The 140,052-nt window shown below is 47.3% G+C and overlaps 5 protein-coding genes, 3 long non-coding RNA genes and 1 other non-coding gene across 52 annotated transcripts; 6 read left to right on the forward strand and 3 right to left on the reverse strand.

The window, feature by feature from the left end:
* The first annotated feature begins 6,199 nt into the window (after window positions 1–6,199).
* On the forward strand, window positions 6,200–35,372 carry CFAP45 (cilia and flagella associated protein 45). Of its 3 annotated transcripts, none has more exons than XM_077941120.1 (12): window positions 6,200–6,394; window positions 13,742–13,867; window positions 16,436–16,578; window positions 18,534–18,678; window positions 19,015–19,185; window positions 20,338–20,516; window positions 22,491–22,620; window positions 26,682–26,828; window positions 29,897–30,010; window positions 30,611–30,804; window positions 34,566–34,790; window positions 35,170–35,372. In XM_077941120.1, exons 3-12 carry the CDS (start codon window positions 16,562–16,564, stop codon window positions 35,246–35,248), a joined length of 1,401 nt encoding a protein of 466 aa, XP_077797246.1. In that variant the 5' UTR covers window positions 6,200–6,394; window positions 13,742–13,867; window positions 16,436–16,561; the 3' UTR covers window positions 35,249–35,372. The 3 variants fall into 3 exon arrangements, with proteins under 3 accessions (XP_077797246.1, XP_014968312.1, XP_077797236.1); XM_015112826.3 differs by lacking the exon at window positions 6,200–6,394 and adding an exon at window positions 7,088–7,181; XM_077941110.1 differs by lacking the exon at window positions 6,200–6,394 and having other exon boundaries at window positions 13,580–13,867.
* Window positions 35,373–45,082: 9,710 nt separating this feature from the next.
* On the forward strand, window positions 45,083–73,446 carry VSIG8 (V-set and immunoglobulin domain containing 8). 2 transcript variants are annotated; one of them, XM_077941324.1, is made up of 8 exons: window positions 45,142–45,266; window positions 48,831–49,009; window positions 49,457–49,658; window positions 49,782–50,003; window positions 51,082–51,201; window positions 51,643–51,841; window positions 52,736–53,005; window positions 71,765–73,446. In XM_077941324.1, the coding sequence occupies exons 1-8, from the start codon at window positions 45,218–45,220 to the stop codon at window positions 71,787–71,789; spliced, it is 1,266 nt and encodes a 421-aa protein (XP_077797450.1). In that variant the 5' UTR covers window positions 45,142–45,217; the 3' UTR covers window positions 71,790–73,446. The 2 variants fall into 2 exon arrangements, with proteins under 2 accessions (XP_077797452.1, XP_077797450.1); XM_077941326.1 differs by lacking the exon at window positions 71,765–73,446 and having other exon boundaries at window positions 45,083–45,266; window positions 52,736–53,443.
* On the forward strand, window positions 55,775–55,841 carry LOC114675135 (small nucleolar RNA SNORD64). The gene has a single exon (XR_003726231.2). It is a non-coding gene; the product is annotated as a small nucleolar RNA SNORD64 (small nucleolar RNA).
* Window positions 70,437–81,323, reverse strand: SLAMF8 (SLAM family member 8). Of its 4 annotated transcripts, none has more exons than XM_077941332.1 (5): window positions 80,955–81,233; window positions 77,687–78,013; window positions 74,725–75,030; window positions 74,537–74,644; window positions 70,437–72,736 (listed from the first exon to the last, which is right to left on the reverse strand). In XM_077941332.1, exons 1-5 carry the CDS (start codon window positions 80,992–80,994, stop codon window positions 72,660–72,662), a joined length of 858 nt encoding a protein of 285 aa, XP_077797458.1. In that variant the 5' UTR covers window positions 80,995–81,233; the 3' UTR covers window positions 70,437–72,659. The 4 variants fall into 4 exon arrangements, with proteins under 4 accessions (XP_077797458.1, XP_077797466.1, XP_077797461.1 ...); XM_077941340.1 differs by having other exon boundaries at window positions 77,687–77,884; window positions 80,955–81,143; XM_077941335.1 differs by having other exon boundaries at window positions 77,687–77,995; window positions 80,955–81,131.
* Window positions 81,324–81,364: 41 nt separating this feature from the next.
* Window positions 81,365–88,653, forward strand: LOC144330360 (uncharacterized). Its single transcript, XR_013396438.1, has 2 exons — window positions 81,365–81,645; window positions 84,856–88,653. It is a non-coding gene; the product is annotated as an uncharacterized LOC144330360 (long non-coding RNA).
* A 2,042-nt stretch (window positions 88,654–90,695) lies between these two features.
* On the reverse strand, window positions 90,696–106,734 carry FCRL6 (Fc receptor like 6). Of its 36 annotated transcripts, none has more exons than XM_077941187.1 (11): window positions 106,612–106,734; window positions 104,646–104,686; window positions 100,097–100,117; window positions 98,258–98,387; window positions 97,457–97,741; window positions 97,020–97,301; window positions 96,486–96,611; window positions 93,397–93,462; window positions 92,636–92,707; window positions 91,469–91,500; window positions 90,696–91,392 (listed from the first exon to the last, which is right to left on the reverse strand). In XM_077941187.1, the coding sequence occupies exons 1-11, from the start codon at window positions 106,625–106,627 to the stop codon at window positions 91,267–91,269; spliced, it is 1,197 nt and encodes a 398-aa protein (XP_077797313.1). In that variant the 5' UTR covers window positions 106,628–106,734; the 3' UTR covers window positions 90,696–91,266. The 36 variants fall into 36 exon arrangements, with proteins under 36 accessions (XP_077797313.1, XP_077797341.1, XP_014968309.3 ...); XM_077941215.1 differs by having other exon boundaries at window positions 97,457–97,555; window positions 98,258–98,524; XM_015112823.3 differs by having other exon boundaries at window positions 98,258–98,524.
* An 11,188-nt stretch (window positions 106,735–117,922) lies between these two features.
* Window positions 117,923–119,988, forward strand: LOC144330365 (uncharacterized). Its single transcript, XR_013396443.1, has 2 exons — window positions 117,923–118,157; window positions 119,266–119,988. It is a non-coding gene; the product is annotated as an uncharacterized LOC144330365 (long non-coding RNA).
* Window positions 119,989–125,513: 5,525 nt separating this feature from the next.
* On the reverse strand, window positions 125,514–127,259 carry DUSP23 (dual specificity phosphatase 23). 2 transcript variants are annotated; one of them, XM_015112822.3, is made up of 3 exons: window positions 127,089–127,259; window positions 126,715–126,983; window positions 125,514–125,902 (listed from the first exon to the last, which is right to left on the reverse strand). In XM_015112822.3, the coding sequence occupies exons 2-3, from the start codon at window positions 126,979–126,981 to the stop codon at window positions 125,717–125,719; spliced, it is 453 nt and encodes a 150-aa protein (XP_014968308.1). In that variant the 5' UTR covers window positions 126,982–126,983; window positions 127,089–127,259; the 3' UTR covers window positions 125,514–125,716. The 2 variants fall into 2 exon arrangements, with proteins under 2 accessions (XP_014968308.1, XP_077797492.1); XM_077941366.1 differs by having other exon boundaries at window positions 127,082–127,113.
* Window positions 126,712–134,225, forward strand: LOC114670290 (uncharacterized). 2 transcript variants are annotated; one of them, XR_013396437.1, is made up of 3 exons: window positions 126,712–126,811; window positions 131,303–131,571; window positions 132,305–134,225. It is a non-coding gene; the product is annotated as an uncharacterized LOC114670290 (long non-coding RNA). The 2 variants fall into 2 exon arrangements; XR_003719763.2 differs by lacking the exon at window positions 132,305–134,225 and having other exon boundaries at window positions 131,303–131,605.
* The last annotated feature ends 5,827 nt before the right edge of the window (window positions 134,226–140,052 follow it).

Below are 140,052 nucleotides of genomic sequence, written 5' to 3' on the forward strand. Positions count from 1 at the left end.
AGCATGGACATTGTGTAGAAATGCGATTGGAACAAAGGAATTAATCTAATACTAACAGACTGACTAGGGAAAACCTGGCAGGACCTGTCTGTTCAGATTTCTCCTGGCCTTTCTGTGTAGCATTCCTTCATTTAGGCATGGGGCAGGACTCTCTGGAATGAGGGTCTTGTGGCCCACAACCAGATTAGAGTGGTACCTTGGGCAGATGAAAGGAGAGCAGAAGAAGATCAAAGAGAGAGATTCTGTTTCCTGAGGCCTGTTTCTGAGGCCTAGAGCACCCCAACATTATAACAAAAGACTATCTATGGGAGTTATGAGCCAGGAATGGTGGATAAAAAAAAATTATATATTTAGATGATTGATAGATAAATGATAAATATCACAGGCATGGATTGATCAACACTTCTATTACAGATTAGAATGTTTCACTTCACAGTTTTTTTAAAATCATGTCAATTTTTATGATAGCTGTCAATTTGGGAAAATTTGTATTAAATTTTTTATATGAGTTGTGTGATTTCAGGCCATTGTTCAGTAATTAATCCTAAGTGTTCTCTTTTTTTTTGAGATAGGGTCACACTTTTTCACCCAAGCTTGAGTGCAGTGGCATGATCTCGGCTCACTGCAGCCTCGACCTCCTGGGTTCAAGGGATCCTTCTGCCTCAGCCCACAAGTAGCTGGGACTATAGTCATGCGCCACCATGCCCGGCTCCTAAATGTTCTTTGAAATTGGTGGCACTCATTAACCAGTTTGTGATAGGTCCTCATTTTAGTGTACTAATGTGAATTTTACACAATCTCCACCAATGTCAATGTTTTATGTCAAATCAACAAGACATTTAGTATTTTCCCAATGTATTCATGGAATTTCCTTTTTCTTATTGGATTACAAATAATCCAAATGCCTATTTATTCTATTAAAAATTTGTCTACCTTTTTTCTTTTTTTTTTGAGACGGAGTCTCGCTCTCTCGCCCAGGCTGGAGTGCAGTGGTGCGATTGCTGCTCACTGCAAGCTTTGCCTCCCGGGTTCACACAATTCTCCTGCCTCAGCCTCCCGTCCTCAATTTTTTTTTTTTTTTAATAGGGGTGGATAGGCTTCAATTTCATCTAATAATATAAAGAAAAAAAAAGTAAAAGAAAAAATAGAGATGGAGTCTCGCTATGTTGCCCAGGCTGTTCTTGCGCTTCTGTGCTCAAGCCGTCCCCCTACCTCAGCTTCTCAAAGTGCTGGGATTACAGGCGTGAGCCACTGTGCCTGGCCTGCATATTCCTGTTATTGAATGACAGGCAGATCTCATTTTATAGCACTGTGCTTTATTGCGCTTCACAGATATTGTGGTTTTTACGAAACAAAAGTTTGTGACAACACTGTTTGAGCAAGTCTATTGGCACCATTTTTCCAACAGCATGTGCTCACTTCATGTCTCTGTGTCACATTTTGATAATTCTTGCAATATTCCAAACTTTTTCATTATTATTATATCTATTACGGTGATCTGTGGTCAGTGATTTTTGATACTACTATTGTAATTGTCCTGGGGTACCACCAAACAGCGCCTGTATAAAACGCCAAGTTGAATCAATAAATGTGTGTATTCGACACAACAATATTGAAATTAGGCTAGTTAATAACCCTACAATGGCCTCTAAGCATTTAAATGAAAGGAAGAGTTGCTGTCTCTCACTTTAAATCCAAGGCTGATCCAGGTGAGGAGGCACGCCTATAGTACCAGCTCCTCAAGAGCGAGGCAGGAGGATGGCTTGAGCCCAGGAGTTGGAGTCCAGCCTGGGCTATGTAGCAAGATCCCGTCTCTCTCTGAAAAAAAAAAAAAATCAAAAGCTGGAAATGATTAAGCTCAGCAAGGAAGGCACATCAAAAGCCAAGATAATCTGAAAGCTAGGCCTCTCGTGCCACTTAGCCAAGTTGCAAATACAAAAGAAATGTTCTTGAAGGAAATTAAAAGTGCTATTCCAGTGAACACATGAATGATAAGCAAAAGAAACAGCCTTATTCCTGATATGGAGAAAGTTTTAGTGCTCTGGATAGAAGACCAAACCAGCTACAACACTCCCTTAAGTCCACCTAGTTGGGCCGGGCACGGTGGCTCACGCCTGTAATCCCAGCACTTTGGGAGGCTGAGGCAGGTGGATCACGAGGTCAGGAGATTGAGACCATCCTGGCTAACACGGTGAAACCCTGTCTCTACTAAAAATACAAAAAAATTAGCCAGGCGCGGTGGCGGGCGCCTGTAGTCCCACTATTCGGGAGGCTGAGGCAGGAGAATGGTGTGAACCTGGGAGGCGGAGCTTACAGTGAGCTGAGATCACACCACTGCATTCCAACCTGGGCAACACAGCAAGACTCTGTCTCAAAAAAAAAAAAAAGAAAAAAAGAAAAAAAAAAGAAAGAAAAAGAAAAAAGAAGTTCACCTACTCAAGAGCAAGGCCCTAACTCTCTTCACTTCTATGAAGGGTGAGAGAGGTGAGGAAGAAAAAAAGTTTGAAGTTAGCCGAGGTTGGTTCATGAGGTTTAAGAAAAGAGGTTATCTCCATAACATACAAGTGCAAGGTGAAGCAGCAAGTGCTGATGCAGAACCTGAAGCAAGTTATCCAGAAGATCTAGCTAAGACAATTGATGAAGGTGGCTACACTTACAGATTTTGAATGTAGATGAAACAGCCTTCTACGGACGAAGATACCATCTAAGACTTTCATGACTAGAGAGAAGTCAATGCTTCAAAACTTCAAAGGGATGGCTGACTTTCTTGTTAGGGGTTAACACAGTTGGTTCCTTTATTTTTTTATTTTTGTTTTTTTTTGAGAAAAGGTCTCACTGTGTCACACAGGCTGGAGTGCAGCGGCACAATCTCAGCTCACTGCAACTTCCACCTCCTGGGTTCAAGTGATTCTCGTGCCTCGAGTAGCTGGGATTACAGGCACATGTCACCATGCCCAGATCTTTTTTTTTTTTGCATTTTTAGTAGAGATAGGTTTTACCATGTTGGCCAGGCTGGTCTCAAAGTCCTGACTTCAAATGATCTGCCCACCTCAGCCTCCCAAAGTGTTGGGATTACAGGCATGAGGCACCACACCCTGCCAGCTGGTTTCTTTAAGTTGAGAGCAATGCTTACTTATCATTCCAAAAATCCTAAGGCCCTTCAGAATTATACTAAATTGGTTCTGCCTGTGCTCTATCAATGGACCAACAAAGCCGGGATGACAGCACATTTGTTTACAACATGGTTTACTGAATATTTTAAGCCCACTATTGAGACCTACTGCCCAGAAAAAAAGATTCCTTTCAGAATATTACTGCTCATTGACAATACATCTAGTCATCCAAGGACTCTGATGGAGATGTAGTAGAAGAGCAATATTGTTTTCATTTCTGCTAACACAATATCCATTTTGTAGCCTATGGATCAAGATGTAATTTCCAGTTTCAAGTCTTATTATTTAAGAAATACATTTTGTAAGGCTATAACTGCCATAGATAATGATTTTTTTTTTTCTGATGCATCTGGGCAAAGTAAAATGAAAACCTTCTGAAAAAGATTCGCTATTTTAGATGCCATTAAGAACATTTATGATTCATGAGAAAAGATCAAAACATTGAGATTAACAGGAGTTTGATGGAAGGTAATTCCAACTCTCATGGATGACTTTGAGGGGTTCAGGACTTCAGTGCAAGAAGTAATACCAGACATGGTGGAAATAGCAAGAGAGCTAGAATCAGAAATGGAATCTGAAGATGTGACCAAATTGCTGCAATCTCGTGATGAAACTGGAATGGTGAGGAGTTGTTTCTTAGGGGGTAGAATCTACTCCTATTCCATTGACGATGGAGCTTTAAAACAACAAACAAACAGAAAAGAGTTTACTCATGGTGAAGACACTGTAATCATTATTGAAATGACAAAAAAAGAATTTAGAATAGTCCATAAACTTAGATGATACAGCAGCTGCAGGGCTTGAAGGGATTGATGCCAAGTTTGAAAGAAGTTCTACTGTGGGTAAAATGCTATGAAACAGCATTACATCCTACAGAGAAATCTTTCATGAAAGAGTCAGCCGGGCGCGGTGGCTCACGCTTGTAATCCCAACACTCTGGGAAGTCCAGGCGGGCGGATCACCTGAGGTCGGGAGTTTGAGACCAGCCTGAGCAACATGGAGAAACCCTGTCTCTACTAAAAATACAAAATTAGCCGGGTATGGTGCTGCATGCCTCGAATCCCAGTTATTCGGGAGGCCTAGGCAGGAAAATCGCTTGAATCCGGGAGGTGGAGGTTGTGGTGAGCGGAGATCGCGCCATTGCACTCCAGCCTGGGCAACAAGAGCAAAACTCTGTCTTAAAAACAAACAAGCAAACAAACAAACACAAAATTAACTGGGTGTGGTGGCGCATGTAATCCCAGCTACTCTGGAGGCTGAGGCAGAAGAATATCTTGAACCCGGGAGGCAGAGGTTGCAGGGAGCTGAGATCGCGTCATTGAACTTCAGCTTGGGCAACAAGAGTGAAACTCCATTTGAAAAAAAAAAAGAAACGAAGAGCCAACTGATGTGGCAAACTTCACTGTTGTCTCATTGTAAGAAATTGCTGCAGCCATCTCTGCCTTCAGCAAGTGCTACCCTCATCAGTTAGCAGCCATTAACACGAGGCAAGACCCTCCACCCACAAAAAGATGATGACTGTCGCTGAAGTCTCAGATGATTGTTAGCACTTTTTAGCAATGAAGTATATTTAAATTAAAGTCTGCACATTTTTTTTAGACATAATGCTATTGCACACCTGATAGACTACAGTATAGTGCAAATGTAAGTTTCATATGCACTGGGAAACCAAATAATTTGTGTTGCTCACACTGTATTGTGATATTAGTTTTACTGCAGTGCTCTGAAGCCTGATCTGCAATATCTCCAAGGTATGCCTGTAGACACATTGCCAGGGGTTCTTCTCTGAGCCTTGACATGTGCTTACGTAAATGAGAGGCCTGAAGCTTAAGCATTGTTAGCTTTGAGATAAATTTTTATTGTATTTTATTTACTTCATTTTTCAAGACAGAGTCTCACTCTGTCACCCAGGCTGGGTGCATTGGCATGATCATGGCTCAGAGCAGCCTCAACCTCCCAGGCTCAAGTGACCCTCCTAGTGCAGCCTCCCAAGTAGCTGGGACCACCGGCATGTATCACTATGCCTGGCTAATTTTTGATTTTTTGTAGTGATGAGATCTCCCTATGTTGCCCAGGGTGTTCTCAAACTCCTGGATGCAAGCAATCCTTCTGCCTTAGGCTCCCAAAGTATTGGGATTATAGGCGTGTAATTGCCTGCTGGGAGGCAAGTCCCTTACACTGCACTCTGTCATTCCCTCCTTCCTGCCTCAACCTTTTTTTGTTTTTCCTTGAGACAGAGTCTTGCATTGTCGCCTGGGCTGGAGTGATCTTGGCTCACTGCAATCTTCCCCTCCCGGGTTCAAACCATTCTTCTGCCTCAGCCTCCTGAGTAGCTGGGATTACAGGTGCCCGCCACCACCCCTGGCTAATTTTTTGTATTTTTAGTAGAGACGGGGTTTCACTATGTTGGCCAGGCTGGTCTCCAACTCCTACCTCGTGATCTGCCCACCTCGGCCTCCCAAAGTGCTGGGATTATGGGCATGAGCCACCGTGCCCAGCCCTTTCTGCCTCAACTTTGCACCTTTTCTTCAGCGAGTCACCCTGGGCTAAGATACAGACTTTCAGTTTGGACAATTATTTTTCTTGGCCTCAGTTTCCTCTTTGGTTACAGGGATAGTAACTACGTCATGCAGATGTGCCTGGGAGAATGGGGTGAAAAGAATACAGGAAGCACCTTGTCTACAGTGGGCCGGTTACTTGTTTTTCCTTCTTTCTGAGCTGCAGGGAAGGGGGTTCTAATGCCAAGGCTTAGTAAGGAAGGTTCCCAGGAACAGAACAACCCCCTCTCTCAGTCCCAAGCCTCCCATGGACTGTGCTCCTTCTCTTCAGGCCTTCCCTTCTCCCTCTGATTAAGCCTTCAACACTTGGTGGGACTCTGCGCAGGGACACAATTTCGTACTCTTAATCCCAAAGGAGATAAAGGCTGGGAAATCTAGGGAAGGAATGTGAAGCCTGTTGGAAAAAGTCCTTTTAAAAGCAGCAAGAAGTGACCTTGTCTCCCTTCTTCCATTCCCCTGGGGCTTGTGAACAGCCTTCAGTATGCAAGTTGGAGTAAGAGCTTCAGAAAGACTGGCTGTGAGGGTTTGGAGAGAGGTTTGAGAAAGCAGCTCAGAGACTCACAGAGTCACACCAAGAGCTTAGCTAATCTGCACCGGAGGAAGACAAATGTCCTTGGTCTGGTGGGACAGCTTTGTGAGGCTTGGAGCACGCAGCCTACCGAGGTGAGTTCAATGCCAGCCCTGCAAGCTGGGAGGTAGAGAGGCCAAACCAAATTGGAAAAAATGACAAAACCCCTATGTACTTTCTAGAACAGTACATACCAGCTAGGAAGTAGTACCCCAAGGTCAGTTCCTTAGCTTTTGACTTATTCTAATGTAGGGCCTCCATTTTTAATAAACTCTCCAGGTGATTCTTAGCCGGAGATTTGAGGCCCGCAATTTAAGAAACTGCTTCTGAGACTGCAGAGACATCCTCAGGGCTGGAAGTTCTTTCTTGACCCGACCAGACTGTCTTCTGCTGTGAAACTAGTTTGGTCTGATTCTGCTGGCTTCTCTGCAGATTACACTCATCAGGGGTTGGCTTGGCGCCTCCTGGGCAGTGGGGCAAGGGTAATCATAGTAACCTAGGTGAAGTCCCTGGGGAAAACTGTGACCGTGGGCCGCTGACAGAACTCCCTCGGCCCATGGTAAGCTCTTTAAGTTCGGGTTCTGACCTAAAAGTTTGGCCAAAGCCAAAGTGCAGAGCAGGGCACGCTAGGGCGGGTCAATCCTTCAGAGCCGCTGTTGGGCTGGAGCGCGGGGCTGCAACGGTTGGAGCGACCGGCTCGGGTTCCTACGCCTCCAGCACAAGGCAACTGCCCACTGGAGGTGGGAGGGGCGGGGCCGGGGGCGGGGCCTGAGCCGAGGAACGCGGGCTAGTGGTTGCCACGGTAACGCGTCAACACCAAGGCCTTGGAGGCGCCCGGGCGGCGACAGAGGTCCGGAGTCAGGGCGTGTGGCTGAGGACATGGTGAGGGAGAACCTCAGATGGGGCCTCTTGTGTCCTGAATTGTGTGGGGGCTCTGAGTGGGGAAAGTGGGGGCCTAGGGGAGGGCAGAGTTGGGTCTAAGGGTCGGGAAGGCCCAGGAGTAAGAACACCTCTAGAAGAAGCAAGGGAGATCATGAGGTGGGGTCAGAAGGGGAATTAGGGATAGCGTCGATAGTGATTGGAAATGTGGAGCGCGCTGAGCGGAGCAGTTGGAGAGAAAGGGATGTCCCAACCCTCTCCCCGATGCCATCAGACCGGAGCCTCAGTGGACCAAAGATTGTGGATGTGGTGTGGGAAAAAACACGGGTGAGGAGGCCAGATAATGGGTAGTGGTACCTGTTTTGCCACTAACTAGCAAGATGACTGTGGATAAGTCATCTAATGTGCCCGAGCCTCAGGTTTTTCTCCTGTTAGCAGGGCTTCCTGTCCCTCAGTAGATAGTCAATAAATATTTGGCAGTGAATGAATGAGTGAATGAGTGAATGAATGAATGAATAAATGGGTGAGTGAGTGAGGAGTGTCTCAGGTTTGCAAGGCCCGGGAGAGAGACTGGGACAGGCCTGTCAGCCTGGGTTTCACTGGAATGGGGAGGACCGTCAGGGTCCTGAAGGTTGAGAAGGCCAGCAAGGCCTGGGAGGAACCATGAAGGGGATGCCTGGGCTTCAGTGTGTTGGTCCCAGAAGGGAGAAGAAGGGCAGAGGATAAGTGTTGGAGTCTTGGGTTATTGGAACTGACCTAGAATGTCTGGGGCACAACAGGTGGCAAAGGTTGCTACTTGGGTATACTTGTGGACAAACTTCAGGCCCAGAGGCTGCATTGCTTTTCTGGGGCTCAGTGGACCTCAGAAGAGTTTTGTTAATTATTAAACAAGCCTTCAACAAAGAGCAGTTCCTGACTTTCGAGGACTCCCTGCAGTGTTGTAATTGGGGTGGGGGGGATCCCTTTTCACTTATGTATTCTATTTGATTCAGTGCCCCATCTTCTCTCAGCACCTTACAAACCCAGTAGCGTATGTATGTACGTGAGCACCTACTGTCATGCCTGGTGTCTAAGGGCATATGGTAAATGTTAGTTCCCCTTTTGTCCTCTTTTAAAAATTTCCTATTTCCAAGCTCTCACAGGTCATAAGTTGCACCTGGGCAAGACTCGTGGACTTCAGAGCACCCAGATCGGGGATTCCCCATCCAGGAGCCACTCAGGGCAGGGGTTTGACTCACTGACTGAGCCCCTTTGAAATTCCTGGGACAGGACTGGGCATATGGACACTTTTGAGAAGCAGTGGGTCTAAGTTAGTGATCTCTGGTAGGCCAGGTATGTGTGTTTGTGTACATATGGTGCTACTCAATAGGTTTGAAGAATATTTAAAGGTGTGAGAAGAGATAGTAAGGGTGGCGAGGCTCACAATTAGGCAGACTTCCAGAACTCTTATAAAAATAATGATTAAAATCCTCCAGAAGGAGAGATGGGGACCTCAGTACTGACTAGGATGTTATCTTCTGGTAGCATCCTACAGATGGCCAACTTGGTCCCACTTGAAGAAAGAGGATAATTGCGTGGATCACTCAGAGTAAAAGTCAAGGGGTCTGGTTCATGGGACTCTCCCTTACTTGGTAACTAAAGTCTTCTGAAAGGGAAGTAGAACCAGGCCAAGGGTTTGAAGCCTGAATTTGCCAGCCTGCGGTGACTCTGTGCAAAAAAAGAACTAGATCTCAGAATGGGTAAGACATCTAGGAAAAGACATATCTTTCCTGAACATATCAACTCGTTCAGTTGATGGGTGTTGAAGTTACATCAGGGAAACTCCATACTGACCTATTCTAGCCCCATTCCAGCTTCGTCTTGCTGGATTTGAGTGAAACATCCCGGATCCCGGAATATATAATGCTATTTTTTTTTTTTTTAAAGGGTTGTACTCTCTTGCTTTCAGAGTTGGGGCACCAGGCCCGTTGCTATGCTTTGTTTTCAAATAAAAAATAGTTTTTTTTTTTTTTCTGGTCATAAAAATAGCTGTCTACTCATTGTAGGAAATTATTCAATAAAGAAACATTTAAGATGGTAAAGCTTACCTGACATACTGTTAAACATTTTTTTGAACATGCTTTCAGTAATACATTCTGGGCACATACCTGCCATTCAAACATCTTTACAAGAATACTTCTACATTTGTTTTTCTTTTTGAGATGGAGTCGCTTAGGCTGGAGGGCAGTGGCGCGATCTTGGCTCACTGCAACCTCTGCCTCCCGGGTTCAAGCGATTCTCCTGCCTCAGCCTCCCAAGTAGCTGGGATTTCAGCCTCCCGAGTAGCTGGGATTACAGGCACATGCCACTATGCCTGGCTACTTTTTGTATTTTTTTGTAGAGACGGGGGCTTCACTATGTTGGACAGGCTGGTCTCGAACTCCTGACCTCAGGTGATCCACCCACCTTGGCCTCCCAAAGTACTGGGATTACAGGCATGAGCCACCATGCCTGGCCAAGAATACTTATATTTCTTTTTCTTTCTTTATTATTATTATTTTTTTGAGATAATATCTTGCTCTGTCACCCAGGCTGGAGTGCAGTGGCTCAACCTTGGCTCACTGCAACCTCTGCCTCCCGGGATCAAGCTATCCTTCTGCCTCAGCCTCCCAAGTAGCTGGGACTATAAGTATACGCCACCACGCCTGGCTAATTTTCATACTTTTTATAGAGATGGGGTTTTGCCATGTTGCCCAGGCTGGTCTTGAACTCCTGAGTTCATTCGATCCACCCGCCTTGTCTTCCCCAAAATCTTTCATACTCATTATAGGTATGAGCCATGGCACCCAGCCTTATGTGTTTCTTACAGTCTGTTTTCTTTACAACTTAACGTGTTATGGAGATCATCCTGTATCAATGTCTGCAAATCAAAATCATTATTTGTTTGATCAGCAAATCTTTCTGCATCAGAGTCTCTCATAGAGCTCCTAGCTGTGGCTGAATTCTTGTGCTCCAGGAGTTGGAAGGCTTATGAAGAGAGGGGGAGTCAGCTGAGTCACCAAGACAAAAATATCAAAGCAGGGCTGGCATCTTTATCTGTCCCCAGTCCTCATTTTCCCCAGACCCCCTGCCTTCTCAGCTGCCTTCCCTTCAAGAGCTGTCTCCCCACAAGCAGGACTGGATATGCTTCTCCTTATGCACAGTTCAGCTTCTTGGCAATATTTATTTGGTCATGCAAAGAAGAAAACCAGCCCGTCACCTCCTAAAAGAACTTCTTCACTATTGCCTCTGGCCCAGAGAGATCCAACTTTACGTTTATGCTTGGTTCTCCATTTTTTTCTAGTATGTTTACACAGTGACCTCTGTAATCCTTGTTACCCTTGGCAAAACTGTTTATTCTAACGCTGGTGTAAGGCTGTGGCTTCAAAGTCAGCATTTTCCAAATGAGGTTTTCTCAACCACCCAACCCTAGAGTTCAGAGCTTCCCTCTGTCCTGCTCAGTGGCCACTTTTCTGTGGTCATCTGTTTTTCTTCCTCTGTTCTGGCTCAGGCAGTCCTTGCTGTGACTTCCTCTTGACATGGGTACCAAGGGCATAGGAAACAGGAGATGCAGGCTCAGCCCTGGAGGAACCTGCAGTCTGGCGGACACTTCAGCACAAGGGAAAACCTGTTGGAGTCCTTGAAAAGAGACAGGAAAACAAATGGAAAACAATAATACTTTCCATCTGTATTCCAAAGCCCTTTCACATACGTTATTATCCACAGTGGAGACCACATACGTGATCTGGAAAACATGGAATGGCGGAGTGACTTGGAGTCAGGCAGGCATATTCCAGAAAAGTATCCATCTCAATCTGGTCTGCAGTCCTGTCCTTGAGAGGTCATCTTTCTTCATCAAATGCACGTTGCTATATTGTTCCTAGTATGTGCCAGGCACTGCGCCTTTTCCCTTAATTACATGCAAAACTCATGATCCAAAGCCTTCCACCTTTTCCAGTTATTCCAAATGCTTAGCCTCAATCCCACCTACTGAAGTTTCTATTCATTTCCTCTTATTCTATTTTTGGTGGAAAGGGGAGCTGTAGCTCACCACCTACCATATAATAACCCTTTAGAGGCTGTTATTAGGCATCCTTGGGGTTGCTATTTTTACCTTTTAATAAATCCAAGCTTCTCTGCTCTACTGTATTGGGGCTGGCTGAGGCTGTAGAGGGAGACTCCCTGTGTTAGCCTTTTGCTGGCTGTGCCAGGCAGTGAGGGGAATGCACATATAGCAGTGTTCAATGTACAGCACAGAGACAGCTGGAAAATAATTGTCCAATTGAGTGTGAAAACCTGATACAGGTGTAACAGGCACTGGGATGTCTGGTTGGTAATGACAGATCAGAGAGAGCTTTCAGAACACTGTCCAGGGCTTAGTGACCTGGAATGCATGGTATATTTCCCTGTCTACCCTGTTCCCTTGACAGCTGCTGATTCCCAGTCTTGGGAATGTGTCTGGCCCATTCCTTCAAGGTAACCCAGTTTAGAGAGATGTGGGGCATATGGGCTCCTCCAAAGTGAGGTTTGAGTCAGCTTTATCATAAGCCTGGAGTCATCCAGTAGTCCTTGTAGATACTACCTTTTCAAGATAGACGTCTACTCTTGGGACTGAGCTGAAGCTGCCTGTCCTTTGGGAATGGAGGTTGTGTTAATCAGATTCTTAGTTACAAGCGACAGAACCAGAATTCCAATTTAAGTAAAAGAGAATGTGTTAAGAGGGTTTTGGAGAGCTCAAAAATAGGAACAAAGGAAGGTTCTGCAGCTGGAATCAAGACCACGATCAAAACCTAGAACTGATCTGGCAAGGACCCTGATGCACTGTTGTATCCCCAAAACTTCCAACTCTGTACATAGGGTGCTGCTGCTGGCATCGTTATCAGTGTTGTCCAGACACTGGGTCTGACTGCCAGTTCTGTTTGGGTCAGAAAGGTTTTCCTTGTTCTGCCTTTTGGTTCACTAGTTCCCTAGTCATTGTCAGTCCAGGGCCATCTCACTGGGTAAGCCTAGGTCCCTTGGGCAGGCTGAGAAGGTGAATATTTGATGTTTTCAGCTTCTGTAGTTGGAGATGAGCACTATCTCCCACAACTCATTAGATGGGGAATTTGCCAAAATAGGAAGTTAGTAGGGGGCTAAAAAATGACTAAGGCACACTAAAAGGGTCTTGGGAGAGAAACAGCCAAATAGTGGATATTATGAACTGGTTTGCTTGATTGTAGCTAGTAATCATTTATCATTCACCACTGCCTCAAGTTTATTGGGCATCAGCCACATGCCAAGCAGTGGGTGAGGCGCTTTTCCATATCCTGTGCTCCCACCATAACCTTGTAAGATTGTGGAGATACGAAGGAGGTCAAACAGTGGTATCATTTGTGAGAAAGACTTGAAGCACAAGCTGAAAAGACTGGAGGCAAAGGGGACACTGTGCATGTCTGGAGAGGCAAGTCCAAATTGCCCCACGAGAGGTTGTCCTCTTGGGAAACTGGTACTAGTCTGATAATGAGAAACTGTTGCTTCTCTCCTCCTGCCATTCCTGCTTCTTTTATCTTTACTTCTATCCTATGTGGCCGACTTGGCCTTCAGCTTCGGGGACTATGGAATTGCTTTTTAAAAAACCGCAAAAAACAAAGCAGTTTTGTTTTTAATTGACACATAATTATTGTACACATTTATGGGGTACAGTGTGATGTTTTGATACATGTATGTACATTGTATAATGATCAAATCAGGGTAATTAGCATATCCATTACCTAAAACACTTGTCATTTCTTTGCGGTGAGAACACTCAAAATTCTCTCTTCTAGATAGTTTGAAATATACAATATAAATAATATACATTATTGTATACATATATATTAATATATATTATTGTATACATGTATATTAATATACATTTATATATAGTAATATATATTATATACATGTATATAATATACATTTATATATAGTTATATATTATTATATACATGTATATTAATATACATTTATATATAGTAATATACATTATTAACTCTAGTCATTCTATTGTGCTATCAAATACTAGATCTTACCATCTCATTTAATCTTATAACATTTATATTTCTCAAAATCCTCTCCTCTAGATATTGTGTATCTCTTTTGAGATATACAGTACATTATTATCAACTATAGTGGCCTTTCTGTGCAATAGAGCACCAGAACTTATTCCTTCTATCTAACTGTAACTGTGCACTCATTGATCAACCTCTCCCCATGCCCCTCCCCTTCCTCTCTTCAGCCTCTGGTAACCACCATTCTACTCTCTACTTCTATGAGATCAACTGTTTTACAGAAATGCTCCTTTGTGCAGAGCTCTCTTTTTGCAGAGACCCCCCTGCTCTGTAGGGATGCCCTCCATCTGTTACTCTTTGTCCCCTACGGTTCAGAGTTTACACAGCCGCTTTCCCTAACTGTTTCTTTTTCACATGCCCACCCACTCCCCCAGCATGGGCTGGTGAATTGTTGACTGCTCAGGACCTGGATGCCACTCAGTACTGATGACCCAAACTTTCTGCCTCTTCCTGCAGCCACTAAGCACAACTGGCATCCTGAGCTCCTCTTCTGCCGCTTCCAACAGGTCAAGGAATAAGGCTCGCTATCGGACCAAAGCCGTGAGCTCTGAAGTGGATGAGAGCCTCTTTGGAGATATCAAGGTAATCTTCAACAAGTCCTTTCAAGTCAATGCCACCTGCAGGCAGAAGCCCAAAAATGTAGCTCAGGGCAAAGCTTCTGCTGAGTAACCTTGCTCTCATGGGTAGCTCTCATAATGAAGACAAAGGGGAATTCTGAGACCTGAGTTGCAGAGCTTTGGGATCTAGTGGGGCCTATTTCAACAGGGACACCCGGCTTCTTCCACCCCAGAGTCTCTCATGTCTTCACAGTGTTTAAAATCTGTTGTAATGTCAAAAGGGAGGCTCAGCTGCAGAGAGTGCAATAGTTGCAGTTGAGCTCCATGATGGAACCGCTGGAGGGCTGATGGGCTAAGCTTGCAGACAAGAGCAACATCTTCCCCCTCCATCCAAGGATAATAGCATCAGAGTACAACACAAAACCATCCTCCTTTCTCAGTTGCTCAACTAAAACAATTATTTAGCTTTGGGAAATGAGCAGGTCTTTATTTGCAAGTGTTGTCTAGACCAGGAGGTTGACAACTCCTTTAGTCTGGATAAAGAGAGCTAGATAATAGAGCTTTGACTGATTTTGGTACACATGGAGTTTAGTAGGTGAGAAGGAAGAGAGGGAAGGAGAAAAAGAGAATGAGACATGGAGAGAAGGGCAGTGAGAGTTTAAGAGAAGGGGAAAAGGGAAAGAGAGACACCAATAGTGATCTGAATCCCTCTGCCAGTGGGGAAGGTGGGGAGAGGAGAGTTGGTGTTACTCTTCAACATCTTCATTGTGAATTGAAGAGGACTCTCCAGAGGGATCAAGATAGGCTTCTTAATCCATTTAGAAGACTCTCACTCTGCAGCAGTTTTCCTGTTGGTAAGGAAAAGGATCAACAGATGCATTTATTTATTTATTTATTTTTAAGACAGGGTTTCACTCCTGTCACCCAGGCTGCAGTGCAATGGTACAATCTTGGCTCACTGCCACCTCCGCTTCCCAGGCTCAAGTGATTCTCCTGCCTCAGCCTCCCAAGTAGTTGGGACTACAGGTGCACACCACCATGCCTGGCTAATTTTTGTATTTTTTGTAAAGACAGGGTTTCATCGTGTTCCCCACACTGGTCTTGAACTCCTAAGCTCAAGCAATCTGCCTGCCTTGACCTCCCAAAGTGCTGGCATTACAGGTGTGAGTCACCCCACCTGGCCGAAATGCAATTTCACTTACAGACATTTGTGTTGTTGTTGCTGTTGTTGTGGGTACATGTGGAGTTTTCTAGTCAAAGCAAAGAGAGATTTGGAATTGGCTGAGTTCTCCAGGAGCAGTCACGCTGGCTGGCAAAAGGTGGTTATCAGAAAAATGCTTGTCCCTTGCCCAGTTTCTTTGGCCTCATTGGTGGGTAAGAGTTCAGGAAGTCTCTCAACAGGCAGTAGAGGGCAGAAGTGGCCTGTGGCATGACTGAGTTGTGCCCACGTGAAAGCAGAGATGGGCACCAGGTGGCAGCAGCACACAGGGGACTGTGAGTGCAAAGTGAGGTAGGACAAGCGGGGCCATCCCCCTGCCTCTGGTCAGGATCACAGTGGCTGCATTAATGACACATCCTTTCCTGTGTTTAGACATTTTCTGAAACAGGTGATTTCATTTTCTTGTTATCTAACTCCTTCAGGTTGGAGAATTTTGAAAAACAAAAACAAAACAAAAAAAACACAGTCTGTGTTCTTGCTGAATTCTAACTCACTGACCTCAGCACCAACTCAATGAGCTGGTAGAGAACTACCCATAGATCTTAAGGGTAGGCCTCTGCAGGTCATTTAGCAATTTCTATCTCCCTCAATATGGCTTTTTGCGGGGGTTAAAGTAATTTAATTGTAAGAAAGAATTTAAAATGACCAAGGTCAAAGACTGTAAGAGTCTGTAACAAATTATATTGCTTCAAACCCACTGTGTGGTCCTAGAGAGATAATTATTTCTTCTTTCGTAAAGGAAAATCTTTCATGGAGAGAGGAAAACCTAGAGACCAGAAATTTGCTTTCATTCCTGATGACTTTAGACTGGGTATAGACACACACTAGTGACCGCCACTCTTTACTATCCCTACCGTTCTGCAAGGAATATCTGTGCAAGAACAAGAGACTTGTTCTCTGAAAAGCTGGTCAGGACCCAGCACGGTGGCTCACGCCTGTAATCCCAGCACTTTGGGAGGCCCAGGTGGACGGATCACCTGAGGTCAGGAGATTGAGACCAGCCTGGCCAACATGGAGAAACCCCATCTCTTCTAAAAACACAAAAATTAGCCAGGTGTGGTAGTGGTTGTCTGTAATCCCAGCTACTCGGGAGACTGAGGCAGGAGAATTGCTTGAACTCGGGAGGCAGTGGTTGTAGTGAGCCAAGACTGTGCCACTACACTCTAGCCTGAGTGACAGAGCAAGACTCCATCTCAAAAGAAAAAAAGAAAAGAAAAAAGAAAAGAAAAGAAAAGAAAAGAAAAGCTGGTCAGTACAGAACACATCCAGCCATGCTCAGATATAGGGCATCACGCTGGTCTATCCTTGAAGTTAGGACTGACCAGCAGGAAGTGGGGGTGACAAGCTTCTAAGCTACTCTTTCTGAACTCATAGTCCCCAGCCCAGGGCCAGAGTGACAGCCCCATTGTGCTGCTCCGAGATAAGCATACCCTTCAAAAAACTCTCACTGCTTTGGGCTTGGATCGAAAGCCAGAGACCATCCAGCTCATCACCCGGGACATGGTCCGAGAGCTCATGTAAGTACACAGTCCCCTGTCCTTCTTTGCCCAGTCCCTATCCTTTTGCTAAGGATCTTTGCAAAGAGATGGATAAACCCACCTGGTTTCATTCTGTCTGTCCAATCCCCACTTCTTTCCTATTCATTTTCCCCTTTTTGTTTGATAGTTCGTTCTTTCTTCTCCGTCCTGGCCTCTCTTGTTTCTCCCATTGTATCTATTATTGCCACTGTCCTTTATTCTCAGCTTCATTCTCCTTCCTTACTTCTGGCTGGCTGTGTGAGCTAAGGGACTGGTAGAGGGGAGGTGCTTAGTGAGTCCTCTCTAAGTCCCCATTAGTGCCCTCCCTAAAGAGAAGTGATCCAGATGAGTCACTTCCTTTCGGCTGCATTAAGAATCTGAAGCAAAGGGAAACTGACCAGATGCCTCATTAGACCCCTGGCTTCCTCCCAGACTCTAAAGCCGTAAGAGGAAATTCACAGGGGCTCCTTGGTTTCCTTTGGGATTAGCTCAGCCCCGCTTCCTGACTAGAGCTGCCCCCAGGCTTGAGCCCCTCCTGTGGGGCTTAGGCCTAGCTCAACCATGTGCCATGAGCCAACACTGCTCGGTGGTTTAGCTCTTGTGTTAGTGCTTCACCCTTTACAACCGTTCTCCCTGCCCTGGCTCCACTCACTAAAAACCCTAATTCCCAGAAAATGCTACCTGTGTCATAGCTGGGGAAGCACATCTGGGACACACCCTGGGAGCTGTGTTGGACTGCGGTCCCTTACTGACCATGTCTGGTCAGCCCTGGCATCAAGTGGCCAGATGTGGCTAGAGCCCTGCAGCCACTCCTGGAGCTGGAGGAAGGGCTCCTTCTTGGAGCCATCTGGTCCTGAGAACACGTCAGAGGACAAGTGGCTGGTTATTTTTCAGGGCTGCTGAAAGTAGTATGAGCTGCTGTCTTAGATTCAGATCACTGCTGGTCACCCCAGATCCTAGGCTGTTTAGGGCCACACTGCTTCGTGAAACACAAGATCTTGGCTAAGCTGCAAATCCACTCACTCATTCTGTCCATCTCCTGGACCACCCTCCCCCAACACACACACACTAGTTTTATTAGATGAGGTTTCACTTCCTGTCTCAGACCATCTGTCTTACTGGCATGTACCTGCCTCACCCAGAAGCAGCTTTCTTCTCACCTCCCCAACTACTCCCTCCCCCATCTTTAATGTATGTCATTTGCTTGTAATCATTATAATTAGCGATTGGTTTGTTGAATGCGTTGGATAGCTAGAAAGGAGAGGTCTATAGACATCTCTGGCTATTGTTGATCATAGATTTTAATTAATATTTAGGGTTCAAAGCTTCTCTCTAGGCTGGATAGGCAGGGAAGCTTAGGTTTCTAACTAGCATCTACATCAACCTTGTCTGGCGTCCTCTTGCCCTTTTTATGTCATCCTTGAGGAATAATCTGTTTTTAAAGTTTAATTCAACAGCTTTGTTTTGAATTCTCACTCTGTGGCAAGCGCTATGCCAGAGACTAGGCTACCAATGTGGTTAAGACAGAGTTTGTGTCCTGAAGGAGCTCATAAAGGAAACAGAGCCTGCATGATTGGCTGTGATACAGGCAGTAAGAACAGAGTGCAGTGGGGGCTCAGAGGAGGAGGTGATCTATTGGGTCTTGGTGGGTGGAGGGGCAGAGTGGGCACATGTGGACATGATGGGGGGTGGGTCTCAGCTGCACAGAGAAGGTAACATATGAGTTGGACCTTATAGAAAAAGGACTTAAAATGTCTCTTTTTAGCCTGCAGTGCTACCTGACCCCCACCTTGGAACCTCTACTCCCCATGGACCCATGGCACACTTGCCGTCTCTTCTGCCACTGGAGAAGTCCACTGGCATGATGGAGAGAGGGGAAAAGAGCAGAGAAGCCTAAAGTGTGGTGCCGAGAACTTTCCCTCTCACCTCCCTAAATCTGTTCATTCTTGTGTCAGTGTTCCCACAGAGGATCCCTCCGGGGAATCCCTAATCATCAGCCCTGAGGAGTTTCAGCGAATCAAATGGGCATCCCATGTCCTGACCAGAGAAGAACTTGAGGCCAGGGACCAGGCCTTCAAGAAGGAGAAGGAAGCCATCATGGTAGTTAACCTCCCTAAGCCTTTGCCTCTGCAGATGGGTGGCAGAATCAAAATGTACTGAGGAACTCTCATTAGGGGTCCCTGAAATGAGGCACAAATTACGTACTTAAGAAATATTGCAGAAAGGAGACCAAAGAGCAACACCTGAGATGAGAGGTGGGAGCAACTGGGGCCAAGGGGAGGGCTGAGAATGAAGCCAGGCTGTGGAACTTCTTGGTTCTGATGTCATCACTAGCCGAGGCAAAATTGTACTGGGTCACCTGTGATAGCCAGGCTAGCACCCAGGGCACAGAGCGCATGAAATAATCCCCCACTGATCCAGACTGGTCTCCCATAGGATGCAGTGATGACACGAAAGAAGATCATGAAACAGAAGGAGATGGTGTGGAACAACAACAAGAAGCTCAGTGATCTGGAGGAGGTAGCCAAGGAACGGGCCCAGAACCTCCTGCAGAGAGCCAACAAGCTGCGGATGGAGCAGGAGGAGGAGCTCAAGGACATGAGCAAGGTGGGCTCTTCATCTCTCCCTTCCCTCTGAGCGCTCACTGCCATCCTGCCTCCCTCCTCTTATTCCCACACTGGACAAGGTCAGGGACTGGTGGGGGTGTGGGCAGGGGAGGGGCAGCAGGAGAGCTGCACCTGCTGTGGTAGTTGCAGTGATCACAGTGAGGACTGGCTCTGCCACCTGCTTGCTGTGTGATCTTGGGCAAGTCACTTGCCCTCCCTGAGCCTCACTGTCTTCATTTGTAACTTGACGGTGGTAAAACTGCTTTGTGGAATCATTGGCAGGATGAAATAAGCTAATAGATGGGAGAGGCTTTGTGGGCTGTGGATTGGTAAATTAAATGTGAAGTGTTACTTTTATTTTCATCCTGTTAGTTCAGTTCTGGCCACGTATGGTGGTCGAGGCAATTGGATGCTTTTGGAGTACCTAAAGCTCTTCATTTGGCTGAGAGCATAAAGACCAGAGGCTCATTTGAATTCTGTTGTAACTCATTTGCACGTGGTTCATTTCCTTACCAAACGAAAAGTGCTGATTCCCCAATCCCTGCACCTCTGATTTCTGTCTCTCAGGTAAATCTTCTCTACGTTTGCCTCCTTTAATTTTCTAAAGTTTTACTTTTGGGTTCTTATGGATGGGCCCATGGCTTTTCATCCCTTTTGTGTCATGTTGGGCTCTTCCAGCTTAAAAATCTTGTGGCCTGGCCTCTGCAAGAGTGTCTTAGCTCCCCTGAGGAGAACAAGGGGTCCAACCTGGAGTTCATGGGTCTCTAAGTGGAACAATGGACCTCTGAAGTCTTATAGAAATTTTGTGTGTATATCTGTAAGTGAATTTGATGGAGGAGAGGGCCTACTGCTTTCATCATATTTCCAAAGGGTGACCCATTACCACCAAAACCCTACGATGTAGCTCCCTGAAAGATGCTATTCCAGGCCCCTCCTTGCACAGACCATGGCACCTAGCAGGAGGCCAGTAAATCTTTGAGCTCAACTGTATTCAGGGGAAAGGTAAATATAAGAACATTCTTATTTCCCCGGACTTGTGAGCAGTCATGCACACCTCCGGCATGCTCAGCAGTATAGCATTGTGTTCCAATTTCTTCCCCTTAAACTTACATATCCCTAGGCCTAGTGCCACAGTTTAATCCCCACTCTCCAGATTATCCTCAATGCTAAGTGCCATGCCATTCGGGATGCCCAAATCCTGGAGAAGCAGCAGATCCAAAAAGAACTGGACACAGAGGAGAAGCGGTTGGATCAGATGATGGAAGTGGAGCGGCAGAAATCCATTCAAAGGCAGGAGGAACTGGACAGGAAGAGGAGGGAGGAAAGAATTAGGTAAAGATATGGTTTTGGCATCTCCCTCTCTAAGCTATTTCCATGTATCTTTAGGTCCATGTAGCCTAGCAAAGAGGGAAAAAATGCAAAATGGTCATTATTGTCATCTACTTATCTTAAAACTTCACTAAGTGATACACAGAATCACAGAACCTTTTTTTTTTTTTTTTTTTTTTTGAGAGGGAGTCTCACTCTGTCACCCAGGCTGGAGTGTAGTGGCATAATCTTGGCTCACTGTAATCTCCACCTCCTGGGTTCAAGCAATTCTTCTACTTCAGCCTCCCAAGTAGCTGGGATTACAGGCACACACAATAACACCCGGCTAATTTTTGTATTTAGTAGAGATGGGGTTTCACCATGTTACCCAGGCTGATCTCAAACTTCTGACCTCAAGTGATCAGCCGGCCTCAGCCTCCCAAAGTGCTGGCATTACAGGCGTGAGCCTGGCCAGAATCACAGAACTTTTAAAAGCTTATTTCCCAAATCTTGGGAGACACTTCACAGTCTGGCTGCAATCTCGTTTCTTACCCCTACCTGCCATCTACTTTCTGCTTTTTCCCAGGCCCCCAACATGCCAGGCCATGTCACAAGTTCTTAATTTTTTGTTGTTTTCTCTTTTTTTGAATACCCTCCTCTCCTTTTCCTCCTGGAAAATGCTCTCTCCTTCCCTTTATACATAGCTTTGCTGTCACCTCCCTCATGTCACCAGGCAGGCTTAGTGGCTCCCTTCTCTGCGCCCATCACTCTGTGTTTATACTCCAGCACCCTACTCTTGTGCTCTTGTGCTGTGGCTCTCTGACCCTCCTAGATGCTACGCTCATTGGGGACAGGTCCTATCGTATCAATTTCTGTAGCTTCTGAGCCTAGTAGAGTGTTTGGCCTGTAATAGGTGCTTAATTCATGTTAGGATGAATCAATTCAGTCTCCCCTTCATTTTGTGCTGAAAAGGACGAGTCCCAGAGCAAGTAAATTATAGAATAATAGTGTCCTAGATTTAGAACGCCAACCATTCAATACATGAATTACCTCTATAAATAATCCTTGTACCACACTGAATGGCAGTTTTATCTCCCCAGCTGTATCCTATTCTCTGGAACCATTCATCTCTGTACCTGGTATACTATACCTGGTACATTCACCTCTGTACTTCTGGTAGGTACCTGGTGTACTATAGTAGGTTCCCAGTAAAAGGTTATTTAGTGGCTAAGTGGCTGTCCATCTTCTGCATAAACAGCTCCAGTAAAGGAAAAATCTCTCATTAGGCAACAGTAATGATTTGAGCTGGTCCTTATATTGAGGCCAAACTTGTTTTCATGTAACCCTTTTACTCTTTACTCCGGTTTACTTCATCTGGAGTCATGAAGCCATTCGAGCACTCCATCTGAATGTGGCTCTCATACTCTTTTCCCTTGATCCTTATCCCAATCTGTGTCTTCTCCCATTCTTCCAGCCTTTACTCATATGTCATGGGGTCTATGCTTCCAAGTTTGTTGACACCCCATTAACACATAGGGAATCACTGGCAACACTGCTTATAGACCCTGGGTTTTTTGGTTGTTGTTGTTGTTTGTTTTTTGTTTGTTTGTTTGTTTGTTTGGCTTTTTACTATTCAGCTAGCTTCCTATGATTACTCTGGGAAGATTTGGGAGGTGGTAGGATTTCAGAAACTCTATACTGGAAGGTAGAAAGTGTTTTATCAAGTGGGGTGCCCCTCTTGGGCAAACAAATAAAGAAGGAGAATCTCAGGAAAAGTGAGCCCTGGAACCAGGAGCTCAGGAGAAAGGAGGCTAACCCTTGAGGTCCTTCCTGGTTTAAGGACTTTGGTCTGGGCTCATGAAGCATATCCATGTTTAAGGGGCACTTGCCAATTGTTTCTGTGACCCCACCCACCTTGGGGGTTGTTTAGATGGAGGTTGGACTCTGGGAGATGTGGACCCTGGGTTTCTAAGACACTGTGGCACTGTTCTCTCCAAGAGGAAGGCGGCAAATTGTGGAACAGATGGAAAAGAACCAGGAGGAGCGATCACTGCTTGCTGAGCAGCGGGAGCAGGAGAAGGAGCAGATGCTGGAGTATATGGAACAGCTCCAAGAGGAAGATCTAAAGGTAACAGGCCAGACAGACAATGCCACGTTTCACCACCAGCAGCATCAAAACCCTTCAAGACTCTGGGGTTTCAGGGTGTTGAATGATTTTCTGCCAGGCACATGCTCATTTCACAACATCATCACCATCAACTTTTTATTGCCATGTTAAATATTTATTTCACCATGGTGTCATGCTGGGGGATGAGCAGTGATTTGGATAGATATTGTCCCTTCCTTCCAGGGACTTGGGATCCGAGGCTGACAAATCATTGTGAATAGACACATAAAGGAAATATATGGCTGCATGCCTTGCATAAGTAAATAGGGATGTTTTATGGTCTTCCCTCAATCACCTAGGGATATTATATACTTTGTAGATGAACAGTAGCAATATCTGAGTTCCAGTCTCCCTGCTGTTACTTCACTCAAAGTACATAGCATCTCATTGTCATTAATTGTGTGGTGAAGCCAAACCTTTTCTTCCTGTTAGTCCAAATAAAATTAGTAGGCGTATTTATTGCAAAAGAAATGATGACATACCTGCCCAAACTAAGAAGACTTAAAATGTCCTCTTCTATGTGCCTTTTCTGGGATGTAACAATGTATAAAACCCTCTAGCACAGTGAGGGACATGGCAGGCACTTGGATAATTTTTTTTTCCTCAATTTTTTATTTTGAAAATTTTGCACACACAGAAAAGTTGAAAAAATTGTATCACACCCATAAACTCTTCACCTAGATTTAATGATTGTTAATCATTTATCTTAGTTGCTTGTTTCTTTCTAGGGGTGTGTGTGTGTGTGTGTGTGTATATATATATATATATTTATTTTTTTATTGTTAAACTATTTGAAAGTAAGTTGCAGATATCTTGACACTCTGCCACTAAACGCTTCAGCCTGCAGCTCTAAAGAACACGGACACTCTCTTACATGACAATACCATTATCACCTCCTCCATAAAAAACTTGAATTCAGTGATTCCATAATGTCATTTAATAGTTAATGCACATTCATATTCCCCAATTGTTCCAAATACGTTTTTCTGGCTTTCTTGTTTCCAAACTAGACGTTAATCAAGGTTTGCACATTGCAAACCTTGCAAATTGTTGAGTCTCTTTAGTTTGTTTTGATCTAGAAGAGTTCCCCCATTCATTCATTCATTCATTTCTTCATTCTTTTTTTTTTTTTTTTTTTTTTTTTTTGAGACGGAGTCTCGCTCTGTCTCCCAGGCTGGAGTGCAGTGGCCAGATCTCAGCTCACTGCAAGCTCCGCCTCCCGGGTTCACGCCATTCTCCTGCCTCAGCCTCCCGAGTACTGGGACTACAGGCGCCCGCCACCGCGCCCGGCTAGTTTTTTGTATTTTTTAGTAGAGACAGGGTTTCACCGGGTTAGCCAGGATGGTCTCGATCTCCTGACCTCGTGATCTGCCCGTCTCGGCCTCCCAAAGTGCTGGGATTACAGGCTTGAGCCACCGCGCCCGGCCCTCTTCATTCATTTTTATAACACTGATATTTTGAAGCAGCTAGGCCAGTTGCCTTTAAGAATATCTCACGTTCTGAATTTGTTTGATTGCCTCCTCATGGTGCCATTTAACTCGCGGAACACATATTCTTTTACGATTCTCTCCCTCCCCTGTGTTTATGAATTGTCAAGTTGTCATCAGCTAGTGCATTTGGTGGTGGTGAGTGACAGGGGGACGTGAAGAGTCCTGCAGGTGGGCAGACTTGTAATTATGAAGCCTTCTCACCACACCTGCAGTGTGAGGAGCTGCTAGAGAAGAGGAATGAAGATCACCTGAGTAGCTGGGGAAACCGAAGGGGCACACAGCCCTGTGAACTGCATGAGAAGGAGAATAGCAGAGTGAAGACAATGAGAGACCTGCCCAAGTTACTCCATTTCCTGGCTCAGGGGAGAGAGAATGGGAAAGGGCCAAGAAGGAAAGTTATGGGGCAAATATGCAGGGTAGAGAGCAAGAAGTGAGGCCGGGAAAATCCAACTAGATGTGGGGAGTGGGAATTGGTGGACTCACTGAGGAAGTTCTAGGAGTCCATGAGTCAGCACCATTACGTTGATGTTGTGTCATTATCCTTTTAATGTCCTTCCAACAGGCACTCCTTGAGTCTCCAGGAAGTATTATTGGGCAATTTTAGCGTAGAAACCTGTGCCTTCCCAGCTTTAGACCTACTGTATCATCTCATGGTGGTACTAAGGGCAACGTTTCCCACCTTGCTAGCAAACGGGAAAAGAGTGAAGGGAGTTTATCTGGGGTTGCTTTGGAAAGGCTTCAAAAGAAACAGGGAAAGTCCTTTGGTGTCTTGGAAATGAAATGAACCAACAAAAACAACAATCCAAAAAGTAAATAAATAGGGAAAGAAGTAAATAAATACATAATTGCATGTATGTCATACATCAGAAATCAACAGCATCTTTAGCTTTGAGGGCCAGTGAGATTAAATGATGTCTGGGATACAAATAGCATGCGTAAAATCAGTGAGAAGCAGTTAGAAAGGAAAGGAAGAAGGGGAGAAGGGGGAAAGGGAGTGTGAGAGTTGGAGGAGCAGAAAGGGAAAAGTGGAGTGTGCAAAGAAATGAGTATAGTGAGAGAGAGGGGGAATGTCTGTGACTCATGCACCACATGGACCTCAGAGGCAGACAGTTGCCGTACCGCTCCGGTTCGGAAGGCTTCCTGAAGGAAGGAGCCCTGAACTGGGCAGTGAGCCAAGCTGGCAGAGAGCCAGCTCTAGAGGAAGACACACAGGGAGAGTCACCTTGGTTGGACTTATCAGGGCAGCAGCTGGGCTGAGGAAGAGCTGGAAGGCCAGGGAGGGATTTAGTCTTTGGAGAAACGGAGGGAGCTGGAAATAGTGTGGGAGGTGGGGTGAGGTAATCAATAGAAGAACTTAAGGAGTCTGAGATTGATTGGAGGGGATTGAGGGGCCAGCTGTTCCCCTAATTCCAATGCGCCTCTGCACCTGAGAATGTGCTTGGCTCAGAAGTGGTCTGATCATTGAGAGACATTGAAGGCTCAAGGCTGGGAAAGGCAGGGGGATCCCTCCTTAAAAAGGACCTTGTTCACATTAGTACTCTGATCTCCATCAAATGTTTCTCTGCGTCTAAGAACTTTTTTTCTTTTCTTTCTCACATGCCTCTCACTTTGGTCCTACCTTCTCTGCCTCATTTAGCAATGGGTTATCGAATATTTGCTATTTTCCTTGCATTGGGCTACATGTTTTTGGGGAAGAGAGGATGTGTGACACAAGGTCCCTTGTCCTGTAACTGGGGCAGAGCGAACACATATGAAATGAGTGGGGACCTGCAAGGCAGTGTATGATCACCTTACAAGAGGTGTGGCGCCACCTGAAGTGCAGAGGGAATTTAGAAATGGAGAGAGAACTGAAAGTTGAGGCAATCAAGCAAGATTTCCAGAGAAGGTTGATACTTTAATTTACACAGAACAGGTTTCAAAATTTTAGCTCTGGAGATTATAAGCTGTGTGGCCGGTGGGGAAGTCACTTCAATGCTGGGCTGCACTTTCTTTATTGGAGCAAGAGAGATAATGAGGCCTACCTTTTAGGATTTTTGGACATATTTAGGTATTAGAGATAGTCTGTGTACAATGCTCAAGAAATAGAGAGTACTCAGTTAGGGCAATAGGTATTATTTCAGTCGTCACTATTGACTGGAGAGTGAAAGTTGGGTTTAAATGGGAGAGGGAAATTGAAGGCAGGAGGAAGCACCGTGAGCAAAGCCACAGGGGTGGGATTTAGCAAAACATGTGAAAGGCAATTCCATGGAACTTTAAGAGCTTCTGCTTCCTGAAAATATAGAGATCAATAGCATCAGGGGCTGCCACAAAGTCAAGTTGGATGAAGACTGTAAAGAGGCCATTTGGTTGAAGAGGGCATTGATGACCCTTGAAAAAACAGCTTTAACAAAGGATAGTTGTGGACGCTAGACTGCAGGCAATGCATTTGTCCCCCGTCCCCGCCCCCGCCATCTGTGTCTCTCTATCTCTGGATGCCAGTGGCTTCTCGTCTTACCTCTTTGTACTCTGAGGCTTTCTTTTTTTTGCGGGCAGGACATGGAACAAAGGCAGCAGCAAAAACTGAAGATGCAAGCTGAGATTAAGCGCATCAATGATGAAAACCAGAAACAGAAAGCAGAGTTGCTGGCTCAGGAGAAGCTGGCGGACCAGATGGTGATGGAGTTCACCAAGAAGAAGATGGTAGGGACTAGGTTTCTGGGACCTTTGGCTAGGAATGGAATGTCTGTCACAGGGAGAGGAGGGCCGAGAACTGAGGGAACTTCAGTGGAAGGCAGCCGCACCTTCATTCTACGATGCACATCCTTAGTTCAAGGGCCTGGCTTCTTTGTCTCTTCATCTTAGCCAGGCCACTTGTTTATTAACAGAGACAGCCTAGAAAGGACACCCAAATTAGCTTTATCCTCATTAACACCTTTGATTAGAAGTTGGGATGAGGCCCATGTGCGGGCAGAAAAGAAAACTAAAACCATTGGTGAAAGTAGGTTTTTTGTGGATTTGTCACTACTTGCATAATTATACCCCCGGTAATCATGAGTCAGAGGTTACATAAATTTCTTGTGCAAATGCCTATATTGGGCATCCTGTATTGGGTGCTAGACTCAGAAAATAGTCTTCCCCTGTCTCCCACCAAAGAACCTATAAGACAGAGCAAATGCACAGTGGAGGAGAGAACCATACCAACAGACAGTTGCAGATGAATGTAGCTCATGAATGTGTCAGTTCATTCTGGGGAAAAGTTGAGTAATAAAATGATTGGGATCTATGGGGTTTGGAGAGTAGAAGGAGGCTTTTAAGAGTAGTTTAGGTAAAGTGAACGTGGATTTATATAAAAAGAGGAGGAAGTACTCAAAGTGGCAGGAAAGTTATTAAATTCTTCATGTGTTGGTCTTGTCTGCCCTGCTAGTTTTGAAATTCCATGACAGAAGCACATTATACTTCTCTATGCTCCTCTATAGTAGTGATTTTTAAAGAAGGCCAAGAGGAGGGCGTGAGTATAATTTGAATGGCATATTTGGTACACCTGTATGTTCTGAATACAAACCACAGAAAATGAAGCTCAGCTAAGCTCACTTATTGGCTTTAGTATTCTTATTGGATGCTGGGGACACTCTATGCAAGCAATAGAGTGAGAATGTAGGGTTGGGGACGTAGATGATTCCTACATAATAACAACCACATAACTATCATTTAGTGAGCACCTAGTCTGTGCATGGGCTCTGTGCTAACATGTGTTATCTCTTTTAATCTTTACAATAATCCTGTGAAATAGTCATTGATGATTCAAAATATACTGGATCCTTCAATATGTGTCCAGTCAGACTAGGCTGAAAATACCTAGAATAATGCTATACCATTGGAACTCAACCACTATTTTCCCAAGTGGATGAAGGTGGGATAATGAGCTAATTCTGTGTAGGAGTTAGTGCACATATTTTCTGGCTGCAGCAGAGAGTTTGTAGTGGACATAATAAGAAATGAGGGTGGTGAGATGGAGAGCTAAGAGCAGTTGTTGGGGTGTCTTGGACCTTGAGTGGAACTGGAAGGGTGGAATGTTAAGGAGTCGCCATGAATTTCTAAGCAAGAGAGGAGTATATCTTATCTTTATCATGGAAAGGTGTAGCTGGGAGAGGCGGGAGACTGGCCACAGGATCAGGCACTTGGGCATGTCCACAGTCCACCGTAAGTATCTACGTATATCACAAGCCCTTACCGACCTCATGGTGGTATTTATTCTTGCAGCCAGGGCTGCCCCTGCAGAGCTAAAAGCAGAGATTGGTTGTAGAAACACCCAGAGTTCCCTGTCCTGCTATCTAGGGCAGGGTGGACAGAGGAAGCAGCTTGGCAACAGCCCTGTACAACTTACAGGGACAACTCACTGGCTTCACAGAAATCTGGTCAGGTAAAATGAGGGCCAAGGAAGTTTTATTTATTTATTTTTTTTAGATGGAGTCTTGCTCTGTCACTAGGCTGGAGTGCAGTGGCGCCATCTCCGCTCCCTGTAACCTCTGCTTCCCACTTCAGGTGATTCTCCTGCCTCAGTCTCTGGAGTAGCTGGGACTACAGACATGCGCCACCATGCTCAGCTAATTTTTGTATTTTTAGTAGAGACGCAGTTTCACCATGTTGGCCCCAACTGGTTTGATCTCTTTACCTCGTGATCTGCCTGCCTCAGCCTCCCAAAGTGCTGGGATTACTTACAGGTGTGAGCCACCATGCTGGGCTGGGAGGATTCTTTATTAAGGTCACATTTCCCTCCAACCTGCACCATTCATCTTATGATGGCTTAAGGATGGCCGTTGGGAAGCTGGGCTTGGGAAGCTTTTAAGGATATGTGTGTTTTTTCAGAGAGGTGGAAAGGGAGCTAATTTTGATGGTTCATTTTTTAAGTATCTGGTAACCACTGTGGGACTGCCCAAAGCATGGTTGGCTCTTTGCCCAGGCACTAATGAGATAATCTCCACCTGCTGTACTTTACAAGACAGGCAAAGAACCACAGTTGTTTCTTGGCCCAGTAGCCTTGCAACTTGAAAATTGTCTATGACATAGTGGAAGGAGTGTGAAAGCCAGGGTCAGGGTACCTGTGTTCAAATCCTGTTAGGTAGTTTACTTCCTGTGCAATCTTGGGCAAGACCCTTGATCTTTCTGAGCATCAGTTTCCTCATCTATAATATCTGTCTCATGAAATGTTGTGAGGGCTCTCCAGGATAACACATAGGACAGTGTTTTGTAAACAATAAAGCATTTTATAAATGCTAATTGTTTTTATGTTCATGCATTGCTAAATTCATTTTACCTTATTTATTTATTTATTTATTTATTTATTTATTTATTTATTTTGAGACAAGGTCTTGCTCTGTTGCCCAGGGGAATGCAGTAATGCAATCATGATTACTGCATCCTCGACTTCCTAGGTTCAAAAATCCTCCTACCTCAGCTTCCCGAGTAGCTGGGACTATAGGCACATGCCACCATGCCTGGCTAATTTTTAGATTTCTAGTACAGACAGAGTTTTTCTCTGTGGCCTAGGCTGGTCTTGAACTCCTGGGCTCAAGCAGTCCTCCTGCCTCAGCCTCCCAAAGTGCTGGGATTATAGGCATGAGTCATGGTGCCTGGCCTCATTTTGTCCTATTTTAAAAGGAGTCAGGAAGTGGTAGGGGGGATATTGGAAAGTCTGTTGTAGGGGTTTTGTTTCACTCTGCAAGGCTGGGGCAATGGCAATTGTTCTACAAGGTCTTTCCTTCCGGCAGGCTCGAGAAGCAGAGTTTGAGGCTGAGCAGGAGAGAATCCGGAGGGAGAAAGAGAAGGAGATCGCCCGCCTGAGGGCCATGCAGGAGAAGGCCCAGGATTACCAGGCAGAACAGGTACCTGCTTAGTCTCGACTTCCCTCTACTTTTCCCACTCCCTTGCCTGTCCATCCCTTTGATAGCCTGTAGAATGGCCTCGAGGGTGGAGATGTGGAGGAAAGGATGCAAGTTACTTAGACTTCAGTAGTCTGAGAAGGAAAGGGTGGGTCTGCTCCCAAAGCCTGTGTCAGCAGGGATTGGGCAGTGCAGCATGTGCTTAAGGTTCAAGAGAAAGTTTTTCACTGCTCCATAAAGAAGAACTTTCTACCTTAACCAACCAATGAAATGTGTCACCAGGGGAAACTGTGGTATCTTCATCATTAGCAGTTTTTAAAATTAGAAGTGATTTCAAGACTGCCTGGAGATGTCTGAGGTACAGGGAAAGAACTGGGATGAGTGGGTTGGAAGGACAAGATGACCCCTCAGGTTATCTTCTAACCCAAAAGTTTGATGACAGGATTCCATTTATCCTTTCCTAGAATAACTAGCTGCCAGAGAAATTCATGGTGCTTTTCAAAGCAGACTGTCAGAGTCTGTAAGTAGGTGTCTTCTTAAAGGCACTTGGTCTGTACTTCCAGCTATATTGTGCCCTCACTGGTCCCCTGCCAACTTTCCCAGGATGCCTTGCGGGCCAAGCGCAACCAGGAGGTTGCAGACAGAGAGTGGCGCAGAAAGGAAAAGGAAAATGCGCAGAAGAAGATGGAAACAGAGGCCGAGCTGCGGAAAAGTCGGCTCGAACAGGTGGCTTTCAAGGAGCATGCTCTGGCTGTTCAGGTGCAACGGGATCGAGATGAGTTCGAGAGGATTCTTCGGTAGGAGGGGCCTGGGAACCTTGGATTCCTTTCCTTGTACTGTAGCGGGGATGGTCCATAATGGATAGAGAGAAGCTTTCTGGCATGTTAACAGATGCTCGTCCATCTTGTCTGGGTTGGTGGGATCATTATAACTAGATGGACGATTGAAACTTTTAAAAAATCACTTGAGCCAAGAATTTTGTGATTAGAGAATTGGGAGATAGCACCTGGAATTGCTTAAGGAATTGGCGATGACTGGGATTATTTACCCTGGAGCAGTAAAAGTATAAATAAAGGTAAAATCTGGTCCCTTCTGCTGCCCTCTGACTCATGTCCCCCTGCAAATTAGGGATGAAACTGCAAGAGGAGTGGTTTAGGAAAGATAGAGATAAGAACTTCAGACACTAAGGGTTGTGAGTCATTGGAGCAGGACTTTAAGGGAGCCTTTTGCCATTCATTTGACAAATATAAAGCACAGAAATGCAGGGCTCTGTGCTGGATGCCATGGAGGACATTAGAAATTAACAAGACACTGCTCTTGCCCATTCCACAGGAAAGGTATTAGAGATTTGTGTTTGGATGGACCGTACCTACATCAATCCATCTTTCTTCCTTGGTAGCTCTTTATCCTTTTACTTTTGTTTTCCCTTTTGGCTCAATGATAATTTCAACACATAAGTGGAAGCTAAATGTTCACATCTCTCACTGTTCTGCTCCCTCCCCCAAAGCAGTCAACAGTCACAGCTGCCATTGGTTTCCCTCTCTGCTCTATTTTCCACCAATCAGATCTGCCACCCCCAGACCTGGTCCCTGGGAGTGTTCTCCTGGTCTAACTGGGAATGACTGTCTTTTTGCTCTGGTTCAGACCCTACAACATCAGGATATTTCAAAAGGAAACAAGCCAAGCAAAATATTTGAATTGAGGAGATACAAAATTACAGACATTATGCTCAGATAAGTAGAGATTAAACAGTATGGCATCACTTTCTTGGTTCATATGCTCTAGGTCCTTCCTCTTGGTAATGGGTAGTTAGTTGCATGCCAGACCAGGCTACCCAGACCGCTAGCTAAAGGCAGAGCAGGTCTTCAGGAACCTCTGTCCTTACCAGAGCCAGATTTTTGGCCTTTTATTGGGCTGCAGGCCCCAGCATGTCCCCCCTGCTGTGATGCCCTTTGGGTCTGTAACTTTCTCTGCCCCCAGGGTTGTGCCATGGTCACTGGACACCTAGTGAAGAAAGTAGCTTCCTAAATGCCCCCAAAGATTCTGCCCTTGGGCTACAGACTGCCTTCCAGATGTCTCCCCTCTCCTCCTTGGCCTCTATGCCCTTGGACATCTGTGTTGCTGTTAACAGGCACTAATAAATATTAATGAAAAGAAATTTAAGTCCTACTTTTGCTACCGACCCATTTGTCTTTCCTTTGCATCATTTGCCTGGAGCATATGCACTAGCCAGTTATTAAAGCTAGACCAGCCTTTTTGGAGAAGTTCAACTTTACCTGTTGCTGTAGGTTAGTATCCAGGCCTAGTGTCTCCAGGGCCATGTGACCATTGTGGTGGATGTTTTCACTCAAAAGCTTCCCTGCCGCTGCCCAAATCCAACTTTCTCTGCTTCAGAAGCATGGCCTCCTGTATGGCCTATTTGTGGATTTTTTTTTTTTTTTTTTTTTTTTGAGATAGAGTCTTGCTCTGTCGCCCAGGCTGGAGTGCAGTGGCACGGTCTCGGCTCACTGCAACCTTCACCACCCGGATTCACGCTATTCTCCTGCCTCAGCCTCCCGAGTAGCTGGGACGACAGGCCCCCACCACCATGCTCAGCTAATTTTTTGTATTTTTAGTAGAGACGGGGTTTCACCGTGTTAGCCAGGATGGTCTCGATCTCCTGGCCTCGTGATCCGCCCACCTCGGCCTCCCAAAGTGCTGGGATTACAAGCGTGAGCCACCGCGCCCAGCCTATATGTGGACTTTTGTTTCTGGACAGAGGGATGTCCATACTTCTCAGCCTGTTGACTAAGCAGAGATAGCTGACTTCCCCTACCGAGTGGTTTTTAGAAATGTCTGGGAGCTTTTGAAAAATATGATGACCAGGCTCCACTTCCTGGATTGTGATTTAAATGGTCTGGGATGAGGCCCATGCGTGAATATGTTTCAAAAGCTCCCAGGTGATTCAAAAACGTAGCTAGGCTCTGTGAGCACTGCCCTAACCCAATGGAACAACCAGGTTTGTCCTCACTTGGATTTTCAACTGCCTGGCACCACCGGGGCTCTCTAGTGACACATATAAGTCCCCCTTTTCCACACTTACCCCTTCACTCAGAAGAGGGTGAAACAATAGAAAACTGTTCTAAATACAGGAAAACAATGGCAAGGCAAAGAGGAGAGAGACTTCCTGCTATCAGAGATGTGTCTGGGCAGTCAGGATTTGGTGTCTAAATACAGAGGGCTGAGGAAGCCAGCAGTTCTCTTCAGGTAAACTGGGAGGTCTCTGTAGAAGGTATAGAATTTTAGGAGATGTTTGCATGATGGAAAGAGTTGCTGGGAGTAGAGAGGATGCCGCGTGTGTGGTGGATCTTGGAAGAAAGCTAGAGGGAAATGAGGAAATGAAGCAGTGTTGTAGGTACCTTTTGTTGGGGTATCAGTGACTCTAGGGGAGGAGAGCAGGTGAGAAATTCCTGCCTAAGATGATTTTACATTTCATTTTTAAAATTATGTTGAGAACAAAATTAGATGTTAGCTTAAGAAGGCCTATAAATGCATTATTTTTCTGAGATGTGAATGCATTTCATTTGAGTGTTTTCTAAGCCTTTCCTGTTGCCATTAGTGATTTTCTCCCTGATGTCACGGTCCATGAAGTATTTTTGTGGAAGAGGTTTCTAAGGGAAATTTGGAGAGGTGGATCAGGAAGAGAACTGAGAGATATCAGGATGAGCTCCTTCCTTCTTCCACTAACCAGGGTGGAGTTAGCATGACACTTTACCGCATCTTTTACGTTTCCAAGCATCGAGGGAGGGAGGGAGGCAGGAAAGGAAGGAAGGAAGCAAGGAAGAAGGCAGGCAGGCAGGCAGGCAGGAAGGAAGGAAGGAAGGAAGGAAGGAAGGAAGGAAGGAAGGAAGGAAGGAGAGAGAAGAAATCTCAGAATATGCTGGAGAGGAGTTACGCATTGTTATCAGGGAGAAGTAGGAACAATAGCTCCCAGTGGGTGAAACCCTGGGTGTAAGACTGGCTACATAATTTTCAGGGCCCGGTGAAAATTAAGAATGTGTAGCTTGGGCAACATAATGAGACTTCATCTCTACAAATAATAAACAACAAATTAGCTGGGTGTGGTGGCACTCTCTTGTGGTCCCAGCTACTTGGGAGGCTGAGGTGGGAGAATCACTTGAGCCCAGGTGGTTGAGGCTGCGGTGAGCTATGATAGCACCATTGTGTTCCAACCTGGGTGACAGAGCAAGAGAGTGTGGACTCCCTTGTTCAAAAATTTTTAAGAATTTCAAAACAGTGAAAGCAGAGCATCAAACCAAACTGGGGGCCTTTCTAAGCATGCCCATGACATCCAGTCATGCGACCCTGGAGCTAGTTCTCGCTGGGTGGGAGAAGGGGGGATGCATGGGCAGCAGCTTCTGGGGCTGATCTTTGAGTTACCAAATGGGGCTGGAGCACAGAGGGCTGCGGTCTCTGAGGCATGTCTACTGGAGGAGCCCACCCAGGAGGCTCCCCCACCACTTTTCCTGGCCTGGGTCAGCTCAGCTGAGTTCATTGCATTCCTGTTTCCTTCCCCCAGGGCTCAGAGAGAACAGATTGAGAAGGAGCGGCTGGAGGAGGAGAAAAAGGCCACAGGGCGCTTACAGCATGCCAACGAGCTCCGGCGCCAGGTGCGAGAGAACCAGCAGAAGCAGGTGCAGAACCGGATTGCCACCTTTGAGGAGGGCCGGCGCCTCAAAGAGGAGGCCCAGAAACGCCGTGAGCGCATCGATGACATCAAGAGGAAAAAGCTTGAAGAGCTGAGGTGCGCTGTAATCTCCTCCTTCCCCAGATCCTCCTCCCTCCCCCAAAGAGATGGCACCACAGGCTGGAAAGCATGGGATTTGGTGGTGAAAGGCCACGGCAGAGATGCTCAGGGAGAGGCCCTTCTCCCCACCCAGGCCTCATCCCTCAGAAGGGGGCTCCAGCAGAAAGTCCTGGGATGGGGTCTTGCTGGCTCTCTGGGAACTCCTTGGCAGGATGCTAGAGCCTTGGCATGAATGTATGTTTCGGTGGTGGATTATGAGAGCAGTGTTGGGGGATGCAGTCCTCCAGGTTCTGTAAACCCCACCCAGAGCCTGCTTCCTCCCGCCTCCTGTCTGGTCCAGCACCTTTCCTTATACCTGCCTGCATTTCCCCGGCAGAGCCACTGGCCTTCCCGAGAAGTACTGCATTGAAGCTGAGCGCAAAGCTAACATCCTGCCAGCTACCTCTGTGAACTAAGGGGAGCCTTCGTGGCCTTCAGGATGCCTTCGGGGGACAGATTCTGCCCAGTTTCTGGGTGTCTGTAATTGCTGCTAACCTAGACATTTCATAGTTACAGATTAAATCTATTTGACTTCTCTAAGGAGCAGCTTGGCTTTCTTGTGGGAATGTGGCTGCTACAGGGTACTGAAGTGGAGTAAAATAGGTTGTAGGGGACCCGAGTGTGGGTGGCGTGGTGCTGAGGGTAAGGGAATGGGAAGATGCTTCTATGATGGTTTCTCCTAAGCCAGGAGGTCCCTTTGTCCTGGTATCTCCTGGCCTTTTTGTGATTCCCTGGGATGTGAACCTTCAGCACAATCTTGTCTCTGCTCCACCCTGACGCCCAGTTCAGAAGCATTTTAGGGCATTGAGGCACAGCTACAGATGCCTCTCAGGGAGGGGCTGGGGCAAGGCTTGGCCAGGTGGAGCTGGTGAAGGAGGCACCAGGGCCGGGTGAGGCAGGGCTCTTACTAGGATCACACCCATGACTCAGATCACATCTGTGGAGGGAGTGATGTTTGAACCTGGGGCTCACTGTGCCCGTCTCAGCTCTCTCCCACCAGAACCCTTTCAATTCCAGGCAATGCTGCAACACAGACACTGGCCCATCCCCTACTAGGGCACACCGAGAGCCCTGCACTCCCCACCCTGCCAGTCCAGTCCCCTCACCCGAACTCAGCCGCTCCTGTGGCTGGGCTCTCCTCAGTCGACCTCACTCCCATAGGTGGGGCTCCCAAACAATTTTCATCTGTTTTTAACTTCTCTCACTTTGCCGCAAACTATACTTTCATCATTCATTCACTTATTCAGATACTTACTGAGTGCCTACTACATGCCAGGTACATTCCAGGCACGCACTGAGCACAACAGACCTCGCTGCCCCCTAAGAAGCCTCTCATTTATGTCAGTCTGCTCCTGTTTTCTCCCCTGAGCTGCCTCCACCAAATTTCTTGTACCTTTGGCATCATCTCTGCCTTTTTGGCCTCTCACTTGGTTGTCAGGTGCTCCTTTGGGGCTGGACTGCTAGCTTCTAGGGATGGAGCCATGTCCCTGTTTTTGTATGCCTAGGGGAAAGGGCTTTCCTCCAGCTGCTGTGATGATGAGGTACCTCTCTACCCCTGGGGACGGTTTCATCTCTCAAATCCAGAGCCCAGTCTTGCCTTCCTTGATGGGCCCTGCACCAGAGGGGTCAAGGAAGCTGCTGGGTGCGTCCTGGTGTTTACAACTCCAGGTTACGAGAGCCTCAGGCAAGAGTCCTCTTTTCATGGGGCCCAGGGAGAGTCGGTAAGCTGTTTCCTGTGCTTCCTTTTCCTCTGGACAGCTACAGCTTCCCCAGGCGCCCTCTCCACCTTTCCCACTAGGAAAGATTGTTGCCCCGCCCCACCAAATGTTTGGGAAAGAGGTTTGCTCACCGTCCCTGCTTGGCACCCCTAACTGCAACCCTCCTTCCTAGAGAAGATGAGGCCTTGCTCCCTAGGGGTCTTGGGAAGATGTGGTACCCAGCCTCGGATGGGAGAGAAGACATGGCAATGCCGCTGAGGATTCCGGGACTCGTCTGCAGTTGGCACACTGGCAAAGGTTCTGAGCATCACCTGTTGCTTAGCTGATGCTGCAGGGACCAGGGAACAAGGTTTTGCCTAGTTCAGGAGATATTCTTTCCCAGGAAAGCCAGAAAAATCCTGGGTGCTTAGAGTTTGCTTAGTCTCACACCTAAGTCATCTATCTCAGAGCTGGAAAAAATGGGCCACTGTGGAGAAAGGATTGAGGAGAAAGGGGATTCCACACCCACTGCTAACTTCTGAGCCCACTTAGACAAAAATGGGCCAACACCACAGGTTGAAAGTAAGGCCAGCATTTGACCAGAGCTGCTGCTGGTGAAAATATAGGTCTTTGGGTCCTGGAAGATCCCAAAGCTTTACTAAAAGTGAGTGAGACTGTCTTGACTGGGCCTGGACACAGGGGCAGTTATAGGTTACGTAAATAAAGGCTGGCTTTGGAGAAGAGAGAATATAGCCGCTTCTGAGCAAGCGAAGATGGTTTGGGAGAGAATCTCAGGGCTTTGCCCCAGGGTTGACCCTTCCACTCTCATCAGGAGTTCTCCATCTTGGAATTGGCCCATGAAGTGGAAGAGAGGTTCAATTTCTTCTCTTGGGATTCCTAAGAAGTCACACCCAGGCTTTCATGGGCTCCAGAGCTAGTCTGAACCAGTAAGAAACTAGTTCTAAGATGCCTGACACTCTTGAGAGCTGGGCAGGCAGTTGGGATCTGAGGCCAGTCAACTACATCTGGGCAATCTTTTATAAACCCTCTACCAATCTCATTCAGGAATGGCAGTGGGGATAATTACAGAGAAATTTCCTGGCGTCAAGTGGGGGCTGGTGGGGTTAGGCTGCATGATAGTAGTGGCAGACCCAGCAGGACACTGTGTGAGCTTAGCCTGCAGAGTGAGGCTAGGGCCTGGAGACAAAGAGAAAATGGGCATTCTTTTGAGGACTCTAGTGGGTTCCTAGGTTCAGTCTTGCTACTAGAGGTTGGACCTTCAGTGGGGTGCTTTCTGCTGAGGAGGTTTCAGTTTTCTCCTTCTCATCCTCAAAGGGGTAGATGGTGAGCTCTGTGTACTCCCTAAGCCACTGAACCAACACAGGGCTGTGTGAGAGGCTGTAAGAGATAAGTAGGAAATGCAGTTTGCTGCATTGTCTTTGTTAACATAAAGCCTTTTTTCTTAATTGCCAACACGATTATTGACATTGTTATATGGGCATCTGATCTTTTCACATCTACTTTTTACATTATTTTATGTATAAAGGTACATATTAACTTCCCGTGGACTTCCCAGCCCCCTGTCTTCTGCCTTGGGGGTCTTCCAGCCCTTATGATGTCAGACTGAACTAGTCCACTCTAGAGAATCCAGGTGTTGGGCTCCCTGCTGGGGCACTGAGTCAGATTTGCAGGCAGCTGCCTCCCAGGCATGTGCCTCCTGGCTCCTGGCTGGGCTCTATGTCCCACCCACCCACATGTGCCTGTTGCCCACACCACATCCTGTTGTGGGTTGGAGGCATCTCAGTACTTTCGTATCTGCTGCAGAAGCGGCTCTAGCTGGATGTGACTCAGCAGCTGCCCTGGTGGCTAAGCCATGCTGTCCCTTCCTCAGTGGGGTGCTGGGATGTCCTTTACTACCCCTGAAAGACTCAAGTCACAGCTGGACATGACTTGGTCTCAGTAAAAGCATTTGGATTAGGCTCAGATGAAAGGGGCTGAGAGAGTTCAAAGACAGACAGGGCTTTCAGGGTGAGGAAGAGTGACCGTGGTTTAGGTGATGGTGGAAGGAGACGCTGGAGCCTCAGACAAGAAGTCTGGATTTGTAGGCTGTGGAGACTCGGGGACAGTGAGCTCCTCACTCTGTTTCTCACTCTCTCTCCTCCTAACTGCTGCTTCTGCAAAGAGTGGGAGCCTGGTGGAGAACTGTGGAAGAAGCAGATGGCTCACTGCAGACCATAGGTCTCTTCCCCTCCTGGGCTGCTGCCTACGGCAACCTGCCTCCCTTACCCGACTCTGAGATATGTCAGGGGAAATCATGCCAAGGTTACCTGGAAGGTCCTCATTTCTGACACCGTAGAGTTATTCTTGATTTGTCTGGCTTAAATAGCTCAGACCTTCCCACAGTCCTGTCCCCCAAACCTGTCCCCTCCCAGTTGGGAAATTCTCCTTGAGGTGCAAGCTCCATGTTTCTTTTTGAATTCTCACCCATGTCCTCTTAAGAAAGGGGTAGTCATCATCTCAATACTTTTTGATAACTTTGAGGCTGGGCAAGAGTAGGGTTGAGATTTTAGAGGGTTTTCTCAGGAGACTCCCAGAAAGAAGAGTCAGAAGCGGGTGAATGGAAGTGGGGAGCAGAAGAGCGGGGCCTGGAAGAAACTGTCCAGAGCCAATGAGCTTTCCTGCATGGTCCCTGGGAAAGACAGTCCCTGTGTAGTGGAGATGGGCACCAAATCTTAGAATCTCAAAGCAGAAAGGGACCCCAAAGACCCTCTGATGCTTGAATATCCTTTGCAAACTCTAGTCAAGTGGTTGGACAATCTGAGCTTGTACATCCTGAGAGACAGGGCACTCACTACCTCAAAAGGCAACCCAAACCATCTCAGATAAGCCCTGATGCCCAGAAGGTTCTTAATATTGAGTCAATGTGTCTTCCTGTGTATCCAACGCATGGACCGAGCTCTGCTCTTTGGGACCACACAAGGCAGGGCCAGACTCCTTTTACATGATATTTCTTCAGCTATCTCCTACCCTGGCTGCTATGCATCCTGACTCTGAGGGGAAATGCCTGTCATTCTAGAAACACAGGACTCTCCTGAGCATTTCAGGGAGAGGAGGAAACTGGGAGAATGGGGAATCTTCAAGTTTATCCCTTGGGCTGGGCCTGCTACTCTCCTGCCAGGTAATACTTCCGCTGTCCCTGCAGCCCTAGCAGAGCTCTGTTGCCTCTGAGCCCCACCCCTGTGGCACCACCTTCCCCTTGACTCCTTCTATCCTAGTGTCTAGGCAACAGGAAACAAACACAGAGGGCAGAGCAAGGATTGGTCAGGACGAGCTTTGTGAGAAAGGCTCTGAACAAGACACACACCAGCTGCAGCTTCGTACTGACGCCTGCCAACTCCCACACACCTTCCTGGGCAACTGCCAGTGGAGCAAGGCAGGCCTGGGGCCACCCTGCAGGTCAAGGGGTACCACAGTTCCCCTCTGTGGATATGTATTTGGGGAATCCAGATGGCAAAATCAAAGGCAAGTTTTATTTCTACAAATTAAAAGGTCAAAGTCCCATTGGACCTGTGGATTAATTCATCACAAAGTTTCTTTCCCCATAAACAGACAGACTCATGGTTCAGGACAATCAATTTTAGTTGCTTAATCCACCTGAGGGCCTGGCTCTGATCCCTGTGAGGTGCTCTGGTGTTCTGGGTAGAAGGTCCCAAGGGGTTCTGTTCTCAAGGATCTTCCTTCCTCAGTTAAAAAATAATCATCAGCTATCACTCCTGGCTTTGCTCTTCTCAGGCCATGTCTAGCAGGGACCTGGCTTACTTACCAAGCCCAGAAATATTCCCCTGGCCACTTCTCTCCACCCCCTACTCCTTTCTCTGGCACGCTGTTGTTAGTTATCCTTCAGATCTCGGCTCAAACATCATTGCCACTAGGTCAGGGTCCTTGCACGTATCACTGCAGCTTACCACATTGCAGGCCAGGAGCTAGTTCCCTATCAGATGGGATGCTCTGTGAGGATAGAGACTGAGTCTCCTTAATTGCCATTTCCCCAGGGCCTAGCATAAAGCCCAGCTGTTTGCTGAATGAATGAAGGTTCTGCAGGATGTGGTTGATCTTGGCGAGGTGAAGATACCTATATCTGCAAAGTCTCTTCATTCTTCCTCAGATCTGTCATCAGGAAATCACATACCCTTTACAAGCGATTTCTTCTTGCCTCCACTCATTCTCTTGCTAACAGTTCAGTTGGTGGCATTCAATTGCCTCCCTTTGCTCTTGTGCTTTGTTGATGTAGTGACAGCTCTGGCCACTCCTTTAATTGATGGGGACTATGTGTGTGCTGCTTGCTCTTCTGAGTCTGTCAGCTTCAGGACATTGCTTGATGGGAGAGATGTGGGCATATCCAGGCTCCTCCTAGAATCCTACTTCTTTTGAAGTGTACCAGTCAGAACCATTGAGGTTTGGGAAACCTGAGCAGGGGCTTGGGGCGTCCCTGTGTCACCTGTGTTCACAGCTCTTCCCTGCCAGCTTTGATCTGAGCCTTAGTCTCGAACCCAACCCACACCCTCAAACTTAACCCCACATGTTGATCTCATCCCTCTCTGTAACCAGAACTCGATGTTGTCCCATCACCACCCATGCAACCTCTGAGCCCCCTGCCCTTCTCATGCAACCATGGCCTCACCTGGCAGACCTCCACCTCCAAATCGTCACTGAAAGCTGGGTGGACAGACAGCAGCTGCAAGGCTCCTTGGCTTCTCTGTGACTCTTTGCCTATCCATTGTCACTCACAGCTTCTGCTCCCAGAGTCTTACCTCAGAGGTTTCCTCTGCAGGACAACTCCTCCCTGGGTGCTGCAGGGTGAGCCCTGCGCTACATGGGGACTTGAGAGAGGGGGCTGAGGAGCTTGCTGACTGTGTAGGGAGGAGTTTAGAAAGAGTCAAATTGCAGTGCCAGCCAAGGAAGGGGTTGTGGGGAGCTTGATTGAGCCTGAGCCCAGGGAGTCTGGCGGCTAGTGAGAGGGGTTGGGGTGGGCAAGTCCAGGCAGGGAAGGGCAGGGCTTAGAGGGCTGGGGTGGAGTTGCTGTGAAAGGGACTTTGGAGGAAGAATAGGCTTTGGAGGAAGAGTAGGCAGCCCAAGCCCTCTGCCTGTCCTTCCCTGAAAGGTTCTGGGGCTGGGCTGCACTTCATACTGGAAGCAGTCTGTGGCCTTCTCTGAGACTTTGTCCAGCCTCTTCCTACCTCCTGTATCTCCCTGTTTACTCCTTTCTAGGCCCGTCTTTGATTTTCTGTTATTGTCTTAGAATAGAAGCAAATACCAGTCAAACCAGGGCCATTCTTCCCTGGAGAGTCACGGATTTCTCAGGAAAAAGCAAGGGGCCCTTTCGGAAATTTGTGTTGGTTCCCAGCTCGTGGCCTGGGCGCTCTGCCTCCTCTGTCTCCCTCTGAGTCTCCGGAGGGGCCATTTAGACCATGTGTCTTTCTGTCTGTCTCTGTCCCAGTCTCTGTCTTTGCCCCTTAACTCATCACTATCTCTCCCAATCTCTTTCTTCTCTCTCTCTGGGGTCACAGGGGGAACCCCAGTAGTCTCCTCGACCAGACCTTTATAAAACTTGAAAAGGAAGTGGGTGGGGAAATGAGAGGTTTGGGGTGGAGACTGGCTGGGGAAAAATGAGAGGGAGGAGTTGGGATAGGGATCTTCCTAGGAGTGGGGCCCTCTTCCACTGCTGAGGATACGGCCCAGAGAGAAACACGGACTGCGAGCTGGTGTTCTCACAGAGGGAGAGGACTGTGGGGCTGCGACATATGCTTTGGAAACTATGCTGACATCCCAGTGCCTTCACCCCATCCACAGCCTCCCCACCACTGCCCTCCCCGAAAACCCTGCAGGGCTCAGGGTATAGGGCTAGAAGGCTGACAGCTTCTTTTACAGGACTCAAATTGCAAGGAGGTAGCAATTAAGCCTCAGAGAGTCAAGGGGGAACAACAATGGCACTCGGCCCTTTCAGGCTTTGAAAGATCCCCATGTGGTGCCCCGTAAAGTGGCTGTTCTAGGAGCATGTAGACCCTCAGTTTCTCCCAAGTCCCATCTCCTGAGGACTCCAAATCCAGACCACCCTTCCTCCCCAGTCAGTAAGACTCCCTCTGATGGACCCCATCTTCTAGTTTGGTTTGGCGTCAGAGCCCCACTCATTGTCAATAGCTTCCCATGTCTCCTCCCCAAATGCTTTTCCTGGAGCTTGGCCAGGTGGTGAGCTTTAGTCGTGGAGCAGGACTTCAGGGCGTCCATTCTGTATGGGATTTAGTTGTCTCATACCCCTTAGATGGGCTTGTGTACATTTGGCTTCCTCCTCCAAGTCTTGGGACCCTAATCAACATGTGCTACTAGTAGTCTCCCTGCACTAAGGGTTGAAAATTCTAGCCAAACCTGGATTTAGCAGATGGAGGCTGAAGTCTTTCTATATTAGAAATAAAACCTCATCTTTGATCCCTACCAACTCCCGCTGCTTACGTGTCTTTGAACCATGTTCCAATCCTAACCACAGCCTATTTCAACATGAATCTCAAACTCAGTTCTAACCCAATTATAACCCCAATCCTAAATAAATCTAAACCCAGCCTTTGATGTAGCCCTAACTGTATTCCCAGGCAGAGCTCTAAATGAAATTAAAACTCTATTCCTTATCGTAACACAACCCCAGCCATAAACCCAAGCCTCAATTCTAGCTGTATTTCTAACCTTAATCCCAACCTTAACTCTAATCCCAACCTCAAATCTGACCTCAACCTCATTCATAATTCAACTAACCCCAAACTTAACCCCAATTCTAACATTAGCCCACATCCAGAACCCAATTAAATCCCAAGCCTGCACTGTAGTTTAGTGGAACCACAACCTTACTGCTTTCTCCTCAATCTCTCTGTTCGTGGTCTCACCTGTTTTCCCTCCCACTCACCCTGACCTTCCATGGTTCTTGTTCGTGAGTGGGTCTAGTAATCCACAGGATCACCAAGACCATTTTTTGGACACTCTGGACTGACACCCTGGGTACCTGGGTATCCCAGCTTAGGCACCAGCCGCATTGGCTGAATCCCATGTTTCTCAGGCCTCTGTTTCCCTATCTGTAAAATGGGGATAATGATCCCTGCTCTTCAAAGGGAGGAGGACAATCCCATAAACCTAAAAATAAATAAGGAAATGAAGATATTCATTGCGTACATCTGGTAGGTCTCAGAGTGCCCTGTTATTGTTGGGAGTTCAGGTGCAAGGGCTTGGAATGCAGAGACGCGTGGACTCCTTGTGTTTCCTTAATGTTCTGTCTTATTTTTCCTCAGAGGGGTGGGCCCTGGCAGCATCCCTGAGCCCCATAACTCTCCCCAACACTCTTCCTCCTCTGCCCTTTCTGTGCCCCATGGTAGGGATGGGGGCAGTCCCTGACTCCTTTGAGGGAGTCAAGCTATTGAATGGGATCACTCATGTCCTGACTCCTACCATGGAGTCCAGTGAGGCACAGGCCCATTCTGTCCCCCTCAGACAAGCCAACAAGGGCGGCCCTCCCCTTGCTCCCCATGCCTACCAGGACCCTCCCCACCCCAGCGCCAACTTACCCAGAACTGTGCTGGTTTAGTCAGCCCGATGACCAGTCCAGGTTGTGAGGGTCCTTGGTCTCAAGGACCCAGTTAATACTAGGATTGCATTAACCCTCAAGACCTGGCCACTCTTTCTGGGCAGAGAAGCCAAGACACCAAGCAATCCCTCAAGAAGTTCACTCAGAGGGGCTTAGCCATGCTCACAGAGACACCCTGGCACAGACATCCTGCCTCCCTCCCACAGACACATTGCTGAGGGGTGCACACGCCTACACTGGCACCCCCTTCCCTGGTCCTCTTGGCACTGTTCTCTCCAACACTCCCTCACTAGCTCATCAGTCACCTTACTCCTACCACACACCCTGAATCCCCCATAGCACCCCTGCTCCCAGGGGTCCCCTACACTTGGGGATGGCCTTGAGTCAGGTATGGGTGCGGAGGACATTTCCAGAGGGGACAGCTAGGAGGAGACTCTGTTCCTGCACATACCCCTTCTCTCCTCTTTCAGCTCAGGAGGCCTGACTCCATTTGAAAGGCCTGAAGCCTCGGGGGAAGGTGGGCTGGACATTCCTGGGGAACCCTATGCCTTGGGATCAGGATTAACTCTTCAGAGCCTGGCCACTCTTCCTCCCAAGCCTGGCTTCTCCTTCCTCTTCCCCACTTCCCCCAGGGAAGGAGGCAGCAAATGAGTGGTGAGGGGAGCCCTTGGAAGCTGTAAATGAGGTGACTGTTGTCACCCTGAGGATGTGGCCAGGAGGAAGTGAAGTTTAACAGGTGCCTAATTACAAGTCCCGCTGGCTATCCTGTGCCACTCTTAGGACAGGGAAGAGCTTGGGTGAGGACTCAGTAATGCCCAGCTAGGCCACCCTGTCACCCCGCTAATTAGGGTTCCTGGGACTCCTCCCCAAGGCGGGGACCAGGCCTCCTCCCTCCCATAGAAATAACTCCGGCTGCTCCCCAGCTGGGCACTCATTGCACCTTCCTGCCACCCCGGGCCGTGTCTGGGCCCTCAGCTCCCCCCCCTCCACCCACCCCCTCACACCCACCACCACGACCCCACGGGATATCCAGCCCAGGAGGAGGAAACACCGAGTCTAGAAACATGGGAGTTGGAGGAGCATTCCACCTTCTACTCGTGTGCCTGAGCCCAGGTACGGGGCTGGGCAGGGGGCAGGGATAGCCAGCGTGAAGCCAAGTGGACAGGAAAGGGGCAGTGAGGGCTCACAGCAGAGCCTGGGGCTGCCTGAGATGCCTGGCAGAGTGCTGTCCACCCTTGCCCTGCTGCAGCCGGGTGTGGGTATTGCCAGGGGACCTCTCCCCAGGAGACCCTGTGCCTGAGGTTCAGGGTGGGTGTCTGTGGTGTGGAGGTCTTTGAGTGGATCTTTATGTGTCCCCTGTTGGACTCACACATGTGTGCAGGTGCCCTGCAAACTTGTGCTGTGAATAGGAGGAGAGGGATGGATTGCTCTGCAGGAGCTGGAGGTGGGGTAGGAGGGAGGTGAGCACGGGCATTGGGTGAGGGCTCAGGAGGAGCTTGGGAAGGATCAATTTTCATCAGACTGTGTGCTATTCCCAGCACTACTCCTTCTCTCCTAAGGCCAGGGCCAAGGGGCAGGGGAGTCGCTTGCCTTGAAAGGGCAAGAGACTAAGGCTGATGTAAGTCTGAGTGCTTGCTTCCATCATGGCCAGTGAGAGCTCAGGCCTGAGACCACAGCCCTGGGCACCCTGTGCTACGGGAGGGCCGTGCCCCACTCCAGGATGAGGCCTGAGGGTGGCGGGGATGGCAACTCCAGAGACTTCTCACCCCACCGGGACAGGTCCACAGGGCAGGGCTCAAGTTTGGACATTGTGGCTTCCTGCTCAGGTTGGGGCAAGTTCCACCAAGGGACATTCTATGCTGACATGGCTGGAAATGGCTGAGTCCCTCCTGCGGTCTGGATTTGGGGTGAAGGGGCATGAAGGAGGAATGTGGGAAGACAGGGCGACATTTTCAGCCTTTGTGTGAGCGTGAATGTGTATGTGAGTGTGTGGGTGTGTGTGCCTGTGTGGGAATGAGGACATTTCTGGCAGGATAGCTGCAGCCCCTCTCTGTCTGGTAGAGCAGGGCTGGCAAAGTCCACTCGGAGGCTCCAGCTGTGCTGTGGGGACCTGGACTTCCCCCTGTATGGTGTGTCAGTGGGTGTGTGAGGACAACTCAATGCTGGCTGCATTAACACATCAATACCCTCAGCTGGAGCCGCCTTTTCTCCCCTCCCTTACCTCCAGAGGAAGGGTCAGGAGTTCTGGAAGCACCTTGAAGATTCCGAAAGAATTTACAAACAGAGAGTAGGCACCACTATTGAGATGACACCCCATAAAGCATGGCCAGCTTTTGTGGGGGCAAGAAGTCACCACTGTCCTCTTCCTTGGAGAGTCCATTGTGATTCCTCCATTCCTGTCTCTCCACAAGTCTCCCATCCAGCTCTCTCTTCCACTTTGCCTTTCTTCCCTCTCTCCGGGCTCTCCTCTCTCATTCCCTATAGTACTTCCTTAGTGCTGCAGCAAAAGGAATCAAGGTGAGACATTAGGAACAACCTCCCAAGGAGAGGGAGGGGTGAGAAAAGGCTGGAACCCTTGGGAGGAGGTTGAGAAGACTTCTAAGGAGATAGAAAAGCCGGGAGAGGCTCCCTGACCTGGGACAATTGAAGAAGCTCTCAGCCTGGTGCAGGGTGGAGGTGCTTTTCTTGCACTGTCGCTCCCTCCCAAGCCCCTCTCCCAGAATGCTTACCCTTCTGCCTGGCAGGCTCCTATGGCATGGAGAGTCCTTCCCTGCGTGGGTGCTTCCAGCGGTGCTTCTCCAGGGTGGAGCCTCTGCTCTCAGCCAAGTTCTGGTTCATCCCTGGCTTGTCTTGAGCCGCCTCAGGATCTGGCAGATGGCAGCAGGATCCTTATCTCAGGAATGAGCTGTTGTTCTCTTGGCCTGGAGCTTGTAGAGGCATCACCAGGTCCCGTTACAGCCCCAGCAGTCAGCCTGCCTGCTCTGGGTCACCTTGGAGTCTAGCTGGGTTAGGACAGAGCTGATGACCCAGCCAGTGTTCCTAGCGGGGAAGTTCAGGGATCCCTGAGGTGTTGATGTGTCGAGAGGGCCCTTGCTGGCCTCTCTGGAGCCAGGCTAAGCCTTCCTGGCAGGGTTTCCATGGATATGTCTGGTCTTGAATGAACACACACAAGGACTATATGAACACACGGTGGGTGTGTCTTTTGAATTAATATGTTCTGCGTTTGTGTGCAGATTGTGTCTGTGTCTGTATGAATCTAATAGTGTCTGTGTGTGTAGGAAGATGGGGTCACATAGGTATGTATCTGCATTTTGAAGGCTTGTAACAGTGGGCCATGTATCAATTTGTTTGCCCGTGACGGTGTAATTGTGTGTGTGTACGTGTGAGATCTCTATGTGTAAATGTGGTCCTGAGCCACAGAATGACAGAACAGAATGACTGCTGAGATCTGGGGCTGCGACTCCAGAAGACATATTGACTCAAAAAAGAACGCAGACAGAGAGTGTGTGAGGCCTGGTGAGGGGCCTGCAGAGGCAGGGTTGCTGGAGACTGGGAGGTGGAGTGCAGAGTGTCCAGGGTGGGGCCCTGGCTACGCCCGCCCCCCCCACCCCCCACCCGGTCTTATCCCTCTCTAGGTCCAACCGGTTGGGGATAGGCCTGCCTGGGGCTTCAGGGTAGGGAGGGACAAGAGCTCAGTCCCGAGCTCCTGGGTCCTGGGATCCCAGCTCCTCACCCAGGATTGCCTGCCACTGACTCAGTGGCAGGAGGGGCCTCACTGGGAGCCAGCTTGTGGGGGCGGCTGCATGTGAGCCACACAATCACATAAGAGGAAACACACACAGTCCACAATGCTGTGTAGTCAAGAAAGGCTCACAATGTCCTACAGATAGCTGTGGCCATAGTCCCAGGTGCACACCATCACTCACTATCACACATGAACACAGTCAGGCTCCTGGTCACAGCTGTCCACTGTCATGCACAAGCACACACTGTCACATTTAAGCACTTACATAGCCTCACATGGTCACACGTCACTGTACAAAACCACACAGAGGCATACAGCCACAGACACACGCTGTCATGCACAGATACACATAGACACACTTAGTCTTTGGCTTCTCAGGCTGAAGAGGAGTCGCAGAAGCCATTGTAACCACCCTGCTGTCTCTGGACACGAGGAGTTCACTCAGCCCAGACAGAGCCCAGATAGGTGACATTTAATCAGCCGGGCTCTTCCATCAGAGCATTTAACAACTCTGTGTGTACTCCATGCCTTCACACACACACAAACACATCCACACTATCATATAAATATATAATCAGACACGCTAGAAGGTCATGTACATGAATATCCTCATAGTATACATAAGCAATCACAAATACTCATAAGCATACAATGTACACATGTGTACATATTCATACATGCATATAATCATATATACATACAAGCATACCTAACAGCTACATATATAACAGCTATATGTATAGCTGCTATATGCCTAAGACAATTCATGCACACACACATACACACCCACTAAGAGCAGCCCTCCTTTTTATGAAAGCACCCCTGACCTCTGGGTGCAGTGAACAGAGAATATGAAGGGAAGGGCTGACATTGACTCCTCCTGAAGCCCTGGTTCTGCTCCTACCACCCCATCTTCTCTGCCCTCCCCCTAGCACTGCTGTCTGCTGTGCGGATCAACGGGGATGGACAGGAGGTCCTGTACCTGGCAGAAGGTGATAATGTGAGGCTGGGCTGCCCCTACGTCCTGGACCCTGAGGACTATGGTCCCAATGGGCTGGACATCGAGTGGATGCAGGTCAACTCAGACCCCGCCCACCACCGAGAGAACGTGGTGAGTGCTGGGCACAGGGATCTCCTTCCTCTGTGCTTCATGATGTCTACCTGTTGGACAGCCAACATCCCAAGGGGAGAAGACTGACTTTGAACCTCCCCCAAGGCCTCTCAGGGAATGAGGCAATGGGGATGAGAGCTCTGCAATTGTGAATTAAGCTAGCCAGTCAGTCTATGTCCTCCCATCCCATTCTAAAGGGAAGATAAGGTGTAGTCTCTGCCTTCAAAAAGTTCCCAGTCTGACCATATATTTTTCCAAGTGCTTGATCTCACCTGATCTCACCAGTTCTGTAAGAGGTCAGTGGCTCAGGCATCATTATTCTCATTTTTTTTTCAGCTGAGAAAACAGAGTCTCAGAGAAGTTCAGTGAATTGCCCAAAGCAGCCAACCCACATGGCCCTCCTTGGCCCTGCCTGTTTCACCACCTGTTTTCCTCTTCTTTTCACAGTTCCTTAGTTATCAGGACAAGAGGATCAACCATGGCAACCTTCCCCATCTGCAGCAGAGGGTCCGCTTTGCAGCCTCAGACCCAAGCCAGTACGATGCCTCCATCAACCTCATGAACCTGCAGGTATCTGATACAGCCACCTATGAGTGCCGGGTGAAGAAGACCACCATGGCCACCCGGAAGGTCATTGTTACTGTCCAAGGTATGGCCAGACTCCTCTGAGCTCCTCTTTCCCTGGCTTCAGAGCCAAGGGCAGCTTGGCCACCTTGAGCCTGGCTCTGTCTCTTGGCTGGGCCCTGGCTTACCATTGTCTGCCTCCTTGCAGCACGACCTGCAGTGCCCATGTGCTGGACTGAGGGCCACATGACACGTGGCAACGATGTGGTACTGAAGTGCTATGCCAATGGGGGCTCCCAGCCCCTCTCCTACAAGTGGGCCAAGATCAGTGGGCACCATTACCCCTATCGAGCTGGGTCTTACACCTCCCAGCACAGCTACCACTCTGAGTTGTCCTACCAGGAGTCCTTCCACAGTTCCATAAACCAAGGTGAGAGGGCACTGGGCGAGGGTAGTGTGGGGATGAATGGAAGATCGGGGACTCTGGGATCTGTTGGGGTTTCCTTGGGTTATCAGTGCCATCAAATCCCCTGTGGGCGACCCTCCCTCTGGGCCTACCCCAGCAGCTGCTACTTTTTTTTTTGGGACGGAGTTTCGCTCTTGTTGCCCAAACTGGAGTGCAATGGTGTGATCTTGGCTCACTCCGACATCTGCCTCCCAGGTTCAAGTGATTCTTCTGCCTCAGCCTCCTGAGTAGCTGGGATTATGGGTACGTGCCATCATAACCAGCTAATTTTTTTTATTTTTAGTAGAAATGGGGTTTCACCATTTTAGCCAGGCTGGTCTCAAACTCCTGACCTCAGGTGATCCGCCCACCTCAGCCTCCCAAAGTGCTAAGATTACAGGTGTGAGCCACCATGCCTGGCCCAGCAGCTGCTATTGAGAGGAGATGATAAGGCAAATGTGGAGAGTCAGTCAAAAGTACTATGGTGAATTTGGAGGGAGCATGGTCTCAGACAGAGCTGGGCTTGAATCCTGTCTGGGACACTGACTGGCTCCAAGTCTAGGGCAAGTGGCTTACCCTCCCTGTGCCTTAATTTCTTCATATATGGAAAGGGAATACTAATATATACCTTTCATGGTCATGAAAGCATTAAATGGGGGAGGTGTGTAAAGCTCCCAGTACATAGAGAAGCTGACAATATTCAGTCAAACAAAGAATAATAGAGCTAGGAGGAACCTTAGAGTTCCTCTTCCCCTGGCTTCCCCTGTCCTCACTGTACAAAGGAGACCAAGGCTCAGAGAGAGGATATATTTCCCTAAGGTCAGAGTGAATTAATGGTGTCTCTGTCTTGCTGCTGGGAGAGAGGTCCTTTCTTGCATCTCTTTCACAGCAGGGGAAAGGTGACTCACCTGGAGAGTGGAGTGTGTGTGTGTGTGTGTGTGTGGGCGTACACACATGCATAAGTCTTCCCTTCTTCCGGAGTGGGTGTCCCATCCCCCACCCCACAGGGACTGAGGTTGGGGTGTGAACTCTGAGACCAGGTATTTCTGCACTTCACTTTCAGGCCTGAACAACGGGGACCTGGTGTTGAAGGATATCTCCAGAGCAGACGATGGGCTATATCAGTGCACAGTGGCCAACAACGTGGGCTACAGTGTTTGTGTGGTGGAGGTAAAGGTCTCAGGTAGGTGCAGCAGTCTAGAGGGCTGGGTGGTTGGGAGGGTTGAACTGGAGGAGGCTGGGCTCTAGTTTGGAGCCTTAGCTGCTTCTGCCTTTCCACTGCCATCCATTTGCCAGTGGGGGCTCCCAGCCCCTCTCCTACAAGTGGGCCAAGGTCAGTGGGTACAATTACCCCTACCGAGTTGGGTCTTACCTCTCCCAGCACAGCTTTCACTCTGTGCTCTAGAGCCCAGAGCGGCTGGAAGCCCTGGGAGAAGCATTCTGACACAAGGGGTTAACTTGCATCTCCCCATATCTTCCCCACTGGGTGTCCCAGGGCTAAGAGTCCCCCTGGGTCCCTCTCCCTCTTTCCCACTAACCCCTGCCCTGGCATCTCCTGGTGCTGGTCCCTCAGGCTCCTGCCAGGCTGTGAGAAAGCCTGACCTGCCTCCACTTCTCTCCACAGACTCCCGGCGTATAGGCGTGATCATCGGCGCCATCCTGGGCTCTCTGCTCGCGCTGGGCTGCCTGGCCGTAGGCATTTGGGGGCTCGTCTGCTGCTGCTGCGGGGGCTCCGGGGCTGGCGGCGCCCGCGGTGCCTTCGGCTACGGCAACGGCGGCGGGGTCGGCGGAGGGGCCTGCGGCGACTTGGCTAGTGAGATCAGGTAAAACCTGATGCATGCTGCATGCTGCTGTGCGGCAGGGAACCGGCGCCCTGCCCACCTCACTCCTGCCTGCCACCGGCCGGCTGGGCCCCCCACCCCAACCCTGCCCGCCATCGCCACGGAGTGCTGGGACTGCGGCATGTCGACCTGCCACCCAACGCATGGCTTTTCCCTCCCTTTCCCACCCTAGTCTTCACCTCTGCTCCCTGCCTTCCATTTCCCTCCTATCTACGCACCTGTCTGTCTTGTCTAGACTGTAAGCTCCTGGAGGGCAGGGCCTATGTTTTTTCACGTTTCCCCTGTACTGCGCCGGTGAGAACTCTGACATGATTATTTAAGATGAACTAATAATAAGAATAGTGCTAATAACTTATATTAGAAGCAAACTAGAAATAAAAATAGAACAAGTCTAGTAGTGCTAATGATTGCAATGCCTCGGGGATGGAGGGAAAGACGGAGAAGACTGAGGGGCAGGATGTGAGAAAGAGAGAGATTGCTCGTACAAGGTCAGGGTTAGCTAAGGAAAGACGAAGAGGAAAAGCAGCTCCTTCTGGATCTCTATTTGAAGCGGTCGGCCGGCGAAACATCAGAAAGGGATTGGAGGGGCCTGGAGGGGGCTGCCTGCGGGGCTGTCCAGATACGCGTGGACAAGCCCTGTCTGGAGGATGGGGATGCTGGCCCCCGGACCGCTGCAGGGTCGCCGACCCAGGAAGGGGCACAAAGGAGAGTAGGTCCAGGCCGAGGGAGAGAGGAGGGCAGGTGGAGAGAGGCGAGGGCAGGTGGAGGGAGGCGCGGGAGACGAGAGGTTGCCAAGAGCCCTCGGCTCTGCCCAGGCCGTGCCCACGCCGCGCCGCGGAGCAGCCAGCTCACTCGCCCGCCTGTTGTTTTCCACAGAGAGGACGCCGTGGCGCCCGGGTGCAAGGCCAGCGGGCGCGGCAGCCGCGTCACCCACCTCCTGGGGTACCCGACGCAGAACGTCAGCCGCTCCCTGCGCCGCAAGTACGCGCCTCCGCCCTGCGGTGGCCCCGAGAACGTGGCCTTGGCGCCCTGCACCGCCGCCGCAGCCTGCGAAGCGGGCCCCTCCCCGGTCTACGTCAAGGTCAAGAGCGCGGAGCCGGCCGACTGCGCCGAGGGGCCGGTGCAGTGCAAGAACGGCCTCCTGGTGTGAGCGCGCGCGCCGGGCCGGGCTGCGCCCCGGCCGGGAGGAGGGCGCGGGGCTCTCTGTCCGCAGCTGGGGACACGTCGGGGCTGGGGCCGACCTCGCTCGCCCCAGGCTGCCAGGCGGCTGAGGGTGAAGGTATTTCCATAAGGAAATGCGTAGGGAGGCAGAGCTTCCTCCCCAAAAGTGGGAGGGGGCGGGCGAGGGCGGAGGAAGGCGATCCCGAGCCTTCTCCTCACCCCCGGGACCGAAGGTTCGGGGGAGAGGGAGGGAGGAGGCTGAGTGTCCTAGAGCGGCTGAGGCCGGAGGCCCGGAGTCCCCAGCCTAAGCAGAGGGCCCCGGGGGCCGGGTGGGTGGGGGTCTGTCTGGACGAATTGTTGTGTGTGTGAGGTCTGAACTCTGAGGCAGCAGTCTTAGCACAATAAAGAAACATTGAGACGGGAGTCCGAAGTGGCTGTCCGCGTTCCACGGAGGTTGGGCATGGGGTGGCTAGCCCTGCCCAGGGCCCGGGAGGGTTGCTTCTGTCGCTCCACCTCGACCCCGCCCCTCTCCTCCCTCCTGCTTAGATACCTGGCAGTCAGAGCTGGAAGGGGCCATCCAATGCTACTCCTTTCAACAACATACAAAGTGCGGGTAAACGGAAAACAAAGACAAAAAGAATTAGCTCAGAATCTCTATGACCGTAAAATAAACTATTTGAGGAACTGGCAAGGTGCAATACACTTGCCATTTCTAAATATTCAAAGTTTTACACATGTCAAGATTTTCTGTTGAGAATAATGTGCTCTGAAGGTCTAGGGAGTCTTTGTATGTTGTTGAAAGCTAAAAGGAAACTAGTCCTTGGATCACAGAAGGCACAGGCACCCGGTGAAACAGAAACAAGGACATGTGAAAATAAGACTACCACCTGTTATATTAAAAAACTAAGTGCCACAGTTGTAGGGTGCTGGGTGAAGTGCAGGAAGGAGGGGGAATAATATTTATATAGCGAATATTATGGAACTCGGATAGTATGGTAAGTCCCTTCACCTAGATGCTGCTGATGTTTTAGAACAATTTTTTTGTGTGTGTGTTTTTTTTTTTTTCACTTGTCTACAGTTGGTCAACTTGTGCAGAGCCCATCCACAGGAGATGTTTGAGAAATACCAAGTGAATAAATGTGGCAGCATTACTTTATGCTAGCAAAAAAAAGTTTTTAGATATTTTACAGTTACTACCTTATAATAGAATATTCTGTGGTTAGAATCTAGGCCTTTCTGAGATCCAGCTCCACACTCTTACACCCTGAAGTGGTCAGCCACTCCTAAATAGGGATTAATTGAGCTATTCAGTATTTACCAGCACTTGTTTTGTTAAACACCTTGTCGTGATATTTACAATGTATTTTGGGGGATGTTTTAGTCATTTTTGGTCCAAAAGTGGAAATCAATAAGCACTGTTTTTGTTAATAGGCATGAGACGTCCTCTCTTGTTTAGTGAGGTGGGGAGTGCTTAATCGAAGAGTAATGTTTGAGATAAAGTTCCAAGGATATATTTGCTAAGCAAACAGTAAGTAAAGTGGGCAATGTTATAGATGTTCCTTTGTTGATAAAGGTACCAGGTGGTCACACAGCAAGGAGGGGGATGCAGACAAGTAGACAAGCTCTACTAATCCTTCTTTGTTCGACATCATCTCTGTTGGGCATTGGAATCTACTTTCCTAATGCAATTCCCACTTGCCTATGACTTAAGAATTTTTAATATGGAATAGAAATGATTAATAGGAGAAGCTTGGCTGGATTAATTTCCTGTGCTGAGCAAGATTAAACTTAAAAAACTAGTTAGGTCCATCCTAAATGCCCAAGATTTAAGAAGGAACCTCATAGTTCAACTGGTATTTGATGAATGTGAATGATTTTGTATTTGATGAGCTCATGAGGACAACATAGTGATGCAGGGGAGTAGGTGTTTGTACATCTGAATTTTCTGGGCTGTCTGTTTCTCATTGTATATGTAATTTATTTGTATACCTATTTGTAGAGTTCATTTTAGTTAGATTATTTGTGCTTTGGTAGCAAAAATACATTTGAAAGGGTAAGTTCTTGAAGTCAGCAGTTTCATGTCTGCTATGAGACATGTATCAGGAAAAGTAGTGTGGGTTCTATTATTTCCATGCTAAAACTTGGATGGTGTTACCTTACCACTTTGGTCCCTTGTTTCAAGGATGTTAGAACTTAGCTTAGACCTCCCTCAGAATCCTTTTGGACTTTGGGCTTCATTTGTTTGGCCTGCCTGTTTTTATTTGGTCATCCTTCTTGATTCTTTCATACTATTTGTTTACACTTAACTCTGGAATATTTTGGTGGTTGTTTTCAATGTACTCTAGGTCTTTAAATTGGTTTGTAATGAATTATTGAGGAGAATAGCAAGTTGTTGACATTATATCTGACTGTAGTAACATTAGTATATTTCCATTTCAATTTGTTGGGCAATTTGCTCGTGAAAATATAAGATGTTATATTTAGTTCTACCAAAACCAGGATCTCAATATTATTCTTCTGGAAGGTTGCTCTGTGTGTGTGTGTGTGTGTGTGTGTCTGTCTGTCTTTGATTTTTTTCCTTCATATTTTCCCCTTAATTCGGTGTCAGTCAATACTGTCACTGTTTCACATCCATTGTCACATAAAACCAGTCATCTCATTCTCCCAGGCCCCCTGTCCTTGGGAAGGGATGTGCAGTCTGCAGGTATTAGTGATTTTACTTAGCTGCATGAGTTGCTGGGAAAGGCCTTGGCTGGATTTATAATGATCTGTGTTTACTGAGCATGATGAAGCAAAGTTCAATATTATTACTCTGAAGTCTGACCTAAAAAATATCCTACTCCTTCACTATACAGATAGGGAAACTGAGGCCCCTCAGGCTGGACTTTAAATCCCCAATTCTACTTTTTCATTTTATTCTAGAAGGTCAGATGAGAGGAAACAGAGCTCTGTCATGGATGACCTCTAAATGTTCCCTGATGGTTCTTAGCATCCTTCTTTCTCTTCCCCTCATTGATCTATTCCTGACTTCTTTTATCTCTTTCAGAGGTATGCCTTCTTTCATAATAGCCAGGAAGGGATTCAGAGTCATACTCTCTGGTGTAGAAAGACCTTCAAGGCCAGCTAGCCCAGCTCCCCCTTTTGGTGGGAAGGGGATTGGCATTTATTGAGCACCTATTAAGTGTTAGGTGCTTTTCGATTTTTTGTCTTATTTATTCCTTACTTTAGTCCTATGAGGTTGTGTATTATCCCCATTATACAGATGAATAAACTGAGCCTCAGAGGGATTAGGTATCTTGACCAAGGCAACAAAGATAATAAAGATAATTCAGGATTTGATCTAGGCATGTTTGGTTCCAGGACAGCAGGCTGTTTCTCTGGTATTTGAATTCCTTCTATAGCATTCCTGACAAAGGGTATTCAACCTCTTCTTGACAACCTCCAGTGGCAGCTCACTACCTTCCAAGGCAGGCCACTTGGCCTCTCACTGTCAATATTCAACAGAACATTTCTCTGGAACCCGGTTTTTGTCCCCATATAGCTTTTATCCCTTGATCCAAGTTCTACTCTTAGGGACCCCAGAGCATTGTATTTCTAATTCAGCTGCCTCTAGTGGACAAAGTGGTTGCACTCCATACAGGATGGCTGCAACAGGGACACAACTGGACACTTGTCTAGTTGGTGGGAGGTGTTCAGAAGAGCACAGTACTTCAAGGTTGCTTCATTCTGCTTTCCTTTCCCCAGCTGCCTGCTTGTTGAGAGCCCAGCCTCTTTATTCTCTCTTTGTCTCTTTTCTTTTGAGGAGAAGCTAGTCTTCCTCATTTTTCCTGCTCCTATTCTAGGGTCACAGGAGGTGTGGGGTGTGCATGGGCCTCAAAGTGTCTTTAGGAAGCCCCCAAACCCTTGTTAGTAACACATAACTAGGAAACCCTCAAGATGCCTTGGGTATTTGCAAAGGGGTGATGGCATTGCCAACTCTGCTTTTATAGAGCTTACTGGGAGAGATGAGAGACAGTAATGAGGCAAAAGGAACTAGAGACAACTGTCCTGGGGGTGGGAAGGTGGGGAGTTCTTGGAAATGGGAAGGAAAGGACATTAAATAAGGAGAAGAGCAGGGAACTCCAGGAACCATTCATCCCTTCATTTATTTGGTCATATTTATGAGCACCTATAAGATGACTTGTCATAGATGAAGAGATCTTCAGCAGGGCACTGTGCCTGGCATACTTTTGCCCTAAGGCAGGGGATGATATAGGACGATGTGGGGAGGGTGCTCCCAGTCTGAGGAGCTTCCAGCTCAGCTTCCTGCAAGGTGCTGAGGGACAGAGGCAGCCGGCTGGCTGTGCAAGTCGTTGAATGATATCATCTTCCCCATTCCAGGAGCAAGGAAGCCATGATCAGACTTAGCCTCCATTTAGGGGGTGGGACCAGTGAGGCTCTGGCAAGAAAGGCTCACTAAAAAGCAGCAAGAGAGATTTTAGAGAGACTCTGAGAACAACTTGCTGTTAGGGTGAGTCAACAGGGAAGGTAGAGAGTTCCTAAATCCAATGCTGAGATCACAGTACTTACTTACAGTAACTGTACTTGTGACTGTAAGTAAGTCACTGTACTTGTGACAGACAGTCACTGTACCTACCACCCCAGGAGAATAAGGGAGGGAAGTTTCTGTTTCAACAATTTTGCTTCAGGGACACCTTGGTGTTTTTTGTTCATTTCTCCTGCATGAAACCTTGTTCAGTGCTGGAAGAGAGCACTTGTGGTGACATATGTTCAACAGTGGCTTTGGGAGTAGGGTGTAGGGTGGGGTAGGGGCTGGGAAGCCCTGATTTATAGCCTTTGCTGATTTCCATGATGTCAATGCTTCCACTATGGCTGAATTCAAGCTACCATCACGATGTGACTGGCATGGAATTGGGAGAAATGTTTGGTAGCACATGATTGTATGGTATTTCCATGATACAGATACAATGGAGGAAGTAAATAACTTTCAGAGCTTAGGTAATAGTGCACTGTAGTAAAGTCATCAGGAAGTGATGAATTTTGAGTACTTATCAACTTTGTTTTAATATCATTTAGTTATAAATGTATGTAATTTACTTTTTAATAATGGCTGCATTTAACAACTGGCTTGGAAAAGTTAGGTGGACCGTGTCATCCCAGGCAAGCAGAAGGCTGGGTACACAAGTGTTGCCTCAAGCATGGAAATCTCAAGTACATCTTGATTTTTCTCTATTTTTCTAGAGAGATGCAAACAGCACAAAGTTATGCTACTTCTATTAAATACTACCTAAATTGTCCTCATCCTACTTCCTAGTTCCACCTTTTCCATCTCTCCCCCACCTTGCTGGAGCTGAATTCTGGTTCCTCAGGTCACTGAAAAATTACTGAGAGAATTTATATCCCCTTGATTCCGGGTTTCTCTTTCGGTAGCCATCAGAAACCTGCGTTGGCATCCAAAGAATTTGCATACATTTGTCTCCCAGGGCATCCAGCCATAGGAAATCTATTCAAGAAATGCTTGTGCGTCCTCATTGTCTCAGTTCCTTCTCTGACTCTCTCCCCAGCCTCTAGGAAGTCATCCTCTAGTCGTCTTCTCTTAAGCCCCTAATTTTCAAGACCATGAGTCATATGGAGTCCCAAGGAATTTTCTTCTGTGTGCTCCTCTTTGACTAACTATTACCACGCGTGCTGCTCAATTACATTTCACCTACTCTAGGCCCAGTCAAACTGTGGTGACTCTGGGGAGGGGTTAATAATAATAATAATTATTATTTTGCCTCACTGGAAACAAAGGAGTTTTGGGAATTACCCAATCATAATCCTTCCAGAGTTAGAAAAACTACTTCACTCCTATGGGTTTAGGTTGGGGCCTGCCTGGAGGCAGGGGACTGAATCTGTAGCCCTGTCCCCTAAGCTGCCCAGGGAGTCTCCTCATGGCTCGTTTCCCTGATTTGGTGGGAACCTGGGAAACCCCTGCTCTGGAGTTAACAGTTAACACTCTGGAGTTAACTCAACATTCATTCAGCCCATCTGGGGTAACAATTTTATTGATTCCTGGTGTATGGAAACAAAACCAATTCCATTCAGTTCCTTGTAGTTAGGTTGGGAAGAATGTGCAGCAGAGGGGTGCATGGGGGATGTGGGAACTTGCAGACAAGGTGGGGATAGTGGCTGCTTTAGGGAATCTGGAGGAGCTGGGTGTGATCATTGTGGTTGCTGGTGGGGAGTGGACAGGATGGCCTTCTGCCACCCATCTGTGGCCATTGCCCTCCCCAGTCTTCTTAGATGCATTTTAGCAGGATGGGCAGGATGGGACACTGAGCGCCAAGGAGGAGACTGAAGCCTTGACAAAGGCAGGACATCGAGCAGAGGAGGATGGGGTGAAACTGCTGATCACATTGTCACAGAGGCTGAGTTTGAGGTGATAGCGGACTCCTGTGTAGGTTTCTCGAGGAATTAAAGAACGGAGGAGGAAGAAAACTTGTAGTACATGTTAGTAAGTTAGCCATGTTCCCATCTGCGAAGAAAAAAAGCCTCAGTTTTGGAGCTAGACAGATGTGAGTTTATAGTTATTTAATAAACTTTCAAAGCCTCAGTTTCTTTGTCTGTAAAATGGAATAGTAATAGGGCTGTTTTGTGTGACAGGCATATTACAGAGCCTGGAACATACGGCTCAGCAAATGGTTGATCCTCAACCCTCCACATCCCTAGAATGTAATTTCATCTCCCCCTAGAATGTAATTTCATCTCCTACAAGAGGACAGGCCTGGAGGTACGGATCTAACCACACAGAGGTCAAGGGCAGAGGCTGGGGGAGTGGGAGGTCCACTGGGAGGAGAATAGAGAATGAAGAATGAAGCCTTGGGATTGAACTTGGAGATGGCTCACCATCTTGGGGAAGAGGCAAGGAGTCCAGGAAACCACCAGTAGAGAAGGAGGAAAACCAGGACTTGCCTCTGAGTCCTGGAATCCACATGCAGGTGTGAATATTGACAGGAATCCTCATTAGTAATAATAATCCTAATGATAACAGGAAGCACCTGAAACACAAGCTCTGCAGGGTCACAGAGTCAGTCTGGGGATAAGCTGCCAGAATCCTCAGGGTGGGCCCCTGGGCCAGGGTGTACCCTCCCGTGCCCTTTCCCATCTGCCTGCCCTCAGTTCCTGGCACTCAGGTCCCCTATGGCCTCCCTCTGGGCCCAGGGCTCACTGTGGTGCCCTCTGTAGCCCTGACTTTGACAACCCCTCCCAGGTGGAGGGTCCCTCCTGAAGGGTTGCCACACAACTTTCCCAGAGCGGAGGAGGGACCTTCCTGGCAGGTGGGAGTTGGGGGGCACATAGATTTTCTTCACCGTTTTGGGGAGAATTCGTTCAGCCTTGGAAGTGAATTTCTTCAGCCCAGTCCAGACCCCACTTCCGGCTTGCATCCGGCCTGGGAAGCCTCCTCCTGTCAGTCCCCTCAGACGCCCCTGGTCTACGCCCCTATTCTGCCTGGATGCCATCTGCAGCCTCGTGACTCTTCCCTGCAGTCGCTCACCTGAACTGGCTCCTGTATCTCCCCAAACGTTGGGGTTGTGGCTCCAAGTCCCTGCCTCAGCCCCGTCCCCACCTCACCTCAGCCCTTTGCCAAGGCTGGTCCGTGACACTCCCGTACCTTTCTCTCCTTGTCCTCTTTCTTCAGAAAGGCAGACTGGCCTTACCCTGTCCTCTTATCCCAGTCTCTTGCCTGCTCCCATACAGTGTTTGTTATCCTCACCCTGTCTTGGGAGTGTCCTGTTGTCCTCCCATCTCCATCAGACTAGAGTTCCCCTGAGAGCAGGGTCCATGTCTCTTCCCTTCTCAACATCTACTTTCTTCAGGGCTCAGAATGCCTCTCTGCGCTGACCTGTCCTAAAATTAGTGTGGTGGAGGAAGTTTGTATTAGAGACTCCTCCCTCAGCTTAGGAGTCTAATGACAATAGTTAATGCCTGTGGTTGCCTCAAGGACATGATGTGGAAAATGCCACATATATCCGCCCAGATCCTTCTCAGAGGTGCATGTGAACATTGCCCTCCCCAAGCGTGTTCATCACCTGGTGAGCAGAGTCAGCAAGGGCCTGGGGAACAGCCTCACTGGTGGTCTGGGCCTCCCAGGGGTAGGGCGTGGGCCATGCCAGGCTCAGCTCTATAGGACAGGTCATGGTTTAACAGACTCTGTTGGAAGCTCTTTCCTGTCCCGCATGCAGGCTTCTCACTCACAGTTTACTGAGGACTTAAAGGTAGGCCATGTTTGTGATCACTGCCATAAAAACATTGAGCAACAGATCCTTGGTCAGGAGCCTAACCTGCTATTACAATGTTGTTCCTGTGGGGAAATCTGCTTGTGTCTTTTCAATAAACATTAGCCTTCCCGAGACTGCAGCACACAGTCTGAGAAAGTGAGGAATGAGGATGGGAATAATCTCCTCCCCAGCCCCCCACCACCTCTCTACCTATTCACCTAAAACCTGCATGCCAATAATACCAAAATTTATATACCCAGGCCAGCCCTCTCTCCTGCACTCCACACTCACATACCTGCTTAGATGTTTAACAGATGTCTCAAACGTAGCATGTCCCAGACACTGCCTCTACCCCACCTACTGTCTTCCCTGTCTCAGCTGATGGAGACTCCGTCCTTGTTTCATTCCTTTCTCTATGTCACCATTCCCCCGCCACATCCACTGGGTCAGGAGGCTGAGCAATATATTGGGTTGAATCATGTGAAAATTGTCATTTTTGTACGTTTAAACACAGTCAAATGCAGGTAATTTCATACGATTCAATCTAATAAAGGAAATGTAAGATGATTTGAGGAAGAAAAGTCATCTCTTCTGCTGCTCTGACTCCACCTCCTATAAGGACAACTGGGACATTCCTATAACCTAGTAGATGTTGGCAGAGCTCCTTCAACATGACCCTGGGCGTGGAGGGACTACAAGACAAGAGGACCTCCCACAGCACTCTCAGTCCACACTGGTCGGGGGCCATGGTGTCCTGGTCAGCTTCTCTACCACCTGGACTGAATCCTGCCTGCCCAGCTCCAGAAAGTCCTGAAACATTCAGGAACCAAAGTTCAGAATGGCAGGGAGTGATGGAACTGCCTCAGTAGCCATGGAGAACTGTCCTTGATCCCAACCCCTCTGAATCTAATCCACCTCATGCCTTGTCCTGCAGCATTCACAGCCCCATATAGATTGTGGAGGTAGAGCCCCTGATGCTGTCTGAGGAGCCTTTCCAAGCAACAGGGGCAGTGACTTGGACAGGCAGGCATGGTCAGACACAGAAGGGCAGTGCATCAGTCACTCCAAAGTTGCTGGCTTCATAGATACCATGATTGTATCTATCGGCTTTGCCTTCATTGCAAATCCAGAAGCAAACCCTTCTCTCCTGTTACCTCCCAGCTCACAGCCACCCTCATCTCTTGCCTGGGTTACAGCAGCAGCATCCCGACTGATTTCCCTGCTTCCTCCCTCCCACCTTCAGTTCATTCTCAGCAGAGAAGCCAGAGGGATAGTTAAATCATTCTTCTGCTCAAACCCCTGAAATGACTTCTTAAGATCAAATTCCTTACACTCGTGCTTCAGGCCATCCATGTCACTTCTCTGACCTAATCGATCATTCTTCTTCCTGGCTGTCTCCCCGGAGCATCACTGGCACCTCATTGTTTCTTGAACACCTTAGGGTCCTTGTTCTGGCTGTTCTCTTTGCCCAGAATGGCTCTCCTCTGGATTTCCCAATGGCTTAATTCTCACCTCCTTCAAATCTTTGCTCAGTTTTCTCCCTCTCAGTAATGCCTACCATGGCCACCTTGTTTAAGATTGCAGTACCCTCCTGCCTGTGCTCGTCATCACACTTACCCACCTCCTACTCTGCTTTTTTTCCTTAGGGAATCTGTAGCACTTATCCTCCTCCAACATGCTATAACATTTATTTGTTACGGTGATTGCTAATTGACTTGTCCCCGCCTTTCTGTAAGCTCCACAAGGAGGGACACAAGGTAGGGATCTTTGTCTGTTTTATTCGCTAATGTACTTAAGCTCCTAAAAAGTGCCAGGCATATGGCATACACTCAATAAATATTGTTTCCAAGAAAGAAAAGGGATGGAGGAGACAGACCAACTGCAGCAGGAAGAGCTAACCCCCATCCCCAGGAGGTGAGACTTTAGTAAGGAGCTGCCTATCTCCTCCTGTGTGGCCAAGAGGTCCCTAAGAGGTGTAGAAGTTTGTCTGAACCCAGCCGACTGATTATACTGCCTGGAAGGGGAGATGCAGACATGGAATCTCTTGGCCTGAGAGTTTCGCCTTCCTCAGTGGGGGGGATATCTGGAGAATGCCCATTTTGTCCACCTGCATGTTCCCTAACCTTGAGTTAACCACTTCGTTACAAAGTGTGTTTTGGCGATGTGCTTACTGAGTGTCACCGGTAGGACTGGGTGTTAAACCTGATCCGTCTAGGAACATGGAGCCTTCCAACTGAGATGATTAATCTCATTTAGACAAATTAAAGAACAATGGACACAACTGTTGATTCAGGCTCATGCAAAGCTGGGAGAGTTGATGCTAAGAGACCACTTGAGGGAAAGGCTTCTGAGAGGAGGAGTGCCTGGGGCTGGGCCTGGAAGTGTTGGTTGGAGACCAAGATGGATAAAGAAGGATATTCTCAGCTGGGAGGCAGGGGGAAAAGCCCGGTTAAAGGGGCAGAGTGCATGAGTGTGTTGGGGCAGGGGACAGACAAGAGCCGAGTCTGTCTGGAATCGAGGGTGCTGAATTGGGGCTGCCAATAGCTGAGTCATCTCCATCTTAAGGTCTCTGAGGTCTCAGGTTGGCTGAAAGGGAAGGAAGTCTTCCAGCTGCTGTGCTCCCCAGCAGGGGTGGGCTGAGGGACAATCACGGTATCTATGAAGCCAGCAACTTTGGAGTGACTGATGCACTGCCCTTCTGTGTCTGACCATGCCTGCCTGTCCAAGTCACTGCCCCTGTTGCTTGGAAAGGCTCCTCAGACAGCATCAGGGGCTCCACCTCCACAATCTATATGGGGCTGTGAATGCTGCAGGACAAGGCATGAGGTGGATTAGATTCAGAGGGGTTGGGATCAAGGACAGTTCTCCATGGCTACTGAGGCAGTTCCATCACTCCCTGCCATTCTGAACCTTGGTTCCTGAATGTTTCAGGACTTTCTGGAGCTGGGCAGGCAGGATTCAGTCCAGGTGGTAGAGAAGCTGACCAGGACACCATGGCCCCCGACCAGTGTGGACTGAGAATGCTGTGGGAGGTCCTCTTGTCTTGTAGTCCCTCCACGCCCAGGGTCATGTTGAAGGAGCTCTGCCAACATCTACTAGGTTATAGGAATGTCCCAGTTGTCCTTATAGGAGGTGGAGTCAGAGCAGCAGAAGAGATGACTTTTCTTCCTCAAGTCATCTTACATTTCCTTTATTAGATTGAATCGTATGAAATTACCTGTATTTGACTGTGTTTAAACGTACAAAAATGACAATTTTCATATGATTCAACCCAATATATTGCTCAGCCTCTAAGAATCTGTTCCTTTTAAAGCCCCTCTTCCTGATAATTAAGGACCAATTAACTTCTGACTTCACCCTAAAACTAACTCTTTTTTTTTTTTTTTTTTTGAGACAGAGTTTCGCTCTTGTTGCCCAGGCTGGAGTGCAATGGCGTGATCTTGGCTCAACACAACCTCCGCCTCCTGGGTTCAAGTGATTCTCCTGCCTCAGCTTCCCAAGTAGCTGGGATTACAGGCATGTGCCACCATGCCTGGCTAATTTTGTATTTTTACTAGAGATGGGGTTTCTCCAGATTGGTCAGGCTGGTCTCGAACTCCTGACCTCAGGTTATACGCCCGCTTCGGCCTCCCAAAGTGCTGGGATTACAGGCACGAGCCACTGTGCCCAGCCAAAACTAACTCTGTATTTCCAGGTTTGGTAAATGGCACCTCCATCTGCCTCTTTACTCATGTCAGAGACCTCAGTGTCATCCTTGACCACTCCCTCAACCAAGGATACTAAGTCTTGTCTATTCTATTCTACCTCCTAAACACGCACTGAAGTCACCCACTTCTCTCCCTTTCTCTCCCCACCTTTATTCCAAGCTATGACAAGCTATGATGGTTTCTTTGTAGGATTCCTGCAATAACTTCATTTTCCTGCCTTCACTCTCGGAACCTTCAATCCATTCTCCACGCAGCTGCCAGCATGATCTTTTAAAATGCAAGTCTGATTGTGTCATTTCCTGTCTTAAAGCTCTTCAGTGGCCGGCTTTTACATTTATAATTAACTTTTAAATTTCTCCATGTCCTATCAGACCCTACATAATCTGACCTCTGCCATCCTCTCCTCCCAGAGTCCCTCCTGCTCATTGCCCTCTGTCCCTGGGGACCTTCCCTCAGATGCTTACAAGGGCAGAGATCTTTCTAGAAGGGCTTTTGTGGATGCTCAATCCCAGCATGGCAGCTCCCCCACTCTGCTTTGCTGACTCCTCCTCTCCCCACTGGCCTCAGCTTGACTCTCCTTCCTCAGGGAGGCCCTTCCCTCTGTCCACCCACCAGCTATATTTTGCTCCCTTGTTATTCTGGCTCTTGGTTTTCAGCTATTTTCTTCTATAGAGATTAGCACAGTTTTAATTAAACATTTGTGTACATTTGTACAGTGTCTGTCTCTGCCTGACTAGTCGGCAAGCTTCATGAATGCAGAGACTCGCCTGCCGTGCCCACAGCTCTGTTCCTAGTGTGTCTGGCATGGAGTGTGTACTCACTAAAGACGTGTTGAGAGAACGAGTGCCGTGGACCCGTGAATCAGTCCTCCAGGAAATCAGAGCCCGCTGTCCCGAGTGTGATTCCAGACCCACACTGCTGTGCTCATTTTGAGCTGCAGTGAGAGCTGGGGGTTTCCTTTTAGTCGTGGGGAAGGTGTCAGGTTCAGGGGGTGGGAGGGAATTATGATGGAAAAAGTTCAGGGGGAGGGGTCCCCATATTGAGGCCCACCCATAACATTTGTAATTATAAGTTGAGTGAACACATTATTACGTAAAATATGTTCTACCCTCCTAGCTTGACAAATATACCTTCACAATGCCTTGGAAGGCTAGGTTTGGATTCAGAAATCTTGGACTCTTTGGGGTTTCATACCAGAACTCCCAGCATAGGAAGAACTGGCTCCCTTGCCCAGATCAGATCTGCCTAAATCAGATCCTTTCTCTTCTCACCTGCAGCTCCAGCCCACGCTGCGAAGAGCCTTGTGCCCACAGCTGTGCACATCCCGAGCTTCCTCCACGCCTTGTCCATAAACTGCCCCTCAGCTACCCTCAGACTCAGGGTACACGTAGGCATTTTAGCCCATCTTCAGAATTCCCATCTGTATTTCTGAAATGTGATCTAAAAGGGGGCGAGGGAGCTACAGGTGAAAGCACCGTTGTCTCCTTGCCTATGGAGGAGAGCCAGAGCTGCCCTTCTGCAGTACAGGCCAGGGCAGCAGCCTTCTTGCCTTGCTGTAGGGGTGATATTGTCTGTGCTTGTGGCTTCCTGGGGTAATTGGATAGGGAATGGACCGACAGGCATCCTGTTAGGCTTGTCCTTTCTAGACGCAGCCTACAGAAGAATAAACGCTCCATTAGCAGCTGGCTGGAGCTGGCTGAGGCTCTGGCTGGTGACTCTGGCCTCTGGTGTAGGCTTCCCTCAGATGAGTGCACAGATGAGAGCTCTACCTTCTCCTGACTGCCCAGGCCTCAGGACAACAAGTAAGCCAAGAGCCTCAGTCCTTCCCTTGTACTTCTTGTCCTTCTCCTGGGAGTGACCAGGCCTGCGGTCAGTCCTTCTGCCATCTGCCTCTCTCACGTCCTCAGGCGGAGGCATCCTTGCATGTGGGGATCTGTGCTCCGTGCTCAGGAGGGATCCAGCACCCTGGGTGTGTGTGGGGGTTGTTAGGGATTTTCTGGGACTGTTAGGCTGTCAGGTTTTTATCAGTGAGGGGCAGGAGGGATCCCAAGGTATTTTTGAGCAGGGAAGAGAGAGGTCCAGGCTACCAACTGGTTGTATCTGCTTTGCTGGGGGGTGGGAACGGGGGTAGTGGCTCCCTGGCCTGGGAGCAGGACTGCAGTGAGTATGCTGGAACTCTGAGCTCCTGCAGTTAAGCCAACTGAAGGTGGGCATACAGTTGAGTGGGTCAGCCAGCAGACAGAGCTCCGACCTCTTCATTTTCTCTCTGGTTAGGCTGAGTTCAAATGACTTTACCTGACTTTGGAAGACTCTTGAGGAGGCTAAGCAGGCCCAGCCAGTGGGTACAGGCTTGAAGACCAACAGGGTGGGCTGGCAGACAGGACAGCATCAGCATCTCAATCCAGGTGTCCCAGCCAGGACCACCCCAACCACCACCAGGAGAATGGAACCAGCCCCCAGCCCTTGTGAGCAGCTCTCCCTTTTCTGCACTATCTCAAGGGAAATCTGAAGACAAGCTACCAGCATGAGATGTCCTGGTGTTCAGGCAACACAGTTAAACAAAAGTGTGATGCTGCTGTGGGAAGGCCTGCCCCAGGACACTACCATACCATGCCATCTTCTGTTCCTGCCAGCTGAAGTTTTATTCCCAGGCAATGCTTTCTCCTTTTACCATTTCCCCTGGGACCCTGACTGGCTCTCTTTGGGGACTGAGGTCTTACAGGCCAGGAGGTGCCTTTGAGCTCATGTTAGGGGCTGTGTCCCTGTGAACTCACTGGAATCCTTTGTTGACACACTGCTTTCTTACCAGTCTGTGAGCTCTTTGAGGGCAGGGCTTGTGGTGCTACTATTTAGTAATTCCTGTATCCCAGTTGGTGCTGACACATAGTAGGTGCATAGTAAGTGCTTATTGAATGAACAGATGGGTGCATTTCCTGTTCTACAGATACCTGTTCAAACTTTGTTTTGTACTTTATTTTGTTAACCCAGTTAATGCTTCTGACAAGATGTCCTACAACTCCTCCCCACCCCATTAAAAAGGAGGGCCCTTGGCCTCAAATAGGCCAATCAGGCTCCGTTGGTTGGGAGTTGAATCTTCAGTGAGCAACTGGGGAAGATAGAACAGAACTATTTTCGGAGGCCCTGAGGCCTGCATCCTCAAGGCTACCTGGCTTTGTCTTTTCTGAGGCTTGGTCAACATTTTCCTTGGTTCTCTAAGTTACTCACAACTTTCTAATACATTTCCTCTTTTACTTTAGTTAAAACCAGAGTTGGTTTCTATTGCTTGCCTCCAAAGAAACTTGACTGATGTAAGTGTTTTCCTATTATTTTTAAATCTCCTAAAGAACATAAAATTTTTAATGACTATATATGTTATATTCACTTATTTGACTGATTTGCTGGGTTTTTTTTCCTGGTAATGGGATTATTACTTTCTATCATCTCTTTTCAATTCTGATACCTTCCCAAAGCAACATACTATAAAAAAGGCACAAGAAGGGAAGCTAGAATAAATTGTCTTTAGAGAAAGCTTGGCTTTTTTTCTGACACCCTAGCAGAATCCTTTCATTGACCTCTTTTGACCATCTCTTCATTCATTCATTCATTCTTTTTATTTCTTAATTTTAATTATTTATTTCTTTTAGAGATGGGGTCTCACTGTGCTGCCCAGGCTGGTCTTGAACTTCTGGCCTTGAGTGATCCTCCCACTTTAGCCTCCTTAGTAATTGGGACTACAGGTGTACACCACAGTGCCTGCCCATTCTTTCTTTCATTTATAATTCATTATTATAAGTCTCTAGTCTACAGTATTGCTCTGAGATGGTTTCTGCTTAAGCAGATTCGTTGAAACAGTTTACTTCATATTTGGATTTTCCCACCTGTCAGAACATTCTTCCTTGGTAATCTAGTGCGGTGGAAGGGACTGGACTGATTTAGATAATCGAAAGGTAATTCTGACTGTGCCTCTAATTATGTAATTTCAGAGGAGTAACATTCTCTTTGGATTTCGGTTTCCACGTGAGAAATAAAACAACTTGAACTGAGTAACTACAGATTTCCTTCCAGCTTTAAGATCCTATTATTCATATGAGTCAATATCTGCCTTTTAGTGATATGCTCCACTGGCCCCAGTTACACAGTCTGGGCTTATGTGATAGCCCTTCAAATATTTGAGAACCTATGCTCCCGTGAGTGTTTTGTTCTAGGCTCAACATAACCAGTTTCTGTAATCATTTCTCATATGGTAAGGTTTTTAGACTTTTCACCATTCTGGTCATTCTCTTCGGGACACTCCAGTTTTTCAGTGTCTGCATGGAAATATGGCTTTGAGACCTGGACCCGGGCTGGTCACGCTGTGGGAGTCTCCCCACTACTTGCCCCTGCGCTCAGCCTGCCCCTCCTGGCAGATAATGTTGACTAAGGCACAGCCCAAGGGGAGGCAGCCACTACAACTTTCCTAGATCTAGCAATAGTTATTTGTTGCCATTTTAGAGGCCCTTCCTTCAGGCTCTATGCAGAACAGATGCAGGTAGCCATGGAGCCAAATCTGGAAGGAGATGGTGCTTCCTCTGAAGATCAGTAAGTAACCAAGAGTGATTAACTGAACAAGTGCTAGTTCTTAATACACAAGGAAGGAGGATTTGCTACAGGTGTCATTAATGTTTGCAGCAGCTTTTTTTTTTTTTTTTTTTAATTGAGACGGAGTCTCACTGTGTTGCCCAGGCTGAAGTGCAGTGGCACAATCTCAGCTCATACAGCAGTTTTTTAAAAAATGAGGCACCGAATGTTCATGTCTCCATTGATGAGAAAAATGTCCTCTCTAACCCTTTTCTTTTGCTATGCCCCTTTCCCATTCTCTCTGATATCATGTCTCATGAGTCCTTTGCCCTAGCAGCTCTTGTATTTGTCTTTTGTACAGGAGAACAGATGCAAAAACTACTGCTCAAGGAAAATAAACTGAAAACAAGGAAAAGCAAAAGCAGATCTGGAGAGGGCTCTGGCCGGACCATAGGCGTCCTGGAGCTGTGAAGTAGAGGGTGTTCTGGGGGGAGTCTGATCTCTGGACTCTTGAGGGGTTCTTTCTGTCATTGTCACTCCAACAAAGGGCATTCCGACATATGATGCGGCCCCGGGCCGTCTCTCTAGACTCTTGTCCTTGTTCTTGCTCTCCCTTGTGTGGATCCAGCCCCTCTGGCCTCCACTCTCTTCTTTGCAAACACCAACCATGCTGTCACTTTATGGCCTTTGCATTTGCTGGTCTCTTTGTCTGGAACACTCTGCCACTGCACGCTCACTCCTCCACGTCACTGGGCCTGTGTTCAAATGGCACCCCACTGAAGGTGTCATTGATTGCTTTCTCTAAGACAGACCCTGTCTCCCCAACACATTGTTCTGTAGCCCTTTACTCTGCCTTATCTTTCTTAACAGAAACTAACAACATCTGACATATGCTTACTTGTTTATTTATATTATCCAGAACATAAACTCTCAAAGGCAAGGGTTTTGCTTCACTACTGATTCCCAAGTACCAAGAAATGTACCCAGCACATGCAGCACCCTCAATCAGTATTTGTTGTGGTGTGACTTTTTAAGCATCAGTCTCAACGCTTATTAGCACAAGATTGGTCTCACGGAAGCACTTTGTGTTTTTTTGGCAGAGGGTTCATTAGTCCACTAGTTGACAAGTGAGTCATTGAGGATGGGAACTTTATTTGAGCAGTGTGGATCTGCTCAGCAAGGCCCTGGTGCACCACAGTACAAACCACTGTGGAAATGAGGTTGCTAAAAGTCACCTTGTGGAGGGAGAGCTGTGGGTCCCATCTCATCCAGAGCTGCTTTGATCTGAGGTGGGGCCCTGGAGATGAACAGAAGAAAGGTGGGGAGTGCTGTGTTTTTCCCCAGAAACCCACCAGGGCTCCTTGTCAGATCCTGGGCTTTCCTTTTCACTCATTTTTAGGGGCCGAGGCCAGTTTTGCATGATTCAGTGACCAGGCATATGGCATGACTGTAGGTGGCAGGTGGGGACAGCACAAGCTGACAGGTTGAGTGGCCATGGACCCTGTTCAGGTAATCTTGGGGGAAGGTGATAGGAGAGAAGTGCATGTGGGAAAGGGATGAGATTTTGATAAAGCCAGGTTACCAGCAGGGAACGTCTGAGCAGGCCAGGCAGGGAGGATCTGGGAACAATCGAGTGGAGGAGTGGTGGTGTGGATCCGGAGGCCAGCTGTGCTGGTCCTTTGTCCAAGGTGAAGTGATTGCCCGGGAACTGGGGAGAAGAGGGAAGGTCCTTGGACAGGACTGACATCCTAGGTGGGGAGATTGAAGTCACCCTGGGAAAACAGTACTTCAAACCCACCCCTGTTTCTTCAATACCTCCTTCCTCTCTGTTATCAAGACTTGAGTGAGGCCCCAGAAAAAAATCCAGTTACACCTGGGTGAGAGAAACTGTGAACCTTAACGGCTAATAATCCCCAAGGCTAAGTTTAGCTCATTAAGTGTTTTTCCAGTAGCAATCAATACTCCAGAGCTCTTCTAGACAGAATCACTCAGGGGCAGAATGTATTTTCCTAAGATGGCCACAATAAGAAGTTCGATGGAGTCAGAGTGACCTCTACAGTCCACCTGTTTGGTGGTGGGGTCTTTGTCCCCTCCCCTTGAACTAAGGTAGGTCTGCATTTGCATTGAAAGTGAATGTGGCAGATTCTAGAGTGCCTCAGTACCCTTTCTGTCCATAATGTTAATTCTGCATAGCGTTTTATAGCTCTTCACTCTCTCAGTTTCAGGGAAGAAGACTCATCCTGAGCTGAGCTGCTTTTCTTGAAGTTGTGCAAGAACGTCCTGCTGGCTGGGGCAAATTCAATAGTTTTTTCCTGGTCACTGTGCTGGAGCATGAGGAAAGACTCTCCACCCTCACTCCCAGATCCTGCAGGAGGCGTGAGAGTGGAGGGAGATGGTGAGGATGTCTATTAATATGGTGTTTCCTGTAAAACGGTGCCCATTTCAACTATGGGTTGTCAAACATCCTTGGTGTCTACAACTGCAATTTACCTCTGAGGGGCCATGAACTCTGATTACCTGAAAGTCCTTAAGCCAGAAAGAGAAACGCCTGTCCGCCACCTCTCACTTTCACCTGTTTCTAGACCTTTTCTTACAGCAATGCTTTGGCCATCAGGAAGCATCAGAATCTCAAACTGCAGGGTCTGGGGCTGAAGCTGATGCTAGCATGGGTGACTCAGAGTTCCTCTATCAGTTCAAATATCTAATATATTTTAGAGCCTAAGACTCAGGCTGGAGGCAATTCTTTAGTGCCAGTTGGTTAATACTTTATGAATAGTGGTGGGGGAGGGAATGCCTTGAACTATTAATGTCCCCATGGATCTGGATCCTGGAGAACTTCCAGTGTCCTGGAGGGAATGTGCTGCTTGGCTCATCTTGCCCAGAGAAGAGCCAGGATATGAGAAGATGGGAGAGAGAAGGGGGAGGTGCGAAATGTGCTGGTGCTTTCTGTCCTCGTGGTGTGATGGCTGCCCAGGTTGCTCCTTCGAGGCAGGACAGGATTCCCATGGGAGGTATAAGGAGTATGGTGATTTCCAGGCACCAGTTATGTCCCCGAACATCGCGTGCCTGTGCAGTGTGGTTACTGATGGTCCAGGCATCAGTTCATATTGTCCTTTATGGCAGATCCTGCACAAGGGGGTTCTCTGTCTCTGGACCCACCCTGTCAGCACGGACATCCTTTTTCTTTTTCCCTGGTAAGGACATCAGAAAGAAAGTTACCCCTCCAATGTTTGGAGTCTTGGCATCCTTGGCCTGCCCGCAGGCCTCTGAATCCTCAGTGTGTTAGCCCAAGGTCACCTTAGGGAAAGGAACATTTCTCCCGGTCTTCCAACACCCTGGAAAGGGAGGCGCTTCAAGAATAGGAAATTCTTCCTAATGTCTAACCTTGGCCTGCAACTATGCCGTACGTTTAATTGCAGAAGGTATGGAAAGTTAGGGCTGTGGTGGACCCAGTTAAATAACTGGACAGAAGCCATGAGGCAGAGCCAGAACCAGCTTCTGGACTCCCTGCGTGGAGCTTTCTACTATCCTAGGTGGTTGGGTCCCTTCTCAGCGGCCAAAGATGCTATTTTATGAGCCTTGAGGACATGACACTAGGTGAAAAAAACCTGGCCAAAGGGCCACATAGTGTATAGTTTTATTTACATGAAATGTCCAGGAAAGACAAAAGCATAGAGGCAGAAAGTAGACTAGTGCTATGGGAGGAATGGGGGAATTGGGAGGTGATGGCTAAGGGGTTATGGGGTTTTGGGGGAGGTAATGGAACTGTTTTAAAATTGGTTGTGGGGATGGATGCACAACTCTGCGAATACACTAAAAGGCATTGAATTGCATACTTTAAATAGGTGACTTGTATGCTATGTGAATTATATCTCAATAAAGCTATTTTTTCCCCTGCTCATTCCTGGCTTCCATTTTCTTATCACAAATCCTGGGGACTCTTGGGGCAGGGGCCAGGGCCACACCCTCCCACAGCAGATGGGGCTTTCAGATGGAGTGCAGCCTCAGCTGATCCCTCTTGCCCTCCTCCCTGCTGGAGAGAATGAACAGGAATCAGCACTGCCTGTCCCCATGCTTACAGGCTGGACCCAGACCCTGCCTTCTAGGACACACCCATCATAATGAGGCCTCAGTGCCTCCTCCTTGCTGACCCCCTTTCTCCACCTTGGGACAAGCCAGCTCCGACAGCCTGGGATGGAAATGACCACGGAGCCCTGGTCAGTCGGGTAGTTCTTTCAGGGGCAGGGCATCCTGGGGCAGAGGAAGGGACTGAGCTGGATGTAGAGCTTAGAACCTGGTCTGATCTCGGAGTTTCCTCTTCCTTCCTCTTCTCAAGAAGGCAGCCCTATCAGCCACTGGCCAGGGAGTAGCTTCTCTTAAGGAGACATTTTGTAGAACTCTCAGGCAAGAAGGGGTTGGGAGTCGTCTAGACTCCCACTCAACAATGTTTGTCGATGCCAGCTATGTTTCAGGAACCCTTGTGTTCTAGGAACCATTGACATGCCCAGTGGTGACCCAGCATCCTCCTTTTAAGGGCTCAGAATTCAGTGGGGAAGTAAATGTAAGTAGTTCTCTGATTGGGGTAAGCAATGGAGATTAAAGAAAGGACATTAATCAGCCTGAGTGTGGGGGAGGTCAGGGAAGGCTTTCTGGAGCAAGCACACCTTGAAGACTGAGTATGAGTCAGCCACATGAAGCGGGGAGGCTGGGTGGGAAATCATGGAAAGTGTGTTCCAGGCAGAGGGAATATTATGTACAAAGGTCTGCAGATGGATGTGAGGGAACAGTTCATTTGGAGAACCGCAAAAGAAAATTCAAGTAGTTGAGTCTGGTTGGAAACCAAGATATGAGCTAGAGAAGGCCAAGAGATGAGGTGGGAGAGGTAAGAAGGGGCAGACCATCTGAAGCCTAAATAGGAGGAGGTCCAAGACCCCCTCCCCCCCAGGAACTCCACCTCCTCCACCTACCTCCTGCACCTGCAGGATTCCTACCTGAGCAGGGGCCCCAGTGCCAGGCAGAGAAGAGAGTAACCAGCATCAGGAGCAGCGAGACAGGTACCACCACCAGCAGCACATCTTTGTAGGAGGCCTTCCCTGGTGCTGAACATGGAGGGGTGGAGTCAGAGGTGGACTTGATGCTTCATAAGCCCTCAACCATTGACTGCTGACCCTTGGCATACCTGCTTCATGATGGCAGCTGTCCCAGGGCGTGACTGTGGCCAAGTCCCAGCTGACAGGGTTGGAGACAATGCAGGCATAGGCCACACCTCTGTCTCCTGGTCCCAGGGATACGCTCAGCAGCTGTCCGTCTGTGAAGAGGCTGTGTGGTTCCATACCAAAGTCCATGGTTGTCTCCCGTCGCCAGCTATAGGTTATTTCACTGATGTTGGGGGCCCAACAGGACAAGAAAACCTGGCAGGTTTTGGGGGGCTGAGCATCCCCTCCTACAGCAATGAACACTTGTACCACGGGCCTGGGCACTGCATCTGGGAAAGAAAAGTACAATAGGTATGGGTCCCAGGGATGCTGGGCAGGGCCCATATCTCTGGCTCTGGGATGCACCAGGGTTAGATGCCACCTCTGACTAGGCCTCTCTTGTTCCAAAATCTTGTCTGGCTTTAAACTGCCCACAGGACAGAAGCTGAATTCCTTAGCTTGATATTCAAAACCTTTCAGGAAATGATTCATGCCCATCTCTCCAGCTGTACCTCCTGCTGCTTCTCCCTGCTCATCCTAATTAATTTGCAGTTTTCCCACATATGTCATGCTCTTAAATATCTTTCATGCTTTCACATGGTTCATCTGTGCACATAGATGCCTTTCACCTCTTGTCCTCCCAGAAAACTCCTACCCATCCTTCAAGGCCCGGCTTGAACACATTGCTTAATGCCTTGACTGTGAAGCCTTCCCAGGCATGGCTCTGAGCTCTCCAAGCACTCTCTCTCTTTCTGTAGTATTTATCTCACAATATGTCAGCCAGTCAACAAGAGATGACAAGCATTTGTTAAGTCAGGCAAGAAAACAAACACGTTCCTAGCCTTCTGGAGCTTACAGTTTGGTGAGAAAGACAAATACTGACAAATGATTATGAATAATTAATAAAATAATTATGAGGGTGCAAAATGCTGTGAAGGAGGGGCCCAGAGGTGGGGTCCCTGTCTTGTTAGCTCAGTAACCTTAGCTGTCTAGTGCTGGCAAATAGTGGGTGCTCGATACCTGGTCACCGAACAAACTGATATCCTGGTGTCCTAGGCCACGGATCCCCCTTCCTATACAGGTTGATGAGTAAATCCTGAGTCTCAGTGGAAATGAGGCCAGTGGGAGAGCATTCTGGTAACAACAGGAGGGCTCAGTCTCTGACAGCATTCCAAAGTCAAGCAGAGAAAAACCTCGTTAATGCCAGTTCAGTCTGGTGGGATTTGTGATATGAAAGAGAAATGATTTGCTGGGCACACTAATAGTATAAACAAAGATTACAGGGGGTATATTTACATCACTTAAGAGGACAAGCTGCTTCCAAACACGATCAAGCACAGTAGAAACACCCATTGACATTTCTAGTAACTGATCTGCTAATTCAAATCATTCTTATCTATTGTCAAAGCAGAGCTCCTAAGGATGGCTGCTTGGCAGCTTCATGCAATTAGTTCTAATCACGCTATGTATTTGGAAGCAATAAAACAGCAATTTCCTTAAAATCTGTAATTCAGATGCTGAGAACAAGGCATTTTAGAGCTTAGTGGTGTGGGTGCCGCATGTATTATCACATTCAGTGTCCTCATTTCACATGTGCGGCAGCTGAGACTTAGACCGGAGGAGGGGCTCCAGGGGCTGACTGTATGGTAGGGTAGGTTATTCACTGCACAAGGACATTGGGCTAAGGGGGTCACAGGGTAACAGGTGGCAGGGGGTGGGGGTGCTGAAATACAGCCAGTACTCTGCTTGCCAAGATGAGGCTCAGGGCTGTGTGCATCTAGAAAGACACCTGCAATGGCATTGGCACCCTGCGTGGCTCGCCCAAGGACAGCCAGTTAGCTGGCCCGGGGGAATTCAAGACACCTCCCCAATTTGCTTACAGCCTTTATCTCCCTCATGACTACCCTCTTCCAAGCTGCTACCTCTGCTTTCCATTCTTAAAGCTGGACTCCCCCCTCTTCCACTCTATCTAAATTTCTAAGGTTTTACTGAAACAGTGATTTAGGGTCACCCATGCCTCTTTTCTAAACCATTAGGTAGATAAATGAGAGCTGAAAGCCCCTTTTTCTTGACCAGAAGACAAATGATGAAGGTGGTGGAGGTGGCTGTGGTGGAGGTGGAGGTGGAGTTGTTTGGAAACAAGGTCCACCCAGCCCCCAGTCCATGCAGCCAACTGAGGTGCTGAATGTAGCTGTGCGAAGGGCTCTGCAGACCCATGTGAAGCAGAAGTTGCACCCAGCTGGGCCTGCCAACCCACGGAATTATGAGAAGTAAACATCGTCGTTGTTTTCAGTCAGTAAGTTTTGGGATGGTTTGTTTTGCAATGATGAATGACTGAGAGAACCCATGAATCATATATAGTTAAAATCTTTCTAAGAAGCCCTTTTAAGAAATGTGTAAATTCTATACTTTCAGTCATAGTTTCATTATAATTTGATTTTTAAATAAATCCATTATGTCACAGTTTAGTATGTAACATCTTTTTTTTTTTCCTTTATAGTGGTATATAGACTAGTGGCACATCTTACAGTCTATGATGATCCTTTAGAACTGAGGAAGCACAGGCCAGGCTCTGTCCTGGATGCCACTGCAAATCCCACTGCATTTCACCCTGTGGGTACTCTACATGGTAGTATTACAATGCCCATTTACAAAGGAGAAAGGTGAAGGCCAGGGAGGCTAAGCATTGTGTCTAAGGCCACTGAGCTAAGAAAAGACTGAGCTAGAGTTCAGGCAAGCACTGTGAAACGGCAAAGCCTGGCTGCTGCAGCCATGAGGAATTTTCTTAGACGTGACTACCAGGGAGCAGCTGTTCCCTGAGTCAGCAACATGGTCAGAGACCAGAGCTTTCTGGAACCCAGCTCTCCCTGGCTGCTATGACTCAGGATGCTTGTCTGGTGCTTTGTGGGAGAAGAGGGTCAGGCAGCCAGTGTCAGACACACTCACCGTACACTTTTAGCTGGAGGGTCTGGGTCCAGGTCTGGCCCCTTGTGTCTACCATCAACACGGAGAAGTTGCCGCTGTCTCCAGACTCCAGTGGCCCAAGCTCCAGGCTGAGGTTGCTGTGTAGCTGGGCTCGGCCCAGGAAGCGGGAGTGGTACAGAGTCTCCAGGGAGCCTCGAAAAAATGTGGCCAGGAGCTCCTCTGAAGGCCAGAGAGATCGCCAGATAGCCTCACGGACTTGGAAGCCGGGAGGGTGTGCTGCCACCAGCAGCACCGAGCCCCCGACTTTGCTCAGCACTTGGGCACCAGTAACTGTAATGGGAAGTAGGGCTGAAAGAACAGAGCCCCTGATCACTCTGCCTGCCCCACACTCCTCATCCTTCTTTTGCATGCATCTGAGCTGCTATGGGGTGAACTGGGGCCCCTCCACTGACACTCCCTTCACTCAAGTTGAGGGTACACTGTGCCAGGTACTGGGGATAAAACATATGGAAGATAACCCCAGTGTCTGCATTCATGGAGCTTACAGAGGAAGCCAGACATTCAAGAAAGCAATTAAAATGAATTCTGTTAAATACCATGAAGGAAAAAATGGGATGCCCTGGGAGAACACAGGTAGAGTGACAGGGGACCTCACCCAGCCTTGATGGGCTCAGAAAACAAATTGTTCAGCTGAGCCTTGAAGAGGAATGGGAATCAGCCAGGCCAAGCGGAGGGCGGCCTGGAGCAGGATGGGGAAGTGTCACCGGCAGAGGGCACAGTACTGACAAAGGCCTGGAGGGGGAGAGTTGGTGCCAAGGGGAACTGAGAGTAGTTCTCTGTGTGAGGAGTAGGAAATTACACTGCAGAGTCGGTGGGAGTCAGATCATGCAGGGCCCTGAAAGCAATACTGGAGTTTGAGCTTTATCTGTAGAGCAATGGGGGGTCTCAGGTGGGTTTTAAGCAGGAGCGTAACAGGATTAGATGCATGGTTAGAAAGATCACTCCAGCAGAGATGTGGAGGATGCACTGGAGGTGGGCAGGACTGAGGCTGTTCACATTAGTCCAACGGAGAAGTGATGGCAACTTGAATTGAGGAAGGGAGCAACTGGGATGGAAAGAAGTGGGAGGAATTGAGAAACATGAAGATGGTGTAATCAGTCAGATTTGGTAATAGATTAGCTCTGGGGAGTGAAGGAGAAAAAGGAGTCAAGGATGGCTCCCAGGTCCTTGGGATCCACTGGATATCATTCTCTGTGATCCAGAACAGGAGGAGAAACAGACAGGGGGCGAGATGGCAAGATGCTGTTTTTGGGGACTGTATTTGAGTCAGGGGTGTATAGGAGACACTTCTGCTTGAAATGCCCCTCTGACTCCTTTGCTGACTAACTTCTGCCCACTCTTGTAGCATCACTGCCTCCTCTGACCTCCCCTATCCCTCATAGGTAATGTAACCAAGAGAGATTACATATTCTCTCTTGTGTTCTCACAGTGGCCTGGGGTCACCATGCTGACTACCCTTATTCCTCTATTATTATTGCCTGTTTATGAGTCAGCATCTCCCACTAGACTGTGAGCTCTTTCTCCCCATGGTTGTGCTTCCAGTGCCCACCACCGTTTAGGAACAGACTGTGGGAGAAGCCTAGTAAATGGTATTGAATAAATCACCTACCCTGCTGAGGACTGACCCTATGCCTGTCACTGGCACAGGGTGTAGGGAAGAATAAGAGGTGATGAAGGTTTGGTCAATGAGCTGTGTTCTGGATGGTTGCTCAGTTGGCCATGATAATTCCAGTCCCTCCTCCGCCTCACTGTCCTCCAGGCCCAACAACCTCCTCTCACACTGGAGAAGGCTTCAGTGTTAACGCAGAGTAGGAATGTAACACACAAAGAGCATTGCACTGGATGTCAACCAAGACCTAGCTTCTACCCGCTCCTGGTGCTGCCACGATCAGCTGTGTGGCCTGCTGCACGTCACCCCCCACCGCCCAGGCTTCAGTACCACTGAAAAATAAGGGGTCTTTACCAGGTCAGTCACACAGATCTTTTATCATTAAGGGCCATTTGAAAAATTATTTTTGGGCTGGGTGTGGTGGCTCATGCCTGTAATTCTAGCACTTTGGGAGGCTGAGGAGGGCGGATCACTTGAGGTCAGGAGTTTGAGACCAGCCTGGTCAACATGATAAAACCCCATCTCTACCAAAAACACAAAAATTAGCCGGGTGTGGTGTCAGGGACCTGTAATCCCGGCTACTCGGGAGGCTGAGACAGGAGAAACACTTGAACCCAGGAGGCAGAGGTTACAGTGAGCCGAGATGCACCACTGCACTCCAGCCTGGGTGACAGAGCGAGACTCAGTCTCAAAAAAAAAAAAAAAAAAAAAAAAGGCAAATTATTTTTGTCTCACATGTCCGCTGATTTGAAAGATTTTGTGAGCCAAACAGACCGAGGCCTTTTTTGAGGTTAAGGTGTGATTTCCTGCACACGTTTAGAAATGTTGAAGAAATCTGCAGGCTTTGGAGCTCTCAGGGCCAGGAACCCAGGCAGGGAGAAGAGACAAAGCAACCCAAAGTCCCTATGAGCCTCTGATGTAAACAATGGCATCTTAATCTTTGCCGCACCCCATAAACCCTCATCCATGGCCTGGCAGTGCTGACCCATGTCACGTTGGCTGCTTGTTGACCGAGGAAGGGAACTCAGGCGTCAGATGGATAGAGGGATCGCCCAGTGTGGAGGAGACCCCGTGTGTCAGCCATCCCAACCTCACACCACCATCAGCCACCCCCACGTCCACGTGGGCCGTATTTAGCCTCTCTCATCCCTACTTAGTACTTGCCTCCCCTTAAGAAGGCCTGCAGGGAGGGACCTCAGCTCCCCCACAGGCTGCTGAAAACACACCCTGCTGATTGTGGGGAACCCTGCTCTGCCCTGCTCTCTGCTTCTCTCCTCAAGCTCTGTAGAGTTTCTGCGTGCTAACACTGCTGGGTCCTCACCATTCTCACAGCCGACTTCCGCTGGCTCCGTTTTTACTGCCCTGGGCCACAAAACAGCTCATGTCTCACAGATAAGAATACCCCTCAAGCTGCCACCTCCTCCCTCCCACGACCCTGCATTTCTTTGTATCTGCCTAGCTTAAAATGTTGCCCAAGAGCTTGTTCTAGTCTTCCCTACCCACCCTCAGCTCCTGGGTTCTCACTCGGGTTGAGGGAGCCCTGCCCAGACGTCTGGCGAAGGCAGCTGCGGAGGGGCCTTCAGCTCTCCAAGGACAGGCTGTCTGCCCTGCCCCACTTACCTTCCCAGAGAAGCAGACTCCACAGGGGCCTCATGGCCATCCTTCTCTGGTGAGGCAGGTAAACTCCTTCAACAACCAAAATCCAGAACCTCCTGGGCTGAGTGGGTGCACGGGAGGAGCTGTGGTCCTTCTGGGAAGTCCCATGTTCAGAAGGAGGAATCTTGACTCAGAACAGGATGCCCCAAAAGTGAAAACATCCAGAATAAAGTGGAAGTTGGCCCTGGGCCTCACTGGGCTTTCGGGAGCAGATTCTTGTAAGTCAGCCTCTTTCACATGCACATGGTTGGCTAACACATGGCGACAAGAGCCCCCACACAAGCCACATCCTTCTTGCTGGATCTCACTGGCCTCCCTGCATCCCAGCCTGCCTTGCTGCGATCTGTCCCCATCAATCTAGCTTAAAATCCTTCTGTGGCCTCCCGTGGCCCTGAGAATGAGGACTAACTCTCTGTTCTGCATGCAGGCCCTCCTGAGTCAGGCCTTCTTCTCCAGGCTGGTCACCCACAGTTATTCTTCCCTCCAGCCATCCCAAGCCAGAAGGCCTCCTTCTCAGAACTACTGATTTCACACTTCCCTGTGTGGTACTTCCCCGCTTCCCCCGACTAGGCCTGCTGCTCCTTTTATCCTTGCAAACAGAGCATGGCTGTGCAGTCAGCGAGGATGTCCTTCCAGGCTTCCTGACCACAGGCAGGTGAGAGGCCCTCTCCTTGTGCCCACACCTCCCTCTTTACTCTTGATGTGTTGTTGATGGCAGTTTTCTGGTCTTCACAGACTGTTTAGCCAGCACGGTCTTTTATTCCTTTCTGTGTTGCCCTCAGTGCTTGGCACATTACAGATGTTTCTGAGTATTTGTTAAGTGAGTGAGTACATTCTAGACATGGCTACACGTTTGGCTTTATGTAAGCCTTGCACCTCTTCTCTGAGAGGATCATCTTGTTATCCAGTTAGAAATGGAAAAATGTGAAAACCAGAGTGAGGTTAAGCCCCTTGCAGAGGTCACAGAGGTGCGGAGCTGGAACTTAAACCTCAACCTTTGAAGTGTGGTCTATTTTGCCACAGTCACCCCCTCCTCATCCTGTTTCTCTTCTCACTTCAAGTTTCCTGGTTTCTCGTAAGGGAACGTTTTTAGAGGACGTGTTGCCCCTAAGGAAAATTCCTGCTAGTCTGGAGTGTGGCTTATTGTATCTGGCCCTGCACAGCCTCTCACCTGTCAATCAAACTGGACACTGAGCTTTGGACTCAGCCAGGAACTAGGCATATAGGATGGGGCGGGGGTGGTGGTGAGCAGGAGGATTTTGGGATAAGGTTTTTGCCCTCCAGGCACTCACAACCAAAATGTAGAGATAGGTACACCAGGGAAAGTGAAGGCTTATCTGCAGACAGACACCACTTTGTGCAAACAGGTAGTCAGCCCTCAGAAGTGGGTGGGAAAGAGGGCTTCGTGGATCTGGGCAGGGGACCCTTCTTGAGAAGGTGGAATTTGAGCTGTGCCTTGAAGATGGGCATGGTTTAGATAGGATGAGGAAAAGATAGAGCCAGAGGTTGGGGGTGGGCTCTGGGCAGGAGGGGAGAGCACAGCGTACAGGGATGTGGCCATGGGAAAATACCAAGTAGGCTCCACAGAGGACAAGTGACAGCAGACAGGAATCCTTCAGGGCTGGGTGGGAAGAATGGAAAAGGACGTTGGGGGCAGATTGTGGAGGCCTTGAAAACTGGGTTAAGTTATTCTGGAGACTAGTAGCTCTCAACCGTGTTCAGCACTTGGATTCTCAGAGGTGCCATCAGGGTGAGCTAGGGCCCAGAAATCTGTGGTTGTAACAAGCACCCCACTCAGGGTGAGTCTGTGGCTGGTGGACGGGGGGAACGCTCCGGAAGCGCTGCTTGAAGGGAGGGGCTGTTGCATGTTTTAAGTGGGAGTGGGAGGACAGCAGCAGGGCAGGTTGGGAGAGAACTAAGGGGCAAGGGAACCTGAACAGCAGCTACTGTCTGCCCTTTTCTCCTGTGAGAAGGAGAAGGGTCTGCATATGAAGGAAATGTCTGGAGTACCGAGAAAAGGGCAGAACTGGGAAGCTGCCTGGCGTGGGGGTGGAGAGGGCAAGGGAGGGAACTCATTTACGACTCCATTGCCAATTCCATCATTCATCAGGCATTTATTGAGCATCTACTTAGGTGCCAGGACCTAGGGACACAAAGATGAAAGCTTAGCCCCTGACCTTAAGGAGTTCACAGAAGATGGGATATATAAGCCAATAATTATAACCAGTGTAGCAAGAGCAATGTCAGATGTATGCCCTGGAGGCTGTGAGAGCCAGAGGACAGATTTGACCCTGCCAGGGCAGGTGGGGGGCTGGGGAGGGCTCTGTGGTGGGGGTGGTGTTTGAGGTGAGACTTAAGAATCCAATCAGATGAGGGCAGGAGTTCAGAACTCAAGCATGATTCAGACTTTTTGAGTTCAAATCTTGGCTGTGAAACCTTGAGCAAAGTAACTTCCCTGTGCTTCAGTATCTTCCCCTGTGAAATGGGAATCACTAACAATACCTACCTCTTAGTATTGCCAATGAACACATGTGAAGGTTTAAATTGGGGTCGGATGCAGTTAGCACTCAAATACTAACTGTTGCTACTAAATGGCCAGGGAGAGGGAAGCAGGGAAACCTGGGTAAATCAGATAAAGGCATGTTTCAGGCTGGGCAGTCCCCTGTTCTGACTCTCTGCTCCCAGACTGGGAGCTGCATGAGGGGAGGAATCTCCTTCATTTCTGCACCCTGTATATTGCCAAGGACAGGCTTTCGATGAGGCAAAGCTCTCCATGCATCTGTTGGATTGGATTGAATGATTCTAAAATGTGAAAGCCTGGGACTGGGAGGGCTGTGGGATGCAGGTATGGAGTCAACGTGGAGCCAGATCCTGAATTCCTTTGGAGAAGGCAGTGGGCGGTTACATTGCCACTAAGCAGAGCTGGTCACCCATAGTTGTCCATCCAAGCAAGGAATGAATTGCAGTCCTTCCCCCACCTGAAGCCCTTTTCCTTGAGGGGAGTTTTGGGGAAGCTGAGAAAGGTGGTAGGAGGAGGTGGAGGGAAGACTGAAAAATATCGCACCTCCCCAAAGGGAAAAACTCACTGCCCATGTGACCACTGGAGAATGACAAACTAAGGAGGCGGTGATTCTTTCCAGAAGCAGGGAAGGGTTAAGTCTGCGGCAGGCAGGTTCTCTCTACTTGCTAATCACTGGTTCACACCATATTAATTACCCAGCCACAGAGGGGAGTGCACAGGAGTAAATTAGCTGGTGAGTTCAAAGGGGCCACTCCCCACATTCCTTAATTAAGAGAGCAGCTGGCAGCCAGTGCTGCGACTCCACTCCCTGGGGCCTTTCTCAGCTGCATCTGCTGCGTTGGTCACCGAGGCAGGCATAGTGGCTCCATCTGCCATGTGGAAGAGCCTGCACCCACCATTAGCCCACCTTCACTTCGGGCTGGGGGTGAGGGAGCAGGTGTTGACCAAGGTCACATAAGCTGCCAGAACTCGACCATTAACCCTGAACCGCTTGATGTGGAGTTCCAGGGCAGGGTGGAATTTGGGTGAAGCTTTGTGCCTGCAGGCAGAATGGGGCCACACTTCTCCCAGGAGGAGAGGTGGAGAAGGGAAAGAAAGGTGGGGTGCCTGAGGAGCTGAGAGAGAAGGGGAGCCAGGCAGGAAAGGAGGCAGAGGCAAAGCAGCTGGAAGGAGCGGGCATTTAGCAGGCTTTTCGGGAGCCAAAGGTGGAAGCCAAAGAGGAAGGGTGTTACTAGGGAGTGGGGAGGCCTCCGGGCACTGCTTTGAGGGGGTGGTGTGGGATGGGGACTGGAAGGGGAAGGTAGGACCCCACCTAAGCTCTGTCTTTGTGTCTGCTTTCTGCAGCCACCATGCTACGAGGAGCCACAGACCAAGAGGCTGCCTGGGGCAGCGGAGCCTGTGTGCACCCCTCCCTGGCTAGCCAGCTTAGGCAGCAGTGCCATGACATGGCAGGAAGTCTGGTCTAGAGGGAGAAGACCCTGGAAGGAGCCTGTCCCTGTCACTCCTTAGAAACGCCCACTGTTGCTGAGCCTCTGGAGATGGGAAATGGATGCAAAATGGCCTTACTTCTCATGAGATGGCACTGGCACCGCTTTGAGCCTAAGTGCCTCCTTAACTTTTGTGCCTGAGGTGCCTCTCTTGTCTCACCCTGATCCTGGCCCTGCTGGGGAGAAGTAGAGGGAGCGGAGTCTTCGATGAACTGGAGGCATGGTGCACACAGCTGGAGAGGGAGAAACTGAGGAGAGAGGAGAGAGGAGAAAGTGAGTGGGATGGAACAGCTTGCAGGAGTCTGGATGGAAGGGATCTTTGGCTTACGTCTGTCTGATTTTGAGGCAAAGATACACCTTCCCAGAGATGTGAAGGAAGCCTGCATAAAACAGAAACGAGACCACACTGCGCTCTCTTGAGGTAGAGAGGGGGAAACTGGAAGCTCATGCAGGCATTCACTCACTCATCGAACACCTGGTTCCCATCTTGTGCACACTAATGCATCCAACGAACACTAAAAAGCATCGAGCATGTGTAAGCCTCATGGGGTCAAGAACTCAAGCTGATGGTCCCAGTAATCATAATACTCCTGAGAGGATCAGTCACAATAAGAATCTGTGCCTCATGTGGGAAAGAATTCCAGAACAAGTTCAACATGGGTTCTTCTTCCAAAGAACCTGAGAGAAGGGCCCCTCTGAGCAAAGGCACAGCAAGTGATGAATGCTGAAGGAGCAGACGTGCTGTCGGCTGCCGGTCCTGCCAACGGTAGCCTCTTCAGCAGTGCAGAGGGAGATGTGAACAGGTGGCAGGACACAAAAGATCCCAGTACTGGAGGGAAAAGCCTGGGTCTTTCTCATCTTTACACCCTGTCAGTAGTCACTGTTATCACAGTCGATATGAAGATGAAGGACACAGAGCTATTTGGTGGATGCTTATTTAAATAAAGCCTTACTTCTTAGCCAAATCTAAGAGAACAACTCTGGAACTGAAAGAAATCCCAATGTGTTCAATCTTCCAGGTTTAGAGAAGGGCCATGTTTCATTGTTATTGCTTGTATCTAGATTGTGTATTCACATACAAAACAAGCACCGGTGTCTAATCACATCTTACACTGAAGCCGTCCAGTGAGTGGGTCAGATCAGCATAAACCAGCGCAAGACCTCAAATACCTGAGAGCGCCACCAGAGGGCAGCCACAAGGCTCCCAGATGGAGGTTTTTTCTTGCTCTCTCACTTAAGGAGTGGCTGCAGGTTGCCTCTCCACCCTCAACCCAGCTAGAGTTCTTTTCTCTCTTTTTACCCTGTAGGTAATGTGACCCCACAGAACCCAGGTCCCTAAGAGGAGGCACAGACAAGTCACTCTGGCTGAATAAGTGTTTGCATTTAGCTTTGACTTGAAGCGAGAAGCAATGTTTCACAGGGCAAACCCTTGAGACTGTGAGGAGGCTACTGGCGGGGAGTCCTATGGCTAGCATCAGTGGAGCTGTGGCAGGCCAGGAGGGCCATGGAAAAGGGGAAGTAGAGAAGCAGCTCTCTGGTCTCCCCAGGGTACCCCTCCTCAGTGTCTGCAGGTCTGTCTCTAGAGAACGGTGGAAGTCCCCATTCTTTCTTGGAGATGGCCCAGCCCACCAGTGTCCTGCAGAGCAGAAGCAGGTTCCTGCTGTGACAACTGAGGACTGGAAATGGGGCTTTGGGACTCCATGGGCTGACATCAGGGGAAACCAGTGAATCTGGGCTGAAGGGCAGGGCCTCCTTTGAAATCTCTTCTTTATGTTATTTTTTGAGATTTTATTTTTCTTCAATTTTCTTAGTAATTGTTCATTTGGAAAAATCCTGGCTCATTCTTTTCTAAACAAAGGGAAAAGGATGTTTTCAGCCATGCAAATAGAGCTGGGTGGAGAGAAGAGGTATTCTAGGCAGAGAGCAAAGTGCCTGAGAGGCCAGGCCAATAGTGTGTGTGTGTGTGTGTGTGTGTCTGTGTGTGTGTGTGTGTCTGTGTGTCTGTGTGTAGGATAGGACTTCTCACCTATCTGTCTTGAAGGACCTGTTTTTCTTTTTTATTTCCAATTCATTGCAGGCCTATATTTTTTGTAGAGACAATAGAATAAAACTACTAGAAACATGAAATTAAGAAGACATACAAAATACAAGCCCTGATTTTTATGATTGTATTAAACAAACATAAAATTACTTTGTCAGGTTGCTCTAAAAGCTTCTAAACTCTTGCTTCAATTTTTCTACTTGACTTGTCATGGACTAGTAAAAATCACTTCACAGGCTGGAACAAGGCTGTGGACCACACATTGAGTATTACCGGTGTGGGGCAGGGAAGGTGGAGAGAGAGGAAAACTCAAGAAGGAGGTGGACTATGGGGACATCTGGAAGGGCTGGTTCCTCCCAAGTCTCCATCATCAGTTTTCCTTCATGAGCTGTCTTGTCTATGTTTTTACTTTTTACAAGGGGGCATTATTTTATAGAGGAAGTGGCAAGGCCTTGGTTTCTGCTGGTACGCCCTGACTGACCAGTGAGAACCTTGAGCTTCTAGATTACCTGGCTTGTGCTTCTCAGTCCTCCCAGGGGGGGTCTCTGATTATTGACAAATGGGAGGGGCCCTGGGGTATTCTGGACATGGACTGGACATCTATGAGAGAGAGGAAGAGGAGGATGAGGAAGAGAAAGATGAGGATGGGGAGGGGCTGAATGTACTCTGATGAAATTTATATCTTGTAGGTAGACCAATGCTTTTTAAACTTTAAACTTTAATGGGTATATACATTGCCTGGAGATGTTATTGAGATGCAGGCTCTGATTCAGCAGGTCGGAGTTGAGTTTGGGCGTCTGCATTTCTAACGAGCTCCAAGGTGATGTCAACACAGCTGGTCCAGGGGAGATGCTAGATGCCTGTATTAGCTTCCACGGTGCCAGGAGATCCCTGATCACACTAACATCTCCTTCATCAGCCAGCTGGGTGGGGTCTGATGCAGTCCAGCATCTGTAAGCTGAACCTCACTTTCTCTGCTTCCAGAGCAGGGGCCTATAAAGCTGGAGCCAGGGCCTCATAGGAACAAGTACAACCAATCCTTTATTGACCACCCTCAGTCATCAAGGAGTAAGGACTCCTTGAACAAACCAAATCAAACTATCAGGTATCGCAAATCGTTGATATTGATGAACAATATGAAACCAATTGATAGACCTCTATTAACAAAAAACTAGATGCTACAACCATATACCTTTTTAAACAAGTAAGGGGTAACTGAGTTTTCTGATGTACTCCACACACCAGGGCTTTGGGCAAGCCTCAGTTCTGTCTTTGGTAAACTGGAAGGAATTTGAACAGGAATGGGGCTGTGTGGAAAGGCAGAGCTCTCAGTGCCTGTGAGGCTCTGGCTCTGGTGTCAGGATTCTATGACATTGTCTGGGCCAGGCGCTTTTCTGGCTGACCTTGGTCTTGCTGAACCTCTGAGAGGCTCCTCAGCCCTGCGGTCACTCATGGGCTCAGCAGCAGCTTGGAAGCTGGAAATGCATTCAGAGCTGCCCTGGGCTTAGCCCTCTGGGGTGTGGAGTGATGCTCTTCCTTTTGTTTTTTTTAGTTTGAGAGGTGGGGCGTATCCATTATATAAAACCCTTAATTAAAAAAATTTTTACTGTCGTATCATTTTTTCCTAAGAAGAACAAATTATTTGTTTAGTATTTCAAACACATGTAAGAAGGAAATGACAGGTTTCTTCCACCCGCATGGGGCTTTCACTGATAAGCCCACGGACAGTCCTGGCAGTACCACGGGCTGTTATTGTCACTGGACCACACTGTATTTAGCGCTCACGAGAAATAGCATGCAGGCAATAGTATCAACAGCTATAGGTAAATTTAAAAAACAAAGCAAAAGATAAAACAGAAACAAAACCAACTCTGTAAACTCCAGGTTCACCTGGACTGTAACTTCTCTTGTGACTTTCACAGGAAAGGACAACAGCAACAACCACCAGACCTCCAGGGTGTTTAAAAAAATCAAATGGTGCTGCACAGCCAGGCCCCGCTCAAGGATGCCAGTGCCATCTTGAACACACCACCATACAGTATAACCACCTTCAATCACTGGAATTGTGTCTTATGTAACCAACTAGCATGTGGCATTGCAACCTTACAATGATCATGTGGACACTGAACAGTGGTCAATGTTGTCTTAAAAAAACACCCGCCTCAAAGACCACGCAATCCTGAAAATCTCACCGCAGCATCTCTCAGACTGTAGTCGTCAATATCCCAAGAACTGACCTTTAAGAACAAAATAGAGAGAGATTCGAAATGTTTTCCTATTCCTCTGAGAGAACAATGTTTCAGGGTAAACCTGGTGATATTTCCTGCTGGCATAACCACTCGACAACAGTGCCCCTTTCATTCATTTCTTTTCCCTCTCCACCAATTGGCATTTGGACTGAGAAAGGGGCCAGCAACGAGAAATAAGAGACAGTAAGGCAAAATTACAATGGGAGAAAGTGTATTTGGCTTTTTTTTCTTTTTAAAATAAGTGCATGCAAATACATCTAGAAGCATTTCTGACTTGCCAGGTGCTCTGAAAGGGCAGCAGATGCTGTTTCTTTTCAGGGTCAAGGTAAGCATATTCAAAGGGACTGAGGACCATCATAGAAGCACATGTGCACACACACGTACCAAGTCACGCATGAGTCACTTAATGACAGGGATGCATTCTGAGAAATGCGTTGTCAGGAAATTTCATCACTGTACAAACATCATAGTGTGTACTTACACGAAGCCAGATGGTATAGCCTATTACACACTTAGGTTATATGGTATAGCCTATTCTTTTCTTTTTTTTTTTTTTTCATTTTCTTTTTTTGGTATAGCCTATTGCTCCTAGGCTACAAACCTGAATATAGTAGGCAGCTATGATACAACGGTATTTTCATAGTTAACATATCTAAACGCAGAAAAGGTACAGTAAAAATACAATATTAAAGATGAAAAAAATATATACCTGTATAGGACATTTACTGTGAATGGAGCTTGCAGGGCTGGGGTTGCTCTGGGTGAGTCAGTGAGTGAGTGGTGAGTGAACGTGAAGGCCTAGAACATTACTGTACACTACTGCAGGCTTTATCAACACTGTATGCTTAGACTACACTAAATTCATGAAAGTATTTTCTTCAGGTCGGGCGCAGTGGCTCATGGCTGTAATCCTAGTACTTTGGGAGGCTGAGGTGGGTGGATCACTTGAGGTCAGGGGTTCGAGACCAGCCTGGCCAACATAGCAAAACCCTGTATCTACCAAAAATACAAAAATTAGGAGGGTGTGGTGGTGCATGCCTGTAATCCCAGCTACTCGGGAGGCTGTGGCAGGAGAATCACTTGAACCCAGGAGGCAAAGGTTGCAGTGACCTGAGATGGCACCATTGCAAATAGTAAATACGTAAACCAGTAACATAGTTGTTTGTTATCATTATCAAGTATAGTGTACTGTACATAATTGTATGTGCTATATTTCTATATAACTAGCAACGCTGTAGCTTATTTGTACCAGCATCACCACAAACGTGTGAGAAATGCATTGTATTATGATGTTAAGGCAGCTATGATATCACTAGGCAGTAGGAAGTTTTCAACTCCATTATAATCTTCTGGGACCGCTGTTGTGTATGCAGTCTATCACTGACTGAAATGCTGTTATGTGGCATATAACTATTTCATATATATATATATTTTTTTTTTTCTATTTAAATTTTTTTTTTTAAATTTTTAAACTTTTTTTGTTAAAAACGAAGACATAAATAAACACACACATTAACCTAGGTCTACATAGGGTCCGGATCATCAATATTACTGTCTTCCACCACATCATCTTGTCTCACTGGAAGGTTTTCGGGGACAACAACACACATGGAGCTGTCATCTCCTATGATAACAAGGCCTCCTTCTGGATACTTCCTGAAGGATGAGATATATATATATCGGGGGGAAGTAACATGCTTGTATGGAAATAAAATTTCTGTGGCTTCTGTGTCCAGTGTCACTGACTGACCCTAAGTGTGTGTGTTGGTGGGGGTATCTCCCCTCCCATTCCATTGGTTGGTCTTCTGCTAAGAGGAGAACCCAGGGTTCAGGTGCTCCTGACCAGGACAAGGGCTCAGGGGCTCTGTGATGCTGGGTTTGGGAATTGAAGGAGCCCCAGAAAGAGTCGAGGAGCCTGCTGTCCCCCTGAGGAGCACTGGAGACTGGGGGTGGGGCGTGTGTTGATAGGAGAACACCGTCACAAGCAGAGAACTTCCTCACAGTCGCCAAGGGATTCTTGGAGGGTGTTTCTTATATTCACCTCCTTGGATGAAACCTCACTGGGCTGCAGGCATCTCACCTCTGCATAGATGATAGAACTGTCCTGTGGAAGAGTTGGCTTAGGATGAGGAAGCAGATGTAAGACAGAGGGTGAGAAAGGAGCAGGGATCCCAGCTCACCTTTCTCTCCGCGGCAAACTCAGCAGGCCTGGCTGTGGGGAAAGAGTGAGTTCAGGTCAGGTCTCTGTGCTTCACAGCAAGTACATCTCCTTCCCACCCTTCCTGGCTGGTTGTCTTCCTCTAGAGAGCCAGGGAAGCCAGCGGGGGAAATTCCTTTCACTCCTCCTCAATCTGGAATGGGGAGACCTGGGTTCTAGTTCCAGTTGGACTACACACCAGCTGTGTGACCTCAGGTCCTGGGGGAACTGCCCTTCAGTTAAGAGACTCTTTGATTGTTCATTTCCCCTACTGCCATTTATGGGAAGGAGCAGAAACCCTATGCCAATTCAAACCCATTTTTGCAGACTAGGAATTGAACTAGCAGAGCAGATAAGACATTAAAACGACAGCAACAACAAAACTCCCTGTTTTGAACATCCATTACATGTAGACAATTTTTAAGGTTTGTTTCTAGAACCTAGGTTCCATTCCTAACAACTTATAGTAATCCTGCAAAGCAGGCATTGTCTCCCCTTTATAGATTAGGCTCAGAGAGGACACCTGACTTGCCAAGTCCACAGTAAGTAAGTACATAGAGTCAGGTTTCAAACTCAGTTCTGAGACTCAGAAACCCAAACTCTTCCCATGATGCCACGTGGCCTATTTCTCTGTTAAAGGACCAGCATTTCCCCCACCTCTGCCACCTGACTCTGATAGCTGTGGCTGGAGCTCATAGTCTTCTTGACTCCATCTTATAGTGAGGGCTGTCCTGCTTAGACTTAGACTCTGGAGCAAAGGAAGATTACATCATTTTTTCTCTCTTTTCTTTGTCCTTCACATTGCTCAGGAAAGGGCAAAAAACTCCCTGCAGTTATCATGGTAACAGTGGTGGAGGAGATGGTGTTGAGAATGGTGAATGTAGTGGTCATGGTGGTGTCTGTGGTGAGCGTGGTAGTGGAGGAGATAGGTGGTGGTGGTCATGGTAGCATTGATGATGGTGTGAAGGTGAAGGTGGTAGTGAAAGAGGAGATGGTGGTGACAATAATGGAGATAAATACAATGGTCTTGGTGATAGTGGTGGTGGTCACAGTAATGATAAAAGTGGTAATGACCGTGGTAGTGATACTTTCATTGTAGGTCCAAAACTTCTGTTCGTAAAAGTACCACGTTTGGTCTGAGATCACTCACCTTCACTCCTCTTTGAGGTTCTATGCACCACAGAGTAGACAACACCTTCATCTTTCTCTTTCTGGTGATGCACTGAAAGAAGGAATGAGGCTTAAATAGGATCCACCTGACTCTACCACCTCATGCCATAAGTGTCCTGAAGACATGGAGAGAAGCCCATCAGGGGCTCTGTTATGGTGATAAGTGGCAATGGGGGTTGGTTACTAATGTGGGGATAGCTATCATGGCAAGAGGAGTCAGGCCCCCTTAGCACTTTTTTTTTTTTTTTTTTTTTTTTTTTTTTGCAGCTTCCCTAGCCCTGACACTGTTTAACCCAGAGGTTGACAAACTTTTTCTGTAAAAAAGGTAGTACATATTTTTGGCTTTGTGACCTGTATAATCTCTGTCACAACTATTCAACTCTGTAATATGAAAGCCCTCAAACAAAATAAACAAATGAGCATGTCTGTGTTACAGTAAAACTTTATCTACAAAAACAGGCAGTGTGCTGGGTTTGGCCCATGGGTCATAGGTTTGCCAACCCTTGGTCCAAACCTTCCCTGCCCCGTCTCCTGCAGCCCTGGCTCCCTTCCCACCTCCCTCTCCCACCACCAACTCCATAGCACTCTCTCCTCATGCCCTTTCTAGAAGCTGTTTGTTTTCCTTCCCCAGATGCCTCCAATTCCTGAGACACAGGGCTCAGGAAAGCTCCCTTCTTACTTCCCTTAAGAAGTTCTTCTTGGCCCACATGGGCAGACCACCGTCCTGCTGGAAGTCCTTACCATTGGCATATAGTGGGCACTGCTCTCCACCTGGAGCTGGGGGAGGTAGCTGGGATGGAAGGGGCCCTAGGAGATACAAAGGCATGATTCACTGGGTGTCCCTTAGAGGGCAGGTGGGACAGGGGACAGGAAAGCTGTGAACAAGAATGACAGGGAGGCCACTGAAGGTTTGAGGCCAGTTTGATTAGGAGGGCTAATTCACAGGTCTGGACATGGTTGATTTTTCTGGGATGTTTCCTTTGAAAAAATACCCTAGATGGCTCCATGGGAATCATAAACTAGGAGAAGGTAAGGTGAGCAAGAATGGATCACATTTTTGCTCTCCTCCTAGGAGAGGGCCTAGGCTTACCAGTCAAGCTGCTTTTCAGAAGGAAGAAAAGCTAATAACTTTGACCATACACTATATGCCAGACATGGGGCCAGGCAATCCAAATAAAATATAATCTTCCTAGTAAAGCACCTAACCAGTGACCAGCACATAGTTGGATTTCAAAAACACCTCTCTTCCTAATTCTTTGGTATCTAATATTTTCCACAACCATCTTGCAAAGGTTGATATTTTTATCTCCATTTCATAGATGAGGTGACGAGTGCTGGGAGAGGTGACTTATATAAGGTCACAGTAAGTGGTGGAGACAGAATCTCAATCCAGGTTTGTATGCCTTTTCTCCACTAGCACACTGCCTCTGGAACAGCAGGTGCTTCCAGATCTTTAAAGGTAACTCTTGGGATAGGAATTGGGTCACATGTAGATTTTAGAACACTTGGGTCATGCCTGGTGCCCAAGAAATACTCATTACACTAACAGCTAGAAAGCATCAGAATCAGCGGGTAGGATATGTGGAAATGGCTTCTCCTGTAAAATCAAGAGGGGACTTATGGAGACTTAGACAGATCCCCAGCGATTAAGCATTTTCCAGTGCTCATTTGTCAGGGCTAAGAAATGAGCCTCAGTTTCTGAGTCTCCATTCAATGAAGAGTTCCATGAGTTTGATAGAACTTTATTTTATGGGATGTGTGACAACAGGTAGTAAAAGGAATGCTTTTAAACAAGCACAGCAGAACCTGTACATGCAGGTGAGTGCTACTTTGAAGTGGACCCCTTGCATGACCATATCCTTGTTCCAGTAACACCATCATTGGTCAAATGTTCTAAAAATTGACTTTGGACATTACATCTGTTGACTGTGTTTGGTGGTGGCATATTTCTCTTTGTTAAAGAACAGCTATGATATTTGGAAATGGTTGTGAGTCTCCCAGAGCTGGATTTGGAGAATAAGGCTATTGATCTGGCTGTTTTTCCTGCGTAGCTATGGAATTGGTCCTGAAAGTGACTTTCTGAGCAATATTCTAGAGAATATTTTGTGCGCCTGAGATTCTGACATATTAAGATCACCACCAGCAGTCCTGTTTGCATGAGAGACAGGCTCCTTAGTAAAATGAAGCCTACCTGCTCCAAGGTTGGCAGTGGGTATGGTGGTGATGGTCTATAACCTCTACATCAAGAGGATGCTCTTTTGTTCTCTGTGAAAGGCATCTTCTTCTTGAGGATCTTTCAATAGTGGCCACTGTTTCACCATCTTGTTTGGGGCTGGGGAGGGAGGCAGTTGTGCTACATTACTCTGCCATTACTCTGCCTTTAATGCTTTGACTCAGAGGTGAGTGGACAGAAACAGAAACACCTGTATTACTGAGGCCAGGCTAGGCCATTTGGAGGAGACTTCATTAGACACAATGACAGTAGAACTCACAGATCTTTGGTTTGTGGTTCCCTACTTCAGCTGTCTCCCCAATAGCTCTGGGTCTCCTCTCCTTTTCCCCCACTAAGAAGGGATACTTAAAGCAACTCTAGCCTGTAGTGAATCCAAACTCAAGACTAGTGAGAAGGGTGGAGATGGGAAGTTATATGGACAAAGACTATAAATTCAAAAGGGGAGAGGAAGTTGAAGTCTGGTCCAAGCCCTAACTAGGTGCCTGGTGAGGCAGGGTATTGGGACTAGGGCTGGGGAGAGACCCTTTCAGGTACCCTGGTGGATGCAGGAAGGAATGCTTTGAACGTATGACTGGGTGGTCTTCCTTAATTAGCAGGATGGCCTAGCTCCTGGAAAACTCGTCCCAAATTTCTCAACAGAGGGAGCTGCAAGCTTAAATAAGTACATCTGTCTTTGGAGGTCTATGAGAGCAATCACTTTTGTCCCAGACAAGCAGAAAGTAAAAACATTGCCCCTGCAGAGGATGAAGTGGTGTTGAGTTGAACCTCTGTAGGCAGATTTGAAGCCCTAGGAATGAACCAACACCAGATAGCTTTGGCACTGGTAGCCATTCCTTACATGTGGCCTGAGTTGAGCAAAGGTTAGAGTTGGAATAAACGCGTGGCCACCCAAACTAATTGCTTTGAAAGCCAACATTCATTCTTATGATCACGACTGAGACAGGAAGAAGAAGAAAGTCTGGAATATCAAAATAAATAGATAACCTGAAATGTCGTTTATCTGATTGTTTTCCTCTACATCAGAATTTTAACCTACCTTTTTATTTTCAGTGACTTTGATTAGAAGCATTAGAGAATGCACAGAGGAGAAAGGGCAACCTGGGAACCTGCTGGGGCGATCTGCTTAGATTAGAATGAGAATTTACTGAGCACCCACTATGTGCCAGTCTAAGCAGATCAGAGCTCTGCTTAGCAGAGCTCAATGAGAGAGAAAGGAGGAGGTCTTTTTTTTTTTTTTTTTGTCATATTCCTAGCCACAGATTGTCTTTCAAATGTAAAGGATACTGACATACATCACGTTTGGCTTGTAATAGTTCCTTGGTTTATGTTCTATTCATGCCTGAGTGTGCAGTTGTGTGTTTGTGTGCATCTCTGGATGACTGTGAGCGTGTGAGCAAGTGCATGTGTGTATACGTCTTGGAAGCATTAACTGTCCTTCCATGTGCCCCTTTGTGTGACACAGGAAGAGAAGTCCCCCCTCCCACGCCACACCCAGGAGAAGAGAGTGGCTGGCCCTGTCAGATTCTGGCTTTCCAAAGGCTGGGCAGGGCCTCGCACAGGGATTCAGAAGCTAAGAAAGCCAAGAAGAGTTACTGACCAGCTTTTCTCCAGGGTCTCAAATAAACCAGAAGTGCAGCAGCAATGACCATCATGCCAAGCAGGCTCGCAGGCAGCCAAGGAACCAGCCAGTTGCTGCTGGTGGGAGTGGACAAGACTTGAGAACCTGGGAACGGGGAGAAGAAGCTGGCCATGAGCACTGAGGATAAAATTCAGAAATGCATTTCAGCCTGGCATGGAAGAGGCAGAATGACTGGTATTAGAGGAAGCATCTAGCCTGCGGGAGCCTCGTAGATGGGCATGAAGGATGGCTCAGGGGATGGCAGCAAGGATGATGGTGACACCATGAGTGACCAGGTGACTGCTCCCCCCATAATGCTCCCCACTCCATGGACTTCAATATTTCTCTGCCAGGCTCAGTGGACAGATGGACCAATTAAGGTCCGTGCTCGGTCATGCAGTGGCTGCCATGGGTCCAGCACTGTGCCAGGCGTGGTGGGAGGTACACAGAGGGTGAGATCTGACCCCCGTCAGCTTGCTGGGGCTCAAAGCTTTGTTGGAGGACAAAACGCACCCTTCAGGGAGAGCTTCTTGGGCTCACTCCTCTCTCTGGAGACACCGTTCTCAGCCTCGCAGGAGTAGTTCCCAGCATCCTGCTCTGACTTCACTGGGAAGAGGAGGGAGGCGTTTCCACCACAGGGAGCTGAGTGGTTCCCCACAATCTTCTCATCAAGGTAGAACAAGTACAGGACTGGAGGGGAGCCCCTCTGGGCCTCACAGAGGAGCTGCACCATGTCCCCCACAGCAGGGTCAGTGGGTCCGTGGTGCAGAGTGAGCACAGGACGGGACACAGGAGCTGGGATGCACGTGGGATGGGAGGCTCAGCCTGACCACCCAGGACCCTGGCTCCCTCCTCTCCTGGGGACCTTTCCCCAACTCCTTTCCCCCCAGGGGATCCCATTGCCTGATGCCCAGGTCCCTGGGGGTGTCTCCACTCTCTCGCACACTTACCCTGCACTCTGACCTCCAGCTGGGGGCTCTGCTTCTGGACCTGGCCACCCTCGGTGGCCACCTCACACCAGTAAAGCCCAGAGTCTCCCTCCTTGACTCCTGGGATGCAGAGTTCTGGGTGAGGGCCCCTGTCCTGCAAGGTGTGGCTGTCCTTGTAGAAGGAGAAAAGGAGCCTCAAGGCTGACCTCAGGGGATGCAGCTTTGTCTGACATCTCAGGGTCACCAGGCTACCCTCTCGGGGCTCAGGAGAGGGGGCAGCACTCAGCACAGGAGGTGGGAACAGCTCTGGGGAGATGCAGGCCCAGGGCTCAGGAGGGGAGTCCCGGATGATGAAGCCCCAGGAGGCTGAGGCCTGAGCTTCTACTCATCCCGGGCTGCAGCCTGGGGACACCGATGGGAGGCAGTTTGATCCCCAGGACCTGTCCTCTTGTCCTCATCTACAAGCTCTGAAATGACTTCCACACAGCCAGGTCCTTCTGGAATCTTAGAAGTCAGAGGCAGAGGGGCCCTTCGAGGTCCTCTAGTCCACAGAGGGGAAGGGTGAACCTGGACTGGTCCAGGCTCTTCCCAGTGCCCCCGTTCCAGGAATCTCCCCACTCCTTCCCCTGGCTCCATATGTGCCCCATGGTGGGGAGAGGGGGGTATTGAGACAACATCTTGGGAAACCTCGGGGCCCCATTCATGGGCCCAGCACGAGGGGCAGCCAGAGACAGGGGTCCTGTCCAGAGAGCTACTGGCCTCTAGAGACGGGATCCTTGAGTGGCACCTCCTGCCCCACAAACTCCCAAGCTGGTGACTTACCTTGGACTTGAACCATGGTAGTCTCTGAAGTTAGTGTGAATGTCTGTGGAATATACCACACCTGCCCAGTGCAGCTGTACTGGCCACGGCTCTGCACTGTTGCTGCCCCCATGGACAGAGTCTGGTTCTCCTTAGAGAAATGAAGGAATTTTCCATCTCTGTAGAACTTCACCTGAGACAGTGGTGTATTCTTCCACCCCTGACATTGCAGAGTCAGGGCATCGCCTTCAAACACAGGGTTTGGCCAGGCTTGGAGGTACAGCCAGGCTGCGAGACAGAGGAACAGGGCAGCCCTGGAGTTGCAGGTCCCATCGGTCACTTCTCTCTCTCTGTCCCCCAGCCTAAGGCCTCCCTCTGGGGATGGAGGCCCTTGGATGGCACCAGTGCAGTGTCACTGTCTTCAGTCTTTCATGCCGACCAGAGAAGGGCAGGACCTGGACTTCCTTTACTCCTTCTCCTTCCTTTCCTTCTTCTCTCCTTCCTCTTCCCTCTTTCTCTTTATTCCTTTCTCTTCCCCTGCCCTTCTCTCCTCTCCCTGTGTCTTCTCTCTGGCTTTCCTCCCACCCCCACCCTCCTTGTCTTCCTTTATATTGCACTTTCCTGTCTGCCTTGCCAAGCTTGGCTTAATTGCATTCATTCTGTTCATTGTCTTGCCTCATTCCTCCTGATTCAATTCCCTCCAGCCTAGATTGGCTTCTCCTCCTCTGGCTACCTAATGTGACACTTTCTGCAACCTTCACTTCTGTTAATAGCAGCATCTGTGTTCACCAGAAAGCAGTTGGTGGGGAGTGTTGGAGGTGCCACAGCCTGAGCTCTCTCCCTCCTGCCTTCCTCATTGGGCTTCTCCAGGCCCAGCCTCCATCTCTACCTCAGCAGGGCATTTCATCTTCCACCACTCTCATGGAAGGGATTTGTTCTCTCTGTCTCTATTCCTAAAATGTATTCTGTGCCCTGATGTGAGCAGGAGAAGAGCTCCCAGGGATCCACTATCACCTGCAGGGCAGCAGCATCATTGCCTGCAGGGCAGGCTGAGCCTGTCCTCAGTCTGTATCTGTCCCCAGGCTGTATCATATCTTTGATAAGCCAGACACCCCCATTCCCAGACAGCCTTCTGAGCCATCCTGATGGCTTGAGACTAATGAAGAGTAACTGTTAGGGAGCCTCAGCATATCCTGCTCTTGTCTAGATCTTGTGGATCCTTAGGACCCACTCTCCTCACCCTGGAAGAAATGATGCTTACCGCATTACTGAATGGCAAGCCTTGCTTCCACTACTGCTTTTCCTAACAGCACTAAGTATTGGTTTGAAGTATCTCCCCCTGGAATCACAGGGTATGTCCTTGGAGGTCAAGATTTCATAGATCAGAATTTTTTCCTGTTTGACAGAAAGCTCCATGGAGGTCAGTGTCACTGAATGGGCTGGAGGGAAGGGGATCTGAGGAAGGAAGGAAGGAAGGCTGATCAGCAGACAAATGTACCTGCTTCTCTGAACATAAAAGGAAGGAAGGGAGTCCCAGTCTTGTTGAGTTGAGAATATAAGAGCTCCAGAACCACATGGAGAGAAGACAGAGGCCATAGCCACTTTTAAGGGTATAGGATAGAGGCCTAGAGCCCCACTGCTGAGGCTTGGGTCACCTTGGGACTACCCTCGGCCTTAGACTAGTGGAGTTCCAGGTTCCTCCTTTTCCTGGGAACTGGCCAAGACACCTGAGGAAGGGGCCTCGTCTGGTGCTGCTCTGCAGATGTTTCTGGGGGATCCCATGGCACTGTCCTGTTCCCATCCAGTAAGTTGTGGCCCATAGACATACTTTGAATTAGAAGAGAAATGGACACAACTTACCAGTTTTCCCAACACAGGGAACTGCAAGATAACAAAGTAACATAATTAGGTTAAGTAGCAAAAAGAGCTTTCTGACAAGGAGGTCTGTCACTTCAGCAATTGGGACTTACACCCATTCAACCAACCACCCAGCCACCAAACCGCCCATCCACCCATCCACCCAACCATCCAACCATCCAACCATCCAACCATCCAACCACATAGCCACTCAACCGCCAAGCAACCCAGCCATCAGCCATCCAACCATCCAACTACACAGCCACCCAACCACCCAGCCACCCAGCCATCCCATCATCCAACAACCCAACCATCCAACTGTTCAACCATCCAACCACCCATCCACCAAACCGCCCATCCACCCATCCACCCAACCATCCAACCATCCAGTCACCCAGCCATCCTATCATCCAACAACCCAATCATCCAACTATTCAACCACCCAACCACCCAGCCACCAAACCACCCATCCACCCATCCACCCAACCATCCAACCATCCAGCCACCCAGCCATCCCATCATCCAACAACCCAACCATCCAACTATTCAACCACCCAACCACCCAGCCACCAAACCACCCATCCACCCAACCATCCAACCATCCAGCCACATAGCCACTCAACCACCAAGCAACCCAGCCATCAGACATCCAACCATCCAACTACACAGCCACCCAACCACCCAGCCACCCAGCCATCCCATCATCCAACAACCCAACCATTCAATTATTCAACCACCCAACCAGTCAGCCACTTGACTACTCAATGTTTATGGTGGACCTACTCCCTAGAACTCTTTGCTCTATCTCAGTTCAAATATTGCCTTCTCAAACACGTCTTCCCTGAGACTCCAATCAGAAGAATTTTCCCCAGTCACTAAAACAATGCCCCATTGTATTATCATCAAAGCACTTATCACTATTTGAATTTATCTTATTCATTAAATTGCTTACATATTATCACCTGTCTGTCTGTCTAGAATGTAAGCTCCACATTAGTAGGGACTCTGACTATCTTACTCATTGCTATATTTTCTATGCCTAGGACCTGTGCCTGGAACACAGTCTGTGTTCAGTAAGCATCTGCTGAATAAATGCACGAATGCTTTCCTTTGCATCCAGTTGTATGAGGTGGGAAGCAAAAAGTAGAAAACACAGGACTAGACTCTTGCACAAATGTGCCAGAGAACCCATATAGCAAGGGCAGGGCCTGATTCTTGTGGTCCCATCTGTCCACAGAACTCTGGTGAAAAGGGTACAGAAGTGATCAGACTGAGGAGGCCAAGTCCCCTGAAAGAGTAATCATCAAAGGATGTGAGACATTGTCAGGCAGCACAGATGAATAAGAGAACTACAAATAAACTGGATGCATCCCACATCATGCTTGCATCTTGGATGTGCTGCATTCATCCTTTTAAATGAGTGGTGTGAGAATAGGTAACCTGGGAAGAGAGGCCAACTCACAAAATGATGACAGATATGGTTAGGTAGGTTTGAATAACCCAAGTAATGGAAGACTCGAAATTGAAGGTCACAGCTGGATATGAAGCAGTGAAGAATCTTCCGGACTTTGGGGCAAGGTGTGAAACAATGAATGAATGTAGGGCTGAGTGCAGTCAGTCCAGCCAATCCTCATACATTTATTTGTGTCCTTCATTGCTGACATGTCCTAGGTATTTTGCATAACACCAACAAAATGCAAGAATGGCCTTGGGAGGGCTGGGTGAAAACCCTCTAAGAGCAGATGTTTGGCTCTGTCACATGGTGTCATCTTTGTTTTCTACAATACTTTGGACACAGATGGAATCTTTCAGCTCTATTCTCTATTCAGCTCAGGATCAGCTCAGTCATAAGTTCTCAAGAGTGTGCAGAACAATGAGTCTCTTCCTCATCATCCCTCCAGTTCCACCCCAACCCCCATCTATGAGCTTGGTGCAGTGGAAAGCATGCAGGATTTGGAATCAGATGACCTGGACTTAAGTCATGAATGTGACTCTTTCTGTATGACCTTGAACAAGTTGTCTAAATTCCAAGAGCCTTCAATATCTCGTTCTGTCATATCACATAATAGAAATGATAATAGTCATTTTTTTTTTCTTACAGTGTAGTTGTGAAGGTTATATTGACCCACTGCCTGGGAAAGTGGTTACTACACTAACTGAAAGCAGAAAGGCGGCCTGACCTCAGAGTGATAGAGACCTTACTCTGTAATAATGTCTTCCTTCCCTTCCCCTCCTCACTGGAAAACAATTTTGCAGCTACAAAGTGCTAAACAAGCAGGGTTGAGGCCACTGAAGCCAAAAACAAGACAGAAGGCACCCAGGAAGCATAGATGCACTTAAAATGAGCTCATGCCCCCAAATCCCGATGACTTGCTGCCCATGGTACTGCAAGATCTTGGAGGTGGGATTACAAACTTGCTTTCTGCAATCAAAACAGCAGCCAACTGGGAACATACACAGTGGGTGACACCTGCTCACAGCAGTTTCTGCAATGAGGGCCCAGGGACCTCCATCAGCCATATAGGCCAAAGATGAGGTGACAGTATAATGAGGTGGCCGAGAGCTACTGTCAAACCAAGTTCCATAATAGAGTTCCAAAAAATGAAGGCAGCAGCCCCTGCCAACTCTAGGAGCAGGATAATTTCCTCTTAGAGTTTCTGAGGGATCGGGAGATATTTATCTGGGAAAGATACAACAGAGGAGAGACACAAAATACTTAGTGGGCTAAGCTTAAAAGAAGGGAGCGACTTATTCTGAGTTACTTTATAGGACAGAAATGGAGACTAGAGGGATCAGGGAGGCAGATTTCAGCTCACCATGAAGAACTCTGTCACCACTGAGCTCTACCACTGTGGAACAGGGTGCTGTGCCAAGCCGCAGCAGTCACATTGCTGGGAGCGCTGTGTGGGACCCCATGACACCTCCTATGGACGCTGTGGGAGTATGCAGGGAGCAGGCTCCAGTGGTAGGAGGGAAGTTGGCTAATGTTCAGCTCAGAAGAAAATTAAGCTTAATTTCCCAAACTTTAAGTACATATTTCACGTTCAGCCAGGTCCCAGCATGCTCAATGTCAGGGTTCCTTTCCTGCTGGAGTCCTGACAGCCAATAATAGTAATAGCCACCAATTTATTATGACCATACCCTGCTCTTGAGAGAGGAAATAGCAGCTCTACATGATACATGTTTCTACACACCCAGCCGCAGGGCCTGTGATTTAGGCTGTTTTTCTGGGGTCCCTGAGCATCACATGGGACCAAATGTGCTGGTGCTGGGTTCTCCATTACACTGTGCACCAGTCAGCCCGTCACTGACTCCCTTCCTCTCCTCCTTTGCTGTCTGTCATCCTTGTCCTGGGTTCCAAGCTGGAACACTCTCAGACTGTATCTAGACAACTCCAAGGACTGTTCCTTTTACAAGGTAGTGCCATTTGCTCCTGTGAGTCTTGTGCCTGGAGTATATCCAGGCACTGCCTCAGTGTGAGCATTAGACCTTTCCATTTGTCCAAATGGCCATTCGTAAAACACACAGAGTAACACGCTACGCTGGAGAAGGAACATTGAGTGGAACAGGCATTTTCCTCACAGGGTCAAATTCTCACAAACTCTGTCCAGGAAGAGGTTATATTTAGGAACAGTTTTGCTTTTCCAGTTCAATGAAAACAAACAGCAAACAAGCTATTGGGACCAAGAATTAAAAAGTAGGTCCACTTGGAAACTGTAAAGTGAAACAAAATATATGCACAAATTATTTCTTTTAGGTATAAGGGGGGTGATACTGGCTGAGACTGAGCTGGGTCTGGGGGAGCCCAGTCACCCTCCTCGTGCAATCCTCCACCCTTAGACCAGCTCCCTCAGTTACAAGTAACCTGCATGAGGAGGAATGGAGAGAAGAGAGAGAGGCATGGATCAGATAATGAAGCTGATTCTTCAGACCAGCCCCATGGGTCTGAAACAGCCTCCAACAGAGAGAAGATGTATGCGGAAGAGAGACGGTCAATTTGAAAAGGGCTTTGGTTACTCAGGGCACAGGCCTTTCAACCAGGTGAGAGGTCTGATCATTGTTAAGTGGTTCTAAGAAAATGCTGAGGCTCCATAAAAATATGTCACCCTGTAAAATTCCACCTCCCATTGCCGAGCAAAACGTCTGGGACTGTTATCCCTCATTTCCCTGACTCCTGCCGTGTTGCCCCCAGCGGCCTCTTTCCCTTCTGTAACTTCAATTTCCTTTTGAGACAACTATTATTAGTATTTTAACCTGATATCACAAGGTAGAAATGTCATTGGGAAGTTAGGTGACCTTGTAATGTGATTTTCTGCCTCCCTAATTTATCTCTGACATATCAAAGGGCTGCCCTGCCAAGGACCCAGGACAATGGGATAGGAAACACTGAGGAGTTTCTCCTACCCCAGTGCCCATCTCTCCCAAGCATGCCCAGGTACACGCACCTGTCTTGAGCTCCGGCCACAAACCCACTGGAATTGGAAAAGGTGTCTCAGGGATGACTTATGGTCCTTAGTGCTCTAGGAGGGGATGCCCAAGCTGGTTGACTTACCAAAGAGCAGCACAGCCATCCAGAGCAGCATGGGGCCTGTCCTGGCACAGAGGAGGGAACACAGGTCAGAAACAGGCTGGGCGAAGCTGACAGAGAGCAGCCAGGCCTCAGGATCGAAGGTGGGTGAGTGACCTAAGCTGGGTAGTGCTATAGCTTGATAGTTGAAATAGGAAGTGGGAAAGAAACTTACAAAGCTCTAATTGGTATTTCTTCTTTGGCTGAAGAAGTATTACATGAATTAATTTGCTTGAACACTAAACATGAAGGAGTCAGTATGTCACTAATAAATCCCTGACACTTTCTGTGGCTTCAACAAGCCTATGCCAGGGAACTAGGATGGAACATGGTTACGGGACATCTCCACTAGAAAGATCCAGAGACGGCCCGAATTTGCTTGTCCTCAGCATCATTCAGCCTGGGAGGCAGCGCAGCACTGGAAAACTAAGATCACCCACCCCTTGACTCCCAAGCGACCTCCCAGCTTCCGAGGCACTCCTATCTCCAGCAGTAAATGTTTGTGGACGCTGCAGTGAGATGGAGAAGTGGAGCCCTGAGGACAGTTCACAGGATCCTCAGTTCAAGAAGGAATCAAGCATCGATGAGTATGGAGTAGAACACAGATGGAGCTTCGGAATCTGAGGCTTTTAAGACTGTCAGGTATTATTTTGAGAAGAACTCTTCCTTAAAAGACACCATTAAGAAAGGGAATAGACGAGTTGTGGTGTGATGAGATAGTTTAAATACATGCAGCTGACAAAGGGCCCACATAAGAAATATAAGAATTTCTGCAAGTCAATAAGAAAAAGACAGACAAATACTAGAAAAATGGGCAAAAATAATTGGATAGGTACTTCACAGAAGCAGATATCCATGTGTCAAATCAACATAGCACAAGGAGCTTGATATCATAAATCACTGGGGGAACGCAAATTTAAACCACAGTAAGATACCACTACACCTTCTGTAAGAATAAGGGAGTGATACCGGCTGAGACTGAGCTGGGTCTGGGGGAGCCCAGTGACCTGCCCCATGCAATCCTCTCCTGAGTATTGGTGAGGATGTGAAGAAACTAGAACTCTTGTACACCACCAGTGGGAATATAAATGGTACAGTCACTAGAAAATGGCTTGGCAGAATCTACCAAAACTAAACACAAGGATCCCTGATGGTTCAGCATTTTCACTCTTGGGTAGATGTTGAACAGAAATGTATACATACAGGCATCAAAAAACATGCACACGAGTGCTCATAGCAGCATCATTTGTAATAGATACAAACTGGAAATTATTCAATGTTCCCTCAACAGAGAAAGAGGTCCCACATTCCCATCTCCTCTGTGGACAGAACATGAGAGTTTGTGGTGAAACACGGAGTCAGGCAAAATACTAGGAAGCATTTTCTTTCTTTCTTTCTTTCTTTCTTTCTTTCTTTCTTTCTTTCTTTCTTTCTTTCTTTCTTTCTTTCTTTCTTTCTTTCTTTCTCTCTCTCTCTCTCTCTCTCCTTTCTTTCTCTTTCTCTCTCTCTCTCTCTTTCTTTCTCTTTATTATTTAGAAGGAGTCTCGCTCTGTTGCCCAGGCTGGAGTGTAATCTTGGCTCACTGCAACCTCCGCCTCCCGGGTTCAAGTGATTTTCCTGCCTCTGCCTCCCAAGTAGCTGAGATTACAGGCATGAGCCACCACGCCCGGCTAAGCATTTTCTTATGGTAAAGTTATTCCTGGAAATCTTTAAGTGAGAAGTTCTACACGTGGAATTTGATGGAATTTGATGTGCTTATTGCTGAGGCCAGGGATGGAGAGAGAGAATTTTCTAAGTTTTCTTGACCTAGATTATCTGATTCAGTGGAAGTGGGAAACTAATTTGACACTGCCAGGCATTTTTTTTTTTTTTTTTTGGTGACTCAGTTGTTTAGGAAAGAGGTAAAAGTAGTGAGGAAGTAAAGTAGGAAGTAAATCTCTTGTCCACTCACCTAAAGATGGCAACATTCATACATTTTCCTCTATCGTTCTCTTTCCAACAGATCTCCTGAGTTGTCTCCAGCTTCGTTCAGCTGCAGGTCCTGTGGTTGTGTGGAGGCCCTGCAGGGCAGCAGCTGGGGCAAGAGAGAGAGGGGATAACCGCAAGTGGTCTAGCTTGCAAACACCTACGGTGGTTTGCACACAGAATGGTTGACGCCTCTGCCCTGGCAACTTCTGCTTTCACTGGGTTCTAGCGGCATCCGACCTTTCACACTTCCCTTGCAGAGCAAGATGCTGTTGCGCCTTCAGAGGTATTGGTGAAACCAGCTCTCTGAGCTGAGCTGGCTGCATGTCATTCCCCTGGGGATGAAGGTGACCCTCGGGGAGCAGCAACAGGGCTGCTGCCCAGGTTAGGAATCTTTCAGGACTCAGGCTGACCTTGAACTGATAATGGGATGGGTTAGCGGAGATATTAAAACCCATGATACTAACACTAATACTCTAAGGGAATTCAGGGGCTAAAAGGAGGTGGGAGGAAAATAGAGTGTGGATGAGGATCCAGAAGAGGAGCCAGAAGAGGCTCCAGGCCCAGGTGCTCTCATCGCTCAGAGTCAGTTGTCAGGGCGGCATTAGTCAGGGACAATGGCCGTTGGGGAATAGGATAAGTCATTGCAGCTCCCAGAGGCGAGAGGGGAGAGCAGGAGAGCTTGGGGTAGGGGACAGCTCTGCATGGTAGGCCCTGGAGCCCAATATCTGTGCTTGAATCCTCATTCTGGATACGAATCTGGTGAGAGACCCTGGGTAAGTTTTTAACCAGTCTGTTCCTCAGGGTCCTTATCTTTAAAGTGGATAAATAATTATACCTGCTTCATAGGGTTGTTATGAAGGTTAAACAAGATTAAAAACATGAGACGCACTCGGACAGCAAGATCTAATAGAACTTTCAGTGATGATGAAATGTTTTCTGGGCTGTCCAGTTTGGTGGCCACGTAGAGCTATTAAGCTTTTGAAATAGACTCATGAGATGGAGAAACTGAAGTTTTAATTGTTTTTACTTTAGTTGAAATTTTAAAAAATTTAAACAGCTCCATGTGACAAGTGTCTGCCTCCTTGGATACTGCAGACTTAGACCAATGCCCGCGAGTAGGAAGTGCTCGGTGAAGGTGAGCTATTGTAAGAAGTGTGGGCCAGGAAGCCTTAACTACTAGAGCCTTCCTCTCAACCTTAGTATTTTGAGTGAAGCCCAGAAAGATAAGTACTTTGTGCAAAGGCACTCAGCCAGAAAGTCTGCTGCGATTGGAGTCTCATCCATAGCTGGAACCACAGGCCTATGGAGAAACCTGAGACCATTTCTGAGTTAGGTCTGAAAGACAGAACACATTGGAGAAACATCAAAAGCCTAGAAACTTAAGACAGGAGTGGAAATGACCAGGAGTCGGGTGAAGATGGAGCCAGACTGGGCATGAAGCTCTGGGCCTGTCCTACAGAGGGCAGAAAATGCTATGGGGCATCTGGTCACCACCCTCATTTCCTCTCTCCATCCTTACCCCTTCCTTCTGGAAAGCTACTGGAGAGAGCATGGCAGCGCCAGTGGAAAAAAACCTTCTTTTGTGTCAGGTCTGCAGCGACCTCTTGTGGCCATATGAACAACACTTGCCCTAAGGAGGGAATCTTTATTCGTACTATTATTCTCTGTCTATCTATCCATCCATCCATCCATCACCATCCATCCATCCATCCATCCATCCATCCATCCATCCATCCATCCATCCATCCAGGTATTTGTATTTCTTTTTAGCCCTTGCTGTATGTCTAGTCCACCCCTGCCTCCATGAGTTCAGGAAGTGATGGGCATATACGTGGGTGTAGTTTTCGTGGTTCCTATTTTCCCCCATGTTTCCATTATTCTATTTATCACACTGTGTTATATTTATTTTAGTGTCTCTCTATACTTTTAGTATATGACTTCTTCAAAGCCAAGAACTGAATCTAGCTCATCTTTGTGTCTCCAGGCCTAGCACCTAAGTATAATTGTTAGGAATTTTGGAGTCAGAGAAATACAGGTTATAGTCCTGGCTATGCAGCTTACTAGGCAAGGAACCTGGGGCAGTGACTTAATCTCACTAAGCTTCAGGTTCTAAATTTGTAACATGGTAATAACAACATTCAATTTCTAGTATTGTGGGGAGAATTACACTTTTGCACACACTATATCTTGTACATTTGACCCTTCACCTGAAATTGGATTCTTTTGTATCTTCTGAGGAGCCTTATACCACCAATGCTATACTACCCTTTTCTCTCTCATGAATCCAGTCCCCCCATCTCAACTGGATTTTTTCCATAGATGCTTCTGAAAGATGCTAAGGTCTTAAAAACTCTTAACGAAACCAAACCAAGCCAGCAAGCTCACCTTGATTCCACACCCCCCTGGGAGCCCCAATTCATAGGCACTCTAGTTGAGAAAGTGGTCTATAGCAGACCTTACCAGTTGGTATTCTGAGACACATTGGTGTATCTCAAATGGCTATAGGTGTTATAAAATATTGCTTTCCTTAGCCCTCAGAGCATCTGTGTGGGACCGCACTTCCAGCTGGGAGCAGCCTTGTGCAACTGGCCAATGTCCACTGAGATATAATTTTCTATAAGTTTCACAAAGCAGTAGATTTTGGCAAGCACTGGTGTGTGTTAGCTTACTCCTCACTCATCTTCAACCCATTCCAATTTGGCTTCAGATGTGATTCCTTCACATGTCTGGCCCATCCAATGGATGGGTTTTGTCCTCATTTTGGGTACATGCTAATGTCATTACTGTGGGTTACTCCCTCCATTTTAAACCACTGTGAAGCAACTGTGTCCTGGTTTTCCTACCATCTCTCCCAGTAACACCTTCCCATGTTCCTCCGCAGGCTCAGCCTCCCTCCTCTAGTGGCTGTGAAGAAGTTCTTCATCCCCTGGCCCCATGCCCTTTTCTCTTTTCACTTTCCCTTTTAGTGAGAGTATTTCTCTCACTGAGGATGCTCATCTGTGCCATGGTTTAACTTGCTACCCCTGATGCAATAAATCCCAAATGTATCTTTCTAGCCCAAGCCATAAGCCTGAGTTTCAGATATAAGTATCTGACTGCTTACCTGAGAGCTCCATGTGGAGGTCTCAGAAGCTCCTTTTACTCAACCTGTCAAGGCTGAACCCAGCCTCGACCTCCCAACCTGGTCCTTTTCTGTTTCCTACATTATCCAACAGCACCACTAACCCTGATTGTGAGTCTGAGACAGCTTGTCATGACTCTGATTTTCCCCAAAGTGCAAAATAAAGCAGCAACAATGTTCCCATTCACATGACCCTTTAAGATAATAGATACTGTGTATTTGTGGGCACACACATGTGCTTTATGTTTTTCTTGTTTATTATCTCCTGACTGCCTGCCCTCACGGCCAGTCTGGCTAAATCTCGGTCATGTCTTCGATTTAAAAGTTTATGCCAGGCACAGTGGCTCACGCCTGTAATCCCAGCACTTTGGGAGGCTGAGGCGGGCGGATCACGAGGTCAGGAGATTGAGACCACCCTGGCTAACATGTTGAAACCTTGTCTCTACTAAAAATACAAAAAAAAAAAAAAAAAAAAAAAAAAGAAGGAAAATTAGCCAGGTGTGGTGGTGGGTGTCTGTAGTCCCAGCTACTCAGGAGGCTGAGGCAGGAGAATGGCGTGAATTCGGGAGGCAGAGCTTGTAGTGAGCTGAGATCGTGCCACTGCACTACAGCCTGGGCAACAGAGCGAGACTCCATCTCAAAAAAAAAAAAAAAAAAAAAACAAACAACAAAAAACAAACAAATAAAAAAAACCAGTTTATTTAACCGTTCCTGCAGAAACATTTTCCTGACCGCCATTCCCCACCCAGGCTGAGTTAGGTGCACATACATCCCCTGTCTGAGGATTTAGCACTTTTCCCTGGCACTGTGATTGCCTCTTGTGTGCATTCCCCCAAGAGACTGCAAGCTTCTGAGGGCAAGGGCCATTTCTGTCTTGCCCTTTGCTGTACCCTCAGTGCCTGGAAGCAGGTGTTCGACATATATGTGTGAGATGGAGACTGCAATAAGGCAGAGGTCCCCTTCTCCCTGCAGTGTGATGGCTGCTAACTGCCTTCTCACCTGCCCTCCTTCAGGTCCTCTTACCCTCTCTTATTCATGAATAAGTAGATTTTAGGGTAAGGTTACTTTACTAAAGGTGGTTGGTTGACTCTGAATTAGCTTAGTATCCAAATAACTCAGCACCTATTACTTTCCTCCGTGGCAGTAGGAGAATATCAATTTCTTTGGAGGGACATCAGTTTAATCCATGCTGTTCCTTTGAATCGGAACTCCACACTCCCTCTACTTCCTTACTTTCAATTTCCTACGTACCCACCCCATTCCTCCTCGCATGTGCCATCGTAGGCAGCATGTTATGTTTTCAGTATGCTTCAGATAAAACATCCTTGACTGGAAGTCTGTGGTTATCAAAAACAGCTTTAGAAATTAGGGAATGGCTCCACAGAAGGAACTGAAAATGACTGGAAGCTCATTTTTGGCTGGAGATTGAGGAAGAAAAGCATATATAATTAAAGTGATAAATTGCATTATTTTGGGTTCTCTGTTTACCACTGTCAAACATAATCTATTTCATGCATTTATATAGAATGCATAAAATAGGTCATATTTAATTTTCTTCAGTTTGCTTATTTTCTCCTCCAGTTCCTTGGGTAGATGCAGAACCCAGATGGAAATGGGAAGACTATAAAACTTGTGTCTTTAGAGGAGATGGTGGTAAAGGATTTAGTGCACTGGACCCTGGGAGTTGGACACTCACGGGTGAGGGAAAGAGGCTCCTAGGAATGAGCATGGTGTGTGAATCAGACAGGCTTGAGTTAGAATCCTGACTTTGCTGAATGAGGCTGCATGGCTTGGATTCCCTACTCATTCCTCTTCTCAAAGTATTCCTTCCTGCATTCATTCCCTCCACTCTTTCCCACCATCAATTTGTCTCTCCACTGGACTTTTTTCATCTGTATATGGACACGCACAGTAACATCCAAAGCAAACTAAACCTCTCCTTTGCCTCACTCATCTTTTTCAGCTTCCTCCCCATCTTTCTCCTCCCTTCCATTTGGGCCAGAAGACTCACCCACACTCACTCTTTCCTCTTCTGCAAACCCTACTCACTCCCTGATAGTGGGTGATCTGGCCTTAGCTCCCACCACTCCACTGAATTGCTTTTGCTAAAGACACAAAGTCTCCTGTGTTGCTGGCTCCAACAGGGGATTCTCGGCCCTCTGCTGACTTGGCCACTCTGCATTTGAACCGTTGACATTTCATGTTCCACTCTGAAATGCTTTTCTGTCTTGGCATGCATCACGTCCCCTCTCCTAATTCTCCTGCCTCACCAGCCACTCCTTAGTCTGTTTGCCGGATCATCCTCTTTCTCCTGACACTAAATGTAGGGATGTTCAGTGTTTGCTATTTACACTGTCTCTCTATTCTCATGGCTCGAAATAATATGCTGGTGACACCCAACTTTATATCTCCTGATCTGACTCAACCTCTCCCGAGGATCTTGGACCTGAATATGCAATTGCCCAGCTCTACTCCTGCACTTGGGTGGGTCACAATCATCTCGAACTTGACATGCCCAAAATAAAACTCTGTCCCTCTCCTCCTTGCTGGGAACGAGTAAACAGATGCACAAACAATTCTTGTCATGGTTCCTGCTCTCATGCCCACCAGTCTTCTCAGCCGGTAAACAGCACCACCAGTTACTCAAATCCAAACCTCAGAGTCACACTTCACATCTAACCTATTCCCAAGTTCTATTGATTCCTCTTCAAAATATATCTCAAATACACCTTATTCTCTCCATCTTTTCTGCCACCATTACAATGGAGTTCCCCAATGTCCTTTGCCTACATTACTGTAAAGGCCTCTTAATTCTTTTCCTGGCCTCTGCTCCTACCCTCCTTTTTTCCATCTTGCACAGAGCAGACAAAAGTGACCTAATCAGTGTAAACAGATCAAGGTAAATACTCCTCTGGCTAAAGCCCCTAGCTCCCTATCTCTCCATTCCACTAAGAATAAATCATCACCTCTTTTATAGCACCCTGCATGCCCAGCCCTGTCTCTCTGGCCTGCCCGGAGGCTATGCCCCCCTCTTACTATGTTCTGGCTGATGTTTCAGATCTGCCAACACAGGGAGCACCTTGCTTTCTTACGTGCTCTTCTGTCATTCTCTCTCTCTCTCTCTCTTTTTTTAAGATGGAGTCTCACTATGTTGCCCAGGCTGGAGTGCAGTGGCATGATCTGGGGCTCACTGCAACTTCCTCCTCCCGGGTTCAAGCTCCTTCCTTAGCCTCCTGAGTAGCTGGGAATACAGGCGCCTGCCACCATGCCCAGCTAATTTTTGTATTTTATGTAGAGACAGGGTTTCACCATGTTGGCCAAGCTGGTCTTGAACTCCTGACCTCAAGTGATTCACCCACCTTGGCCCCCCAAAGTGCTGGGATTACAGGTATGAGCCACTGCACCTGGCCGCTCTTCCCTTTGTCTCAGGGGCTCTTCCGCTACCCACCACCTCTCTTCCTGCCCTTTCTAAATAAATAAATAAATATTATTAAATATTCAAAAGTGAAAAGCATATGAAAGAACATAAGAAACATTCGGGTACTCATCACCCAGCACTTTTTAATTCGAAAATGTTGCCATATTTGCTTCAAGTTTTTGTTTTTCTTAAAGAAATAAAATAGCACAGTATCAGCTGAAGTCCCATATATACTCCTCCCCAATTCTATTCTTTCTCCCTTCCTATAAGTAACACCTGAACCTGGTATTCATCCCTTCCAAGTGTGTTTTCACACTTTCAGTACATACACCTGCACTGATCAACAGTATATGGTACTGTTTGGAACAGTTACAATTTTATGTAAATGGTATTTCACTGTGGAGGACTCTGCAACTCACCCTTTTCCTCAGCCTTGTTTGTGAGATGAATTCACACTGACACGTGTGGCTCTCACCATCTCCACGGTGGCATAGTATTTCATTGGATATACATGTCTGATTTTATCTGTTCTTCTAATGATGGATAATGGTGCCATTTTCAATTTTTGGCCATTATAACCAATGCTGCAAAGAATATTTGCACATGCCTCCTTGGGCACATGTTTGAGAGTTTCTCCAGGGTAAAACCTTAAAAACAGAATTTCCGAATAATAGAGTATGTGTCTCTTCCACTTTACTAGATAGCGCCAGATTGCTCTTCAAAGTAGTTGGCAAATTTCCACTCCCACGGCAGTGTGGGTGAATTTACGGAGCTCCACACTCTCACTGACTTAGCTGGTGGTGGGGAGGGGGACACAGCAGGCACCCAGCAGCTTGCTGAGATCTAGGGCAGCAGCAGCAGGAGGGGTACTCTGCTCTTCTCTCTCCCAGTCGTCCTGTCCAATGGTCAGGTGGTTGGAGGTCAGGATCCCAGAGGCGCATTTAGAGCAGGCTCCGGCACCTGAGTCACTGGGAGATGGGGTCTTAATCCTCCTCTCCCCTAATTCTTTTCTAAAATTTTAAAGCAATACAAAACAAAAGCTTCCCTACCTTGAACTAAAATGAAAAAGGACCCAACGTGCCACAACAAACATCTGTATGCTTAACATCCTAAATACACACGGCTAACATTTTCATGTATACATTTGCTTAGGATGTTTTCCTTTTAGGAAACAAAGCACATTTCAGTTAAACTTGAAGTTCTCCTTCCTGGTCTTTTCTCTCCTTTCCAGGAGGCAGCTAAGATTCTGAGTTTGATAGGTATCCAAACCATTTATTTGTGTAACATATGTATGTATCAACACACAATTTACAGTATTGTTTGCTTTTATTCATACAAATAGTATTTTGTATCTGCAAGTTTCTTTCCTACCCACCCAACTTTGTTTCCAAAATACATCTGTGTTGATACTGGTGTCTGTAGTTCAGTGTTTGTCTATTCTCCTAGCAATGTATTTTCAGGTTGTTTTCAGTTTTTGGCTATTTAAACAAGACTATATATACACTCCATGGAGGCAGACATTTTGGCTTTTGTTAACACTCAATTTTTAGACCCTAGAATTGTGCCTGGCATATAGTAGGTGCTCAATACAATATGCATTGGGTTAGTGAATAAGTGAGGAGCCTCATACATGTGGCTAACTTACTCAAATACAGAATTTGTCTGCAAATATATATATATAATATTATGTATAATATATATTATATATTATTATATATAGTATATATTATATACATACACACACATATAAAGTGAAGTGGCTGGATTTTGGGGTGAACTAATCAACATATCACTCTCCAAGGTTACTATACTGATTTACATATCCTCAGCAGTTTAGGAGCTCCCGTTTCCCCTTAGCCTTGCCAACTTTAGTATTTTGAGATTTGGTGTGTGTGAATGTGTGTGTGTGTGTGTGTGTGGATGTGCGTGTGTGTGTGTGTGTGGGGGGGGTGGGTATATGTGTGTCCAATCCTGCTGTATATAAAATCATATATTATTGTTGTTATTCTTATTTTAATTTGTAATGTCCTGGTTTCTTTCTGATTTGCCTCACCTGGGGATCCCATTGACTTCCTTTGTGGCCTCCAGGTTATTAAAGGAGCAGAGGTGGGTTGGGGTGGGTTGAGGGTCCCTCTCAAGAGTGTGGCCTGACTCCTGCATGGACCTGGAACCCTCCATGTCTTCCCAGCCGTCCTTCATCCCTGGAGGGATTTGAGCACCGGTGCCAGGGCAGATCTGGGACCACAGGATTGCAGAACACCATGTGGAGACCCAGGCTTGTCCCCCCGCCCAGTCCCATCTTGGGCTCTGCAGTTCCCTGTGAGGGACAGGAGAGGACTCCCTGGTGCCTGTGCTGGTCTGTGATTTTCTAGGTCTTCAGGTGAACAGTGCTGACCAGGAGATGCCTGAGTTGCCAGACTCAGCTGCCTTGACTTTTCCAGGACCGGGGATGTTCCTCTGTGGGGAGCTGTCTTTGCAGTCCCCAGCTCTTCTCTCCTCAGCACACACCATGCCCTCTGCTTACAGAAAAAAGATACTACCTGATTTGTGTGGCTTTTTAGTACTTGACAAATTGATCACTATTTGGAGAAGAGAAGACAGGTTTGAGGGTAAGTGGACAGATGTAGTGACAGAGAAGGGGAGGGAGTAGGGATGTAACTGAGGCAAAAATTTTGAAGGCTCAGGACAGACCTGAGGCAATAAGAAGAAAGGCTGGGCTGAGTTGCAGCCCCTGGGGTCACTGCCTCTGTGGACCTGTGAATTGGGTCAACTGAGATGTGGCAACATTCCAAGATTTAAAATGTGAATGCAGTGAATCAGGCAGAGCAGTGGGTGTGCAGGAGGCTGTGCCAGCTGCTGTCTGAAAGACATATATTTCTAGCATGCAGGGATGACACTCACTTGAGATCCTTTCCCATTTGAAAAGCATTAAAAAATCATAACCTGCAGGCCCAGAGGGTGAGCACTCTGACTTAACAACCCTTTTACTTTCTTTTGCAAAGCATTAAAGTCATTAACTTCCAGCAAGCAGGAAAAGCAGGTTCTTACTTAACTCTTATCTTCTGAAAAGCCTTAAAAATCAGCAGCTGAGAGACCCCGTCTGTCTTTGGCAACGTTAAATCATAATGCACCGTATTGTGGCTAAGTAACAGAGCCATTCTGTCAGAGTGTAACTTAAGAAAAATTGGACCTAGTGACATGTCCTCTACTCAGAAAACTGTGGTGACTCCACACTGTTGATCAGATATGATCCAAACCTTTTGGCATGAGTTTTGCTGCCCTTTCACTATCTTCACCTAACCACGCGTTTCCTGCTACCCACTGGATGAGGTTTGTACTTCATCTGTGCCAATCGACTCCCCATATTTTTCCCTCCCCTCACTGATACCTATTTGTCCCTCTGTCTAAGTCTTCCCATATGGACTCTGCACCCAAAACACAACATTGGTATTTTTAATAACATCCGGCATTTGTATATCCCTTTAGGCTATCCAACCTCACTCTCCACATCTCTTTGAAGGTTCAACTTTTCGAATTTCACTCCTTTTACCTCTTTAATCACTATCCCATTGCTTAAGTATTTATGCATTGCATATTGGCTAATTGTATCCAACTTTGCATTTACACTTAGGAGGGTACATATGTCATGTATTCCTCCACTAGATTATCCATTCCCTAGGTTTATTACTTTCTTCCCATTTATTCACCTATGTGCAGATACCCGGGTGAGTGACAGCACGTCAGTTAGTCAGTCATCATCTGTTTATTGAGTATTTATGTGCCAGGCATTGTACTGTGCTGCACGTACACACATGGCCCTTAGACTGTAGTAGCATACAGAGAAATATTAAATGCCTAAATGAATTATTATTGGTGAGCAAAAGGCCTCAAAGTAGGAGAGATACTTTGGGAATACATGGGAGCCTGTTGGAAACATTTTCCTGAAAAAGTGATGTTTAAACTTTTTAAAAAAGTGATGACCAGTAGGGGTCAGTAGGAGTTGAGAACTAGGCAAAGAGTTGGAGAGCGAAGCATCCCACGCACCCAGACTGTCATGTGGAGAGGGCAAAAAGAGTGTGCAGGAAAAGTAGCGTGGAGTAGTGTGCAGTAAAAGATAAACTCAGCAGGCCCGGATTGCCCAAACCCTGCACATTCCAAGGGTCATTGAGACCGCCCTTGATTAGCTTCTGAGACCTCTGAACCCTTGAAATATCCTCAATGGTAAGAGTGTCTTTGTATATCTGAGACCGTGAGCCAGGCCAGATCATTTCTACCAACAATGTGATTTATGGTGAACACCTGTTTCTATATGCCTAGGTTGCTTTGGGCCCTGTTGTTTCAGTCTGACCTGTGTTGGGGCTGGAGACTGAGTTATGTGAATGCTCCATGCCTATGTGACTGATCCCCCACTACCCCAACAAAACTAAACTAAACTAAAAACAAAATTCTGAACACCAAGGCTCAGGTGAACATCCTTGGTTGGCCATATTTTGTATGTGTTGTCATACATTGTTGCTGGAAGAATTAAGCACTGTCCATGTGACTTCACTGGGAAAGGACAACTGGAAGCTTGTGCCTAGTTTCTTCTGAACTCTGCCCTTCCTTCCCTTCCCTCCCTCCCTCCCTCCCTCCCTCCCTTCCTCCCTCCCTCCCTTCTTTCCTTCCTTCCTTCCTTCCTTCCTTCCTTCCTTCCTTCCTTCCTTCCTTCCTTCCTCCCTCCCTCCCTCCCTCCCTCCCTCCCTTCCTTCCTTCTTCTTTCTTTCTCTCTCTCTCTCTTTTTTTTTTTAGACGGAGTCTCACTCTGTCACCCAGGCAGGAGGGCGGGAGGGCAGTGGTGTGATCTTGGCTCATTGCAACCTCCACCTCAGGGGTTCAAGAGATTCTCCTGCCTCAGCCTCCTGAGTAGCTGGGACTATAGGCATGTGCCACCACCCTGGCTAATTTTTTGTATTTTTAGTAGAGATGGGGTTTCACCGTGTTAGCCAGGATGGTCTCAATCTCCTGACCTCGTGATCCACTTGCCTCGGCCTCCCAAAATGTTGGGATTACAGGTGTGAGCCACTGCGCCTGGACCGTACCTTTCTTTTTTGTGGATTTTAACCCACTCCCTTTCATTGTAATACACTATAATCGAGAGTATATCAAGACAGGGTAATATTTTGAGAGGAAAAAAAGAGTATAACAGCTTTTCTGAGTTTTGTGAGTCCTTCTAGCAAAATATCCAATCTGAGAGTGGTTCTGGGGACCCCCAACACAGACAGAGAGAAGAGAACAAAGCCTGTGGGAGAGAGGAGTATGCGAGGTGAGGAAGGAGATGAAGAAAATGATTGGATCCTTTGGGTCCTTACAGGTCGTGGTCAAGAATGGCATGGTTCTGCCTGTAGGCTTGATCCCAGTGTGGCTACTTTAATTCTATTCCATGGCTCTAGGCTGCACCCAGCCCCAGTTAGATCTCATGAAGAGTACCTACGGAAAACATGCAAACCAGTGAATTTCACTGGGGTGGGGGAGCCCAGGGGCACACAAAATCTAGTGAAGAAGGTAAGTGGTGTCACCTGTGGGATGGTGCATGGATGAATATTTCCCATGGGGTCCCCTTGAGTTTGGAGTAGAGTCACTAATGCTCAGTGTGTATTATTAAAGAAGATACAGGCCGAGCGCGGTGGCTCAAGCCTGTAATCCCAGCACTTTGGGAGGCCGAGACGGGCGGATCACGAGGTCGGGAGATCGAGACCATCCTGGTTAACACGGTGAAACCCCGTCTCTACTAAAAAATACAAAAAAACTAGCCGGGCGAGGTGGTGGGCGCCTGTAGTCCCAGCTACTCGGGAGGCTGAGGCAGGAGAATGGCGTGAACCCGGGAGGCGGAGCTTGCAGTGAGCTGAGATCCGGCCACTGCACTCCAGCCTGGGTGACAGCGCGAGACTCCGTCTCAAAAAAAAAAAAAAAAAAAAATAAAAGAAGATACAGTGGTGTGTTTACTGTAAAAGTGAGGACTGGCCAGGCATGGCGATTCATGCCTGTAATCCCAGCACTTTGGGAGGCCAAGGCAGGCGGATCACAAGGTCAGGAGATCAAGACCATCCTGGCTAACACAGTGAAATCCCATCTCTACTAAAAATACAAAAAATTAGCTGGGCGTGGTGGCGGGTGCCTTTAGTCCCAGCTACTTGGGAGACTGAAGCAGGAGAATCACTTGAACCCAGGAGGCGGAGGTTGCAGTGAGCTGAGATCGTGCCACTGCACTCCAGCCTGGGTGACAGGGTGAGACTTCATCTCAAAAAAGAAAAATAAAAACAATAATAATAATTTAAAAAGTGAGGACTAAGCTCTGATTTTTTTTTTATCTTGCCCAAATTCCTATCTAAGGGGCCTGGGGAGTCATGACCTCCGAACCACAAATTCTCATCAGATGGGTTATATTTAACCCTATATATTGTGACTTACTTTCCAATGTGACTCTGGCATAACATTACTTGACAAAAAAGAAAGTCAAATTATTTTACCCCAAAAGCATGTTTCTTTGCCATATTTTGAAATGGTCTTGCAAAGCTGTCCTTTGTGGGGGAACGTGTGCATCTGTAAAGAATCTCTAGAAACTTAGCTAGATCTTTTTCTTCTAGGCCTCCTTAATCCTGAAGAGATTAAGCAAGAATTTAGCACCTTTTAAAAGCCTGAATAGGAAACATTTGTCATCTATTATCTCTAACAGCAGCCATTATAAGATTTCAAAAGAACTTTAGTATCTATAATCTTTTATCTTTCTTTTTTTTTTTTCTGAGATGGAGTCTTGCCCTGTCGCCCAGGCTGAAGTGCAATGGTGTGATCTCCACTCACTGCAACCTCCACCTCCCAGGTTCAAACAATTCTCCTGCCTCAGCCTCTTGAGTAGCTTCGATAACAGGCGCATGCCACCATGCCCAGCTAATTTTTATGTTTTTAGTAGAGATGGGGTTTCGCCATATTGGCCAGGCTGGTCTTCAATTCCTGACCTTGTGATCCGCCCACCTTGGCCTCCCAAACTGCTGGGATTACAGGCATGAGCCACTGTGCCCGGTCTACAATCTTTTATCTTAACCTGAACATTTCCCTTCTATTGATCCCAGATCTTTAGACAAACTCAACCAATTGTCAGTCAGAAAATGTTTAAATTTATCTATAGCCTAGAAGCCCCCTCCCCACCTGCTTTGAGTTGTCCCACCTTTCTGAACCAAATCAATGTATTTCTTAAATGTATTTGATTGATGATTAATGTCTTGTGCCTCCCTAAAATGTATAAAACCAAGCTGTATCCCAACCACCTTGGGCACATGTTCTCAGAATCTCCTAAGGGCTGTGTCACGGGCCATGCTCACTCATATTTGACTCAGAGTAAATCTCTTAAAATATTTTAGAGTTTGACTCTTTTCGTTGACAAAAGCTAGTGGGGAAATAATCTCAGAACTGTTTGCCATACTGAATGCCACACATTGAAAACATCACTAATTTGTTTCATGATTATATATCCATGGTGACAGAGTAAGTCAGTGGAAAAATAGGGTGAAAGAGTTGTCAAAGCAATTTAAGCAATTTATTGGCACAAGAAACTCTGTTATCAAGGTTGCAAATAAGTCATCAACTTCAGGCATGGACATGCACCAAAGTGTTTCTTAAATTTCTGCTTGCTTGGACAAGCATGCTGACTTCTCAAGAGCATGCTTCGAATCCATAATAACCTGAGAAAAATTTTAAAGTAATGGAAGAAGTGCTTATGTAATTCATTTCTAAGTCAACAGGGGATTATATTTTAGATGGTGTTGGAGGCTTGAGGCAGAAGCCTGTTAGAGATGATGACTGTGCTGGCAGCCTGCACGCTCCCAAGTCAGAGTTATGCCACTGAACATTGAGCAGCAGGGCTGGGAAAGTCGTGTGACTGGAGAGCTCCACTGATGGCCCTGTGAGTCCAGATGACTCCATTCTGGGGAACACGAGATGCTGTTACATATTTTCTAATTACAACAAAGTCTATTCTCACTGCTCCCAAGAGGGAAGGTGGTTTACAGTTAGATAGCCCTAAGTTTGAATCCGGCTCAACTTGGTGACTGTGGGCAGATCACCTAAACTCTCTGGATCAGTTTATCCATCTGTGCACTGGTTATTGTAATACTTTGTTCATAGGGTTTTTGTTTTGTTTTTTCTTTTTCTTTTTTTTTTGAGGATGGAATGAGATAATGTCTGTAAAGCCTTTGGCATAGTGCCTGGCATGCATTAAGGGCTCAAGCAACAAGAAAACCGAAAGGGTATTAGAGTTTTCAGTAAATCATCAGACATAAAAAGACATTTTTGAGGACTTGATACCAGACACATATGCCTTAAGACTGTTATGCCAGATAAGGATATCTGTTTGCTTTGAATTAGATAACAGTGGAAGTGACAGAACCACCCTGATAAATCAGTGTCACCATTTTGCTCTTAAATACTCAGGCCACATTTTTAATTTATTTTTTATCATCCAGCCCAAAATGTCACTGGGTCACATTTTAAGGAGAAGCACATAATTCAGGTGCTATTGATGTCAGTGTCAGATGCAGCGTTGTTCTTTGGCTTCCTAAGAAAAATAAAAAGGGTGGTCATTGGAAGCCATGTTGATGAGACGGCCCATGAGGCCAAGCTCTAATCGTGAAGGCAGACTCCTTTGTGGGCTGAAACCAGGAAAAGTCTTGGCAAGTGGGATGCCTGGCCAAAGAAACATGAGCTCTGAAGTTATGACTTGAGTTTGTATCCCAGCTCCATCAACAGTGTGTGGCTTTGGGCATGTTACTTATCTCTCTAAATCTCAGTCCATTCATCTATAAAAAGGGGGAAATACATGAATTGCAGAGTTGTAAGGATAAAATAATATAACACAATGTATGTAAAACACCTGCTACATGGTAAGCACTTTGTAAATGATGGCAATTATGATCCTATAAGTAAGACAAGTACGGTCATGAGAAAATGTAAAATGCATTTGTGGTAATTGACATTGTTTTGTGACAAAGCAATCCTGTGAGACCAGATTCTCAAAAAGAATGGCAGGATACCGACAGCAGAACATTTGATTTGAAGCTTGGCACACAGGTGCAGTTCATTCTGGGAAATGGTTTGTGGTTTGGATCAAATCTCTGCCCCAGGTAATGTGCTCACCATTGCCCCGGGAAGACTGGCTCTTGGGGATAATGGGGGGCAGTTGGGACCTCCTCAGCCAGAGGAAGAGTGGTGATGAGCCTCCTGTGGACAGGAGCCCCACGTGTTATGAATGGTCAGGATGTAAGGGTGATGACCAAGTATAGCTCCAAGGGAGGTGTGTGCCAGCCTCAGTGTATGCAGTGTGTGGCCTATTTCCCCACTCCAGTCCTCTCTGCAGTAGGACGCCTATGTTGGGATACATGACTTGTGAGGGAGTCATGGAATCTAGAACCCAGAGAGCAAAAGGGCCCCCGTCAGGGAAGGATGAGGAGGAATCTTCTCAAAGAAGAGTGTGGCTGGTGTTCCTTCTGACCTGCTTCCAGTTGTTTCTGCATCTGGACAATTTTCTGAAAGAGGAACCCAAGAGGTGACTACTGCAGATATGATATGAAGGGATGTTTTCCAGATAAGAGAAGCCTCTGTTCAGCAGAGAACTCTGATCATGTACCAGAGAATAAACATGAATGAAACGTAAAAAACCATGGGGGTGGGAGTAGATGTTACTGCAGCTGTGCCCATCAGCAGCTCATTGAGAATCAAAGTCTCCTGAATATGAGAAGTTAGTGGTGTCTATCACTGTCTTGGGAAACCAGCCAGGAAAAAGGCTGAGGGACCAGGGATGGCTACGAGACATTGCTTGAAAAGGTAGGAGGTTTGAGTTGGTCCTTTCTGCCCTATTAAAATGTGTGCATCCACAGGAGACATTACCAAGTATGTTCCCATGTCCACTCCCAGAGGAAATGAAAGCCAATGACCGCATCCAGTGCTTGTTGGTCTGATGCAGTAGTTCTCAATTGAGGTCGATTTTGCTCCCCCAGGTGACATCTGGCAATGCCTAGAGACATTTTTGGTTGTCACATCTGGGGGGAGGAAGGGCATCCTACTGGCATCTAGTAAATAGAGGCTGGGCAAGCTGCTAAAGATCCAACAACGCACAGACAGCCCCGACAACAAAGAATCACCCACTTTCCAACGTCAGTAGTTGAGAAATCCTGGTTTGAGGCAAATGTTCTTTTTAGATGGTGGCACGGATCATCTAGCTCATCTATCTCGGCGTAGAATGGGGATATAGCTAGTCTGTTACCCCTTATTGGTAGCCATAGACATAAGAGGCCTTGGTGAGAAGACAAACAATTGGGAGTGGAAATGAGCCTAAAGGAAGCCTCAGGCTAACCTCCCAGGTAGATGGAAGGATAAGGGCAGAGTTTTTCATTTCAAGGCAACTCTTACTTACTTAAAAAGCAGTTTCCATAAGCACTTAATTATATGTGTATTTCCCTAAGGAACTCTTGAGGCAGAGGAGACTTGCTTAAATTATGGGGATGGAGGCAGTTCACAGGGCTTTAATGGGGTTAGAAAAATTTTTTTCCTTTGAAGGAGCCTTGGGAGGAAGGGAAGGGTATATTCCTCTTCCACAATGCAGAGATGTGGGGAGGATGGAGTGACACAGGAACAAAGAGGCAGAAAGGGCAAGGATTGGTTGTATGGCCTAACAGGTGAGGATCAGAGCGGAGACAGGAACTCAGGGAAGCTTTGTGCCTCACACCCCAATCTCTCAATCCATCCTGGTAATCCCTGACTGGAGGGGAGGGGTTCAGGAAGTGGCCCATTCACACCCTTCATGCCCTACTCCCTTCACATGAAAACACACACACAATCCTTTGGAAGATGTTCTAAAAAGAATGGGGCCATACTGTTGGGGGAGGGGTGGATGGGGGAGAGCAGGGTAGACAGAACTTTTGGTGACAGGAGGGTAAGGGTTTCAGTGCATCCTCTATTTGCGTTCTCATTCCTCTGTTGCAGCTGGAATGCCTGGAATGTGTGCGTTTCTTCTCTTTGGGAGACATCCTCACCTGAGTAAGCTAGGTGGGGACTAAGCTTGAAGGAACTATCACTCAGATTTGACAAATAAAGGAAAACTGGGGAGAGGGCATCTTATGGCCTTAGATTGGCAAGACTTCAGCTGATATCCCTTGGTTAAGGTTGAGTTGGACAGGGATGAACTGGGTGGTTAGTAGTGGAAGGTGGAAAGCAGCAGAAAGGACCAGGTGGCTAGGCCTGTCTCTGGTCTATGACACAAAAGATGAGATCTACAGGGGAGCCCTTGACTCCCCCCTCTTCTGTGTCTCCACTGGAACTGGAATGCATGTCTACAATAGCACCTATTGTCTGTGGTGGACTCTATCTGTGCCCACCTTCTCCAGCAGCCTGAGCTCCCGAGAGCAGGAATCATGTCTCGTTCCACTGTGTGGCCTCCAGATCTAATAGGACTCATACAGGTACATACAGGAATTCACACATTTTATGGTGTATTTCTATCTTATTCAGCCTGCTGTTGCAGAAAAGAGCACAGGGATTCAGGCAGACCTACAGCAAAGAGTCCATGGGGTGGATATATGCCATTCTTCCCATCTCTCATAAGTCAAAAGTGTAGTGGTGCTGGCAAAATAGGGCCCAACAGGAGGGCAGAATGGGGTCCAATAGGGGATAACTGGAGATAACATCTGAGAAACATGGGCAAGATTTAGAGCCCTAGAACTCTTCATTTAATTGTTAAATATCTGCTCTGTGTAACTGCCTAGACTGGCTCTGTTCTTGAGTCCTTTGGCCTGAGATTGTGGGGCAGCAGAATACGCCAGACAGCCCAGATGAGCTGAGCAGCACCTGAGGTTGGTAAGAGACGCCCAGCCCTGAGGAGGTGGAGACGGTGGTTATCTGTGAGTGTGACATCCAGGCTGTCTCTACCCCCAGAGAAACAAGGGTGACACGTGTGCAGCAGGTGGGCCTACACGGAGGGGCCTCCTGGCCTGTGAGCATCAGAGACCTGGCAATGCCAGGAGGCCAGGCTACTCTGGACCTGAATCCTTTTCATTGACTAGCTCCCCCAGAAAACACGTCGAATATTGTCAGGGAACAGATACATAGTATTTCAGCATCTTCAAGGGATTGAAGACGTGTGTTGCTGTTTTGGCCCATCCTTCCACTTTCTAGAAGTGTGATGATGGGCCTCTCTGAGCTTTGGCCACCTCATCCAAAGAAGAGAGATGGCCCATCTGCCTTTCCTGTATCACAGGGCTACAGTGAGGCTGAAATAAGTTGATGTGTGGGAATGCTTTATAAAGTACCATGCAACGTGCCCTGGTTTGTACAACTCATTTATTCAACAAAAAAGTACAAGCCTCCCCTTCAATCAAGACCTGCCTGCAGGGGTGGGCTACTTCAGTGTCTTGAGCCACTGGGAGCTAGAGGGTTTAATACTTTAGTCCACTTCCCTTCATCTCTGACCCCATCGACAACATGGGGCAGGGGAGTGAGGGCCCGGTAGAAGGGTACTGAGGCCCCTTATTTCGTTCGCTGGTAGAACTGGAAGACTGCTTTCTCCTGCTCATAAGTCTCGATGGAGCCGGGTCGTAGTCGTCGGATTTCAGCAATGGCATCTCCTGCAGCCAAGCCCCGCTCCTTTACCAGGTAACAGGCCAGCATGGTGCCAGTGCGGCCAAAGCCCAGGGCACAGTGCACTCCCACAGCCTATGAAGAGGGAGCTCGATGGGTGCCGCCCAACTCCCCCAACCCCAACTGTCTCCTGTCCCTCACTTGGTTCTCCCCACAGCTCCTTCTTCTGTGCCAGGTCCAGGGCTCTGCAGCAAAGTCAGGGAGGGCTGTCCCTGCACTGGGTGGCTAAGAGGCCTCTGCAGTGGCTGGTTCAAGAGCTGCCCGCCTCCGCACAGCCCTCCACCTGTAGTGTTCAATACAGAAACCACTCGCCACGGCTACTGTGGCTACTGTGTACTTGAAATGTGGCTAGTCCAAATTGAGATGTAGTGTGAAAAACGCAACAGGGTATGAAGAGGTAGTGGAAAAAAGAATGAAAATATCTCATTAAGATCACCAAAATTAATTTTATCGCTTCTTTGCTTTTTAAGAACGCGGTTGCTAGAAAAATTAACATTACATGGAGCCACTTACGTTCCGTTATATTTGGGCAGCTTTACTCTAAAAAAAAAAAAGGTAAACAGCCTCCACCTGACTTCAACCCCCACCTCTCTCAGGTGTCTGTCCACACCCTTCTCTTTCTCAACTCACAGTATTAGCTGGTTTTCACCGCCTCTCCTCAAGTCCAGTTCGCACTGCTTCGCCCTCTCTTTAGTTCCTTCCGTTTAGCGCCTCCCTCCCCCGCACTGGCTTCCCAGTCTCCCGGCCAGTCTCCCGGCCCTACTGTCTGCCCCTAGTACCTCCCCGAGCCCAGTTAAGTTATTCCAGGCCGGGTCTCCCCAGCTCCGCCCGCGTCCCCGGATGACCTTCCAGGCCCCTCCCTCCCTGCGCTGACCCCGCCCTCTGACCTCTCCCCGTGCGTTGGCCTCGTCCACGATCTGCACGAAGCGGTCGATCTGGTCAGGGGCCGGCGGGCAGAAGTCGGGGATGCGCAGACGGTGCAGGGTGAGGCCGGGGCAGCTGTCGCTGTGAGGGGGCCCGCGCTCTGTCAGGGACACCAGGTGCCGCACGCCCAGGTCCAACAGGAACTGGTAGTGGGCGGGGAGCCGCGGCAGCGCCAGCCCCGCCAGCCGGCCTGGGAGCACCCAGGAGAAGTTGGGGGGCTGCACGCCCATCGCTGGGAGAGGGCACAGAACAGCGGGTCATGGGGGGCGAGGCTGGCCAGCCCCGCTCCGCCCACCCGTCTCCTCGCCCGCTCCGAGCTGGGTAACCCACCGCCTACCTGGCCTCGGCGCCTCCCGGGCCACGTGGTTTGCGGGGCGCCGTCCTCGGGGACGCTCTACCCTGCCGCGGGGATTGGCCCAGACCCTGGGGCGGGGCTGGAACGCGGAACCCAGGCTCTGAGCGACCGAGGGAAGCGCCGCGATACCGCTCCGCCCGAGCAGGTCACGCGGTGATTGGCTGGCTCATCATAATGGGCGGGGTTACTTCCGCGTGGTTCAACCTACTCAGCTAAGAAGGAAGACCTGGAGCGAGTTAGGAATTGTTTGCTGCGGAAGGGGCAACCCGGGGTCGGGCTCTGCTGCGCCCTGGCGGCGTGTTGCAGTCATTGCGTCACTAGCGCCTGTCCCTGGGTCCCCGCGGGCGGGCCTAGTTCCACCTCCTTCATGCTGGATGCCCTGGGGTTTAAGAGATGACAAATCGGCTTTCTCCCAGGACGAGGAGTCTGCTCTCTAATGACTGAGTGGTAGTTATCAGCGACTTTTTGAACTGTTCCAGTGAGAGGGAATTACTGCTGCGCAGGAGGCTATTCTCATTTTTTCATTGCTGGAACTATTAAAAACTTACCTAGGGTAATAATTATAGTAATAATAACCAGCACCAACAGTCAACCCCCACTTCTGTCAATCCGGTTGCTCCTCAGGCCTTATTGAGCATTTATTATGCGCCAGATAGTCTTCTAAGCACTTAACACATACTCATTTAATCGCCACAGTTATAAGGTAGGTGATTTAATGAATCCCATTTTATGGATGAAAAAACAGAGGCACTGGAGAGGTTAATAAACTTGACCAAAGGATGATGACTAATGCCTCCAAAATCTTTAATAACATCGCCATTTCCTAAAGTTAAATGGAACATTGTTTTCTCTTCACATAACCCCCTCATGTCCCCAAATATTATCTGGGTTAAACACTTGTGGGTTTTCTTAATTTTTATTAGTATTTCATATTTCTTCATTTTTCAAGGCTAGTTCTCTGGGTCACTGTCCCCTGAGCAGGCTAGAGTTGATTAGTGTTGTTCTTACAAGGTGGGGGGTCCTAGATCTGAACACCGTTTCCGCTGTCATCTGACCAGTCCATATCCTCATTTGAGTAATGTGCTTGTAGCGATGCAGACTAACTGTAATTATGAAAATAGTTAACCCTTACTGAATTTGTTTATGTGCCAGGCCCTGTGCCAAGCGCTTTCTGGAAGAACCACATGTGAAAGGCATTTTTGTATCTTTTTTGTACATGAATCATTGGAAGCTTAAAGAAGTTGGTTAACTTGGCCAAGGACACAGTGATCCAAGCCCAGGGCACTTGGCCATGAGGGTGTATTATATTTCCTTCCCTTTGCACCTACTTATGACACACGTTTGACCATTTAAGCCTTTGGCTTCAGCAAGATGGAAAGGAATTTGTCTTCTCCTAAAGATCAAAGCCTGCTCTGACCCTGTGGGAAATACACTTACCGTTTACCCAGACAACTACTTTCCCCAGGTTCCAGGAGCTGCCAAATCTCCCCTTTTGTTCCTTCCAGACAATCACAGCCCTAATTAAGCCCTTCCTGTTTGCACTCTCATTTCCTACATAAATTCCTATCAATCTTACCGGCCCTCCCCAGTTTATTCCTTTCTCTGTTTCCTAGCCATGGTCTCTCAGCCACCAGTCACCTCTTCCCCCCACCCCCTGACCTCCCACTTCTCTTCCCTATCCAACTGCTCTTCAGGATTTCTGGTCGCACTTGTTCTTGTGAGTTAACCTCTTCTTAGTCCCTTTGCCTTGTTCTCCTTTCTTTGCTTCCCCTACTCATCAGGGAGCTTTCCACTTCACTCCCTGCCCTCCTATGTGCCCGGTCTTTGCCTTCTTGATATCCAGCTCAAAGCCCATCTTCTCCAGAAGGAGAAAATTTTTTTGGGAGACCTAGATCTTCCTCTTTCCTGAGTCCCCTAATAGTGATTCTCTCCCTCTTGTGGGTTTCTGCAGGGCTAGCAGTGCACCCATCAAACCACTGGGGCCTCCCTGTGGACAGGCCATTGGCTCCCTTTTTAGGAAGCTCTGCCCTTCCCTTCCAGCAGACCCAGATGGAAAGGGCCCAGGGTCCCTGCCTTAAGCTGTGTCCCATTGTCACGGGTGCCATTTGATGTTTTGTGTTGGGCCCAGGGGGCCTCAAACTGTAAGGAAAAACCCTCTCTGATGGTTTCGTGGCTCGGACTTCTGCAGTTAACGGGACTTCTGCAACTAATCACCTCCTTGTCTGCCCACATACATGATACTGACCTTCTTTTATTTTCTCCTCTGTACAGAGTTACCTGACCCTCAGGAAGATTTAGGCTTTTTTTGTTTGTTTGTTTGTTTTTGTTTTTTTGTACTCCCATCTCACCTTGTATAAATATGTCTTCCCAGTATAGTAATTTCATTGGATTGAGGATATTTGTTTGCACAGGAGGCAAGAATGCATTGTTCCATCTTTGAATTCCACACATCTAATAGGGAGCCTGAGCCACAGGGCTCAGAATGTTAAATAAACAAATGAATGGGAAATTAATAAGTAGAATGCATTGGCAAGACTGGGAAGGTACATTTCTAGGAGTGAATATGAGTCTGTCAGACCACGTGGCAATGTGCGTTTGTAATTCTTTTTAAATGCACAAGTTTGAGGACCGTGTTGAGTATTGGATAGTATCTCTTTGAAGTGTATTTTTTACTTGACTATGCTTTTAAATAAAGAATGGCTGTGTCAGTATGATCTTGGCTATGTCTAATTAGTATTTTTGTGAAATGGGATAAATAAAGCTTGTTCTTTGTAGAGCATTGCTCCTGTGGTGTGCATGTGTGTGATGGCATGTATATGTGAGTGTGTTGGAGGGGCCATGTTCCTGGAGAACAATCTATTGACACTGATAGTGGGCTGAGTAATAAGCTTAAGAAATTTCCCTGACTTCAAGGAATTTACAACATCCTTGGGGGGGATTTAGACTCTGATGTAATTATTCTTAGGACATATAATAAAGTATTAAATTGCTCATCAAAGACAATCAGATAATACATATTAAAAAGCCAATTGTGCAGTAAAAACAAGTGCAAAAGAAGTCAGTGGGGGGAAGATAAGCTTGAGATGGAACTACCAGAAATGTCTTATGAAGAGAGGGATTTTTCTTTCCATTTTGTCTACTGTCCAATGAAACATTCAGCAGACCCAGCAATCCCATTACTGGGTATATACCCAAAGGAATATAAATCATCTATTATAAAGATACATGCACTGTATGTTTATTGCAGCATATTCACAATAGCAAAGACATGGAATCAACCTAAATGCCCATCAGTGATAAAGAAAATATGGTACATATACACTGTGGAATACAATGCAGCCATAAAAAGCAATGAGATCATTCTTTTGCAGGGATATGGATGGAAATGGAAGCCATTATCCTCAACAAACTAACACAGGAAGAGAAAACCAAACACTGCATGTTCTTACTTATAAGTGGGAGCTGAATGATGAGAACACATGGACACATGGGGATGGGGAACAACAAACTCTGGGGCCTGTCTGGGGTGGGGACTGGGGGAGGGAGAACATCATGAAGAATAGCTAATGGATGCTGGGACTAAAACCCAGGGGATGGGATGATCTGTGCAGCAAACCACCATGGCATACTTTTACATATGTAACAAACCTGCACATTCTTCACATGTACCCCTGAACTTAAAAAATAAGGCTCAACAGATCATTTTTAGGGTATCCCAGCTTCCCTTTTTCCAGCTGATAAGAATGTTTTGACTTAGTTCTTGTTCATGTTGAAGCCCCAGTTCCCTGATTGGCTTGATGCTAGTGGCAATTAGGGGTGCAACTGGAATCAGAGACTTTATTCCTCCAGGTAGGTCCCTGTGTTCCACCAATGCAAAGGATTGCTTGGGTCCAGGTTCCTGTGGCCCTTGGACTACAGTCAGAATTCTCAGTGCCCTCAGTGTTCTGAGTTTTTAATGTCTAAACACACTTCACACCTAAGATTCAATGATCTGGAGATTGAACCTAAGAAGAAATCATATGGCAACTAGCTTCCAAGATGGCACCCAATGAGCCTTTTCATGCCTGCGTAGTCCTTTTCCACATTGATAGGGCTGATTTTTGTAACCAGTAAGATATTGTGGAAATGGTGGTGTGTGACTTCCTAGGCCGCATCAAAAATACTTAATTTTTGCCTTGTTCTCTTTTGGAAAGAAGACCTGCTGTGGGAAGCTTTGGGAAGCTTTGGGAAGAAGCCAGCTGCCATGTTATGAGAACACTCAAGCAGCTGTGTGGAGAGATCCATGTGGTGAAGAACTGAAGCCTCCTACCAACCATCAAGTCAATGGCTCACTATTGTTGCAGTGAATTCTCCAGCCCATGAAGAGTTTAGATGACTTACCCAACATCTTGATTATAGCCTCATGGATTCCCTGAGCCAGAACAACCCAGCTAAGCCTCTCCTGAATTCCTTACCTATAGAAACTGTGAGATAATAAATATTTATTCTTGTAAGCCATCAAATTTTGGGTAATTTATTATGCAGTAATATGTAGCTAATATAGATAAAATATTCAATTTGAAGGAAAGAAGAAAAATAACTTACAATAAACTCAAGAAGTAAAATAAAATTAAGGTTAATTCAAAAAGGAAGAATTATGCTGTAAGCAGTTGTGGTCTTGTGTGTATGCAGGGATGTTGTGATAGGTTAATACAAATTTTCCATATTTGGAGAACCATGCTTTGTGGGGGAACCAACCAGAGTAGTCTGGGCATGAATTTTGTATGTGTATGGTATTGGAGGTATAGGTTGCTGTGCTATTTGTATGGTTAGAGATGATATACAAATTATTTAACAATTGGTCACGGCACAAGAAGCAAGCAATTAGAATGGAGCCTCTACCAGAACCATTACCCGCAAACAAACAGTGAAGCTACCCTCATGTGAGTTGGATGTGTGTCAGCCTTCGGAGTAGAGGCTCTGAAATGGTCTGGGGTGTGGCCAGATTACCTTGGACATTTTAATATAGGTCTTTCCACAAGATGGCACTGATAGCTTTTCCTTGTTTCTCTTTTTTTTGTCTTGTTGAAAAATTTGTGATTTGTATACTGTTGCAGAACATACCATAACTGAAATCTCCCAATTTACTAGTTGATTTCTTGTACTTTTGACAAGGCAATTGCCTTTATGGCACTTAAAATTTTTTTTTTTTTTCTTAGATCATTCCAGGAGCGCATTGAAAGTTTAAGTTGGGGTGTTGGGAATGCTGCCTCGCATCAGATGCTATCATCATGGGAGCTGCAGATGGGGAGGGAGGTGGGGACTAGACTGGTTTTTGAAAAGCCATTCAACAAAGGCAGGTGAGAGTGGAATCAAGAGGGAGCACTCAGTTAGGGGAGAGGCACTTCTGTGATCAAAACCATTTTGGTGGACTCTCTCACTTCTGTTCATGCTGCCTTGAGCCTCAGCTGAGCCGTAGCCTGGCCGGCACTTTGATATCAGCCTGAGGAGACCCTGAGCAGAGGTTCAGCTAACCTGTGGCCAACTTCTAACCTACAGAACTGACATCATAAATGGTGTTTCTTTAGCCATTAAGTTTGTGGCAATTTGTTATGCAGCAATAGAAAACCAATACAGTTGCCTTTATTTACTTTGTTTTCTTATCTTCAATATGCTCACCACAGCACTAAACCTTTGAAGTTTCTAAACTGCTGTATTGCTTTTTTTCTTTCCCCCTTGTTTTAAGTTTTTCAGTCTCTGAAACTATAGGCCGCATGGGTTCATTTTCCAGTGCAGATGCAACAAAATATGATGAACCAGTGGAGCTCACAAACTGTCAGCATCTGGTTTCCTTTTGGCACCTTCGAAACTCCTGGCTGCTCCCTCCACCACCTTTAGACCAGTGCTTCTCAAGGTGTGATCCACAGTTGATGTCACCTGCGAGCCTGTGATAAATGCAGAATCTCAGGCCGTCCGACCTATGAGATCCTCAGGTGGCTCATAAGCACACCTATGACTAAGAAGCCCTGGTGTAAGGCTTGTCTGTCCTGCAGCTCTGTTTTTCCTTTGGTCGTCGGTAGCACCCAGAAAGTGGTCTGGTCACAGACGTGGTGAGTTGGAGATCTCCAGGTGTCTCTTCTCTGGAGCTGAGAAGTTTTAGCTGAGCAGGGCTATGGGCGGAGGATCTGGTCAGCAGAGAGAGAGGCCTCAAAGGGGCCTAACTGGCCTGGGTGAAAACTTGAAGTCAGTTAGAAACACCTAAGAATCCTGGATTAGAACAACCCATCAGCTTTATCTACAGGTTAGAAAGATGTCCAAGAAAAACATGCTTAATGTACATGTACCTTTCCTGTTTTTTGTTCCAAGGAAGCGCTTGGTTTCCAGATTTCCTTTCTAGAGGAATGCTTGAAACGTGGCTTCCTACTCTACCTATCTTTACACTAGTTTCCTTTCCAGGCAAGGCAAAAAGTGCCCCAGTCATTATCCTCCAATTTAAATGTCTCTAGCCTCCCTGTAGTTTAGGGGAAAGAAGGCACCACGGACAACCTTTTTTCACACAAGCCCCTCCTTTCCCCTCTGTAACAGGCCTTCTTCCCACCCAAATCCCATCCCCGCAAAACCTCCTTAGGACCCTTCATCTCTGTAGATCCCTGGACTGGCCTACTCTATTCCGGCCTCTACACATTTCCCCTCTGTGCATCCGCAGACTTTTATAGAGCACAGAAGTTACTTTTCTAGTTCTTCAATAACTCCTTATTGTCTTCAAGAACAAACCCCCAAGATTTACAGACTGGCATATCAAGCCCTCCAGGATGAGGCCTCTTGCTTTTTCCTTCAGCCTCACCTTACCTCATTCGTCTGCAGCAGTGCTTTTCCCGTTACACTGAACAATGTGCAGTCAGTCAGAGAAGCAGAGCTCTCCTATGTGCCTGTGCCCATGCTGTGCTTTTTTCCTGCCCTGCTCTTACCTTTGGCCTGCAGCAACACCTCAGCTTCCTTAAGTTTCACTTTGGAAACAGACCACTTTCTCTAGGAAGCTTTCCCTGCTCCAATTCATGTTTTGTGTCCCTCTTCTGAGCTTCTGCAGTGTGTGTATTAGAATATTTATGACATTATATATTAAACACATATTAAAGCTTTTATTGCTATATTATAAAATAATATGTTTATTGTAAAAGCGTTAAAATACGTACACATGCAAAATTTTAAAAATGATCACCTATTACCTATTTATATTAGTTGGTGTTCAATTAGGAAAAGAGAAACCATTCTTTGCTCTCCTAGTAGGAAAGGAAGCAACATAAGGAATTCAGGGTTTACATACCTGGCAGGTGGGCTGATCTGAGCTGGTAACATCTAAATGAGATTCTCTTTAAGATCCTTCCTGGAAGCAATTCCACTGTAAGTCTCAGGAACTTCTGGGAAATTCCCACCAGTTATCTCAGTCTCTGGCACTCATGTGGGGGGTCTCAAGAAATTCACCTGAATGCTGTTTTCAGCCTTTCGTCTGCCTATGCACTTACCTGTCTCTGGCAAATGATGGTCTCTCTTTTCTTTCCAAATCTTACATAGGTGCCTCTCATTGGCACTCAAGATCCATGGGAAGGATTTTGGAAATGTTGCTCCCAGGATCTCCTCTCTGGTACAGAGAGCTTAGTCATGAGTGGCATTGATATTAAGTTTATGAGAAACAAGTCACCTAAAGATAACCACATTTTGGTGCACCACCTTTCACATATATTTGCGTGCATGTATAATGCACATATAAAACTCTCTTTTTAGTGTGCTCTCTCTATATCTATATACATCTCTCCCCTCTGGCTCCTTCAAGGTTTAATGAGCTCTCTTCTCTACTTTGTAGAGTAGGATTCCCAGCACTGGCTTGATGACACCCTGGAGTGTCTTCATTTATCTCAGGGGGTGCCTTGAAATTCACAAAACAAGATTAATTTAAATTCATTTTCATTAAAAAAGTAAACAGACATTATATAGTAATTACAGGTACAAGTGTGTGTGTTGAAATCAAACTAATAAATGCTTGCCTTAGAGAGAAATTAAGAGGATGGGGGTGGGGTTGGAAGGGACCACAAAGGTGGTTTAGTCTGAATCTTTCCTAAAACATTTCTCCCCACGAATTACTGCCAGGTTGGTATTTCCCCAAAGTAATCATGTTTCTCAAATTGGAAGTCTGGGCTGTTGGGAATGAAAGCCCCCAGTATGTGGGCCTATCTTCTGTGTATACTATGAGCCTGACATAGAGTATACCCTCAGGAAACACATTTGGATTGACTGTGTGTAAGGGTGGGACATGGTGGTGGTGACTAGGGAGGGCGCATGGCGCATGAGAGTTCCAGTTTTGTGGGGTTGGAGGCCATGACACATCAGCACAGATAGTGACCTGGGTAGCAATCCCATTTGGATTCTAGGAGAATATAGTCTCCCAAACAATCAAGGAGACAATCTAGGCCAAGATGTCATTGGCCTTAGGTGACTGTAATTACCTTTCTATTAACAATTTGTGCAAAGCATCAGAAAGTCAGATAGGTCAAATAACATCAAAGCCTATGAGTATCAGTGACATCCTGCTAAGGATACAGTCCCAAGGCCACAGATGTAGGAAAAAATTCTGAATTCTGCTTGAGACCAGTGTCTTTGAAGCAATAGAGTTGGTGGTGGGTTCAAATCCTGGCTCCGCCACTTAAAACTATTTAACCCCGAATAAATTGCTTTACACCTCAGTGCCCTTCTCTATAAAGTAGAGATAAATCATAATACCCACCTCAGAGAGTTGTGAGGATTAAATGAGTTAATCCTGTAAAGTGCTTTGAACAATGCTTGGCACAGTGAGGAATCAATAAACACTGGCTATTGTTATCATCAGCATCACAATAGGCTGCACATACTTATCAGGACCAATTGGTAGCAGGAGTTTCGAATAGAGTATGCATTACTGGCCCCATCTGGTCCCCAAAAATAGGTTCAGGAACCCCTCCTGTTGTTCCCTACGTTAGGGTAGGAACATCATTTGCTAGAACTGGAAACTTAGGCAGAGGAGTTATTGTATTACAAGCAAGCAAATAGACAAAATAGAACAGAACAAAATAAAAAAAAGCAGCACATGCAAATTGAGTTCTCAGTGAATCCCCTTGTTACACTTTGATGGGATATTCTGCTTCATGGGAAAAAAATAGTGCAAACATACCCGGATTCTTAGACTCACAATTGGTAGCAAGGGAAGAATGTGTCTTTTAGCGCAGAGTTTTATGGTCTATCAATCCTTGAAAGGAAGATATCATTAATCATGAGTCAGTTTCAAAATGTGCTCATCATTATCCACTAGTGTTGATGAAAAACCTCAACCTCTTCTGGAGAAAATGACTGTTAGGAAAAGAACCTTTGAGGCCATTAAAACACAGCCATGATTCTCTTTATTTTAGTGAAAAACTAAATATACCTATATCTTCAGATGGGAAAGACAAATCAAGTCTAGCGTCTAATCTTAGCAAAATTCAAATACTGGGTTTGAAATGCCAGTAATTCTATTTAATTCTTTTTCTCTTGTGCAAATACAGAGGAATCTACATTGTGTGATTATTCAGATGTTCAAACAGTTATTTAGAATGAGAAAATTTGCAAATTCATATAGAATTTATTTCTAGAATAGCTATGACCATGACAGAGACAAGGCTGATGAGTCAGTCATTTATTTGAAAATTATGATACCCTAAATCCCTTTGGTCAGAAAACGTATTTGATTCACAAGAATATGGAAAAATGGTGAAAACCATGCTTTCTAATGGTTAGCTTTGCTCTATAGTCTTTTGGATTTCCAAAACTATAATAGTTTCAGCCTTTCTGGTCCTTGTGTTTCTAAAACTTTCTACCTCTTTAATTCAATTAAACAAACATGCCAAATAAGTCCAAGTGAACAAGATATTGGGCTATATACTTGAATAAAGATCCAGATAAAAGCATGAAACTTACATTTTGGTTTTGGAGCAGATTGTTATAGCAATGACCTGAATGGATTACACCTCCTAGTATCCACACCCTTATATATGCCTCTCCTACCTTTGTACTGGACTCAGCATTGCACTTGCCTTGGCTAATGTGATATAAACAAATGTGGGCTGGGTGCGGTGGCTCACGCCTGTAATCTCAGCACTTTGGGAGGCCAAGGCAGGTGGATCACTTGAGATCAGGAGTTTGAGACCAGCCTGACCAACATGGTGAAACCCCGTCTCTACTAAAAATACAAAATTAGCCGGGCGTGGTGGCACATGCCTGTAATCCCAGCTACTTGGGAGGCTGAGGCAGGAGAATTGCTTGAACCCGGGAGGCAGAGGTTGCAGTGAGCCAAGATGGTACCACTGCACTCCAGCCTGGGTAACAAGAGTGAAACTCTGTCTCAAAAAATAAAATAAAATAAAATAAAATAAAACAAAACAAAACAAAACAAATCTGATAGAAGCAGAGGTTTGATAAGCATTTGCATGTTGGGTCTTGTCATCTTGGAACCCTCAGACCTTTATGCTATAAAGAAGCCCTGGATTATATACCATATAGTAGGAGAGACCAGTTGAGCCCAGTCCCCAAGCTAGATGCAGCTGCATGAATGATCCTAGGTATGACCAGCAGAAGTGTGACCCAGCTAATTCACAGAATCATGAGAAATAGAAATTGCTGTTAAGCCACTAAATTTTGGGGTCATTTACTTCCTAGGAATGGAAAACTGATATATATATCTATATATCTATATATCTATATATTTTATTTTTATTTTTATTTTTTGAGATGGAGTCTTGCTCTGCGGCCCAGGCTGGAATACAGTGGCATGATCTCAGATCACTGCAACCTCCACCCTCCAGGTTCATGTGATTATCCTGCCTCAGCCTCCCAAGTAGCTGGGATTACAGGCGTCTGCCACCATGACTGGCTAATTTTTGTATTTTTATTAGAGACGGGGTTTTGCTATGTTGGCCAGGCTGGTCTCGAACTCCTGATCTTAGGTGATCCGCCTGCCTCGGCCTCCCAAAGTTCTGGGATTATGGTCTTGAGCCACCACGCCTGGCCCAATATAAAAATTTATACCCAGAAATGGTATGTTGCTGTAACAAAAAGCTAAACTATGCGGCATTGGCTTTGGGGTTGAGTGGTTAGCAGAGGCAATAGGTACAGCAAGTAGATTATTAGTGGAGCCTGAGGACCTGAGAGGAAACCACTACTGGAGGCTGATAAAGGGCAAATCACGTTATATAGTAGTAGAATAACTGGCAACACTGTCATCTCCAGAAACTTGGAAGATAAAAAAATGTACTTAATGAACTTGTAGATTTGGCTTAAGGAAGTTTCCATTTAGAATGCTGAAGGGGCCAATTAGCTTTTTAAAAGTGATACATACTAGGATATAGGAAGAGAGAGATGAACCAAAAAAAAAAAAAAAAAAAAAAAGATTTGCTCCATTTGCAATCAGACTTTAAAGCAAATATGGAGTGCCCAGGATATGCTAGGTGGGAAATAAAACTGTCTGACATTTCCAGTCTCTCCTACTGACAAAAGATTCTCAAAGTTAGAAATGGTCTCAGGGTACAAATCAAATCAAGGGTGTGGCTACAAGACTTTCTTAAGACCACAGAATGATTTAAAATAGTGACTACTAGATTCTCTCAGCTAGGCAAAATGGCTTTTAAGAATTTTAAGGGCATTTTTTCCACAGCACCTTGACATACTGAACCAAAGTAGAGTCCTATCTCAAAAATAGTTGTGGGTACAGCTTTTGTCTAATCAAGTGGACTATCACCTGGCATATAGAAAGCCCACATAGAAAGGTATTGGATTAGTTTAGACTAACTGATGTATAGGGAGTTCAAAATAAATAGAAACAGGAGGTAAGCTGAGAAAATTACTCAGCTGCACACACAGGCTATTTTTATTGAAAACATAGGTCATCTTGGAGAAAGCAGAGGCAACCACTTCCAGAGAATAGAAGTAGGTAAACCAGGCTGTATTCAAGTAGCATTTTCTATACCTAGAATAGAAGGTCCTGCAATGTACTCATGACTGGATCTCAGAATTGCTATGGACCAGATGGCTTTGTGGCTTTCTGTTCCTCCCTCTTTTAAATGGGAGTATCTATTGAGTGTACCAGTCTCACAATTGTGTGATGAGTATGCATGGAGGCAATAACTTTTTTTTTTTTTTTTTTTAAATTCATGGGTTCCTGAATGATGAGAAGCCACACCTGTGGAGCTGCATGAGGAACTGCACCCAAGTAGCCTCAGCTGCACCTGGACCTGAGACAGATAAGGAGTCTAGACTTGTAGTTCGATGCCATGATTGGATGAGATCTTTGGTGGTTTTGGGATGAGTGATGCATTTTGCAGATGGGAGGGATGTCAGTCATTGGGATCAGAGGGCCAGCTGTGGTACATTGTTACAATAATGATCCTCGGTGAATTGTGCCTCATGGTATTCATGCCCCTAGCTCCCTCCCATAATGATTTGGGGTTTGGCCAAAGGCTTGGGACATAAGCTTGTAAAATGCGTGCACTTTGAGGCTTGTTATCTTGGAAGCTGCCCTGAGATCACCATGTTGTAAAAAAACTTGTTATGAAAGACCATGTGTAGAGACCCTGTTGCCTCAAGCTCTACCTATCCCCAGGTGACCTACCAGCTAAATGCAGCTTTGTGAGTAGGCTTATGTAAGACCAGTGGAAGAATGGCCCAAATGACTGACAGAATCATGATATATAATAAATTGTTGTTGTAAGCAACTAGCTTTGTATTGGTTTATTATGCAATGACAGACAACTGATACAGGTGTTCATTGTCAAGCACCCAGTTACATGTAGAAAATAGTAGAGTGGGGGATACTGTACATTTGGGTTATCTGGATTTCTAGAAGTCATTGACACTTTTGGCAACTTTGTGTAAAAGATGAAGAGCCTATGCCAGAATAAACAGAATG

Source organism: Macaca mulatta, chromosome 1 (assembly GCF_049350105.2).
Source record: "Macaca mulatta isolate MMU2019108-1 chromosome 1, T2T-MMU8v2.0, whole genome shotgun sequence".
NCBI classification, from domain to species: domain Eukaryota; kingdom Metazoa; phylum Chordata; class Mammalia; order Primates; family Cercopithecidae; genus Macaca; species Macaca mulatta.

Bases quoted from the DNA above. Each gene is read 5' to 3' on its own strand.
- SLAMF8 (XM_077941332.1), bottom strand. From the start codon at position 80,994: ATGGCCATGAGGCCCCTGTGGAGTCTGCTTCTCTGGGAAG. The intron at 75,031-77,686 runs GTGAGTGTGTCT...TTTCTTTCCCAG, and splicing joins CCTCCAGCTAAAAGTGTACG to ATGCAGTGCCCAGGCCCGTG. The intron at 72,737-74,536 runs GTAGGAATCCTG...TGTCCTTACCAG, and splicing joins GCACTGGGGCCCCTGCTCAG to GGAAAAAGAAAAAGGATGTC.
- CFAP45 (XM_077941110.1), top strand. From the start codon at position 13,712: ATGACCCAAACTTTCTGCCTCTTCCTGCAGCCACTAAGCACAACTGGC. The intron at 13,868-16,435 runs GTAATCTTCAAC...CTGAACTCATAG, and splicing joins GCCTCTTTGGAGATATCAAG to TCCCCAGCCCAGGGCCAGAG. The intron at 20,517-22,490 runs GTAAAGATATGG...GTTCTCTCCAAG, and splicing joins AGGAGGGAGGAAAGAATTAG to AGGAAGGCGGCAAATTGTGG.
- VSIG8 (XM_077941324.1), top strand. From the start codon at position 45,218: ATGGGAGTTGGAGGAGCATTCCACCTTCTACTCGTGTGCCTGAGCCCA. The intron at 45,267-48,830 runs GTACGGGGCTGG...CCCTCCCCCTAG, and splicing joins ACTCGTGTGCCTGAGCCCAG to CACTGCTGTCTGCTGTGCGG. The intron at 49,659-49,781 runs GTATGGCCAGAC...GCCTCCTTGCAG, and splicing joins GGTCATTGTTACTGTCCAAG to CACGACCTGCAGTGCCCATG.
- DUSP23 (XM_015112822.3), bottom strand. From the start codon at position 126,981: ATGGGCGTGCAGCCCCCCAACTTCTCCTGGGTGCTCCCAGGCCGGCTG. The intron at 125,903-126,714 runs GTCAGAGGGCGG...CCCTCTTCATAG, and splicing joins AGGCCAACGCACGGGGAGAG to GCTGTGGGAGTGCACTGTGC.
- FCRL6 (XM_015112823.3), bottom strand. From the start codon at position 106,631: ATGAATGTTGCCATCTTTAG. The intron at 96,612-97,019 runs GTGCGTTTTGTC...CCCCGTTCCCAG, and splicing joins CAAGAAGCTCTCCCTGAAGG to GTTCTCAAGTCTTGTCCACT. The intron at 93,463-96,485 runs GTCAGTAACTCT...TGTATCTCCTAG, and splicing joins GAGACCCTGGAGAAAAGCTG to GGCCCCTTCCATCCCAGCTA.